Source organism: Sparus aurata, chromosome 5 (genome assembly GCF_900880675.1).
Source record: "Sparus aurata chromosome 5, fSpaAur1.1, whole genome shotgun sequence".
NCBI lineage: Eukaryota > Metazoa > Chordata > Actinopteri > Spariformes > Sparidae > Sparus > Sparus aurata.
Window position 1 is genome coordinate 552,758 of NC_044191.1, and position 121,896 is coordinate 674,653.

Consider the following 121,896-nt stretch of genomic DNA (forward strand, 5'->3'; position numbering starts at 1 on the left):
GAACAATTATTGTGAAAAACTACTTTCATTGTATGTCAAATGCAAACAGCAACAGACAATGCCCACTGAAAAATATGTAGCTAAATACCATGTACCTGCACCATTGGTAAAATGTACACTTCAAGTTTATACCTCAGACTGTACGTTTTACTTATAGGCTTATGCAAGTACAAACAATGCTAGATCAATGCTCTCTTGCAGAGCATATACCACTGAAATCCCCCACACATATCTACTCCCATTTTAAGTTTCATGTGGCGAGGCAGTGTTTATTGGTAAACATTCCTCTGCAGCGAGTTTGCAGGATTAATATTCTGTCAGAGTTTCTCAAAAGGATACATGAATTGTGTATCCTTCCAAGGATAAGAGAGAAGCCTGGAAGAATGAGACAGGAAGAGGAGTTTACACAAGTGTGGCAGGTCAAGTCAAGGTGACAGCTGAGACAAAGGGAAACAGAGCGGACAGTGACGGATCTGTAACGAAGTCTCAGACAGATCTATGAGCACAGGGACCATGGTGAGAGCAGCACTGAGGTAAAACAGGATACTCCAGCATAAAATACACTGTAGACTAAATGCCTCAAATGAACTAGGTTGTAACATGTGACTTACCAAAAAAAGACAAGTGTTTGCTGTGAATGGCTACACTCAAAGCCTGCTGTACTTACTTCCCTGTGACTGCATCCCACAGCTTCCACCATCTTCTTAAGAATTCTGTGTCTACATGGTTTTAATGCCATTAATCATATAAATAATGTTACCCACTATCGTCTGCCACTCAGTTGTTCCCATAAAAAGTAACAAATTATAAAAACATATAAGATAAGAAGTCAAAATTTATTTCATAATTATGACTCTTTGTCTCATCATTCATTTTATAAATATATATATGTGTGTATATATATATATATATATATATGTGTGTACATATATATATATATAAATAATGTATATATATATATATATATATATATATATATATATATATATGTGTGTGTGTGTGTGTATATATATATATAATATATATATATATTATATATATATTTATATATCTATATATATATATATATATATATATATATATATATATGTGTGTGTGTGTGTGTGTGTGTGTGTTTGTTTTTAATCTGCTCCATAAAACACTACCATAGAAGCAGTTCTCACTTGAATGAATGAATGTCATCCCTCGCATATCACTTTGTTGCTGTGTTTGTTTTTCAGGCATTTTTAGGAACTTTGGCTATTTGTGATGTTAGATAAAGGATACAGACTGGTGTATAAATAGCATCAAGTTTGGAGGTCTGGCTCCTGGCTGATAACAAGTTTTTCCTCCAGTAAAATACTTCTCCAGAGTAATCTTGGTGGAGAAAAAAAGGGGCAGCTTGGGCTTCAATAGTTGAGGTGGTAACATGTAGCAAGGACTTTCAGTCAGAGCTCAATTGATATCATATTTCATAATTGTACAATGATATTTGCGTTCACTCATGTAATGTTTTTAATGAGCACAATTAAATCAGAACAACTCTAAGTACTATATTGTAGTCAACTGGACTTGTTTCAGTTTCTTGAAGACATTTCACAACTCATTCAAGACCATCTTCCATTCTAACTAACCAGAGGGGAGTTTGCAGACTTTCAAATCAGTGCGATGGCACCACTCAATGTAACGAGTTTCTGCACAGGTTTGAGAGCTGTGCTAAAGCTAATTAATGCACTCCAGGGCACGCAGCATGACTGAGCAGAGGCCATGTGCTGCTGTGATCAGGAAGGGAACCGCGGAGGAGGACGCAGAGACTGCTGCAGCATTCCCAGCAGCCAGCTGGAAACCTAAGTCTCCTGACCCCAATCCACATATCCAGCATGCTTTTCCTGACCTGAACTACAAACTGCAGAAACGAAGGGGCCACAAAGACATTGAATGGGAGGAGCTGCTCTACTGGTCTGAGTGGCCTCAGTCGCACATGCCTGGTGCAGCATGACATCGGTCTCGGAATTCTATGTGGCATAGCATCATGCATCACTCCAGGAGGTCTGCCGATTCATCGGCCTTGCATCTAACTACCGCCAGTTTGTAAGAGACATTGATTCCATAGGCAAGCCCGAGAATTACTGCACTAGATGGCGGGAACTGCTGGCTCTGGTGAAGTTCACATCACATTTTCGGCAGTATCTCCTGGGGCGGCCCTTCATCGTATGCATCGACCACAGCAGCCTTCGTTGACTAACGAAAATGAAGGAGCCTGAGGGACAGTTCGCTAGGTGGCTCAACAGACACCGTGTGTACAACTTCAAGATCATCTATCACCCCGGCCAGTTGCACTGCAATGCAGACAGCCTCTCCAGGAGACCCTGTCACCAGTCCTGTCCATGTAAGCTGCCAGGCTCTTCCCTTCATCCAGTGAATGTCAGTCATCAGGCTGTGCAGTGCAGGAGTTGGACTCCGACATCTACTAGATGATGCTGAATCCGGTGGGGGTAGAGGGACGCTTGGCGTCCACAACAGTGAGTGTAGTGGGGGTAGACCAAGCCTCGCCCGCTGACATGGACAAGTTAAAGCCCCCCAAGAGAATCTACCTGCCTAAGACCCACAACACTAAACCGTTTTGCGGCTGGTTCCAAGAGGAGCTGCGACAGGCCCAGAAAACCGATTCAGTTATTGGACTTATCAGAGCATGGATGGAGGCCAATAAAGAGAGACCCATATGGGTAACAGTCTCCCTATGCAGTCCAGCCACAAAGGGCGGCAATAGCTCAGTCCGTAGGGACTTGGCTTGGGGACTTGAAGGTCGCCGGTTCAAGTCCCACCCGGACCAAAAAAGAATGATGTGGACCGGCAGTTGGAGAGTGCTGGTTCACATCCTGGGCATTGCCGAGGTGCCCCTGAGCAAGGCACCGGCCTTGGGTGCCCCTTCGCTCATCTCCTCTACACTGCGTGTGTGTTTGTGTGTGTGCACCTGTGTGTAATGTGAGTGGAAAAAAGAATTTCCCAATTTGGGATTATAATAGTACATCAAAAAAAAATAAAAAATACTGGAGCCAGTGGAAGCGGCTTACATCCAAGATGAGAAACTGGTTAGGCGGTTCTACTGCCTGGATGACACCCAGTTGTATCTCCAAGTTGAGCTGCCTCGTGCCTATCGACCTGATGTCATGGGGCAAATGCATGAAGGGCTAGTAGGTGGACATTTTGGTGTGGAGCGCACTGTGGCCGGCTACAAACCCAATACTTCTGGTATCGAATAAGAGTGGACGTCACTCTCTGGTGTGGCTGCACGTCCAAAGCCAGACCCTATCAGTCACCACAGGCCCCCATGGGTACTGTTTGAGTGGGAACCCTTATGGAGCCTTGGACATCATGGGGCCACTGAACATGATGGAGCGCAACAATTATTATGTCAATTGGGTGTTCGGGTGTTTCACTGGGTGTCCCCCAGGGGTCAGTCTTGGGTCCACTCCTCTTCATCATCTACCTCCTCCCCCTGGGCACAATCCTCCGTCATCATGGGATCCTCTTTCACTGCTATGCCGACGACACACAGGTCTACATCTCCTCCAAACCCAACGCCGCCATCCCTCCCACCTCCCTCATCACCTGCCTCGAAGACATCCGGAGCTGGATGAGCAGGAACTTCCTGAAGCTCAATGGCAATAAAACTGAGGCACTGCTCATCGGCTCCAAATCCACCCTCACTAAATCACAACATACCCCAGCCCCACCCATCATCATCGACGGATTCCCTGTACCCTTCTCCCCACAAGTCAAGAGCCTCGGCGTCATTTTGGACAGCACCCTCTCATTTGCACCCCACATCAAAAACATCACCTGGACTGCCTTCTTCCACCTCCGAAATATCTCCAGACTCCGCCCATCACTGTCCCAGTCCAGCACCAAAATCCTGGTTCATTTATTTGTCACTTCCCGCATCGATTACTGCAATGCCCTCCTCACCGGACTCCCCACCAAACTCATCAGCAGACTGCAAATCATCCAGAACTCAGCCGCCCGGATTATCACCCGCACCAAATCATCTGACCACATCACCCCTATTCTCATCCAACTGGCTCCCTGTACAATACCGCATCCACTACAAAAATCTCCTCCTCACATACAAAGCTCTCCACCATCTAGCCCCCACCTACCTCTGCAACCTCCTCCACGAATACAGCCCCTCTCGCACCCTCCGCTCAACCTCTGCTGGACTGCTAACCATCCCCACACAATGCCTCAGTACCATGGGTGCCCGAGCCTTCAGCTGCTCAGCACCCAGACTATGGAACTTTCTCCCCCCACACATAAGACAGTCAGACTCCATCACAACATTCAAATCCAAACTCAAAACCCACCTGTTCAAACTGGCATACTCACTCTGACTGGTCACTGTGCACTACACTTTTCTTTTCCTTTTTATATCAATGTTTGTTTTTAATATTCTGTGATATTATGTGGTGATATTACTCTGTGATTTTATGCTTTTATCCTATGTAAGGTGACCTTGGGTGACTTGAAAGGCGGCATCAAACAAATAAAAAATGTATAAATGTGCTCATGATACAAGACTATTTCACAAAATGGGTGGAAGCTTTCCCCCTACCCAATAAGCAGGCTGCAAATGTGGTTGAAGTGCTGGCCTCAGAGTGGGACATGGCACAGCGACCAAGGCTGGAACTTCAAGTCTGAAGTGTTCCAGAAAATGGGCACGCTGTTCGGTATCGAGAACAAGCACACCACACCCTTCCAACCTCAGTCTGATGACCAGGTTGAAAGACTCATGCCACCCTGCCAGCACTTCAACCACATCTGCCTACAACAGCCGAGCGTTGCCACTGGGACTGGGACTGGGACCTCATGATCCTCTATGCTGTAATGGCCTACAGAGCAACAAAGTACAGTGCAACTGGTTTCATGCCCAACTTCATGATGTTTGGCTCCAGCTGAGAGTGCCCAGAGCTGGCTCACCAAATTACCAGGGATGCTCTCGGTGAGTCCTTAAAAACATGCAAAGACCTAATATGACAAGAATGACCCAAAGTCGCTCATTCACACACAGTCATACTGGTAGTGGTAAACTACGATAGTAGCCACAGCTGCCCTGGGGCAGACTGACGGAAGCGTGGCTGCCATTCAGCACCTACGGGTCCTCCGATCCACCACCTCAAACATACAGCAGTCATACACATTCACACGAGGCAAGGTGGGTGAAGTGTCTTGCCCAAGGACACAACGACCATGATGCAGTTGGCCGAGCGGGGATCGAATCGGCGACCCTCCGAACATAGGCCGATCCGCTCTACCACCTGAGCCACGGTCGCCCTCAATTGTTGTGTGGTACCTCATCAAAGGCACATGGAAAGTCAAGAACAAGGTCAGAAAGTTGTATGAAGGACCATACTTCATCCTGGGAAATCTGGACGATCTGGTATATCATCCAGAAAGGCCGAAGACCAAGGTGAAAGTGGTGGGAGCTGGACGCCAGTTGAGGTGTCACCCCCAGCCTTGGATGTGGATCTGTGGATGTGGATCTGTGGACAGTGGACAGACCTGGGTCTCTCTCAGCTGTTCTCCAATACTGACACTGGGGAAGCCCCCAGCTGCACCTCATCAGATCCAGCAGTGGACGTTCCTGCGGCTGCCCCTTCACTCCCCTCCACCTAGGGCTGGGTGAGCAAAAGCACTTTGAAACAGTAATCCACGCCTTCATTACATCTCGACTGGATTACTGTAATGCACTTTACTTTGGAGTCAGCCAGTCCTCTCTCACACGTCTCCAGTTAGTCCAGAGCGCTGCTGCTCACCTCTTAACTGGAGCATGTAAGAGGGAGCACATTACTCCCATTCTGGCCTCCCTCCACTGGCTGCCTGTGCATTTTAGAGTTCATTTTAAGATTCTTTTATTTGTTTTTAAATCTTTAAATGGTCTCGCCCCGCCTTACCTCTCTGAGCTTCTCCATCCCTACGCTGCCTCAGGTCAGCTGACCAGCTGCTCCTGGAGGTACCGAGGTCGAAGCGGAAGCTCAGAGGGGAAAGAGCTTTTTCCATTGCAGGTCCCAAACTTTGGAATGTCCTCCCGCTCCATATCAGACAAGCCCCCTCACTGTCCATTTTTAAAACGCATCTTAAAACCCATTTTTATTCCTCGGCTTTCAACCTAGCATGAGACTCTGCTCTTGTTTTAGTGTTTTAGTGTCTTATTGTTTTTATTGTTTTTATTGTTTTAACATTTTTATTGTTTTATTGTTTTTATTTTTTTGTTTCCAATGTTTTATGTTTCATGTTCTATTTCTTTTCATGTACAGCACTTTGTTCCAGCTATGTCTGCTTAAAGCGCATTATAAATAAAGTTGAGTTGAGTTGAGTTGAGCGCCCACCCTCACCAATGACAGGGTGCATTACCAGCATTAGTAAATTACCTGTTTAAGATGGTGTTGTCCGTTGAAGCTTATTTTAATAAAAGCAGTTTTATATATGCATATATGCTATGCATTTAGTTAATTGATGTCTGACACTCCTTGGTGATCTAAGAAATATTTTCACAGAGTACAAACACGTTATGGCAATAAATAAACTTTTAAATCCTCTATTTTTGTGTAAAAAATTTAAAGGTTCAGAAATGGAGTGTTATATATCATTTTGTAGATGTTTTCTTTAGCGTATAATCAGCTGAAAATGAACTCTTCCACTGTCTTTATCTACAGAGGACGTGGCTCCTCTTCGGAAGCATCCACCGTGATTCTACTGGTTCACGTTTTTTCACATTGTCAGCAGCCACTGTACTCCTATGCAGCAGGACAGACTGTCATGACTCTGGTTTTATGTCTTTGTATCTTGTCTTGTGTCTTGTTTTTCCATGCCCTCATGTGTCCTTTAAGTTCTCCTGTGTATTTTCCTATGTTCCCTCTGGCTCCCTCTGTCTATTGCTTTGTTCCCTTCATGTTCTCGTGTGCTCCTCCCCTTCGTTACCTCACCTGTTGGTCCACCTCACCTGTTCCTCGTCTTGTCATCAGTGTCTGTGTATTTAGTCTCTGTGTTCCCTTCACTCCTTGTCTGGTCATTGTTCTTGTCTGCCTCTGTCTCGTCCATGCTCCCGGCCATGTGCCTGCTCCTGTCTGTTCCTTGTTCCCCCACGGTATATGTTTTTGGATTTGAGTTTTGCATTTTGCCTTTTGACTTGAACTTTGCATTTTTGATTTGAACTTTGGTTTTGATTTGTACTTTGCCTTGCAGTTTTTGGTTGCTACTTTGTCTCTTGCCCCCATTTTGTCTGCTCCTGTTTTTTCGTGTTCAGCTTTGAAATAAAGCTCGCTTTTTGTTTCCCCTAGCCTTGCCTCTTGTGTATAACTGCATTTGGGTCCACCTTCCCCTTTCCTTAGTCTTCCCTTTAACCCCCGCCTGACAGAATGACCAGACCTAAAATGGACCCAGCAGTTAATGGGCTGGAAATTATTTGCTGGTACCAGGACTTCATGACAAATCCAGCTAGCAGGGCTCGTCAAATTGCTGCTAGCAACCTTTTTTTTCAAGCCAGAGCAAAGCTACCAACCGAAACCCATGCCACAGTCACAGCCACAGCCAAGCTACCAGCCCCAGCCCATGCCGTAGCCGCAGCTCGGCTACCAGCCCAGGCCTCAGTCTCAACCACAGTGTCTGCCAATCCTAATATGTCCCCTTTCTTGGTTGGTTGTGTTTCTTGTGTTGGCTGCCCAGCCGATGCCAGCTGGGTCATCCCCTTTGACGGCATGGCTGACAACGGTTCCAGCTGGCCCTCAGTCGGCGGCCCGGTCGACACCTGCCAGTGGCCCTCAGTCGGCGGCCCGGTCGACACCTGCCAGTGGCCCTCAGTCGGCGGCCCGGTCGACACCTGCCAGTGGCCCTCAGTCGGCGGCCCGGTCGACACCTGCCAGTGGCCCTCAGTCGGCGGCCCGGTTGACACCTGCCAGTGGCCCTCAGTCAGCGGACCTGATGGTGCCTGTTCCTGCCTGTGGCCTTCAGTCGGCGGACCTCATGGCGCCTGTTCCTGCCTGTGGCCTTCAGTCGGCGGACCTCATGGCGCCTGTCCCTGCTCCTCAATCGGAGACCCGGCCGAGGCCCGTCCCTGCACCTCGGTCGGAGGACCGGCCGAGGTCCATGCCAAGTCCTGTCCCTGCACCTCAGTCGGAGGACCGGCCGAGGCTCATGCCAAGTCCTGTCCCTGCTCCTCACTCGGAGGACCGGCCGAGGCCTGTCCCAGCTCCTCGGTCGGAGGACCGGCCGAGGCCCATGCCAAGTCCGGTCCCAGCTCCTCGGTCGGAGGACCGGTCGAGGCCTGTCCCAGCTCCTCGGTCAGAGGCCCGGCCGAGTCCCGCGCCCAGTCCAGCGCCTGCTCCTCGGTCGGAGGTCCGGCCGAGTCCCACGCCCAGTCCAGCGCCTGCTCCTCGGTCGGAGGTCCGGCCGAGTCCCACGCCAAGTCCTGTGTCTGCTCCCCGGTCGGGGGACCGGCCGAGGCCAGTGCCAAGTCCAGTGCCAGCTCCTCGGTCGGAGGCCCGGCCGAGGTCGTCCACTGCCAGCCACCGTTCATCAGCTTCCAGGCCACCAGCTCCCTGCAAACCCCTGTTCGTGGTCCGGCCAAGACCCAGGAGGTTTTCCCAGCCAGTGGTCTGGCCTCAAGAACGCCTTCGCCTTCGTCGCCGGCCTCTAGTGGGTCCCAGTCCACGTCCCCGGCCTCTAGTGGGTCCCAGTCCACGTCCCCGGCCTCTAGTGGGTCCCAGTCCACGTCCCCGGCCTCTAGTGGGTCCCAGTCCACGTCCCCGGCCTCTAGGGGGCCCCAGCCCACCTCCCCGGCCTCCAGTGGGTTCCAGTCCTCGCCTCCACCTTCCTGTTTGTTTGGACCTTGGCCCTCCTCCTGAACCCCCTCCACCCTCCCGACTTCACTTTGACTCTGGCCCTCCTCCAGACCCCCTCCACCCTCCCAGCCTCACTTGGACTTATGTTTTGGGGCATCTGGAAGCTGCCCCTTGAGGGGGGGGTACTGTCATGACATGGTTTTATGTCTTTGTATCTTGTCTTGTGTCTTGTTTTTCCATGCCCTCATGTGTCCTTTAAGTTCTCCTGTGTATTTTCCTATGTTCCCTCTGGCTCCCTCTGTCTATTGCTTTGTTCCCTTCATGTTCTCGTGTGCTCCTCCCCTTCGTTACCTCACCTGTTGGTCCACCTCACCTGTTCCTCGTCTTGTCATCAGTGTCTGTGTATTTAGTCTCTGTGTTCCCTTCACTCCTTGTCTGGTCATTGTTCTTGTCTGCCTCTGTCTCGTCCATGCTCCCGTCCATGTGCCTGCTCCTGTCTGTTCCTTGTTCCCCCACGGTATGTGTTTTTGGATTTGAGTTTTGCATTTTGCCTTTTGACTTGAACTTTGCATTTTTGATTTGAACTTTGGTTTTGATTTGTACTTTGCCTTGCAGTTTTTGGTTGCTACTTTGTCTCTTGCCCCCGTTTTGTCTGCTCCTGTTTTTTCATGTTCAGCTTTGAAATAAAGCTCGCTTTTTGTTTCCCCTAGCCTTGCCTCTAGTGTATAACTGCATTTGGGTCCACCTTCCCCTTTCCTTAGTCTTCCCTTTAACCCCCGCCTGACACAGACAAGGTGTATGAAGTTGGTTGCAATCTGCAACCTCACTACTAGATGCCACTAAATCCTCTACACACTGGTCCTCAACAGTCGTGTGCACATAAACTATATATGAATGAGGCCAGTTGTCTATGGGCAAAATGAATAGGACTTTTACTGCAGGAACAAATTGCAGTCATAATGCAAATCTCACACCAGGACTCTTATTATCTGTAAAACTGTGATGTCACTATACCGAGATCATATGAGTAGGAACCCAAATATAAAATGAAATACAATAAAACAATGTCCTTCGCCCACAATAGCTTGAAAGTATTCTATTAGCTAAATTTTAATAAAGCCTAACATGTTCTTACTGTTTTCAGAGCAAGTCAACTAATTAATTTCCCACAATTAATTCTCCACATTGCTGTTCTTACAGAACTGCCGAACTAAATCTAGATTAAATACACTTATCTTCACAAATGAGGTCCTCTGTGTATGCAGCTACCTTCGTGGCCTTTACCACGCTACTGGTAAACAGCTTTTGAAGTCACGCTTCAGACGAGGGGAAGCGCCTTGGAGGAGAAGGCCTTAAATGTTAGCAGCCTTATTAAAAGCTGTAATGAATTACTCAGCTTTTAATGAGAACAGGGATGTGGTCCTGGAGCTTGCAAGGTCATGTACAATTGTTCCTCAGACAGCCCCAATACATGCTGCAAATAAAACACTGATGTCAGGGATAATAAAACAACACATCATTGGGGGATATTTTTAAACACAGCGACAACTGAGGACTGCAAGTATCTTTCAGATATCTTTATACAGTGCTATCTGTCTTCCCACATGTTTTCCCTCTCTCACTTCATATTTCTGTTACACAATCAAAGTCATTTCAACGTGGACATTCAGGAAAACAGCAAAACAAGCAGAGATGACAATAGCAGACACTCTCTATAAATCACAGCATCTGTCAATCAAAGCCAGGCCATGTCAGACAAACCAAAGCTAATACTGCCACAACAGTCTCTACCTGTCCACCAGATACACTCACACTTTCCACCTCTCCCATTCACCTGACTCCTACATCTACACTTTCCTGCCACCTGTACCTGACCTTGAACACTGATCTGTACCTGTCTGCCTGCCTGACCGCCCTGTTCTTGTTAACAATATCCAGTGGTTTCATGCTTGCAAATGTTGAGATGCAGTCTTTAGTCTCCAGCCAGCTTTGTTATGCGTGAACTGGAAATAAATACAGCTGGATGGAATATAAATTAAATATATGATAATAATATATGAAATATTGTATTAATTTGTTAACAGAGAAGAAAAAAGAGAGTGTTTAACTATGTCTGGGACATTTTCAGATAAAGTGACATTGTAAAAATGTTCTCTTACCTTAAAGGAATAGTTCCACATTTTGAAAAAAAAAACAAGTATTTGCATTCTTTCTGTAATAAGTACAGATTTGGAGTCAGGATGTTTTTAGCCTTGCTTAGCATAAAGACAAAAAGCAGGGAAAAACAAATGACCTGGGTGTCCAATTTTCAAAATTACACATACCAAAGCCTCTAAAACACACTATTTAACACGTTTTACCTCATTTGTATAACCTGCATACAGAAAATAACATCTACTTGTGGTTTGAACGGGAGCTGCATGTTAAAATTAATTCTTTGAGAACAAAAATGTCATCAATTGTTCTCAAAATTGTCAAGTGTGGTTGTTCCTGTAAAGAGGTTAATGGCTGCACTCACATATCTGGCAGTCCTGTGCTATAGACTAGCCTGGACTGAAGGCGGAAATAAATAATACCCTAAATAATTCTGAACCAATTTTCATAAAATTTGGTTTGACATTAATGTTTAACATTTATAACAAGTAATGTGATACTGGTGACATGTAATGTGATATATTTGGCCCAGTGGGTGGAGCGGGTGTCCCATGTACAGAGGCTTTGTCCTTGCTACGGCGGACCCGGGTTCGACTCCCAGCCTGGGTCCCTGTGCTGCGTGTCGCTCCCGCTCTCTCTCATTATGTTTCCTGTCAAAATCTTCATCTGATCTATCAATAAAGCCATAAAGGCCAAAAAAATACTTTTTAAAAAAAAGTCACAATATGGCCTTGAAATAATATCACAACATTTTATAGCTATATCACAATACACAATTTATATATATATATATATATATATATATATATATATATATATATATATATATATATATTATAGATATATATATATATATATATATATATATATATATATATATATATATATATATATATATATATATATATAGATATATAGATATAGATATAGATATAGATAGATAGATAGATAGATAGATAGATAGATAGATAGATAGATATGAATTGTGTAAATACATTTTTTTTTATATCAAATCTAAATGATATTATTGCTGAGATTGAAAAATAACTCAATTCGGCTGTCTTCTATGCCTCTTAGCAAATACAGGATTTGTAATTCAGATTTTTTTTTTTTAAATCAAACTAAAAGATAACCTTAATTCAAAACAATTTGGGCATCTTAGCCTTTGACTTTTTTATATATATTTATATATAGGAAGGATGAAACTTTTTGAGCAAACAGCTGCACTTTCACATAATTAAATGTGGCCCTTTTACCTATTCTTCTTTTAGCCAGTTGCTGAGCAAACTAACTTGTTAACATTTAGTCATCACTGTGCCTCTTGATGGTGGCTTGCAGAACATGACGAGAAGTGCAACTTTCAGAACTTCTCTGAAGCCCATGTCCTCGACAATATTAACCTGTCTACAGTCCTTGGCAATCCATTTGCAATCGTGTCAGTCAACTTGTCGGAGCCAAGCTTACTTAATGCCCTGCTTTCTGTGAGGGTGGTCAGCAGTGTGTGCAAATCACAACCTGTTACTGATTGTTCCATCTTTGCTTTTCTTATATTCGAACTTTCCATCCAAAGGGCCGACAGGTTCTTCAGATTCCTCCATCTCTTTTGGGTCACAATCAGCCAACATAACAGTAGAACGTGGACGAGTGGACAGAGTGGGATGAATTATGGGATATACGGGGTGGGTCACTCTGCACATGCGTTAATGCATTTAAAAAAAATTATCGTGTTAATTCCACAAATTAAACATCTCACGTTAACGCGTTAACTTTGACAGCCCTACTACAGATATATAGTTTCATATCTTGATATCAATAAAATATTAACACATTACCTCACGTTATACTGGGAAAGTCATAGAGCTAATTTTATTGGAAACATCAGGGATAAGGTCAGTTCAAAACTCAAAAGATGGAAGTGTGCTGTCAGGGAAAAGGAGCTGTTCAGCTTGTTTTTCACCTCATGCTGGCCTGATTCAATAACGTCTTGTATAGGCAGGTGAAAAAGCCTCTTTATTTGCTCTAAAATAAGATATCACCCAAGGCCTGAGCCATTCAGCCTCAAGGAAAAGTGTTGTTTCTCTTTGGAACTTGCTGTGTATTAGAGACTGACTCAGTGAAGACTGTTTGCAAGGTCATTAAAGAAATTCAGATGAATACATGTTGCAAACATTAATGTCCAAGATAATAAAACAACACATCATGGGGGATATTTTTAAAAGCAGCAACAGCTGAGGAACACATTCAGTTTGCTGCCAGATAAACCTTTGCCTCATCTATTCTGTTAAGTATCTGTCCTCCCACATGTTTTTCCATCTCTCACATCATTTTTGCACAAGCTCAACAATCAAAGTCATATCAGCGTGGACATACAGACAAACAGCACAAGAGATGACAATACCAGATACTCTCTGTAAATAACAGGATCTGTCAATCACAGCCAGGCCACGTCAGACACACCAATGCTTTTACTGTCGCAATGGTCTCTACCTGTCCACCAGATACCCTCATACTTTTCCACTCTCCCAGTCACGTGACTCCCACATCGATCTGCTCACCTGTGTCCCATTCAGTATTCATACCAGCCCATCAACACCTGCTCCTGATTCTCCCTGATCTGTACCTGCTCGTCTGCCTGTATTTTTCACCTACCCCATTCCTGTTTATAAGATTTGTGCCCCATTTCCCCAGGCGTGGTATCCAAATGTAACGCACTTGTAGAAAATCTCTGCTTTTCATAATGAGATTTGCCATCTAGATGCTATCCTGTTCTTGGGAGTTTGAAGCTGATAAATTGAACATGACACAGCATACTGCTTCTGTTCATTTTCATTTTGAGATGTGGTGAGAGCCCACACAGGCAGCGTTAACTGTCCAGCAAAACAATATAAAACTTCACATCCAGCCAATCAATCTAAAATGAAGATAATACTATTTATATAAATAATGAGATATAAACTTTGTCCTCCAAAAAAAAATACCCATTACTTTTCAACACGAATGATGCATTAGCAGGCCAGTTCCTGAGAAGACTGTCATGCCATTAGTGGGTCCTCACATCCCCACATTTCAGCAAATGTAGACATTATTTTTGAAACATCAACCACAAGTAAACACTGTGAGTGCAGCAGAATGACAGAGGGTGATAAAATCAAATTATGTATGAGAAGAGAAATCTTTATTTTATCACATAATAACAACATACAACATAGTAAAGGTAGACCAATAGTGGAATTTTAAAGTCTGAAGAAGAAGGAAAACGCTAATAGCCGATTAATTGGTCGATATTAAAAAATATGTATTTATATACAATTAAAATGGCAATTATATTTTGTTGGTGCAAGCTGAACAGGAAAATAGTAATAATGATAATAGAATAATAGAAATAATAGAAAATAGTCATCTATCTATCTATCTATCTATCTATCTATGTATCTACATATATACATACATACATACATACATACATACATACATACATACATACATACATACATACATACATATTTTATTTTTTCTAAGTTACACTGACTTAAGTAAGTAACTTAAGTCTTAAGGTAACCGTTCCTACCTGTCTTGCTGCCCTCAGTGCCTGTCTCTATTTTGGACAAGGCGATGGTGTCACGTTATATAATCAAGACTCGATAAACTGAAAACAGGTCAGATGAGAGAGGTCTGGCTTTAAGAGACTAGATATGACTTGAATGCCACACTCCAGTAAAAATCAGCTGTTCCCACGTTTAACATAATAACTGGAGCAAGAAGATTTAACGTTTAACGCCATATTTTTTAACCCTATGGCCAGAGTAATGCGTGGAAGGTATTTCATGGAGTGGAGAATTACTTTATGAAAAAAATATCTCTGATGTAACGTTAGTCTCTCTAAGTCTACATTGAAAAATGTGACATTACTTATATGACCCGAGGTCACCGGGACTGACCTAGAATTGACCTATTTAGGTGTTTTGATGATTGGGGAAACATGCAACCTCATCATAGATAGGCCCTGTCCCAGCTGGGGCCTCATCTTGTGGAATGCTCTCGTTAGCCTGCTAGCACTGTTTTGTTGTATCATGTATTACTGCCCTATTTTGCCCCAGAAAAAACTTTCCTGCTGCCACCTCTGGTCTAATCACAGTTGTAGAAGCGCAGCCTCAGTCAATGACGCTAACCAACTGCTGGCTTAGGAGGTTCAGCGGGTTAGTGGTTCGATTGTTTAATTAATTCGACTGGGCAAGTATTCTTGTTGAGACAAGGAACCCCGAACTGCTGTTCCGTCTCTGTGTGTATGTGAACAGCTGAGCACCGAAATACAGGGCCGCCAGGAAGTCCTGTATCACTCCTGATGAGCAGGCAGCACGTTGCTCTGCCATCAGTGTGTGAACGCATGGATGAATGCGACTAGCACTGTAAAGCACTTTGAGTAGTTGGTAGACTAGAAAAGCACTAAAAGGAAAGCAAGTCCATTTAGTTTGATAAATGTTATATGACATCAGCTCTATATTCTATATTCCCTATTCCTAAATGAAGGGCTGCAGGTGACAGGTTGTTACTGCTGTTTGGCTGAATGTCTCCAACACGTCACCAATAGATGCAATACCTTGTGTAAAGATAATTTCCAGTAAACTAATTCCATGTTTGACCCTCTGATAAGTGATTCACCTAATACAGGATGCAGAATACTGCCTGCGACCTCTACTGTCTGAAGGTGCAGTGAAATGTCCTCCATACCATCTGTTTCTGAACATTTGAGTTCATCTTGGTTCGCTGTGCACAGTGCATTAAGCTCCAGTCAAGTGGTGTAGGAGAGTTCATAAAAAGGCAGAGGCCAGACTGGAGGCAGCTTCCAGCGGACCTGAGGGCCGCAGAGGAGGCAGCGCAGTCACACACTACACTTGATATGTAAGGCAGCACTGCATGGCCCAGTTCTCCTAATGCATGCTGTCTGTGCCTGGAGCATACAGTGTTTACATCTGCACATATGTAGGCTTCACACAGAGACACACACACACACACACACACACAGAAAGCGAGAGAGAGACAAACAGATACACAGACACACACACACACACACATACACACACACACAGAGAGAGACAGAGAGAGTCAGCGGACTCTTCCCCTTGTTACTTTGAGGTAGTTGTATAAGAAACTATTAGACGAGCACTCAAAGTCACACATGCATAAGACCTACCTTGACCGCATCTATGTGAGTGACATTTTCAAACATGAAGTCGTTCACCGTCACGATCTGGTCCCCGACCCTCAGTCCCTCTCTCTCGGCCGACGAGCCCGGCTCCACCAGGGACACGTAGATCCCCACGCCGTGCTCCGATCCCCCTCGGATGCTGAAACCCAGACCCTCGTGGCTCCTGGAGCGCGTCAGGGTGACTTGGCGCACTTCTCCAAAAGAGCTGTCAAAGAACGGCTGGGCCATGGAGGCTGACAGCTTTGCGCCGGCGGAGAACCCGTCCGGACAGGCAGAGGTGACCGGCTGCTCGTGGACGGAGCTGACATATTTCTGCAGAGTTGAGTCGCCCTCCTCTCCGAAGCCCTCCGCGCTGCCGTTGCTGGTGAGCAGGTCTGTCTTCAGGTATAGTCCCTCGGACGTGTACTGGTCGAACAGCAGCTGGTCGGACCTCGGGATGACCAGGCGTAGCATGGGCAGCAGCTGTCGTTTACCGGGCGTGTTGAGAATCACTTTGAGAGTTTGGACCAGGTCGTAGACGTTGCGCTTGGCGTGGTAGACATTGAGACAGTGGATGAACTGTTCTCTCTCCAGGTCGCTGAGCAGCAGGTTGAGAGCGTTGTGAAGTCGCCGGACGTTTGCCGAGAGCGCACGGCCGCCCGAGCCGGTTGAGTTCACCGATGTGTTGAGCGAAACGCCCTCCAGATCAGCGCTCATCCTACAACATAACGGGGAACCAGAGCATCATACAGACCGGAGGACGGATCGGACATTTATCAAAGTGATCTTCAAGTCGATCCTCCCATTTAAAAGCAAAACGTGACAAAGCTCAACGCGCATCGGGCAACTTCAACAGGTGACCGCTGATGTGCGCGCGTAACGGCGCTGCGGTGCGCCGCACACGTTGTGTCAGCCCGAAACAAACAATTCCTCGCTCGGTGCCTGCGTCCGTCTCGCACTGAACAAAGCATGAATGTTCTTTGCCTCTCGCTGTCTTTTTATGCCATGTACAACAGAGGCTGCCTTCAGCGGGACGAACCTCAAGTATTCAGTGTCCGGTATAATGTCGGAAAGCTCGCGGATTTAAATCTCTGGCGCGCTGTCTTTATCACTGTAAACCGTAAAACGGTACGTTAAAAATAATACACAGCCTCCTCCATGTTTATTGTGTCCACAGGACAAACTCCAGAGTGTGTCGGATCCTTCTCTGCGCGCAACTAGCTGTCAGAGCTCGACTAGATGCTCTCAGACCCTCTGCGTGAAGGAAATGACGCAGGTGTGTGTGCGCGCCTGGTGTGTATGTGTTGCTTAGAAACTGACAACCCTACTAACCCTTATTTAAATGATTATTTTTGGCAGGGCATTAGTTGATGTCATACCATGTTGAGTGGAAGCAGGAATAGCAGGAGTCTAAAATGAAAACAAGGCAGTGAAAATGTACAGGTTTTATTACAGTTTCTGCAGAGACTGGCGAGGCAGGCGAATCCCTGCGTGGGATACCTGTCACTATCTGGACAATTTCAAAGCATATGAGAGCTTTGTTGTTGTGTGAGAGAGAGTTTGTGTGCATGTCTGTGCGTGTGTGTTGGTTCATGCAGATGGCAGTAGGTGCCTGCCTGTCAGCCTTTAAGCTGATCATGCTGCATTATAACAAATGCCTCCCTGAGACGCCTTGTCATAACTACAGCCTAAGGCTATATTTAAACATCTATTTTTAGGAGCTGAGAGTTGTCTACCTCCTCATGACTGTAACGATTTCCCCATCTGGCTCGTACACATAATGAGAGCCCAAGGAAAAAAAACCTGCCACACCAGGGTGCAGCTGAGGAGACCAAGGCCACATTAATGACACGTTTCATCACTGCATCAAAATGGGCCTCTTGAGGCATCCAGTCTTCCATTCACTAACTATGGGAATTTTTCTTTCTTTTTTTTAAAAGGAAAAAAAAAGTCTGTTATTTGTGAAATAAACAAATGCTAAATAGGAAAAGTATGATGGCCTAGGATGTCAACAACAAACTGACATTTCTGAAAAAACACATTTAAGAAAACAAAACATTTCAGATGCAAAAAACTCAGGAGACAGACAGGATGAGGAACAAAGAGTCAGTCTGGTGGAGAAGCACTGTAGGATGTCGGACGGGACCCCTGACGCCAGAACTGTAGTGGCGAAAGCTGGGACCCCAACACTGGAGCTGGGGTGCTGGGAAGGCTTACTGAGGGTGGGCTGACCAGGCTTGGCTCGGATGTGCTGTGGTTTGGACAGAGCTGGTGTGACATGGACACATCCACCATCTTGAACACTCCATGACGTCATCTGTCAAGAGATCGCTTCAGCCATCTTGGCTCTCTCTCCCTTTTTGTCTCTCTGACTCACACACACAAAGCACACCACATGCTTGTTTTCACTGTTTGTTGCTTGAGATTTTTCTTAGTGTTTTAGTTCCATAGTTTAGCTGCTGTGGTTGAATGATAGATGTTTGTTGATTGAAGTATTGCCAATTATTGATCAATTTGCTAACATTAATACATTCTATTATATTGTGCAAAGCAGTTTTCTGTGATTATTCATGCAGATGCTTTGTAGTAACTGCTGTTTGTGGTGGTCAGTGCTCAGATTCATTTCCTTCACTGTTCCTTTAATTCTAAATATCTGACAAATATTAAACATTTTAAGTGAACCATTCTTTTGACACAGTTTTTGGTCTGGTCGTTTGACCCTGTTTCTATTGTGGTGCTTCATATAAATGATTAAATAAATAATTTTGATTATTAAATTGAATAATTACTATTGGTAACTATTAATTGCTGATAACCACACCTGCCCTACGTTTGTACCCCAACAGCACATAGAGGCAATTCAGTGTAAAAATGGTTGCATTGATGAAGCAAAAAACGCTTTCCAATTTGCCTCTCATTCACAAAGCATAGCAGAGAGGTAATGGTCTGACCATCAGGAGCAGATGTTAGGGGGTGTGGTACATTCAATGTATTGCTTCCAAGACTCACTTTTTTTTATGTATTTTTAGCATGGAACATGCACAAGCCCTGTCCTGTTTTTGCTTATTAAAGACTTATTATTAAAGAAACCTCTTGCTGCTGCTCAGGGCAGACACCCCTCTTTCACAAACTCTCCTCATAGAGTATAAACACCAAAGACTTTCGGACAGGACTCGTTATTGCATACACCGATTGGCCATAACATTAGGACAACTGACAGGTGAAGTGAATAACACTGATTATCTCTTCATCATGGTACCTGTCAGTGGGTGGGATATATTAGGCAGCAAGTCAACTTGTTGTCCTCAATGTTGATGTGTTAGACAAATGGGGAAGTGTAAGGATTTCAGCGAGTTTGACAAGGGCCAAATTGTGATGGTTAGACGACTTGGTCAGAGCCTCTCCAAAACTGCAGCTCTTGTGAGGTGTTCCCAGTCTGCAATGGTCATCAAAAGTGGTCCAAGGAAGGAACAGTAGAGAACAGGTGTCAGGCTCATGGTCATGGGCTGCCAAAGCTGCACATGGAGAGCGAAGGTGTCAGAATACACAGTGCACAAGCTTTTTCTTGGTTGTATCACAAAATTGACTATGCCACAATATACAGCAGGCTATATGAAACTGCAATATAAAATTACATATGCTGTGATCAGCGTTTGGGGTGACCTGTTAGAAAGTAATCCATGAGAGCACTCTGATTACTTTTTGTTGTAATGAGTACATAATGCGTTAGTCCTGCAATTTGAGTAATCTGTTATTTATAAAAGTAATCCATTATTTGAAAAATTGCTGACTTGTCCTTTCCTTTTGTCGCCACAAAAATAAAAATCCCTGAAGCATTTGCTCTGTTTCAGTTTCTCTCCTGCGTGCTAGCGGAAGCTAAAGTCCATCTCCATGGCAACATGGATGCGAGAGGACGCTGGCGTGAATATCGCCGCTTCTCGATCCGTGATAAAATGGCTTTTTTCTGCTAAAAGAAGAAAGCCAAGTTATCTTTACAAGTTCTGAGGTGTGCTACTACCTTCGAAGCCTGCACACCTGAAGAACTGGCTCCATGGACTCACTTTCTCCGCTGATCAGCTGTTGGCCTCACCGCTCAGCTGTTAGCATAACAACGCTAACTTATAAGCAGACATACTCGATGTTCTGTGGGCTGTCCATAGTTGCTCCGCTGGTCCTCCCTCCACCACAACCTTGGGGGTTATTCACCACCTGGCTCCGCTGTTGCTCTGCTGCTGTGGTCTCTCCCAGCCTGCGGCGATGTTGGATGGTTGCTGCTCCGCCGTTGCTGGTGGGGTCTGCGGGTGTTCAGAGCGGGATCTCTGGGTCTCCTGCGTCGCCCCCCGCTGTGTGCACGGAGCCTCCAGACGCAAGTTCACATCTAGACGGAGGATGCTGTTCCCTCCGTACTGACTGACAGGCGCTCCATTTATTCTTTGTTTTGTTTGTTTTCATATATGTTTGCTCCACTTTGTGTCCTTGGGTACCCTGAAAGGCGCTATATAAATTAAATCTATTATTATTATTTTTATTATTAAAGCTGAGCAGACGATGTACAATTCTAGAAATGTTATTGTTAATTCCAATTCATACTGTACTATTAAGTTGTCTACAATGTAAAGTAATGTAATGTGATCGGAATGTGTAGTCCGATCGTCAAGCCAAGACCTAAGGGATCATACTGTCTGTGTAAAAACGGCCCCTCGGCTCCTGAAATTGTTAATAAAGATTGGTCTGAAACCTCCGAGGCAGATATTAGTAACATTGCTAACAATGCAGAAGTGTGCTGTGTTGATAAGCCGTGCAATCCTGAGTGCTGAAACTTCCAAGAAAAAAAAGGCGCTGGTGCTTATGGACTCGACGATCTCTTGAAAGATGTGGACAGTATGGTTTGTCCAAGGAACTAGAGATACATTATCTACCTTTACTGTTGTTAACTTAGTAGCTAACATTAGCTACACCTAGTTTCTTGTTGTGCAGTTGCTAACGGCCATAAACTGCATGTCATGTTGCCATGACGTTTTCAAATGCTTTGTGTGCCACTTCACACATAGTGAGAAAAAAAGGGAATTAGTAGCCAAACACGATTCCTGGTATGTCAGAAAATTCATCCGAGTGTCCAATAGCAGGTTGGGAGCAGATGATCAGTCCTTGCTCCCCACTGTACACTTCACCGCAAACGATGCCTGACGAAGCTGAAATTTCGGCCCAAATCTAAAATGAGTCGTGCTGCTAAAATGGGCTAATATTGTACAGTGTATATGTGGCATAATTCAATGTCACCTTATGGTAGAGAGGACAGCATTAACTCTGTGTAAATATTCCCATTATATTTGAGTGAAAAGGACGAGAACAACATCATTGAGAAGTGTAAGTTTACGTTATGTTTATGTTTTCATGTAAACAGCTGTGCCTGTCTCTGCCCAGTTCACTGTCAGATTGTTAAAGAAGAGCTGGTAATGTTACATTGTGTCTGTCATTCCAATAATTAGGCTTCAGAGTTACCGATTGTGGGCTGTAAAGAAGGCCACTAAATGAGTATAGATAGAGTCAATACATTCAAATGTACATCGCAAAGGTGTTTAACCATAATTTTTGGTAACCCTAAAGTACTGTAATGTGTAACCTTTAAATAGCAGTCATCTTGTTGCGTAATAATGTTACCCAACGGTGATAGAAGATTTTGTCCTTTGACTTAGCTCTCAAAATAGCCACTTCTAAGAAGCTAGTGCTTTTACAGCTGGTTTAGTAAGATTTGAAGATGTTCAAATCCAACAAGGAGAAGCAATAATATTTATCATATGAATTAGTCAGAATAAGAGCAGGCAGGTTTATATACAACTAGCACTCACTAAAAACACATTTTGCTCTCTTCCAGCTCATCCTGCTTCTGTTGATTACAATGTCTGCACAGACTACCTTGAGCTTTTTATAAACCCAAGTAATAAATGGCCACCTTTATAAGCAGGCCTCTTGGAGGCGGTAGAACCTCCTTCCTTAACAGATAGCTGGATCAAACATAGCTGTGTTGGAATACGGGGTTTAGTTTGGACTTAAATAAAGTGGAGTGGGTGAATGAGGTTTTGTCTTGAGTCAAAATTAATCCACTCCCTCTCTGAGTTTAAACTCTCCTCGACTCACCAGCACAGCCGCCTGTCACTTTTCTTAACCAACAGTTCACGTTACTTTATGAAAAAACACAACAATTAACAATTAACAAAACAGAGTCCAGGAGATATGGGGCTGTCTCCTGCGAGAGAACACTGCATTATGATCAAAGGAAGGACAGTCACTTCAGAGTACAAATTAACTCATCAATATTGTGTTTTGTGCAAAACTCTGCATTACAACACTGCATTATTGTAACAATACTGTTTTTGATTTACTATAACTGCACACTTGGTTGAAGTTGAATTAGACTGCTGATCAGACCAAACTAAGTCTCTCGTCACAGCAGATGTGTGACTCATTCTTGCCGCACCAATCTCTATGTAATAAACAAATGACAACGTTGTAACTAGAGAAAGCAAGTTCTGAAGAAGCTGAAGCCAAATGCACTTTCCTGGCTGTGAAGACTTTGAATAATATCCATAAAATCTAAAAACTGTGACATAATGTAGGGTTTGTTGAAAAGCTACGGCCAAACTGAATAGGTCTGAAGAGAATGAAGCTTCATGATAGTTTGGTGAGGATGAAGCATTAAACATAGACTATAAGCTTTGAGACAAACTGCAATGCTGGCTTGAATTTGTGACGAAAAGCAGCTGATGGAGTATGAAGAGATGTCACAGTGAGAATGAGTCAAATACTGTGAATCGGACTGAGAAATTCAATAAATCTCAATATATCGATGATTGGGAACATTTATATATGCAGACGGAGTTTCTGGCTTGAATAAATGAAAAGATAATTTATAGTTAAATATAGTTAAAATGTTGGGAAATATACTGTGTGTGTTTGTGTGCATGTGAGTGCTCGCTTAAGCATGGCTGTATGTTTGTGTGTGTGTGTGTGTGTATACATGTGTGGTCATGTGTGAATGCTTACACATGCATATTTGACTGCATATCTGTGTGTATGTATTAAACTGACTCATTGATAAATCTGTCTCTCTGTGTGTTGGCCCAATTGATCGTGGTTGCCACGGTGATGCTAGCCAGGGTGGTCGCGGTAACTGACTGTGAGAGTTGACTTAATAGTCCCCCTCCAAAACAGTAACTGCTATCACTCCAATAATGACATGGTACAAACTATGAGAGTCTTGTGAGCACTTTCTGAATTTTTTATGTGTGTGGTCAAAAATGTGTCTTGTGGAGCAGTTCAGAGAAGTGAATGTGTTTGCCTGCCTTCAGATATTTTTCCTCTCAGTTTAACGGGAGTTAATGTGGCAGTTGGTCGGTGTTCCTGTCAGTTAAACGCCCACCGAGCCAAAAGTCATTTTTTCTGCTGGAGTGAAATTTGTGGAAGGGGAGGGTGAGTTGAAGACGAGGTTTTCTGAATTTTTTTGAGCTCCTCCACTCTGGCTGTCGACACTCCAACCCATGCACACAAATGTAAAAATCTGAAAGTGGCTGAAAAGTGACCAATGTTTGAACTGCAGCTGTGCAGAAAGTATGAATTCTCTGAATTTATGTGAGGAAGTCCTAATCTTTGAACGTTTCACAGTTTATTAGGGTTTCTATGAGACTGTATGAAGGTGGGAGAAGAGTTAGAAGATGAGTGGGTTTGAAGTGATTGCTCATTGACTACCATTATAACTGCGATGTGACAAAGCTTCAAAGAAAGTTGAATATTTTCCAAGTTTCCATGGGATTTGAAAGATGAATACAACCATGAAAATAGACAAATCCTGGAATATTTCAGACTTTGTAGAAAAAAATGAATATTTTGAAAGCTGAATTTTTCAAAGGCTGAAAAGCCCAAAAAGGCTGAAAAGTAATGAGCTGAAAGACCTTAAAATCTCTAGCTGCACACATGCTGGAGCAGTAGCAGAACCATAGTTGAAAATTTCCCCATAAGAATGAATGGGAAAACTACAGTGGCCGGGAGGTGCAAACCAAAATTACAAAATGTGAAATACTTTTACGAAGCTTGAGACAAATTTACATTTTGGAAAACATTTTTACATATCATAAAACAAAATTACATTACCGAAACAAATTTACATTTCAGAAAACAAATTAACATGATACAAAACACTTTTACAAACGCCTGTCACACAGAGTGACAGTCCTCACTGGCAGGCTGTGAGGCAGGGAAGGTGGGTGTTGATTCTGTGCATTGGGAGAGTAGAGCAGTAATTATAGGCTGATGTTTCATAAGTGATCTGAATGAAGCTCTCAGTGGCTCATGTGCCCCCACCTTGCTGCTTTTTACATCTACCATTTGTGACGACAGTTAAAAGCACCTGACATTTCCTTAGCTGGCAATGAATGCTCAAGCTAGTGAACTTCCCACAGTTCTGAGGGAGTCAAGGTCTCTGCTTAATATACAGACACTTGGACAGCTATCTATAGTCTACTGCCCAGACACACAGTAAGGAGAATGTTTAAGGTGTCTGAATTAATACTAAATATACGTATATATAAGTCTGAGGAAGGGACACATTGATTCAGTAGCTGTTCCTGTTTTTAAAAGTGATTATAATGTGCCAGGTATTAAAGTGTGAAAGTGATGTGTTTACATACAGACACATTAGAGAACATCTGCTCACCTTGGTCTCTGTCTAATTTATTACTATGAAAAAATGCAGTCAGTCACTGCTCCACTTTATCTTTTCTCAGGATTTAGTGGCAAGTGATTTTAGATTTTTGTATTTTTCCATAACTGTAAATTGTCACTGCCGAAACATGATTTGTGTGGGGGTTTATTTTAGTGGCAGACACAGAGCCATCATCAGCTGCTTGATCCAGCTGTATTCATTTCCCATTCACTTTAATATGAAGGAAGCACAGAACAAGTATTATCTGCTAGATTCCGCTGTGCTCGGCTTCATTCACTTTACCCTTTATATAATATGATGCTGCCACCAGCTTGCATCCTTGTGAGGAAGCTGTATCCATAGTGACCAAAGACTGATGCCATAAACGTTTGAAAAACAATGGACCTACCATCAGTAACAAAACAATTCACGCGATAGAATATAGGTAACTGTGAAATCTGACCTAACCTACATGCACCAGTATACCTGCCACATGACCACATTCAGACCTGTTTGGCCCAAAAGTCTAAAAAGCTCAGATTTATTCTGTTGAGACCATGAAGCCGCTCAGACATCTCACTTTGCCTCACACCTGGTGGCAAACTCAAGCAAAGACATGGTGAGTTTCTTTGAATACCTCTGTTTTTGACTCCCTTATGAATTAGTGAAGAAGTGAAGATTCTGGCCCACTGTTCCAGTATTCACAGTTCAGTCTCATAAGACACTGACTTCAAAGCTGCTGTGGGCGTCTAATTGGCCTCCCTCACCGTTGCCCTACTCTCCAGGATAGTTTTGCAGAGAGCGTGTGTCAGGAAGTTTAACAATATTCCCTGTAGCTTTCATAAAAGTCTTAAGTTCAGAAAATGTTTGTAAACTGTACCAGTTGTGTCTCCCAATATCCTTACCTTTTTCAATCTATTTGAAAAAGTTATTCACTCCTTAGCTGTACACAGCTCATGATTTTATAAATTATCTGAGAATTAAAAACTCTAGTCCTAACTCTTTCAATAACGGTTGTAGGTACACTCAGGTGATGACTTCACATCATTTTTATGGGAATTTGACAACTTCAGGGGAGTTTTGACGTTGCACATTTATTGGCACAATTTGCATTTCTACCACCAGCGGTCTTGATCAAAACAAAGCAAAAAAAGGTGCTGTTTAGCTCAGTTGGTAGGGCGGGCATCTCATGTACCAAGGCTTTGACTTGCTGCAGCAGCCCTGGGTTAGAGACCCAGTCTGGGGCCCTTTGCTGTGTCTTGTTCCTCCTCCTTCTCATCCTGTTTCCTGTCATATCTCAATCTGTCCTGTCAATAGAGCCATATCAAGGCCAAACAAAACAAAAACAACAAAAAAAACAGAGAGGTAACCTAAATACACACACAGACACACTGTTAGTGTGCTGCAGGTCGCTAGCATCAAGCTAATGTACAGTACAGTCATCTGGCTGTATGAGGTGAACAAACACCTGTATGAGTAACGGAATGTGAAACATGTGCTTCACTGATGGTGAACACCACATCAAATTAGCATTGCTGATGAAAATCCATCTGAAGTGAACTAAAAAAGTTTTTTGGTGTCAGTTCTACACTCAGAGCGAGGTACGCCTAACCTGTGGGAATTTGAACTCACAGCCTCTGAATTCCTTAAATCCTGGTCACAGGTGTGCTCACAGTGCGTCAGTATTGCATAATGACAGACCTCGGTGATCTGTGTCATACTAATAACCTATTTATACTATCTGTAAAGTTAAATTTAACCAATGAAAATAAAAAGTACCAAGCTTTAAATTAATTTTAATTCCATGTTGTAAAACCATGCAGTTTGTGTAAACGACTGTATTTACTACTGTAAATAACATGTTTCCTAATAATTTACTACAGTTGATACTACATCACTGGTAAATTCAAAACATTTTTATTTAATCATTAAGTACAAATTGATTTAAAGGTTTCAGCATCTTCATTAAGAAAATGTATCAGGATACAATATTAGACCCTCCGGTGCCGAACAACCTCAATACAGTTTGAGGTTGAGAGACCAGCATCACTGTAACCCTGGTTCATTCAACAGGATTATTAGAGTTATACCACAGGAAAGAAAAACAGAAAAGGTACAGCAGGTTTAATATAAACATACAATAGTCATACTCTGAGCCACGGCTTCAGATTACAATAATAGCACATGAGAAGAAACATTTGAAAGCATGACATAAGTGAGTGCAGTGTCTTTCTCTATAAGGGTGCTGTTCGGTTGTTCTGAGGCTGTAAACGGCAGCCATTCACAGGTTTGGAGGCTTATTAGAGATGACTGCACAGGAACACACCTGCCTTTATAACTCGAGGCTCTGGGTGATGTCCATGTTCTCCCTGTAGGCAAAGCAGCTGGGAAAGATACCGACACTACCTGCACAGTGTCCCTCCAGCCACTCATCATTAACTGTCAGAGAGTGAAAAGAGAGAAATGTAAGGAGGCAGTGAGAGAGACAAAGACTTTATGAGTGCACTCAGTATGAAGTTAACCAAGGGCCTTACCTTCACCCAGGACGTCAATGGTGTCTCCTTCACTGAACTCCAGGTCCTCTGGGCCCTGAGCAGTGTAATCATACAGTGCCACCATCTGGTAGAGGATGGTACGGCTGGCCAAGGGGTCCTCAGCCTGAAGCATGATAGCACAATGACAGGAAGTTTCTTTCAGCATATAATGTAAATATTGAGGACAGACTGCAGCAGAATAATACTAAGGAGATGTTAATCTCATATTCAGCAGATTCAACATTATGTTCCTTTATTCTGATCCTGCCACACATGGGTATTTCTCAGTTGGTAATGGGTGGGCCATATGTGCACTTATGGAGAGCCACTGATCAGTGCAACGTTGCCTTAACTTCAAATAAGACCCTTTTCTGATTGGGATACATGTTATTATATATCTGCTCCTATAGCAGCTTAAGTCCATCATTGGAACGTTATAGGGGGATGACTGTGTTATTTAACCTGGGCCATGTTTGCATATTTTGGGTTGTAAATGACAAATAGGTACAACAAGTTTTGAAATGACTCCGCTACATCATCTCCAGGCTGTAATGCAATCTTTAGGGGCAACTGACCATCAAAGTCCCATCTACTAAAAGTGAAACTTGTGGGGTTTTTTGTTTGACACGTTATGTGTCTGACAACACTACTGAAAGGATTCCTATAACAAACAATTTTGTTGAAGAGGAAAATTAGGGATGCACCGGTACCAATACTGGCATGTACTGGCATGTACAGGCTGATACGCTGCACATACTCGTACTTGTACTCGCAAACATTCACCGACGCCACGCACCGATACCACTTTACTGCATTAGGCCTTACGGTGTATGAAACTGAAGATGGTGATCAGAGGGCGGCTTGTCATTACTTGTTGTCATTTCCGACAGCCGGATCGCTGTCCGAGTCCAAACCCAGTTGCCGTCCTATACGGACCTGGACCTATGGTCAATAAATGATTGAAGCATTTTGAGGGGGGCACTTCTATTTTGTCCGGCGCTGCCTTTTTAGACTTTAGCGAATCAGGAAATCCACTGACCATTTGAATGCAAGCTAAGCCATTCCACGAGATGCTACACAGCCAGTCAAATTTGTGCATTCAAGGCAATAAACATTGTGACTCTGAACACAGACAGACGGTGAGATGTGTGAGCCAGTGACAACAAAAAAAATAACTCCGCATGGAGCTCTCTAAGAGTTAATGAATTTTCCCCCAGTCATTTGGATTTTTGGCCAAAACGAAAAGCCATTTACTGATGGAGTTGTCTAGGAGTGCATGAGTGAGGTAGCTGAAACCTAAGTTGAGGGGAAACAGAAAAAGAAACATTATTTTTCAAAAATTAAGTACTTTATTTTAAGATGCACAATTTATAAAAAGCTATTTTATTTATTTTCACTATTTTATGTTTAAATGCAGCCCTCCTTTTCCTTAAAGAGAGAAGACAATAATACATATCTACAGTATTATATATCTGTATAATGAAAGGTTTAGTGACAATAAATATTGTCGAGATATTGTCAAAATGTTCTTTCTTTATTTGATTTGGCAGTCAGTTCTTGATTACATGCAGACGTTGATACTAGGCTACTTCAATATATATCACACTGATTTAAATGTGGAGACTGTGCAATAGTTTAATTGAGATATTAAGTTGACTGTGTAATAAGTTTAATTTGTCAAATTTCATTGATATTTTGTTACATGTGAAGACATGGCCAATGTGGAGGCTTTTTGCTGACACGGGAAATGATGATTATTTATATTTATTTAATTTATTATCATTTGTTGTAACAAGTAGAGAAGAAAATAATTCCTGTCTTCCAATTCTGTGCATCTGTAACCTCATAGATATGTTTGTGGTAGAAATATTGATATCAAGTACACAAATTAAAATACTGGTACTCGGTTTGAGAAAAATGGTATAGCTGCAACCCTGGGAAAATATCTGTGTGAGGACAAGTGCAACCTCCCCAGGCACATCCCTCTAATCTGGCAATTTATGTCCAGTTTGAATCAATGATGCATGTGCAGGTGTGAATTTAAATCCTCACCTGGCACCACAGGGTGGCCCTGCCAGCCTCAGCAACCTCTTGTATGGTGTAGCCTGGCTCGTCCTCCCCACACAGAGGCCTCAGCACCCTGGAGCCATGCTGCTTATGTCTGATTAAAGGAAGACATGGAGGGGAGTGGTGAGGGGGAGTAGTAGCAGGGGAATAGATGGAGAACTAAAAGCACCATGGGGGCAAACATGGGTAGGCACATGACAGAAGAAATGAATTTGACTTGAGACAGCACAGATGATTACAATCATTACAGTAAGTCTTTGAAGCGTTATTGGTTGTTGTCAGCTCTGGTTCTGGTCCTGTTATCAATCTTTAGATGTCATGTAATGCTTTTGTGTTTTTTCCCATGTCAATGCTTGTGCTGTTTATCACTGCTGTCATGGAGTGCACTCATATCTGTGTGCATATCTGCAGTCTCAGTGTCCTTTGTCACTGGACCCACAGGGTGGAGTGGCCAAAGAAAAGCATATTTTTAGAAATGAAGCATCACTTGTTGAAATTCAAGGAGACAGAAGTGGGTTGGCAGGCCTGTTGTTACCTGAGGCGCAGTTGAGACGCTGGCTGGCCCAATTTCTGTGCAATTTGTTCCTTCAGTTTATTGTGCGGTGTGTCCAGAGGGACAGACAGAGCCACAGTGTATATGTAGTGGACCTTCACTACAACAGAGCCTGTCTCTGCTCCCTGAGATCCACCAGCATTCTGGGAAGAAATAATAGCAATACAGCTTTTACTTAAAATACAGATCTGGTCCGGTCAGTGCAAACACATTTCAGGTGGTTATTGCATAGGTGTTGGAGCCATATTGCTTATATATGAAATATTTCTGTTTGAATACCGCTATTCATGTGTTTCATTTTTAAGTTTAGCATTGTTTTATTTTCTTGTGAAACAGGATTATGCCTTGGTTATTTGGAATGATTGCTCCCCCTATGATTTGATTGCGGTATCATCTGTGGCCTGATGATTGATGGCTAATTGTCAGGTGTGTTAAAATGTCTACAGAGAAAGCAGGAAGGGGTTTTTTTGTTTGGACAAAGACGGGTGATCATATAGTTTTTAACCACCAAATAACACCGTATACTATTAGTTTCCTTTTCGTTTCGTTTCGTAGTTCATTCATTGGTTGATCGTTTGGAATTGTGCCTCCTGATTTATGGATTTTTGTATGGATCGCAATAAATTCCTTTGAATGAATTAATCCAGGACTACTTGTTTGAAGGTGCGTCTGAAAGGTTTCACCCCGATCTGGTCTCGGCTTCGGACATCGCATTGCAAGCCGATACAATAGGAATCATAATACTAGTTCTGACTTATGCCGCCCGACATACTCACACTGTAAAAAATAATTAATCATTAGGGATCCAACATTTTTGAAGAGTTTTTTTTTACTTCCCAGCGAATCAAACCTTATGTCAGGCCAGCTTTGGCTCATGAGCCCCACTATTTGGGCTTCCCTGCACTAAAAAGTAGTGTCACCTTTATAAGTGACATGTGTAGTTGTGAGAGGATTGTGGAGACAAATTGCTGTCTGTAGTATCCCTATTATATTCCTAGAATGAAATTGTCAAATTAGAAATGATTATGGTTTAAACATCCTACAATTCCTTTGGGAGGCGTGCACAACTGTATGGGTTAGTTGTGTGGGTGCAGACGGGGGCACCCATTGGGTCACCACCCCCTTAGAAATGAACAAATCAATGACTGACAGGAAGATATTAGAAAGCATCATCCTCATCAATTTGAGGATAAGTCTTCTTGTGTAACCCCGACAGAGAGAAGCTTTTATTTCATGGCAAATGTGGAACAGGAAGTCCATTAGATACCTCTGACAAGATCTTTTTATCTTTTCAGGTCACAGTGGCATGCAGAGACACAAAAGAATATTAATATTCAAGCGCTGACTACCTCTGCCTCCCCTGAGTGTCAATGTGACATAATCGGGACACATCAGCATTTCCTCTGCTAAGTTCAACCTTACAAAGCAGTTTCTTCACAAGTCCACACAATCCTTCTATATTTAGATCAGGGTGTGTGCGTATCATGAGCTGAATGTGTAGTAAAATATTGTTGATGTAATTGTAATGAAAACCTTTCATCTTACATAGATGAATATTACTTTTCAGAGGGAGACACTACCTGATCGCTGGCTGTGTTGGCTGTGTACCTCGGAGGCTCTGAGGCTGGCAGTGGTGCGTGGGTGGCAGTAGTGTAGGATGGAGGTGGAGTGTCTGAGGTAATACGCACTGCCAGGAAAACAGCACAGGTACAGTGTGAGCACATGCAGTACAATACTAATGGAAGGTTAGACATGTAGATGTTCTCTGAGTCTGATCCACTGTGAAAACAGAAGACACAAACACAACAGGGATTCTGAAGAAGCTGCTGTTTTCTCTACACCCTCAGCAGGAGTAGTACTTAAAGGAAAGGTTCACATTGTTTCAAGTCTGTCTTCAAACAATACTCACAAGGACATAAATACATTGGAACTGTTTTTTCTTGCTGTAATCATTTCCCCTATTCATACTTACCATTGCTAGATGAGAATATCACCTCTCCTGGGTCTCTGGACAGAGTTCCTTTGGAAAGTAACCAGTTGATTTGTCTACCACAGCCAGCTGAAGCCTCTTATCAACTTTAGCCAAACTAAAATGGTATGTGCTTCTGCCTTGCTTTGTTGTTACCCCAAAACACTAACATTAAAATCAAAGTATGAACAGGAGATCACAGCAGGTAACCTACAACATTTTTCAGTGTTCATACGGGCATACCTGACTGAAAAGAATTAGAACCAATCATACTATTACATCTTGAGTCTTATATTCAGTGGGGGCTATTATTTTAATTATATAATTCTGTTTAAGCAGAGGAGGAGTTTCAGGCATAACTTCCCTTACAATATACTTCCAGGGAGCACAGAGAAGGAAGAAAGTCTAAAGAGGTCAAAACTCCAGCGACACTTATTGTGAATAGAGCAACTTCAGTATCACACCAACAGGTCATGACTTGTGGCCGTCATCAGGGTCAGGTTTTTGTTAAAGCCAGCAAGCTTTACAAACAAACATTTTTGGTGCATTCACCACCAGACTGTGTGTCATACATACCTGCTCAGCTACTCTACAGTGAGTAGAACATTTAGACTTCATCAGCTGTATCAGAACTTTGTCTGATTTGCTTTAGTTATTACTAAAATACAAAGCTCTTCCCAGAGTACTTACGACGAAATCACTGACAGATTAGGGCCCCGCAAAATAAAGCTTCACCACATGTAACATACACCGATCAGGCATAACATTATGAACACTGACAGGTGAAGTGAATAACACTTCAATGGGATATATTAGGCAGCAAGTGAACATTTTCTCCTTAAAGTTGATGTGTTAGAAGCAGGAAAAATGGGCAATGTAAGGATTTGAGTGAGTTTGACAAGGGCCAAATTGTGATGGCTAGATGACTGGCATCTCCAAAACTGCAGCTCTTGTGGGGTGTTCCCAGTCTGCAGTGGTCAGTATCTATCAAAAGTGGTCCAAGGAGGAAACAGTAGTGAGCCGGCGACAATGGGCATGTGAGAATGAGAAGTGGACCGCGGAGCAATGGAAGAAGGTACCACAGCATGCCTTCAGGGGCCTAGTGGAGTCCATGGCTGTTTTGGCAGTAAAAGGGGGACAGACACAATATTAGGCAGGAGGTCATAATATTATGCATGATCCGTGTAGATGTCTTTCTGAGAAATGAAATGTTGGGTGGACATACTTACAGACCTACAATATGACATATCTGTCTTTGTGCCCTTTATAAAACTAGAGGCAGTATCAGCCCTTTATTTTAACACCTTTTCTTATCAAAGCAAATTCAACAACAATAACTGAATTTCCAGCAGCCCCTGAATCATAGGCAACAATCTGGTACAGCCACAGTGCCAGACACAAAGAATACTGCTCTGGCCCTGAAATGATCTGTTATAACAGAGAGGAGGTTACTGAAGCAGATCAGTGGAAGGGATGTGAGACAGGAGGATCTGAGAGAAAGTAGAGTAGGAGGACCAGGAGGAGTGGGAGTTTTTACCACGGGGAGGCGCTACAGGGCTGGGTTGAGCCTGTGGGCGAGTGGGTGGCTTGAGTCCTGGTGGGAGAGGGATCCCTCTGGGAACTCTCTGCAAAAGAAGACAGAAAGGCTAATGAAACTCCCCACAGAGTAATCTTCTCAATGCGAGTGTGGTGGGGTATACTCCCCTACAGAGCAAGGCGTAGTGTTGGTGAATGCAGCCTTGAATCAACTCCTCCCAAAACAAATTCCCTAATCAGGGCCAAGCTGTAAGGCACATGTGTGCCATTGTTCTGTCTCGGCCTCCTGCTCTCTGTCCCTCCTGTGGCTGGCAATGTTTGGTGTCTCAGGTATGCTGGAAAAATCCTTTTTTAATTCATATTCCCACCTGAAATGTGTATTACAGTGGACTGTCTTTGTTTGAAGCAGCCGTCCATGTGAGGAATCCCTGTTTGCCCCTACCCAGAGTGTTTTCTGTGCCTAGTGCTAGAAGTGGTGAGTTGGCTTAGTTTTTACTACGTTTTCACTTCATACCTAGTTGGCACGACGGCGCAGTCCATTTCCATGCTTCGCCATAAAGCAGTAAGTCCTTATATATTCAACATACAATTTCACATCTACAACAAATTACTCACACATGTAGAGGGTTTCGCCCTGAATACGTCTATGCATCATACCCGTGTCATATCCATAGCTCCACCCAGTGGACACAGGAAGTCACACAAACATCATCCAATTTACATAACATTTACTGCTTGTGTTCTACACATCATAAACTACAACATGACATGCAAGTAACATGTGAGCAGACATCTAGGTGCGCGCCCTACATGCGTGGAGTGAGGGCCCGTTCATCGCTGCTTGCAGCTTTAATTTTGATTATTGTTTCAAATAAAACCTTTACTTTACTTTATAACTCACACCTCTGCCTATTCAGTAACGAGCCTGTGTGTCCTTTTCTATTTCAGGTTCAAATATTTCTTGGGGTTTCCAGTCCCCAGGTGGCATTATATGGCTTCCCCGTGAATTTTTCCCCCTTAGTGCCCCCCGCCACACTATGGCTGAACAGCTGTATAGCACAATTTATTAGAACATTTTCTTGAAAATTCCCTGACACACACATTTGCTGCCTGGTCTCTGGAGTGAAGCAGAGATCAAGCCCTGCTCAGCATGAGTATATTTCGAGCAATCTCAAGTGCCACCATTAAGTATCGAACAGTCGGTGTTTGCACTAAGAAATACACTGACTAAAGGGATTATATAGGTCGACTGTGAAAGCATCTTATACAACTTATATTTAAGAATCCTGTTAGTAGGTGACCTCTAGTGGAAGTCAGGTGAAGTAGTATAATGAGCAGTGTTGGTCACGTTACTTTTAAATAGAGATGCACCGATCAGGATTTTTGGGGCCGATCACCGATCACCGAAAGCAGTATCTGCCGATCCCGATATTGCCGATCACCGATCACAGCGTCAAATCCATAAATTTTGTCTTCTATATTGTTGTCTTGTGTAACTTTCATATATTTAATTAATGATTCTTCTTACCTCCTCCTTGAACCAGCACCTTATCGTGATGGAGGGGTTTGAGCACCCGAGCATCCTAGCAGCTATGTTGTCCGGGGCTTAATGCCCCTGGTAGGGTCTCCCAAGGCAAACAGGTCCTAGGTGACGGGTCAGACTAAGATCGGTTCACTCGCCCCTAATGACAGTAAGAGAAGCAAGGATGTGCACGTCGCCCGGATCGGCGTCACCGGGGCCCCACCCTGGGACATGTGTAATGGCTGGACCAAATTTGTTCGCGTCTTCGGTACTGGCAAGTCAAGGGTAGCTTGAGCAATGAAGCTGCATGTTTAAATCGACCGAAGTTCTCCTTTAAGGAATAAATCGATGTTAAAAAAGGCCACATTTTTTTCGCCGAACACATCGTATGACTTAAGTCTCACTCTTGTCATTTTCTGAAACTTGGCAGCCCTGACTCTGCATCCATGTATTATTTAGAAAATGTCTTTCTGCATGGCGGACTGGTGTTATGCCAAGAAGTGCCTGCACGCCGGGATCTGCATGCCGCTCGCAACATGAGGGGGATGCAGTATTCGGCAGAGCTGGTTCTGAACTTGCCAAGATATGCATCCCTGGCTGCTTAAGACAGACACACTGCTACATGTATGGAGTCCATGTTCATATAAATAAACACTCTTATGAGGTTAGAGAAATTGTAATTAAGAGTGTTTATTCATATGAACATGGACTCCATACATGTATCAGTGTGGGAGTGGAACTGCCGCGACTCACACACAGAACTGTGAGGACGCGATTCACGTTTGCGCTGATTCGTTCATGATTCGTGAACCTACTGCACACAGAGAACTGTCGCTGATGAGGTGATTCTCGTTCACGTACTGTGCTGAAAGTGGCGCTGTGTCACTCACTCACTCACTCAGGGGAGAGAAGTTAAGTGATTTTACTGCACAGTAAAAGTCACTAACGTTCACGAACGTGATTCTCAGCAGGTAACGTAATTCAGGTCCTCAGCAGCTCGTTCGCGAACGACGTACTGGCGTCCCTCCCTCGTTCGCGAACGACCTGCTCACCTCCTCAGCAGGTCGTTTGCGAACAAGGGAGGGGCGCCAGCACGCGATTCTCGTTCACGTACTGTGCTGAAAGTGGCGCTGTGTGTCAGCCAGTCACTCACTCAGGGCAGAGGAGTTGATTCACGTCCAGTAACCGTACTGGTAAAACTAGCGCTGTGTTGCTAGCATCTGTGTAGCATCATGTTAAGTGAGTTTACTGTGCACAGAGGACACTTTCACTGTGTAATAATTTTAGTGCATGTATACCACTCAAAGCAGCGCTGCGTCTCCAGCAAATGATTGTGTACTATAGTCCTTGAACGCACCGTCCCCCAGTAAGTGAAAGTGAACCTCAGGGCTGATTAATGAACTGAATGACGGATCGTTTGGCTGTTTATCAGTTCAGGGAGTTGGAGAGCACTGAACGATTCGGTGAACAAATCTTTTGAACGAATTATTTTAATGAACGGATTCTAGAGATTCAGTTCAGTAAAAAGAACTGCCGTTCCCATCACTACTTGGCATAACACCTGGCACCTGCTCTCCCTGGTATTTATGAAGGAGTCTGAGTCAGCTGTTGATAACGGGAGCATGTTCTCAACAACATACCTGCCTATCATTGCATTCAGTTCAGTCTGTGTCACAAGTCTTAGTGAAGCTGGAGCAGAAACATCCAGCTGTAGCTGCTCGGACGGCTCTGTGTCCTTCTGTGTTAGCAGAGCTCACGTTAGCCCCACCTGCTATCATCATCAACAGTGTCAACAACGGAGTTTTTGGCCACTAGTGTTGTAGAAGCGCGTGCAGTTGAGAGATGCTTCATTAGATTAGAGTTGCTTAAAACGGATGTGGACAAAGGAGGTTAAAGTAGTGTCTGTACTTCCACTGTGAAAACGTAAACTTTCCCTCTGGACTCGCCATTTCTGCAGCTCACCTCTGCTAGTTTGAGTGTGCGAGGCTGTGTGGTTTGTGTGTAAACCGAACACAGCCTCTGATTGGCTTATGAACTCTCACTCTACCTTAGAGAGCCAATCATCACCTCTGCGGTTGTCCCGCCCCTCCCTCCTGCCTCACCGGAGAAAAATAAAGCAGCCCTGCTAGGGGTGGGCGATACTGTAAATTTTGGTATGGATCTGATACCAAGTAATTACAGGGCCAGTATTGCCGATACCAATACCGATACTGATACTTTTCACTTGAAAATTCTGATCATGATTATGATAACAATAAACACAGGACAAAGATTTTAGCCAAATAAGAAAATTATATTTAACTTAATTAAATCTATAACCTATCTACATGTAGCCTAAATAGAAATACTGATGTTCCCTCAACAGATACACAAAGAGGTTATTACATTCTGCCATATTCAAACTTCAGGTTTGAGGTAGGCTCTATATCAATATATATAGTATATATTTTTGAGTTCCAGTTACAGTGAACCTGAGTGAGCGGAGTGAGAGAAGTAAAGAGGAGCGCTGCACTCACACAAACTCTGTGAAGAAATACGAGTGATTTGCTGAATTTATAGAAGAAAAACTACATCAAAAATATCGATCTCATCACGCTAGTATCGATCCGATACCAATACTCACCTCTGTATCGATACGATCGATATTTGGATCAATCCGCCCACCCCTAAGCCCTGCTGCTCCGGTGGCTGAGAGCCGAGTTGGATGACAAAAACTTAAATGAGAAACTTCAATTTGTAACGAGCCACATTTTATAGTCGGTAACGGTAACGCCGTTGTAACGATGGGAAAAGTAATTCATTAGAATACTCCGTTACTGAAAAAATAACGCCATTAGTAACGCCGTTATACTTAAACGCCGTTACTCCCAACACTGATAATGAGCGACAACGTCTGTATAGGAAGTTGGATGGGGGGAATGCATCAGGGGACTTTTATCCAAGAGACTACTGTTGTTGTACCTTGTGAACTGTTGTTGGTATGCCTCAATGGTCATGTTGTTTTGGTGATACACCAGTGATATATGTTGTTTTGGGAATCACTGGCAATCCACCTATTCAGTTGTTTATGACAACTAGTGCAGTGCCCGTAACAAAAGTGTATTCCTATAAAAAAGTGGGAGGTTAAGGAGCTTTTTTTTTTTTTGGTTGTGAAATCTGATATTCCAGGGTATAATTGGCTGTTTTTGACTATTTTTGATTTTGCCATTATATTTCACCTTAAAAACTATTTACTTGGTGTCATTATTTTCAGCACAACCTCACATGTGTGACTGTACAGTTCTTTTTTTTATTTTGACAAACTGTATTAACACAATGGACCAAAAATCACAAAAAAAAACCATAAAATCCGAGTAGAAAAAGTTAGATTTTTTTACTGTGAAAACCACAAATAAACATATTTACAACAAACCATTTTTTTTTTTACTTATAATGCAAATATAAATTGTTGTTAACTAAATTTGTGCATACATTTAAAAAATGTGCAAAGTTAAATAACATTTAAATGCAGGCAATGCTCAGGTCTGCATGTGCTCCTTGAGAGCTGCACTGCCTGCTCCACATTCAGCATCTTCTCATTGTTCTGACTCATTAAACAAAAAACCGACTCCACTACACACCAAACACACTACACCAAACACTACATAACACACTAACTACACACTCCAAACACGCTAAATGTCACAAATCTCTCAACTCTCAAAATCGCTGTCTATACACCGACCGTCGTTCGACCTGTCAATCATCCACCTAGGTCCCTCCCACAACTTCCTGTTCCTCAACAACCAAACTTGCTGCTTGGACATTTCTTCCTGCACCAGACACAAAGCAAACGTGACGGCAATGTTCGCGGAAAAGCGTGGCGGACATTATTTACCCCAAGTCCGGTTTCGGACGTGCCGAGGCGGAATTTGTAAAGCATTTATGAAATAATTTATTCACGGTATCATTGCAGTCCAAGCAAATGCTTAGATGCACACCACTGAACCACGCAGCAGCCATGTTGAAAGTCTCGGGTCAGTCTGATCCTGATCCGCAGAGATATTTGACTAACAGACACATACACATACACACACACACACACACACACACACACACACACAGACAGAGATTCCGTGCTTTTATAGAAAGATGTGTAGCTATCATTGGGAGGCCCTCTAGTGTGTTCAGTACATCTCCAAAGTCCTGAGCCAAACGTGCTGTGGATGAGCCCCCCAACACTGCCCCCTGTGCTCAACAACACTGTCTGCCTTTGAAACACTTATGTTTCTGGGAGTCATAGTTTCCCGTTACTATAATGGGGGCATCCAACATCAACCTCATCATGAAAAAGGCCCAGCAGATTATGTACTTCCTCTTCCAGCTCAAACAGTCCAACCTGCTGGAACTGCCAATCCAGTTTTACACTGCAAAACTCCAGTCTGTTCTCTGTGCATGTTGGTCAATATTTTGAACACATATTTTCTTCAGACATGTAGTTTCACCTACTTGCATGTACAGTATATACTAGTTCTGTGTTTAATCTACCTATCTTTGCTCAGTCTTGTATGCCTTGTTTAGCTATATGTCTTTCTATTGGAGCATTGAGCATTGTATAAAGTACCCGAAACTCACACTTAAGTAAAAGTAAAGATATGGTGTTAAAATATTACTTTGGTAAAAGTGATTCACACAGATGGTACTTGAGTGAAAGTCTTAAAGTATCTGACATTAAATGTACTGAAGTATCAAAGTCAATTATACATATATTTACATGTATGCATATACAGTATACTATGGGCCAATCGATATTAAGCATTTTTTCAGTTTCAGTTTTTGAAAATCTGTTTTTTGTTCAAATACGTTAATTTAAACTTGCATGTATCTGGCTCTGATGCAGCATGTAATCTAAAAAGTAACTTACTAAAGTTAGGAAATAAATGTAGTGGAGTAAAAAGTACAACATGTGTCTTCCAATTGCGTTGGGATGGAAGTATAAAGTAGCAGAAAAGGAAAATACTCAAAGTACAATTACCTCATAATTGTACTTAAGTACAGCACTTGAGTAGATGTACTGGTTACATTCCATTACTGGTAACATTAACAGCAACTTTAAACCAAAGTCGAATTCCCTGTATGTGTACACGTATTTGGCCTGTAAAACTGAGTGTTTGAGTGACATTACATTTTCCTTTTTGCCTTTGGACATCTTGACATCAGCAGGTTCGAGCAGGGACACTGGCAGAAGTCCTCTCTGAAAGATAAAGACCTCAAAATCAGAGACAGACCTATGTCAGGTGCCAGGGGCAGCAGGCTGTAGACACCAACTCCTCAAAAACCTGAGGAGGAATAACTGCATTTAAATTACACATGGACACTTTTCAAGAATTAATTATTATTCTGTTTCATTAAACTGCAATAATGGACTTCCTTGGTTGCATTGGGGCCGCAGACAGTCGTTGTGAACAAAACACTGACACCTTTTAAGTTCCTGTGGTGAACCTTGTTTCTAAGCACACATCCGGAAGACACAGAGCAACGTGATCGTCTGGAGTATGCTTGTGTCCATGCAAGGAAAGTCCAATATTCTCTCTCTTTTAGCTCTGTTTCGGTCTCCACTGAATCTTAAGACAGATATCTGGCTCTGTAGCTGCTGCATGCTCCCCTGTGTTAACCATCTAGCCTCTGACTGACTGTTTGCCATTTACTGTTAAGCGGTTATTAGGAGTGTAACACAAAGCTGCTATCTCTTTCTGTTTATGCCGCATACATTTCTGCATGCCAAATGAATGATAATATTGCTCCATGTCTGCTGGGTGTATACAGCATACAGCATGCTGCCATGTTCACTTTATAAGGACATAGCAGGAAAATGTTGTGTTTCCAGCTTGTTCTGCCCCCATAGGGCCACAAAGTAACTTCAATACAGCTTTACTCTTCTAATCCAAAATGATATTGTATCTTAGGTGTTTTAAAGGTAGAGAAGAAAAAACAAGGACTTTTTTCAGGACACAAACTTAACATTTACACTGTATCTTTGGCTCAGGTTCTCTCGCTCCTCACCTCTCCATCATATATGACAGTTGCCATTCCATCCCTGTCCTCCTCGCCAAATAAAAACACCATTGCCCCTCCTGGCACAGTCAGCTGTCCCGGGCCCCGAGCCATGTAAGGGATCCGCATGCGCATGTATCGAGAATCCCTAACAAATAGTGAAAAAACAAAATATGTCATACATCTACAGTCATTGGTTGACTATAAAGTGTTATTCACACAGGGGGATTACTGTCTCATCAGCTCAGGTTAGTTATATTTCTGTGTGACTGGTGATGATACTTACTCCGCTCCAACCATCTTGGGCTCGTAGAAACCCGGTTTCTGTGGAGAGGATAGTGACAGTTAGCAAAGGAAGTGAGTGACAACCACATATTTATTCATACTGACACTGGTCATTCTCACCTGCAGCCTCAGAGGTTCAAAGCCTCCGAAATCATCATTAGGAATAATGGAGGAAATCACCTAGAAGAGGACTTCATGTATTAGTGAATTCTGTCTTATTCTTGTGGCATATTTCAGAGGATGGAGATTGTGTTGCAGAATTGGGAGTTCGAATGGAATCAGATAATTTGGATTCAATTTCATTCAAACTTAATCTAATTTAATCTTGATTAATAATTATTTTAATCGATAACCTAACTAAACAGCATTTTCAAAAATGTAGACATGATACACATGACAATTCTATATCATGACATAGTAAAGCGAGCTATTTATACACACTGAAATGTGTCAAAGGTTTGGTGAGCATCGCTATGGAATCCGAGCACTCATATTAAATAAGGTTTTGACACGTCGCTTGTATTGTCATATGTCATGGCCACATTCAGTTGTCCAGCTGCCATCCCTGCCTGTCTCTCCCCACTAGCCTATAGTTACAAGTTATTTAGCCATGACACAACATTCACCACAGGGATACTCTACCTTTGCTTTGCCCAAGAAGTCTCTTTGTGGCAGCTGCTCCACATCCTGTTTGCTGGGACGAAAGACCACACCCTCAGGCACCAAGAGAGGAGCCAGGACTTCCCCCCTCTGTGATGAAAATCAGAGTAAAGTGTTCCATTTGACTGCAAATTAAAATTACACATGCGCTGACCTTCCAAAGTTGCTATTTAAGAAGAATAACATCACAATTTTAAGTCAGAATATGTGGTCAAAAGATGAGAAAAGAAATTTTACAAGTAGCAATAGAAAGTTACTTTCAGTACTGTGCTTGTGGAGCCAGCTGTGATCTGAATCTGTTCTAGCACACAGAGATTCGGCATTATCGCCGCAGCGAAGGCTTTCCTTAGCAAGCGCCGCCCTTTTTTTGTTCACACTGAACCAAGCAGCACCATTAGGCACAAAGTCCGGCACTACGGAACTAAAAGGGGAGCTTCTGTAGACATTGTGACGTTGTTATCCATGTGTTTTTTTCAATGTGTTTCCCCTGGTTTCCACCTGTAGATCTAAACATGTATCCACCGACTGTTTATGATCATATTGATGCATTGTGGAAATTGACAAAATTAAATGTTTTGCTCTAAATGACATGATTACATAATAACTATCAGTAAACAGCAGACCCTGTCTGACTCTCTTGGGGGAAAGTTCACTGAAGTCTGGTTGGGAGGGCTTACAGTCGCAGTAATACACATGGTGAGTGTACGTTTTTTGCTCTAAATCGCATCACATAATCACCGCCATTCAACTTCGGGAGCCGCCTGGCTCTGCTGCCAGGGACAGATGCTGTTTTTCATGTAGAAACGTGACGAAGAGTCGGTAGGACAGACAGGATGGATGTGGTATTTTTTTCCTCATATAAGTTGCCGAAGACACTATCAGTTACCACATTACTGTTTGGTCCTGTAACACGGCTCTGTGGGTTCAAGTGTGGGACATTTTTCTTTTATTTGATAAGCATGTTAGGAATTTGGTGAAATGGGCCCCTAAATCATCTATTAATGCAGCAATGGTAAATTATAGAGACTAGTGACTGGCAGTCTTAGTTTCAGCCTGTAAACCTGTTTTCAAATGTTCTTAAAACATTAAATAGTCATGACTGGATAAGCATACAGTCCAAAAAACATCCTTAGTAATCATTTGAATTTAATGTTCATAAACTCTGCTCATCTGACCCTGAGGCTATCATCAGATTTTGATTCAAATTTGTTCTGGTTCCTCGTTGGTGTGAGGAAGTGCTTTAAATCACCTATGCCAATTCATTCATCCAGCCTTTATTTAAATCTTGAAAAATAATTGAGGGCTAGCCCTCATTTTCATTGATGTCAAGAGCATTAATTAAAAGCAAAATAGTTGCAAAAATGTGATAACAAACAGAAAAAAATGAACATAATCACAGAGTAAATAATCAGATTGGGTACATGAAAATGTATTTGTATTCTGCCATATTTCTTATCTGTTATCAATGGAAAAAAATGCTTGAAAATGATAAGAAACTGCAGCAAACGAACATGACAAAAGGCAAATAAAAATGAGGTGCATATGAGATAAATGTAGTTAAAAACAGTTCCATTCAAATGCTGAGTAGTTTGAAATCAGTCTTAAACTGACCTATAGGTATAGCTGTATCAAGTTTAAATGTACGTTGTTAAATGTTTCAAGTGTATGAAACCACTAATTGAGCTTTGTTCAATTCAAACCAGTAAGAAGAAAACAGACAAAGCACAAAGAGAGAACCCTCTCAAGGCTGCTAACAAAGCTGTTCTAACTTTGGCACAAAGTGCTGCATTACTGTCACATGCTGAGTCAGAACCAGCTTTCCAGTGCCCTTAAAAGTTTAAAAATAAAAATGTTAAATGAAATTGAAGGTTCTTCAAGGTTCTGATGTGAATGAACTTTTTTAGGCAAAAGAGGAGGTGTTGTGACAAAGTTGTGACACTCACCAGGATGCTGTCCAAAGCCACCTCTATGTTTCCCCCTCGACCTCCTCCTCTCTCCTGGGAGGTTGACAGCAGGACCTCCCTGGCCTGCTCCCACTGGCCCATCCGACAGTACACAGCTGCTGCATTATGCAACACCTAGGGAACACATCACTGTTAGACACTACATCCCATAGATATTCATGTTTTCTTAACTGCTGTGTAAAAACTTGCTTAAAGAGATTTCACAGAATCATTGAGGACCATAAACTGCCTGTATGCAGGCCAGCACCAATCATTAAATGATTACTCAACTCAGATCTTTACAAGGCTACTTCCTTTTTGGAATAAAAAATGTCCATGCAGTGTTGTTTTAAGACAGCGGAAGAAGAAGTTATCAGCAAACAGCATCCTGCTACAAAGGCTGAAAAGCAGCATTCTTATTCAAGCATTCATCAGGATGATCAGACGTGTGTGATTTAAACAGCCAGAGACCTGTGCCAGTTTCTCAAGTTCTCCCACCTTGAAGAATAACATTGTATACGAGATGTGGTGGGGTGCATTATCATTCCTTTTTTTTTATTGTGCATTGTTTGGGTAAGTGCTCCAGTTCAGTTTCAGTTGTTGTAGAATTCATAAATATTGCTTTCCTGTGATGGCTACAAAACAATAGCTGCTTCTCTCACTGATGGAGACATTCCAGCAGCTACCAGCTGAAGACGAAGGCGAAGCTTGTCTAGAGAAAAATGCACCTCAAAAAGCATCCACTGATCACACAAGTGATGATTCCTGAACACAGATATCTAGTATTTTACAAAATAATATTACGTTTCCGATGCATTCACTGTGTTTGAAGTGAATTTGCACATTTTGACCAAGTGTCCAACGAAACTGTAGAATCAATTAAGTCTACTATATCCTCCCCAAACAGCCAATTTATTGACTAAAAAAGCAATGTAGACACAATGTGAGAGTGTCAGTGTCACAGCTCAGAGTTCTGACGGATGCTAAAAGTCACCAGGGAACCCAGTTCTTGTCTTCTTTTCCTCTAATCCCTCTGCTTTATTGTTATAGCCTCTTTAGTCATGAAATGGTGCCAAAATTTGTGCTAACATTGAGGACGTGCCTTTTTGCTTGTGATTTGTTTTTGCAGGATGAGCTCACCACTAAAGATTCACTGTTTCCAGGAAGTAGATACTATACAGGTGGTATGGGTGCAAGTAACCATTTCGAGGGAACTTGAAGCTGTCACTGTGGGAAATGTATGCAGGGTGATGTATTCTACCACCTATCTCAATTGAACATTAATTCTGCAGTTTTTCATTTTCATAATATTAAAGGTGTATGACGCTTATTATGTCTGATATTGTGATTCCATTTAAACACAAAGGATGTAAGCATAATAGCTGCACTCAGCCGTAGTTTAGATGTTGCATTGGCACACTGTCTGTGAGAATGTCTTATCTGTACTTTGAGAAATGTGAGGTGTTGTGTAACCTCCTCAGCCTTCATCAATGAAGCTTTGTTCCTCCCAGGTGTGTGTGACACTGGAACTACACAATGCAGGTGCTGACACCTCCCATTCTGCTCTGCTTTCATTCCTCAGTAGTGTCAAACCTCATGGGATTAAATCTCCTTTAAAGTGTGAGAAGAAGCGTGCTGAAGGGTGGTATTACCCTGTGTGAGTGTAGATGTGTGGTGTAGTGTGTGAGGCTGAATGTCCGACCTGCCAGCTGTACAGTTTGAATCGCAGTCCCAGCTGTTTGTAATCAATGACCATGTTTCCTCTCATATGCTTCTGTGCCCAGATACAGTCGGACAGAGCCTCTTCCAACCTGGACAGACAGACGCACAGAGATGTACAGTATTAAATGAAAACAAATGTTGTTTTACAGGTTATGTGTCTGACTTTCTTCTGCAGGCACAGTAACTTCCTTAAATCCTGGCTGGTTGCTTGGCAACCTCACAGTGATGAAAGGTCTGCAGCAAGTGGCTGTGTCCAATGAAGAAATACTCCACACATAACACAGATTTACATTCACAGTACTAATGAGAGAGGTATCAATCTTCTCATCTTCACATCTACTGAGCCTGTGGATTTAAACATAAGATCGGCCAATCACTAACAGGAATTACATAACATTTTGAGTATTTCAAGGAGCCTTTTATAACTTTTTAATTGCTTATGAAACAGTCTTACTAATTTTTTTACAGTGGAGTGCTGAAGATAAATTGAGTCTCACAGCCTGAGGAGCGAAGCTGCTCTGTAGTCTGGTGGTACAGCAGTTAAACAATGTTTACTTGATTTTACCATCATCATATTGCAGTGATTAATCTTACATAGCCACAAATAGATACATTACCCAGTGATTCCCACACATTACATGGGCAGTCTGCCAAGGTATATTCACTCCTGCCCAGTACATTTATCCTAAATTCAAGGTGTATTTTTGGTCAGCTTTATAAAACTAAGAGCTGGCAAATAAAGCAGATAATGTTGGTGGTAGAAAGAAAACATAGAGGAGAGAGGTGAAGCCGGCCAGTGTGTGTGCATTAAGTTGGACAATTAAAGAAAAACTATGTAATGTAAACTGGCCAGCCAGAAGACAGCTGCCCAGCCGCCTGAATCAACAAATGTGGTTTAAAAAACTCCTTACCAGCTGGGGAAAAACAGTAGAAACCAGCAAAAGCAAGCAAGTATCCAACAGGAAAACCCGACCTCGCGCCTTCACACCCACTCCTCCAAGGCATATGAACACACAATTCCTGACAACAGATTGCCGTGTAACTCTCATTGGCCAGCTGGGAGATGTATTAACAGCTTGTTCGTCACGTTCACATTAACGACATGTACAAGCTCTTTTACCATTTTAGACTAACAAATACACAAATAACACTGTTGTTATTATCAGATTGCTGATTATAGCATCTACAGAAGTCTTTTGGTGCCACAGCAGCTCTGTCATTGTGCTCTGGGCTGTGTGCTTTATGTTACCAAGATAGCAAGCTAGTCAACAACAGAGTCAGAAGCTGTGCACTGGGGCCTCAGCACATTGATGTTTAGTGTTATTTCTCACCACCATCAAGCAAGCTTTTTAGTATTTGGACATTTTGGCAGCACTTTCTCTGCCATTTTAGTGCCAAGTCTTGCTTGCTGACAGATCAGTTTGCTGCTGATACAGCACCTGTGGAAGACTCTGGTCATGTGCAATGAGTGCAGGCAGGCTGGTATGTAGGTAGACAGACAGGTAGCCTGTCCAATCATTTCATACAAGCCAAACAAGATTGGATGGGCATCACTAGAGGCCTGCAAAAGCCACAGGTCCTGGATGTTCTACCTTTCTTTTAGTTTGTCAGAGCGTTTAATTTATTCATTGCTGTCAGGATGATTTCATACAAATATAACATACATAACATGATTCTAGAAAAACTTGCTAGCTTTCAGGAAGCAACAATAGCATTTCATGTGACATTTAGAGCAATCACAGGATGATAGTGCTCTGTTTTCCAGAATGCCTCATTATCTGTGACTGTTTCAAAAGTTATATAATCTGTCTTTACTAAAGCATAGACTTAACAGGGGAACGGGGTGCTGCCCCCTACCTGTCAATCTGCATCATCACTGCTCCTCTCTGGAAGAAACCAACAGCAAGACGTTCATCCTTGGCAAGGGTGAGATCTAAAGCCTGGAAATAACAGCGGGGGAGAGACAGGGTAGGATGGACACAAACAGATGAAAGTATCACAATATGTAATAGTGTACGTTTTTAACCATGGTGATATTCAAACTGGTGCACAGTGGATCATAACTCAAAGATTTACTGACTTGTTTAAGAAGGAGCTGCTTGGGGTTTGGTTTACTTTTTTCTGACACTTGATTTTTCTCTTTTATGCTTTTTAATTTGTCAGCATGTCCACTGCTATGGACTGTTTGACCAGCTGCTCTCTAAAAAAACAACTGCTCTTACAGTAATCCATCAAGTCTGGAGCTGTATATCTTAAAGGGGCAGTTCACCCCAAAACCAGAAATACATATTTTAACAAGTTTTATAATATAACTAATACAAGTATAAGTTGTATAATATAACAAAACCATAAATAAAATAAATACATTTGATTTAATTTCATCTATTTAATTTCATTTATTTTTTAACCATTTATAAAGCCATTTCACTGGTTGTAACTTATAAACCTGTATTAGACAGTAGAACAGCAATTTCATGGGTTGTAATTAAATAACAATACACTGGTGTCTGACAGTTTGACCGATTTAAATAATTGTCATTAATTGTCACCCTTCCACCACCATCACCACCACCACACTGACCCTCGCGGCCAGTTCAAGCTGACCCAGAGCCAGGTGAGCTGAGGCAGCATCGAACAGAGTGCGAGATGTGGGTTCACTGATCGTCTCCAGTGTGGCCAGAGCTCCTTGCCAGTCCTTGTTGTCCACCGCCTGCACTGCCTCATTCCACAACCGCAGTAACTCAGTGTAAAGCATTCTGGGCAGTGGAGACAGGAGAAGAGCAAAGGATAACAGACACAGATATACAACAGTGGAGGTTGTTCTTTGCCTTGGCTTTTTTAAGAGGTGCTCTAAATGTGTTTATCGAACTGCTTACAAACTTGTTTTTTGGACTATTAAAAACTTAATTAAAAATCATTCACTCACAAACGTAAACAAAATCTTTTCATCAAATTTCTCAACTTAAAAATGCTCTTGAACTGAAGAGTGCTCCAAAGGTCTGATGCTGTTTCATAGTGGATCCTAGACAAATGAGCACACACCTTCTGACAATATATTGTGGAGAACAAAGTATTGTCATGGTGGAAAATAACTGAAGATAAAGTATAATTTAGTTTTTGCTTATTTCTTGCATTTGATATGATCATTTGAAGGAATCTTTTTTACACTATAAAGATTCAAGATTCAAGATAAAGGAGTTAGTAAAGTTGAGTTAGTAATGAATTCATGCATCCTTATTGTCTGCATTTGACATGTTTGTCATCAGATAATGAGATCTGAATGATGTTATATAAATAAAACTCACATGTAAATCACATGTTTTTGCAACTCTCTTTTTTTGCATTTGCATTGGTATTTGAAAAAATATGTTAAGGTTCTCTTTCCATTTTCTTTGAACAACATGGTAGACGGTTGACAAATATAGGCCTAGTTGTTACATGTATCAATTCATGAATTTGTCATTTTGGTAAAAGTAATAAGTACCGAATCAGGCTGACAGACATACTTGAAGAAAAAATAAAAACACACATTGCATAAACATTTACATCTGAAATAAAAAAAAAACCTGGACTACTGAAATCCTGGAAAGACGACGCTATATTTTTGACTGATTGCTGTATGTTGTAATAAGTGTCTATTAGTTTGTATGAAGCTGATAACATTTCTCTGAACATCACTTGTTGGAGGAGGTATTCAGCATGCCTTACAGAAGTAAAATTACCAGAATAAAAAATAGATTAAAAAATCAGTACAGATGAAAGCCCATTGTACTTTAGTAAAAGAAAAACTAAACATCAAAACTGTATCACTGTAACTGGTGTATTACCACATTTTAACTTTACATCTGATGGAGTCATATCAAGTCTCTGTACTGTTGTAGTTTGAATATGTCATATCACATAATAATATGACATATTCAAACTACAACAGTACAGAGACTCATATTACATGATAAGGAATGGGGCGGCTGTAGCTCAGTGGGTAGAGCTGGTGGACCAGTGATCGAAAGGTCGAAGGTTCGAATCCCCGGCTCCCCTGGGCAGCCACTGCCATCAGTAAGGGTCCTGCAATGAGCTGGCGTCTCATTCGGTCTTTGTTCATGGGTAAAAACTGGATTTGGCCCCAGTAAGCCCCGCAACCCCTCTGGGGGATAAAAAGCGGCAACATCCCGCAACCCTCGCAGAAACGAAACATAATAAGGAGATGTGTTGGATGGAACATTTCATCTGCAAAGTAACATTTAATGACTGCTATCTAGTGAACATGGAATATAGAAAATACTAACAAAAGTAGCTCAAAATTGTTATCAAGTACAGTATCCAAGTAAATATAATTAGTAACTTTCTAAATGGATTGAAAAATAAAGTTGACCTCAGTATTTTGCTGCAGTTGACTCAGTGAATGACGGCAAAGGGCAATGGATTAAGTGTTAGTTTAAATAAAACACTTTTCAAAGGAGGAAAAAGAAAGAAGATGAGAGGGAGGAGTGAGGGACATGAAGGTAGACTGGATCTGGAGAACTATTTCATAGAAATTCTTACACCAAGCCTTAATCTAAAGTTAATGACTAAATTGTTAAATTGTATTTACTCATTTATTATTTATTAAAATAACAATACAATAAATGTGTAAAAGAAAAGAGAAAGCTACAGAGAAACTGAAGAGGTGTTAATCAGTAACGTACTACAGGATTTAACTGGAATACTTCCTTGTACCTTACCCTGTGCCTATGTGCACATGTCGGTCAGGTCAGTTCATACAGGTTGGATAGTTCAGCACAGAAACCTGATAAATCCTCTCTACTCATTCACACTGCTCACCTTGTGCTCCTGAATAAGAGGCTGCTGAGAGTTCAGTCAGTGTCCAGCTGTGCCTGCTGCCTTCCACACTGTGCTAACAGGGAAGTGAGCGCAGGTTAAACCTTCCTCGTCAGGAGTCTCCACCCCGCTCCTATAAGGAAGTCCTCCATCCACATACTGGAAAACGAGCCACACAGGCACACTCAGGAATTCACTTGGCAGTGTAGCACGTACGCATAACAATTACAACATCCAGTCACACAGCATTCGGTCAAACCTGTTGGACCTGATACTCTATGAGGAGAGATTTAGTTTTGCGTTCCAACTGATACATTTCTTACAGCAGATGCGTTGTTTTAGGATTTACTGCAAGTGTCAAGTCAAAGTTATATCATAGAATAATGTGGACAATAGATAACATTTTGTAAATGTCTTACATTTCTGGCACACCATTGACCTGTGTGGGTGAACCCAGACTACTTGACTCTACAGATGGGTGGTACTATATGCCAACACTTGAGTCACAGACTGTCTTAAAGAAACTCCATGACTGTGAAATCCTGCATTACCTGTGCAGTAACTACAGAGGTTAAGGTTTCTTCAGCAGGTCTAACTCTACTGAGTCATCATATCATATCAACATACTGTAGTGAGCTCTAGTTACTCTGGAGTTGACTCATAATACAATTACTGTGATGATTTGAATGTCATCTTCTCAGAGTGACCTTTGTACTCACAGATGTTTCAGAGAAGGAAGTTAAGGGGAAAATGAGTCCACTGAGTGGAACGCAAACTACTTCATGAATATATTTGATCAAAACGTTCCCTCTGCCCCTCAATGCAAATACAAAACTCCTCCACCCTGGCCATACAAAATTGCATTTCAAATGACTTGTTCTGTAAAATGTCAAGAGCACAACTGCATGTGCAAACATATCACTAAAAGCAAAATTCAAAGTTGGCCAGGTTTGATATGTAGCCATCAGCACTCGCCTTTTCAAATTCATTATGGCGGTCAACGATATACTCAAGCAGATCCTTCAGAGCATCCTTCTTTTCAAATACAGTACACACCAATCCTGATGCAAAAATTCCCAGCAGCACCGAGCTCCTCCCAGTGGCATTGGCAGGTAGTGGCACTGCAGTGGCAGTCTGCAGCAACCTGTGGCATCTCCTGGCAAACGCTCTGCAGTTCAGAAACGCCTCCCTTGACTCACTGCCAATAAGGGCGAGCCCACATTTCCTGGGAAAGCCCACTGGTCCGTGTTTGTTGTTACGACAGTCACTCTGCTTTCAGGTGATCGTTAGCAGTATGTTCTACTTTTTAGTGCTATTTCTATTTACTTAACCACTTACGCCATGGAGTCATGACAAAATAAAATATAAGGTAAAAATCAGCTATTTGTTTACACATTTTAATGTACAAAGTTTTGCACAATTTCTCTTTGTTTTGCATATAAGCTCATCACTGATGGCCAATTGCAAGGTGCCAACTGCACATCAGGTGCAATTTGGGGTTCAGTATCTTGCTCAAGGACACTTCGACATGCAGCTCTGCTCAGCCCAGAGCCAGGATTTGAACCAGCGACCTTCCGATCACTAGCCGACCTGCTCTACAGCCGTCAATGGCGGAAGTGGTTAAGTAAATAGAAATAGCACTAAAAAGCAGAACCTACTGCTAACAATCACCTGAAAGCAGAGTGACTGTCGTAACAACAAACACGGACCAGTGGGTTTTCCCAGGAAATGTGGGCCTGCCCTTATTGGCAGTGAGTCAAGGGAGGCGTTTCTGAACTGCCGAGCGGGTGCCAGGAGATGCCACAGGTTGCTGCAGACTGCCACTGTGGTGCCACTACCTGTCACTGGGAGGATCTCGCTGTCTCTCAAATTCCACCTGGTTGGTCCCACTCGTGGCAGCCACTTCCAAACCAAATTAAGATAAAACCAAATTAAGGGCATGTGCATAACAGTGTAAGAAAAGCGCCTGTGGGATCTGAAAAGCGCCTGTGGGATCTTTTCCTTCACCTTGGCTTGCACTCCATTCAGCCCCGAGGCCATAACAGTGGCGCCGTCATAGCACTGGGCTACAAGTTTGTCCATGTATCCATATTCCTCCAAGAACTGAAGTGCCAGGGCTGCTATGTCCTCTGCCCATTTACTTCATGTCACATCCTCAAATTTGATGAACCTCTCTTTTAAGCAATTGTCTTTTCCAAAACAAAGAACAAGCGATAGCTGTGCAGTATTGCTGACATCTGATGTCTCAGAGCGAGGGTTATTTAATTAGGAATGATGGGAATTTCAATTAGTGAAACATTGCTTTGCCGAAATGGATGATTTATCATTGGTAGGTAACCAGAGAAATAACACTAGTGAAATTAACATTCCTGGCTCTCTCTCTTTCTCTGTCATTAGTCCGGTTATAATGCAATTGGTGTGCATCACTCACTTTTTTTGTCTGTCAAACTCTTTCTCTTTAAGGCTGCCCTGTCCCTCAGGGATGTTCCAGGGATGTGCCTTTCATTGGTGTGGACTTTACAGGCATTCTTTACATTTGTAAGTTTACTGTATACTGTTATGTGTTCTTGCTGACATCCACCTGGATGGTCCTAAAATCCACCACTTTTACAGAGTGACTGTAATGAATGCAACCATCTATCACTGCATTATTTTAAAGACACCAATACTGGCAATGTACATTTTTTGAAACAGTCTCATTCTCGATGTTCTCTTGACCCACCCGGCCTCTCTTTCTCTCCCCTTTGGGCATATTTGGAGTGAAGGTTTGCCTTTCCCTGATGTGGAGTTTACATGTGTTCTTTTTCTTTCATTGGGAGTTTACTAAATAGCTCTTATTTTAATTCTAGAAGAGACAGCATCAGATTAATCTAGTATATCTGACCTCACCTCTGCTTTCTGTCTCCCTCAGACCACCAAGGTCCATGCAGCCTTTTGTCTCAGCATATGTAAGTACAAAATAAGCTATTATCTCTCTGTTCACCTAAACATTATTCAAACTATACCTTTACTGATCCCTGCTCTTTCTTTCCTTTGTCTGCCTGTCTCTGCATCTCTCTCTATCCTTCTCTCTCTTTCTCTCTCTGTTTTTCATACATTAAGGTGCCACTTTGGCGAAGAGCTCTTTTTACATCGATATATGGTCTTACTGTGGGCATAATTTTGTATTTGAATAAACAGTATATTTCATTAAACACTGAAAAGACATCTCTAGCAGTGTTTCTTTGACATCCACTTCCACTTCAAGATGGGAATGCTGTTGGTGGTGCTGGCAACGGCTGCAGGTGATGACTGCTGAAAGAAAAGGAGGCTGGGGGCTGCTGACGGTGGACCAGGAATGGAGAAGCCAAGTACATCCATGGCAACGAGTAAGGTGTTTGGCAGTGGCCTAGATGTTATGACCTTCGGTGCAGAAGTCTGTTGTGTCAGTTGGGTCTTCTTTACCTTCTTACTCTGACACTTGCTGCCAAGATACCCTTTATTTTTGTCCTTCCTCTCAGCCCTGATACACTTTGATGCAATCTTTAACCTCAGCCTGATGTATGTGCAGATGATTTTTTTCTTCAGGTCATGGCATGAGGGAAGGTTGCTGTGCAGTAACATATCTTATTCCAGCTCTGCCACTGCATTTGAGGACTCCATGAGGGAATCACTTGTCTTCACACGGAACAGCTGCTCCACGTCTGAACAAGAGTGAAAACCTCATCAGATGGACGGAAAAGTGCACCCCTTTTAAATTATTTTAATTCCAGCAGAACAGCTCTCTCATTTTCATTGCTGACATTCTGTACTAGTGCACACTGGCATTTGTCACAAAGTAAGAAGCTGATGACTCTTTTCACATGTATCCTGCCAGATGGTATAGCACACAGGACTCGGTTTTGGTGACGTCAGGTGGTGATGTCAGGTCTACCAGCTGCTCCACTCTCAGAACTGAGAGTGCAGTGCACTGCAGGTGCTGTTCTGTGTGTCCAGGAAGTCTGCCTAGTGGTCTGATCCATCCTCCAGGTAACTGCCAGTATGCACTTGCGATAGGAACTGGCCCACGGTGACAGCCCGCAGTGCATATTGGAACTCTACAGGTGCTGGGACAGAGTTCCTCTGACGAATGGACGAAAATATGTTCTCCAGGCAGTGTGAGAACAAATTTGTGCCCTTGACTCAACAAGTCATGCTGGACCTCCAGGATTGTTGTTGTGGCCTTCACCAGTCCTGTCTGGACTGGTTTCCAGCTGCACTGGGGACCGATCTTCAGGCCCCAAAACAGATGGATGGAGTCCCGGAGGAAGCTGATGGCCTTATCATACTTCTCCATCTTGAAATAACTTAGGGCAGTAACAACGTTGCGCGACGACATGAGGTCAAACCAGTGGTCCACCTTCTCCAAAAACCATGAAGTGGTAAGATAGGATTCTGGTCTGTGCTCCTCCACCACCATGTACCTCAGGGCAGCACTTGTTGATTTGCTAAAGACATGCATTGCTGAACTAATCTTCATCTTCTCAAAATGGCTAGGCTCGAGGACGACTCTAGACAACTTGGGTGCCAACTTTAGGGCCATGCCCTCTTGGTATGATACCAGGTCTTTCAGAGGGCCAACAGACACCTGACTGGATGGCAGCTTCTCCTTGTCCACCACATCTTGTGGTATGGTGATGATGTGACCATTGACCAAGGCACTCTTCAAGTTCTTTACCACGTGTGGCACGTCAGCCATGAAGTAGAGGCGCTGGTGTGGCTCCACAGGATGTACTATCCACGGCTTGGCACAGGTCACCCCAAAAGATTTCCACATTGCCCTATTGGGGCTCCCCATGTCAGTGGTGATGTTTACCACATGAAGCCCTATTGACGACGCTGCTTCCAAGATGGTGAGTATTTTGGGCCGGTACACTGCGCCATCAGTAGAATTACTGCTGTAATGGGAAGCCACAACCTGTTTCCACTGTGTGGTCGCACCAGCCAGCATGAACACTAAGGCATGAGTGGCCTGGCCTTTGTGGCCAGGTAGTGTTGTGTTCCCATACAGCCTCCCTGTTTCCAGATGCAGCTCGACGCTAGGGGTGATGGACATCTCATCCAAGGTGAACACACATTTCTTCTCCCTTTCATTCATGCCATCTGCCTTCAGCCTCAGCATATCAAACACCTCCCCCAACACTCCTGGCTCCAGTTTGATGTGCTGCATTCTCCTCTGAACGGTCCTGACGTCAGGCAGAGCCATATTCATTGCTTGGAGGGTTTTATATCCTGTAGTGCCACAACAGAACCTAATTTATATAATAACTAAAGAAATAACCTTCTTTCTCCCACCATATGTCCCCTTTTTTTTGAATGCCCAAGTGCTCTAATTTGGTTTGTGTTGAAGATTGTTTTAAACGTTTGATTAATCAAATTGTGTTTTTTTCTTAATGCCAAATTAATCATGTTCTGTTTAACCAGAGCCCTCTCTGCTCTCCTTCTGAGTAATCTCTCCATTCTGAGTTGCCTCATTAGATTCTCCACCTGAGCCCGGTCACAACTGGCCCTTGGCAATCTGGTCCCTGGAGCACCTGACCCTGGCAAACTGGCCTCTTCATTGCTGACCCCTGACTGACTGGCCCCTGGCAGTCTGCTGACATCTGTTTCACTCTCTGTCTGTTATGTCCCTGTCATTCCCTTGGATCTCCAACTCAATTTCTCCCTCAATCTCTGTAACAATAACAAGGTATTCTTGCTGTTATATCTGTATGCTGCCTTTAGATTTGCACCTATTGTCATTTAAGGGTACACTACACTCCTATAGTGACATTCATCTAAGTTCATCTATTGGCAATGGTAAAGTATGAAGAAATCTGTAGATTATATACGCGTGGTATATGAATCTTCAGGAAATCCCTGAACTCTGGTTGTTTTGAAGCAGTATGTACTAATCTGAAGGTCAAGTCAAGTCAAGTCAAGTCAAATTTATTTATATAGCACACTAATCTGAAGGTTGCAGTGTATAGTCTATCCTTGAATTATATTACATGGGAAACATTGTTAGCTGCATATATCATACCGATGTTTGATGTGCCATAATAGGTGTGGTCATCATTCCTTACATTAACAACTGGAGGCATTAACCTTGACGTGGCTTTCCTCCTTTTCGGCTTATGCCGATGTACAAATACTGCTGGCACAGCATCTGACCTCAACCTCAAATTTCCTCCTGATTTGCTGGCAATAAAATGGTCATCTTCAAAGTGTACCTGTAGGTAGGCTTGTAACATCAGTTTCACCTCTGTGAGCATTACTAACATGACAGAGTTTTCTGCTGTTGTTGTCATCAGTCAGAAACAGGTTTTGTCTGTTGACCATTGCCATCCATCTCTTCCTTCGCTCTATGTTCTTAGGGAAGCCATACATATGGAACCTCTTCTCAGATCGGTTAGAGCATCCAAATGCTACACATCAAACCATGGTAAGACCGCTGATCTACTAAAATGTTGGTTGTAAACAATAGCCATCAGAACTCAGATATCATTGAAAATCACAGAGAGCGGGTGACAACTTCTCCCCAACCACTTATGTCCCTCTGACTTGGATTAGGTAAGAGATCAGAGTACATGACCAAACCGGGATCCTCCTCTCTCACTCTTCATCATGTTTCGAGTTTGCTGAGGGCTGTTATAATGATGGCTGTTGTGGTAATGACGCAATGTACGGTATGTTTGTGATGTTAGAATATGTTGTGATTGGGTTGTCCCAAGTATATAGCGCTACCTTCTATGTCCTCTGTTTAGTCTGCTTTCAACTGTATTCTCTCCCCTTATTCACCACTGTCCCTATTCTTACTCTGCCTTTTAGGGCCCAGGAAACAGGTGATAAAGAGGATGTCCCTTTCACAAAGGAACCTTTGGTGGGTTTTTTTTTTCAAATTTTCTGGATTGCTTTTCCTGTAAATAGTTGTAGAATTCGCCCTTTCTTTTGGTTCTACGGTTGAGAAAATGTAGTGCCAAAAAAAAAGGCCGGTCTGACGGCGATGTAAAGCGGTGTAAATTTTCTCTATACAATGTACACTTGAACTGATATTTTTAGGTGGGCCTTGTTTTAGGTGCTTAAAATTTGCTTTGCATCCGACCCCGTTCATTGCAGTACAAAGCTGAGCATCTGGGTTGGAACAGCTCTGTGCTTCTCCAAACTGAGGCTGTGCCTGCCAGATGGTGTGCTATACCATCTGGCAGGATACATTGTGAAAAGAGTCATCAGCTTCTTACTTTGTGACAAATGCCAGTGTGCACTAGTACAGAATGTCAGCAATGAAAATGAGAGAGCTGTTCTGCTGGAATTAAAATAATCTGCAATTATGGTAGGGAACAGATCTACTATAGATATGTACTTTATTTGACCCTACTTAAAAAAACACGAACTATCCCTTTAAAATACTTGTATTTATTAATATTCCCCCGTCTATACATTTGTTCTCACAGTTGTTCTCCTTTCTCACACACACAGAAGCACACACACAAGGACACATTCTTGTTGTTTGTCATTGTTTAATAAAATATACTTTATTTGAAAACCTTAATTTGTATCAGCCATTCTTACATTGATGTCTCAATAGCTGTAAGAGGAGTTACAAGTGTTTTGTTATAATAGAATAGAATAGAATTACTTTATTGATCCCAGACTGGGAACTTATTTTGTCACAGCAGCAGTGGGTCTGCAAAAAAAAGAAGAAAGAAAAACACTCTGTACATAACATAAATAGAAAGCAAAATATATACAATGTATATACACAGTGCAAACTATACTATAAACAATAATAATCTATACAACTATACAAGAAATAATCAATTCCTATGAATCTGCAATAACAGAACAAACATATACTTAAGAATGTGAAATAGTAGTTATTACAGTTTTTGCCTAACGCTTAAACACTAAAAGTGGTTGCTATGGCCAAAGCATCACAACCTCTAACTTTGGTGACCATGCCCTAAACAAAAGCACCAACCCTGTAAACACAATATATGCTTTGCACTGTGTTTGAAATTCTCCAACATACTTCTTGCAAAATGCTACACACATAGTTTTTACATAAGACACATTGTTCAGAAAGGAAATCTCATGCAATCATTGGGAAAACACATCTCTCTATAAAAGCACGGAATCTCTGTCTGTCTGTCTGTGTGTTTGTGTGTGTGTGTGTGTGTGTGTGTGTGTATGTGTCTGTTGGTCAAATATCTCTGCGGATCAGGATCACACTGACCCGAGACTTTCAACATGGCGTGCAACTAAGCATTTGTTTGGACTGCAATAATACCGTGAATAAATTATTTCATAAATGCTTTACAAATTCCGCAAGCATTGTCCACCGGAGCCACCACAGTCACGTGCACACCAGAGCCAATAACTGCACACAGTGGCCAAGTGCGCACCAGAGCCAATCACTGCAGAGCTCAAGCCCACGACGTACCTGAAGAAACAAGCGGATTTATATTAGGGGTGGGCGATACTGCAAATTTTGATATTGATCCGATACCAAGTAAATACAGGGCCAGTATTGCCGATACCGATACCAATACTGATATACATTTTACTTGAAAATTTCTGATCAATGAATGATTTTGTACTTTTGCCTTTAATTATTTGACCATGATTATGATAACGATAAAACACAGGACAAAGATTTTAGCCAAATAAGGAAATTATATTTAACATAATTAAATCTGTAACCTATCTGCAAGTAGCCTAAATAGGAATACTAATGTTCCTTCAACAGATACACAAAAGGGTTATTATATTCTTGAGGTAGGCTATATATCTAAATATAAGTATATATTTTTGTGTTCCAGTTACAGTGAACCTGAGTGATTGGAGTGAGAGAAGTGAAGAGGAGCACTGCGCTTGAGGACTGAGAGAGACACTGCGCTCACACAAACTCTGTGAAGAAATATGTGTGATTTGCTGAATTTATAGAAGAGAAACTACAACAAAAATATTGATCTCATCACGCTAGTATCGATCCGATACCAATACTCACCTTGGTATCGATACTATTGATATTTGGATCGATCCACCCACCCCTAATTTATACCTGCAGCGGCGCAAGCTGGACCGGGATTTTGCCGGCGGTTCGGTCCCGTTCTGTTCTGTTCTGTTCATCTACTGACTGTTGTGGATTAATGAGATTAAACGAGTCCAGGTCGAGTCTGTTCGGGTCTGAGGAGATCCGGAGACGCGCAGACAACAAAGTGGAATCAGAATCTGTGGATGTTCGTGTGTAGCTAGCCGCTAGCTAGCTGCTAGCGGCTAGCTACACGGCTATCATATATCATTATATTTGCATTATAAGTAAAAAAAAAAATGGTTTGTTAAACATATTTGTGGTTTTCACAGGTTTTCTACTCGGATTTTATGTTTTTTTTTGTGATTTTAGGTCCATTGTGTTAATACAGTATGTAAAAATACTGAAATAACTGTACAGCTAGCTGCTAGCGGCTAGCTACACAGCCCACCTCCCGAGGCGACGGACCGCACGCATCGGCACGTCCGAAACCGGACTTAGGGTAAATAATGTCCGCCACGCTTTTACGCGAACATTGACATCACGCTTGCTTTGTGTCTGGTGCAGGAAGAAACGGTAAAAACAGGCTTTTGTCACAAAAGTGTCCAAGCAGCAAGTTTGGTTGTTGAGGAACAGGAAGTTGTGGGAGGGACGGAGGCGGATGAATGACAGGCAACGATGGTCGGTGTAGAGACAGCGATATTGAGATTTGAGAGATTTGTGACATTTAGCGTGTTTGGAGTGTGTAGTTAGTGTGTTATGTAGTGTTTGGTGTAGTGTGTAGTGGAGAGTCGGTTTTTTGTTTAATGAGTCAGAACAATGAGGAGAAGCTGAATGTGGAGCAGGCAGTGCAGCTCTTCATTCAGCTGGAAGGAGCACAGGCAGACCTGAGCATTACCTGCATTTAAATGTAAATAGTTACATATAACTTCGTAAATGTTTAAAATGTATGCACAAATTTAGCAAACAACAATTTATATTTGCATTATAAGTAAAAAAAAAAATGGTTTGTTAAACATATTTGTGGTTTTCACAGGTTTTCTACTCGGATTTTATGTTTTTTTGTGATTTTAGGTCCATTGTGTTAATACAGTATGTAAAAATACTGAAATAACTGTACAGTCACACATGTGAGGTTGTGCTGAAAATAATGACATCAAGTAAATATTTTTTAAGGTGAAATATAATGGCAAAATAAAAAATAGTCGGCCAAAAAACGGCCAATTATACCCTGGAATATCGGATTTCACAACAAACCTAAATATCCCTGACGTCCCACCTTCAAACACAGCCTCATTTGGCCGTCCATGAAAAAACTACTTAACCTCCCACTTTTTTATAGGAATACACTTTTCTTACGGGCACTGCACTAGTCTATTTAAAATACAAAACACAACTAAAATTGGAATAGCACACAGACTCACACACATGAAAAGATTTAAAATCTAATTGTAGAGCAATCAGTCTAAGCCATAGCACTACAAATACACCTGATGTGAGCTCAGCTCCTTTGTGCCAACTTTGGAAACATGGAGGCAGAAAGAGGAGGAGGGAGAGTAAGAGCAGCAGCAGGACGAGGAAGAGGACGAAGAAGAGGAGCAGGCAACAGTGACACTGCATCACCACTCCATCCTCGGTCCCTACAACACAGCCCTCATTATTCTCTTTCTGGACACACTTCATGACACAGTAGTCCAGGACGGGCCAGAGCAGCCCCAGTTTGTTGTCGTCTAGGATAATGTCAGTTTCCATCGGGCTGCTCTGGTCCGGGACTGGTTCACCAACCATCATAGATTTATTGCACTCAACTTGCCACCATACACCCCATTTTTTTAAAGATTTTTTTGAGGCATAGACACCTTTATTTGACAGTGGATAGAGAGAGAGGGTGTGACATGCAGTAAAGCTCCTCTGGCTGGATTTGAACTAGGGTCCACTGCGTACATGGCATGCACTCTAACCACTTGACTACCTGTGCAGCCCATACACCCCATTTTGAATCCAATTGAGGAGTTCTTTTCAGCATGGTGCTGGAAATTTTATGACCGACATTGAGGTGAGGTCCATACAGGGTTGATACGGCATGCAAGGTGATATTTCCCCCGTTGCTTGGCAAGGGAGGACATTGCCTGTGATGTGGATGAGGTGATGTGGCCAAATGCCAACAGGAGACAGGATCCACAGCCTAAATGTCTTCCAATAGTTCCCTTACAACACTAAGTTTTGTAGAACATTCTAGTTGTACCATGTCTGTGTTTTTTTTTACTTTTGCAAAAACATGAAAAAAAAACAAAACCCTGAAGTGTCTCCAATTTGTTTTCATGTGTCTAGATCAACTGTAGTGGATCAATCTTTCACAGAAAAAAAAATCTGTATGAGACTTTTAAAGTCAAAAACCATCCAAAGTCCTGAATCCAGCTGTTTTGCATAAAAAATGCAAATGCAAAACTGACAGTAACAAAAATGCAATAATACCATAACAGCTGATAAACTACTTGGGTACATGACAGCCAGTAAGGTGAAAACATAGGCTGGCTGTCATGTTCTTCTATGGGACAGACAGCAGCGATTGCATTATTGAACGGTAAATATAAAAAAAAACACACACACCCAAGTACTTTTTCAGCTGTTATTGCATTATTGCATTTTTGTTACTGTCAGTTTTGCATTTGGAGAGGCAGGGTGACAATGAAAAGCTGTGTATTACTTAGATAAGTTTGACATTTTTGGAGGGAAAAGCTTAGTGTTCATGTTTAACTTTTCTTTTTCATATCCTTCATCTGATGATAGACGTCTCATGATTTTCATTTTAGCGCAACTGGGCTGTATCATTGATTCCCGGGGTTTTGCTTATAATAAATTCTGATTCAGCCATTAGCGTACCTTCATGGTAGCACTAAGAGGTCTGCCGTGGTCCGTTCAGCATTCACCTAGCAGCTAGCTCACTTCTTCTGATGAAAGTGGCCACCCCCAGGACCACAACGAGAAACATGGTCATGTTAAGACTAAGAATATTACTAGAATATTTAAGATTAAGCCATACAAAACTATTACAGAATAAAAACTAACTTACACTTGTATGCTTGGGTCTATAGGTCAGTGCAGAGCTATTAAGATTTTTCTCTGTGGTTCTGGGTTAGTGCAGAGTGAGAGTAAGGGTAGCTGTAACTCAACCCAAGTAACTTAAGCAATTAACTATTATAACAAAACACTTGTAACTCCTGTTACACTTATTGAGACATCAGTGTAAGGATGGCTGATACAAATGAAGGTTTTCAAAGAAAGTATTTTTTTATTAAACAATGACAGACAACAAGAATGTGTGCTTGTGTGTGTGTGAACAAGAAAAACAAAAACCGGGGAAGGTGATCCATGACACCGCAACCATGAAGAACCAAATGAAAAAAAAACAAACTCAGAAGGACCAAATTAGCAGCTAATTAGCAGACCATTAGCAGCAGCCACCGCCAGCATCGTCAGCCGCTGTGACCACCACCAGCAGCACAGTTGCCAAGTCCGCTTATTATAAGCGACTTTGGGCTTGTTTTTCTGTAAAGTCGCTTATAAATATTGGTATTCGTGGGTTGCGGCTTTTTGGGCTTGTTGTTAAAGTGTTCCTCTTTCTATTGTATTGCATGTCATATTGTTTTGATGTCCTGGAACTAAAACAAAAAAGGATCATAACATATAAAAACAATAATAAATACAATGATATTTCTGGATTCAGGGTGAGTGCAAAGTGTAATAATCTCTCTCTTTTTTTTTTCTTTTTTTTACCACGAATGGAGAAGTCGCTTGTTTTGGGCTTGTTTTCATAGGCCCGCTTGCTTGTTTCTCTCACGATATCTGGCAACACTGACCAGCAGCCGCCGCCATGACCTCCAGCAGCAGCTGCTTAAAATAAAGCTCAGTAGCCTATATGGAAGAGAGTAACCATGTTAAATTGAACAAGGAACAGTACAAAAATTAAGTGCAGCCAACAACATGTCACATAATGAAAAGTTAGTATGTTCCGAAATTAAATGAACTATTAAATGAAATATTTATCACAAACGCCCCCTTATTTCTACTAGTGCTAGCAGCTAGAATAGTCTTATATCACACACATAACTGACTAACGATGGCTGACACCGTCAGGTTCAGCAGATAAAAGCCAAAATAAATAAAACCCCTTGATAATACCTCTAAATCCTGCTTGTTAGTTTCCAAACATAATTAATATAAAAGTTGCTAGCGATTCATTACCAAACTCGCTAGATAACTAGCTAGCAGGCAATGCTTGAAAATTGGTTGTAACAACCAAGATAAAATATATATAATGACGCTGTGCATATACAAATGAAGACCAGTATAAGCATCACAAAGGGCCTCTGATACAATATTATAGACAGCTGACAATTCAAAAGAGGTCGATATTTCAGCAACTTACCTCTGGAGCTACTCGACGAGCAGCAATGTAACTGAATGAGGTCCAGCACCCAAATGACAGTCAGTGCGTTTACATGACACTCAAGAAAACCGAATTACTGTGCTCCGACTATGATTGGATTTTTAAGATGCATGTATACACCTTAGTCTGACTAAAATCGGACCGGATTGGATTTCTCATAGTCGAATTAAAGCACCCATATTATTTGATTGATAGTCGCATTACTCCTCAATGTATACGTTCCATCATAGACATATAAAGAGACATATATCTTTATGTCTATGCGTTCCATCAGATCGGATCAGATTTTGCGTTCTGCGCAGGTGCGAGATATTTTCCCCGGGGCCGTGAGCTGGAAGTAGACGGACGGCGGCGGCAGCGTCTTTCCTCCAAAATCACCGCAAGAAAGAGTGCCATTGTGCACCTAGTTTGTGTAATTATCATGTAGACCATATACGAAATGTACAAAGATGTAGCTTCGTCTCGCTCTTCGTACGCCATCTTTCTTGAATGCTGAGACAGCTGGTGACGTAAAGAGGTCAGCCGGAGGTGGCCCTACTAGTTGAAATGGGTACAGCGCCACCTATAGTACTGGGGTATGACATGCTCCGGCCCAATAATCCGATTTTCTCACCAGCATGTATACTCGGATAATTGCAGTTGGCTGGTTGAGTAGCATAGTCGAACTATGGCTGTAATCTGACTAAGCTGTGCATGTAAACGCACTGAGTGTTTGGAACTAATCCGATCTCCATACTCTGGAAGTAGGCGGTAAAAAGCGCCACCATTTTGTAGTTCGGAGGTCTGCGGGAGTGTCGCCCATAGACATTTATGTCTATGGGCGACACTCTGTTTGCTCTATCACTCTGGCACTGCCCTAAAGTTGATGATTCTAATCTGGCTGTGATTGGGTGTTGAAGAGAGGAGGAGTCACGTCTGGAGTTGTGTTCACTAACATGATACTGTACTCTTCTGCAACAGGTAAGCATTCTCCACTGCTTTCCCTGGCTAGACTTGTCCAAACAGTGAGATTCAGAATAAAGCTCCATCATCATGTACATACATAAATATTTACTATGTCTATGTATACAAATGATCTATAAGGAACACATTAACACATGAACTTAAGGATGAATTATGTTCAAAAAAGGCCTCTGAAATGTTTTTACGTAGCATGAAATAAAAGGGCTCAAGTACAAGTGCCAGTATCTCTTAATGAAAGAGTAACTGCTAATTTAACACATTTAAATAGGTTAACAGGTGTTGGGGAGTACAACTGCATATGTGAAAAATGTAGTGGACCTTTTGTGGCTCCAGAGGAACCTGCATGTAAGAAATTGTAAATTGCCTCTAGTGATGTCGGTCAGTGGCTAAATTGCATTGTAGGTAATGTAGGCCAAGATGAAACGTCAAATCAAGAAATTCTCTTTCTTGGTCTCATTTCTCTCCTCTGTTATATTGTTTCAGCTGATTGGAGGTATAAAAGCAGAATACCAGAATTTACGAGACGCACTGAACTCAGCATTGATCATAACACAAGTCATGTGACACGTGCGATGTGCGCAGGCGCGGTGCAGATTTTCCAGTGAAGTGGAGTGCGGTCAGTAGTGTTTGGAGCGCTCTGAGGGAAGCATGAGGAGGATCGTAGTGTTTCTGACGGTGACAGTGAGCCTGTGTCCGGTGCAGCTGCTGCGGGGACTCACGGGGACTTCTTCTCAGGTAACGAGTCACTTTGTGACGTCTGTGACTGTTTCTGTCGGATCTCAGTTCCGCTCTGGAGAAAAGTCCATTCAGACCTGTCTGCTCTGCGTCAGTGTCCGCTGCTGGCATGAACAATGACTTAAAATATTACTAATAATGTTAATGATAATTAATGATATACAAATCACTCATGAAGCCATGCCTTTATTCAAAGATGTGAAGTGCTAGATGAAATGAATTGAAGTATATGTGTCGCCGAAGTAATGTGAATAACGCTACTGCTATCTGCTGAGTCAGCTGGAAGCTGAAGAGAGGACAGAAGACTGACTTTACAGTTTTTGCCGAATGCTTCCACACATGTTGCAGACTTTGGCTCACTGTGTCATAACTTAACACACAGGTCGAGTAAGACAAAGCACATGTAGATAAACTCCTAACTTATACGGCAAAATGAAACTCTTGAAACAAAACCTAACAATCCCATTTCAAAACAGTTTTTAGCATCAAAACATTAAACACATGCACCTTTGTTTGACTCTTTCCTCACAGCAACAACACACAGATGTGCTTTATGCAAAACAGCTGGATTCAGGACTTTGGATGGTTTTTGACTTTAAAAGTCTCATACAGATTTTTTTTTCTGTGAAAGATTGATCCACTACAGTTGATCTAGACACATGAAAACAAATTGGAGACACTTCAGGGTTTTGTTTTTTTTTCATGTTTTTGCAAAAGTAAAAAAAAACACAAAGACATGGTACAACTAGAATGTTCTACAAAACTTAGTGTTGTAAGGGAACTATTGGAAGACATTTAGGCTGTGGATCCTGTCTCCTGTTGGCATTTGGCCACATCACCTCATCCACATCACAGGCAATGTCCTCCCTTGCCAAGCAACGGGGGAAATATCACCTTGCATGCCGTATCAACCCTGTATGGACCTCACCTCAATGTCGGTCATAAAATTTCCAGCACCATGCTGAAAAGAACTCCTCAATTGGATTCAAAATGGGGTGTATGGGCTGCACAGGTAGTCAAGTGGTTAGAGTGCATGCCATGTACGCAGTGGACCCTAGTTCAAATCCAGCCAGAGGAGCTTTACTGCATGTCACACCCTCTCTCTCTATCCACTGTCAAATAAAGGTGTCTATGCCTCAAAAAAATCTTTAAAAAAATGGGGTGTATGGTGGCAAGTTGAGTGCAATAAATCTATGATGGTTGGTGAACCAGTCCCGGACCAGAGCAGCCCGATGGAAACTGACATTATCCTAGACTGACAACAAACTGGGGCTGCTCTGGCCCGTCCTGGACTACTGTGTCATGAAGTGTGTCCAGAAAGAGAATAATGAGGGCTGTGTTGTAGGGACCGAGGATGGAGTGGTGATGCAGTGTCACTGTTGCCTGCTCCTCTTCTTCGTCCTCTTCCTCGTCCTGCTGCTGCTCTTACTCTCCCTCCTCCTCTTTCTGCCTCCATGTTTCCAAAGTTGGCACAAAGGAGCTGAGCTCACATCAGGTGTATTTGTAGTGCTATGGCTTAGACTGATTGCTCTACAATTAGATTTTAAATCTTTTCATGTGTGTGAGTCTGTGTGCTATTCCAATTTTAGTTGTGTTTTGTATTTTAAATAGATGTGTTTTCCCAAAGATTGCATGAGTCTTCCTTTCTGAACAATGTGTCTTATGTAAAAACAGTGTGTAGTGTTTTGCAAGAAGTATGTTGGAGAATTTCAAATACAGTGCAAAGCATATATTGTGTTTACAGGGTTGGTGCTGTTGTTAAGGGCATGGTCACCAAAGTTAGAGGTTGTGATGCTTTGGGCATAGCAACCACTTTTAGTGTTTAAGCGTTAGGCAAAAACTGTAATCACAGGTCTGACGATAACGCTCCATCTTCTAATGGTCCGCATGCTCGTAAGGCTGTAACACATCTGCAGTTTCTGAATGGAGTTTGGTTGGTGTGACGTAACTTCTGAAAGGTCCGTGACCTTGTAGTGAGAAAAGATCCTGTTATATTCTCCTTTTTAAACGCCCGGTGTGTGCAGCCTGTTGTGAATTACTGAATAAATGAGTATAATATAATGTGCTCTGTACATTTATTTTTTACAGTGGAGCAAACAGGATGGAATCAAGAGAGGACCCCAGTTCACAGAGAAGTATTTCAGTCAGACCTTGGACCACTTCAACTTTAACAGCATGGGCAACTTGACATTCAGTCAGCGTTACCTGATCACAGGTGAGACCAGTGTCCCATTTTAAACCAAAAGGAACACATGACCAAATGAGTCATTGTGCTCTGTTTTCCCTCTGCTTTAAGATGAGTACTGGCACAGAGGCCATGGTCCCATTTTCTTCTACACTGGCAATGAGGGAGACATCTGGGAGTTTGCACTCAACTCTGGATTCATCACAGAATTAGCTGCTCAGCAGGGAGCCTTGGTCATATTCGCTGAACATGTAAGAAAACACTGGTGCACCTCATAAAACAGTAATATCATCATCTATGAGTAGACTTTACAGGTCATGTGACAAAGGAAAATGGGAAATGGATGGTTGACGTTTGACTCATACCATCAGCTGATTTTCACTCCCACAACCCTCCAAGGACAATATTGCATAGCTTCTTTTACAAGGTCGTGTTGTTTCCACCACCAAACTAAACACCTTTACAAACTCTAATCAGCTGGTGTAACTGTGGGCCTATCATAGCACCGAGGACACCTTACAAAACCAAGATTAAAAAAAACAAACACTTTCAGGACTTTGAAACAATAAATCAGAGAATAAAGTGCAGTTTCATCATTAAATGTAATTTAGAGGGAAAAAGAGGTTCTTCAGCAGGATGGGGCCCTCTGATATTGAATTACATTGAAAACCGCCTATAGTGACATCACATCTGTCTGCCCCAAATGTACCACTGATGGACGATTATGTTCTTCTGCACACAGAATTCTTTAATTTTCTTATTAGTATATCTTCCGGGTCTGATATTTTGGCCCTGAACTTAAGGATGAATTATGTTCTAAAAAGGCCTCTGAAATGTAATGAAATGTTTTTACGTAGCATGAAATAAAAGGGCTCAAGTACAAGTGCCAGTATCTCTTAATGAAAGAGTAACTGCTAATTTAACACGTTTAAACAGGTTAACAGGTGTTTTGGAGTACAAGTACTGAACTCGTTCCAATTTTTTCAACATTTTCACTCCATTCAAACTCCAAAATATTATTCTCAATTGGGAATTGATCATGTCTATTTTTCTTACTGATATCATTCATAATTTCAGAAATATTTGACATTTTTTGGTGAACTTTTTCTCATTCAAGCAGATTACTGAATTTTCAAACAATCCCCCATTTTCAAACTTTTTCAAGCATTTTCAAAGCTCATATAGTCATTCATGCTTCCAGATAGAGACTCCATTCAAACTCTGAAATATTCCACAATTTCCAGGGTTGTATTCATCTTTCAAATCCCATTCAAACTTTTGAAAATATTCAACTTTCTTTGAAGCTTTTTCACATCGCTGTTATAACGGTAGTCAATGAGCAATCACTTCTGACCCACTCATCTTCCAACTCTTCTCCCTCCTTCATACATTCTTATAGAAACCTCATTCAAACTGTGAAACGTTCACAAAGATCAGGACTTTCTCACATCAATTAAACTTTTTCACAGCATTCATACTTCTACACAGTTGCAGTTCAAACTTTAATAACTTTTCAGCCACTTTCACATTTTTTACATTCACCATATAGTCAGTGATACAGCCGTCACTAAGACTGCTAAGACTTATTGTGTGGCTGCTTTACACAGTATTTAACATTTGAGAAATGTGATTGTATTTTGTTAAGCGAATTAAGGGGTTGTATAGAAACACAGGTTTTATCAACTTAATTTGAATAATGTGTCAAAATGTATACAGAAAACTGTCACATACTGATTCACAGCCCAACTAAAGTTTCTTTGTTCATAGAGTCAACAATGTGTTACTCTCAATATGCCTCTCAGTACTTACCCTGTCTGTGGCTCTCCCACACTTCATCTGTTCCTATTGAGGACATACATGTTAAATAATGGCTCACAAACCTACAGTGTACTGCTATATGATGCTCTAGTGAGTCTTCCTGACAGGAGCAGGATGTCATATGTGGGACTACACTGTTGACAAGAAAGAAGTAGGCTTATCTTGTTAATGCAGTCTTTTGTTCAGCAGCTTTCATTATGCTGCATGTCCTCTCTCTGATACACAAACACACAAAGGCTATGTTTTTAATATGCTGCTTTTCATTGTGGTCGTCAACTAGGGCTGCAACTAACAATTGCTTTTATTATCAATTAATCTGATGATTGGTTTACACAATCGATCAATGAATCGTTTAGGTGAAAAATGCTCACTACAATTTCCCGTAGCGCCAAGTGATGTCTTCTAATTTCCACCACCAAACAGTCCAACAGACAAAGACTGCACATTGTTATAATGAAGAGGCTGGTACCGGCAAGTGTTTGACATTTTTGCTTGAAAAATCACTGAAAAGATTTAGTGTGTAGTTTTGTTTCAGGCACTAGAGTCAAAGATCTTTAAATTCAGTAATGAAACATTCAGATACCTACCGGCTTATGTGGCAGACGTTAAGAAAGTCATATAATACAAATGACAATGGAAGAATGTGGAGCTGGAGAACTGGAGCTCGGCTACACTGCAGTTTGACACTGCCTGATTTTGTTTTGAAAATGTAATTAACCTTGAACACTTTCGTCCTCCTCTCCCTCTTTCAGAGGTACTATGGTAAATCTCTGCCGTTTGGCAAAGAATCCTTCAACATCCCTGAGATCAGCCTGCTGACAGTGGAGCAGGCCCTCGCTGACTACGCTGTCATGATCACTGAGCTGAAACAGCAGCTGGCAGCCACGCACTGCCCTGTCATCGTGTTTGGAGGCAGGTATGATCTGTTTGCCCAACACTGCTCTCACAGTTTGTCACTTGTGTGACTTGTTGTCAAGCATCTCACAAGTTTTCATTTCTTATATGAAAAATCTGTCCAATACTGGCTGTTCACATTAAGCTTGAATATGTGGCTTTTTTGTGTCCCCTTCAAGAAATAACATCTTCTTGTGTGATCAAAGCAGAGTAGAGTTGATTTTAGTGAGCAGGTTTCAAACCTCACTGAGTTTCACACATAAACCAAAAGAAAGGGTTGAGAGCAGCAACACTCCACCTCTGATTCGTTGACTGAAATCATTAAACCTACTGGTTTCTTCCATTTGATATATTTTGGCCATAGTGCACAACTGAATTTTATAAAGAAGGTGCACAAAGAGGAAGTGAGGCATAATCTTTGGATACTTGATATACAGACTTTTTACAAATAATGTATTAGTTGTTTGGTTTATAAAAAGTTCTGAAAAATGTCAGTCACTGTTTCACAAAACCCCAAATTACGTCCTCAAATGTCTTGTCTGTTTTGTCCACAAACCAAAGACATTTCGTTTACAGTCAGAGAGGAGGAAAGAAAGCAGAACAGACTCAAATAAGCAAGCAGACATCGATTCATTGTTGCATCTGAACCCAGAACAAATCCCACCTTCATGTTGACTTCTTGTGGAAACCGCTTCAGAGAGGTGTCAATCAAACTGTAGGGGCATTTTATTTTTGGATTAACCTTTTAACCAGATAAAAACCATTATGCAACAAATACGAGCACCTAACAGTACTATGTACAAATGGCATAAGTCAAACCAATCAATATGATGCACAAAGTGACAGTCAGCTGCTCACATGTGGATTGGTAGTGACCCAGACTTTTATTGTTTGCTGTTATATTAAAAGTTGTTTAGAATCATGGTGTTTCTATTGTGTGGTTCTCAAGAAATGTTTGTGTCACTGGCTGCCCCTCCCAAAAAAGGGACAGTGTCTCAGCTCACTGAAGCAAACTGAAGTATCACTCAAAGTGTGACAGACCACACCATGCTCAGTAGAGCCTGCTCTGTAGTGCAGGTAACGGTTGTCTGAAAGAAGGTTCTACTAGAAGCCTTTCAGAAAATACTAATCATGTCAGCTGTGGTTGCTATGAACTTGCCTTCACCACCTGAAGATGTGTAACAGGCCAGGTGCGCTCCTGTGCCATTTTGCAAAGAAATACATTAAGCCAAAGTTGAAACTGCAGCTATTCTGATACTTTGGATATACTTCACACGTCCAGGTGTAACTGTGGTTAGAACCAGATACCAGATCTAACAGGAGCTGCAGTGTCAGCTTTCAGAGTGTGATCTGAGCTGTTCTCTCCCTGTTCTTTCAATCTTATGAAGGGAATGCATCAGTGATTAATGTTTCCTTTCTTTCAGATATAAGATTATCATTTTCCAAATTGGCAGTAACCCAGTTACTCCTCAGTCCAGTTCAGGACAGACATGACACAAGATTGCTTCTAAAATAAAAGTTAGAAATTCTTTATTTATTCTTATTCGCTCATCTTGGAGTGCTTCCTGTTTAGCTGTCTCATCTCTTCCTGCAGTTACGGGGGAATGCTGTCAGTCTATATGAGGCTCAAGTATCCCAACGTTGTGGCTGGAGCTCTGGCTGCCAGTGCCCCCATACTGTCCACTGCTGGGCTGGGAGACTCCAGGCAGTTTTTCAGAGATGTCACAGCTGTAAGTGCATCCATGCTCTTCTTTTTGTATTCAGCCTGCTTCTTAGTGAGAAAGACAAATCTGTCCTTCTATCTTCCCAGTGTCCCTGTTGTCCCTGAAACTGTTAGAGCTGTTTTGGAAAACATTGTATTTAATTGGTTCACTCAAACATATGCAAGTTGGATAATGATCTTTGTTCCTCTTTCAAAGGATTTTGAGAGTGTAGCCCCTGAATGCACAGATGCTGTGAGAGGAGCTTTTCATCAGCTGAAAGAGTTAGCTGAGCACCAAGGTAAATCTGTGACAATGAAAGGAAATGTCTGACTACATTATGTTGCTTAGGCAGCGATGGCACTTGGATTTGTCTCAAGTCAACCTGATTGTTTGTCAAGAAGTTCTCCTGACCTCGGAGGCATTGCTCTCTGGTTTGAAAGGGAAACATTGTCATGGAGATGTAGTAACTCTGATGCTGTCTCCAGATTATATACGCATCCAGTCAGAGTTCCTCCTGTGTAAGCCTCCATCATCTGCTCAGGACATCCACCAGCTGAATGGTCTGCTGAGGAACGCCTTCACTCTGATGGCCATGCTGGATTACCCCTACAGCACGCACTTCATGGGCAACATGCCTGCCAACCCTGTCAAGGTACACACAGCCTTTCTTTTAATACTGCAAATCACTGCTTTGAAATGCAACATCACATAGACTGAAACTAATCTGAAAGCAGAAGAGAAACTTACAGAGTCCACACTCTATGTTCAGCTCTCCCAGGCTGTAATGACCAAATAAAACCAGCGGTTCCAACAACAGCTGTGGACCTCTAGTGGGGCTGCTGTCTGCAGTTCCACTTCTTGGTCAAGTATTAGAGCTCAGACGATACATTTCCCAGATGTATATCAATATTGATGAGCTTACTGCCGATATATTCATGTTGGTAAGGTTTATATGATGGTCCATTAGTAGAGAGAAATGTCAGTACAGAAAGAAAGATATGTTTTGAGGAACAGTGTCAGCGTTGCAAAGCTTTTTCAGAGAGCAAGCGCACACAGTAACAAGAGGAAGTTACGTGCTAAAAGCAGCTAACACTAACTGAAGAAAGAGGGAATACATACATAACACAATACATGGCCTTTAGTGTATGTGATAAATGTTTGAGTGAATAGATAAGATGAATAATACTATGATAGCTGTAAAATCCTGTACAGCATTTAATCGCAATGCCATTCAGTGACAGGCATTAAGAATAACTGTAATAACTATAATAACCATTTCATTAACAAGTTCATATAGTTTGTTAACAAGTTAATCAAAGAATAATCAGTCAGGCTTTAGTAAATATGACTCTTCAACGTTACTGATATTATGCAGGCTGGGAGAACCAGTAGCTGCAGCACATACGGATGTTTTAAATGAAGGTGCACACAGTTGTACAGTTACAGTATAAAAGATGCATACAAAATGACAACAAGTCTGTAGGGTACACAAAATAATGTCATATATTACATAGATTAATTAAAAAACACAAATCTGTACCATGAATATATATATAACACAATCATAAAGAAGTGGATATGACAAGACTAACAGGAGTGAGATGTTAACAAGAAATGTTTGATGTGTTTTTCAGGTGGCGTGTGAAACCATGCTGAGTGGACCCGACCTGCTCACTAACCTGAGGAACACTGCAGGTAAGACACATTAACACTGAACCTTATTGAAAGCTGCCACTCTGATTCAGACTGGATTGTGTATATTTGAGATGCTGGCAAATGAGAAGTGTGTCAATGTTGGGTGTATTTCATGTCAGCAGACACTAGAGGGCAGTGGCCAACTTCACATTCCTTGAAATACAATTGGTTCCAGTTGCTTGTGTTCTTCTGTTGGTGTTCTGACTGCACTGCTCTGCCTGTGTTCTTCTGGCTTCTTCCTGCTGGACTGCTGACTGTGTGGAAAAGTAAAAGTCTGTGCAGTCCCTTAAGATCACAGAGAACCTGCTGCGCAACAGTCCAAATCTCTGTGACCCCAACAAATAAATGAATGAAAATGAGGCTTTTATTTATATTGTAAACTGATGCTGAGCAGGATCTACCTGATCTTCAAGGAACCTAAATAACCTCCCCCGATGTATCCTGCAGGGATTGTGTACAACTCTACTGGGGTGCTGACCTGTTTTGACCTGTACAGTCTGTATCTGGAGTGTGCTGATCCCACTGGCTGTGGACTGGGTTCTGACAGCCTGGCCTGGGATTACCAGGTACCCCAACACCCACATACACACCTGCACAGCACTGTAGTACTTCTGTGTAATCTGATCAAAATGCCAGCATATAATCTTCTCAGGTTTGTATCCGTAAACTCTAAGGGTGTATTCATGCCTGACTTGTTGGATGCACGTGTTTCCCTTTCAGATGATCAGTTTGCTTGGACAGTTGTGAACACAGCATTCGCATTGAGATTTTTCCAGATCAACTAGTCAAAAGCTGCAAAACGACTGTGCTTGTGTTGTAGTCAGTGTACTTTGTCGCTTAATGTAGTCATTTAAAAGTGTCCCCACAACACTACTCCACAAGATGCCTCCTTTCCTTCCTGTCTCTACTTGAGCCTGACCAATGCTAGATTTTTGGGTCTGATAACGATACCAATATGAGGAGGTAACAATTTAACAATAACTGTCTGAACATGAAACATGTAACTTCAGTACAGGAATAGTTTCATTTTGACTTCATGAAGCTCTTCCTGGATGTATCAGATGAACTGGCACACATCGGTAATGGAAAGTTCTCACTTGAAATACAGCTGGAATATCACATGTTATAAAAGCATATCCATTAGAATAAAAGTGTCAGTCTACAGTATTAAAAGAAATGTGACAACAGATTGTTTCAGCTGCTGAATATCCAAAGGTTTAGGGTGAGCACACAAATCTTGAGGACACAGTTGACTTATCTAATTTTCACAAATTTATTCTGGCCAACATTTCAGCCTCACTGCCTTTCATCAGAGCATTGAGGGAAATGGAAGTCATGCAGTCTAATACAGGAGTCGGTAGGCAATTGGTTTAAAGGATCACATGTTAATTAACAGAATGTCTATTACAGAACCTGTAACCTCGGCTAGAACTGTCAAATTGCATGAGATCGTGTACAGCATTTAATCTTTTTCAGTCAGTAGCCTCTTTCACACTGCCGTTTGCATGCGGGGATCCTGCGCCAATTCTCTGCGCCGTCCTCTGTGTGAAAGTTTCAGATGTGGAGAGGGGGGAGATTTGGCTCCGGCGCTGATCCTCCTCTGGAGGTAGTATCAGGGCCGCATTATTGGTGAGCCGTCCCAGTGTGAACGGATAATCCGGAGGCACGGAGCGAGGGCGTGTCGGTCTGACAGTCTGATAACTACACAGGTCCTTCACTCAACTAAATACAGAGAAATGTACCACAAAGCAACGTTACAGGACCGAACAACAGTAACGTAGTAACTGTAACTGTCTTTAGCAACTTATATGAGGAAAACAAATACCACAGCTGTACGTGGAGAAGCGTCTGTCCTCCTGTCTGTCCTCCCACCTGTCCTACTGACTCTTCGTCACATTTCTGCCCGAAAAACAGCGTCTGTCACCAGCAAAAACTTCAACTCACTGAGTGTTTGTGATGAAAATAAATCACCGCGACCGTCAGCCCTCCTGACCGAGACTTCAGGGAACTTTCTCCCAGAAAACAGCCTCCATCCCCGCGAGTGACAGAGTCAGACAGCGTCCTGTTTACTGACGGTGATTATGTATAATTATGTAATTTAGCATGAAAAACTTCACTCCGTCACTTTCCAGGAAGTTTGGTGGTTCAGGATCTCAATCACTACACATTATAACAACATCCATATGATTATAAACTGTCCGCGGGTTTGGATTAACAGGGGAACACCTGGGAAACACCGACGTCATCAACATGACGTGTACCGTCACGCCTCTTTAGGAGCCGCAGCGCCGGCTTTCTGTGTGAATAACACACGTGAAGGCGGAGATGCTTCACTCTGTGTGAATCACCATCGGCGGAGAATTGGCGAATCACCGCTCCGGAGATGACGCGGAGACTCTGTTTAAAAACGGCTAGTGACACTTAGTCAAGAAAAGATTATGAAGTTAATCACTTGAATCAAATCACCTGCAAACTTCTGAATATATCTGACATGACTTCTATTTTACTCCCGTGCTGATGAAGGCCATGAGGCTTTTTTGACAAACAGAATTTTAATCTGACAAAAGAAATATAGCCCATTCAGCTCTGGTGCTTAATCTTTAAACTGTCGATCACGCGGACACGTCCCCTGCCTCTGTTGTGATTGCAGGCATGCACGGAGATTGATCTGTGCTACGAGAGCAACAATGTGACGGACATGTTTCCTCCCTTGGCCTTCACTGAGAAAGACCGTGAGCTGTACTGTGCCAAACGCTGGGCTGTGGTTCCACGACCAGACTGGCTCAAAACCCAATTCTGGGGTGACGGTGAGTACTCAATACTAATGAACCCCAAAGTCTAAGTTAGAAGTCCAGTTAGTTCCTGAGAGTTCCCTTAAGCTGTATGTATCTGGACTTGTGTTCTTGTTTCTAATGAGCTGTGTGTGTTCAGCCCTCTCCACAGCAAGCAACATAATCTTCTCCAATGGAGATCTGGACCCGTGGGCAAACGGAGGGGTAAGACATTAAGGTGACCAGCTGAATACACCTCAGTAAACTGTGAGGTCACGCTTTCACTTAATCAGCTCTCTGCTCTTTAGGTGCGCAAGTCGTTGAGCTCATCACTCATAGCGGTCAATATTTCTGGAGGAGCCCATCATCTGGATCTGAGGTACTGAAGCCTGCTGCCCCTGGAGAGACTTGAATGTTTTTGTTGTTGTTGTGAAAATCTAACCTGACATTACTGTGTTCTTATGCAGAGGATCTAATGATGCTGATCCAGTGTCAGTAATCAGTGCCAGGAAGACTGAAGCAGACCTCATTGCACAATGGGTGAAGATGGAGAGGACCAGATCAATGCCTTAAAGCACAGGTCCAGTTCGGTTTAGGACTGAAACTGCACAAGACCAGCTGTTATCATTTCCTGTCAAACCACAAGTTATATATACTCCAAGTTGTGAAGAAAATATTCAGTCCCAGTTCCATTATGCTCCCTAACTGTAGTCAGTGTAGATGAGCCAAAATTGAGTACATTTGTCTGACCTAAGTTTTGTCCATGTGCAGTAATGTCCCTCAATAAAATCCACAGCAGGAATGGAGGAGCTGCTCTCAGTGGACAGAGGAGAGAGCTCCAGGAGCAACAAAATAAAGTGACATTTTTCTTTTCTTTTTTTTTGACAAACAGCAGTCAAGTTTAAATGTATTGCCAACTATTTTCATGATACATTCATTGTTTAAACCCTTTTTTTAAAACATAAATGTCAAATTTTTTCTGGCTTCAGCTTCTGAAATGTGAGGATTTACTGCTTTTCTTGCTCATTAATGAGCATGGGGTTTGGACTGGCCAAAATAAGCAATTTGACTTAACATTGGACTTTTCACAATTTTATAGACATTTTATGGACTAAACATAATCCATTTACTGTGAACGTAACAGGCAGAGTGATAGATAATGAACATAATTGTCAGTTACAGCTCTCGTCTGCATGCATCAGAAAACAGCTTAAAGACCTGTAACAATATTCTTAAGTCTAAGCTGATGTATTCAGAAAGATTTTTAGTGAAACCTAAAGCTATGAAGCCTTTAAATGTTGCCTTCAGTGATCATTTGATTGTCACCACCAATGTCTTGATTGACTTATCACTTAAGCTCTACAGTGTAGACTTAAGCGTTAGTATAGTGGAGTGTGAATTTAGCTACAAGGTATAATTGAGTCAGAGTGAACACAAGACAATGTGTCATCATCATCAGCATGTATAAGCACACATTGTTGAGAGCTCCAGACACAAACACCTCCCTCACTAAGAGGATCCATGGAGTCAATCAGAGTCCAGTTTACTATTGTTTCAGCTGTTTGTGATCATTTGGTAAAATTGGTCCAAATCAAGGGATGGAGCACTGTGTCAGGAGCTGAAAACCACATTTATTCACAATATGACAGATGTTAAGTGTGATTGTACAGCACCTCTATTTTAAACTCCTTACAGATCATTTTTTTAAACTCTACCCCGTCAGCTCGCACTGTAGGCTATCCCATCATGCTCTGATCGGAGATTGGTGGATGATAGCAAAGCTCTGAAGCCCATTTCAAGATATTGTGCCAGGGCTTTTATCCAATGTAGAATCTCTGGTTACCAATGTTGGCCAAAGCTTCAAACGTAGCGGCACAATAGAAAGACATAATCCTAAATTATGTAATATCAAGAAATTAAGGTTAATTCAATGATTATCACTCCGACTTTAATGATTATTACACTCCAATCACATTGGATACACATGAAATGTCACATAAAAATCAACCTTCGAGTTCAAACACCTGTGCCTTCAGTGGCACTCAGACTAAAGTACAATAATGTTTCACAGCAGAAATATTTCCCATCTTTTTTTTTTCTTTTTCTATGTTAAATGTGGTACTTCTCATTTAATGACAAGGCTTTCTTGAACTTGGATTACACACACACACAAGACAAACTATTGATATCGAGGTGTGTTGGTGTTGCTTCGGCCCGTCTTGACAGGCTGCAGTAGGTTAAGCACAAACAAAAAGCAAGCCGTTAACCTTCAAAAGGCTTCATCTGTCTATCACTACCTCTTCCAGAAACTGTTTTAGGTCAGTAATGGACACAAATGTTCTGTTTCGGTTAAAAAAAATCTCTTTAATTTCTTTATTTCTCTTCAAAATTAAAGCAGATCCAGCGTTTATTATATGCCAGGTGACATCAACAAAGCATTTTGTGTTTGACAAAGTAAAAATGTGAAAACATAAACAAATGCACCATTTCTGTAAATTCAAGAAATTAAAGAGATCATTGTTCAACTTTGTACAGCAATCTTCTATTTACAGTCATTTTACAACAGAACATGGATATGTGGGTCTACAACCAGAGGTCATGTGTCCCTGCAGCAGTGTCTGCAAATGTACTTTGTGTGCAATTCACAAAAGTCTGTTTTGACATGTTGATCCTTGATAGTGCATCACTCTGTAACCAAAGATTGACTGACCCAGACTACTCTAGATAATAGCAGTGTATGTTCACTTCTATAGCCCTGGGAAAAAAAATCTAATTTAGTACCCATAATTCCTTAGGGGCCCAGTGAATGGACATTTAATGGGGCCTCCTGCTACTCTAAGACTGACCCAGAGTTTAGCTGTTCAAATATGTGAAGAGATGTAAAACCTGCATCAGGCTGGATTTTTCCTGCAATAAATGAGGTCTAAATGAGGTTTGAGTTGTTCCACTCTGGCTGAAGAACACTTTAATGTCAATTGTGGGGGTGTCACTGCAAAAGTCATGACAGCAAATAAATTAATTCTCTCTGTTTCTGTATCTTTACAGCTGAGTGCATCTCTGTGTGCAACCTCCTTTTAAAGCAGTCTGTTTGCTAGCTGCAGCTAGAATACCAAATATAAGTATCAGCCTTCCCACACTGATGAAATTGTTATCAAAAGCACTTAAAATATCTCCTTTGTTAATTTTCCTGAAAAAGGTGGCTTTGGAGAAAATGGCTTTTCATCATTCACACCCTAAACAAATTCAAACACCAGGGCTGATTAGATCTTCGGGACATCTTTGGCTCAGACATTATGCTGAAATACATCCAGGGAGGAATCACACAGAGCCCTTATTAGGCAGGATTTCAATTCAAACACTGCTAGAGATTAGCATTATGTAGCGTTTAACCCTTTATAACCCTTTCATGCATCAATCATGCATCAAGTATTAAAGCACAAAGTAAAATATTTAATTTATTTGTTTATTCATGGCAATAGCTTTTTTTTCCCACAAATGTGATTTTGATGGAATAACACAAGTGTCCACTGCAGTACCAATGATACAAAACAAGAGATTCTGGAATAACTCTTAAATCCATTCATTTTTAAACTCAACAGAGATGTTAGAAATGCATCAAAAAACAGATTTGAATAATATTTGTCTTTTTGTGACTGAAAACATATCTTTCCACTCCAGTGAAAGTTATGCTCCAAAGAGCATCTGCCTATTGAATCTATATTTAGATAAAATCTGAAGATTATTTAAAATGATGTGACTATTTAAACTTAAATAGATGAATTAAACTGGCAAATTTTTTGCTTATAAATCCCTACAAACCTTGCTTTCAATATACTCTATTTCTCCAGGAATGCTCTATTTCCTCCTTCTTCCAGGAAGGAGGAAATACAAAGCAAAGGAGGTGTGTCACTGCACAACTAAACAGGAAGAAGCACTGTTTCCCTCGTCACTATCCCCAGGTAGCGGTAGAACAACTGGAAGGTCTTGTCATCCTCATTTCTAACCATGTCTATTTATGTGTAATGTACACCACAACACATACTTGGCCAATAAAGCAAATTCTGATGACTGGAAAGTCTACACTGCACAGAAACTCTGCTGATGAAGGCACAGAAAGTTAAGGAGCATGACAGAAACAGAGTTAAAACAAGAGCAGTCGATGGAGAGCCCTGGTCTGCCCTCGTTGATATGCGTTTCCTCTTGCCTCTGGGTCTTAAGATGCTACAAAACCTGCCTACTTGTTAATACAACCGAGTATTTTACTCTGCCATCTGGTTTTCTGACAACTGGAGGATTCATCAGTTATTCCAGAGGGACTTGGTTCATCTCATCTTCCCTCAGCTCTTCGAATATATGATGCCTTATATCGTAGAGAAACAGAGATAATACTTAAAAAGGTACTGTGGACGAGGCTTGATTAGGACATCGTACTCCAACTTAAATGGTTAAAAATGGCTTTCAAATATCTGTCCACTGTAGTAGACACGTTGCATGAAAGGGTTAATGATTGCTTTAGGGGACTGCTGCAAATATATCAATCGTTCTATCACTGTCCTACGGTAAAAATAGACATATCTGCAGTTATCACAATGACCGTATGCTGCGACAAATCAGCAACGTATGCACATGTAAAAAGAGCTAGAAATGGACAGTTAACGCCTGTCATCTGAACGTTGTCTGAAGCAACATTAAAGGCACACGTGAGACAACACCAAGGACAAAAATAAAAGTGAATATACAGGAGTTTGGTCTCAATAGAAATTCTTAAAATCAACAAAAGTAGAGCTATGATTCATAGGAATGGCTGCTAACTGCTCTGAAGCTGCTACTACTACAAAAACTAAACACAAGGTGAACTCACTTTATCAGGATAACCGTCAGTATTACTTTAAAAATACACTACAAATCAATATAATATGTGAAATTTAGATTTATGATCTCACAACTCCAGTCTCTCACTTGAAAGAAAAACAGATGTAGACGACACCTTACAGAGGAAGAAAGAAATGAACATTCTGTGAAACAAGCAGCTGCTCACAACAAAAATCAATGATGCAAAGAATCCAGTGCTGTTCTCATAAAAACAAATACTTCACAGTTAATAGGTAAATCTGCTGCTTGGCAACAACTGGAATTAGACCAATGTCATCTGGGTCCAGAGTACAGATGGATGCTGCATTCGTGTCACACGGGAATGAACAGAAAAAGTTGGAAGAAGCAATTGCATTTTAAGCAGTTCTCAGCCAGCCATACATGCCAGACTTTAGTATTGTGTGGGATTGTATGAGTTTATCAGTAACATATCAATCCACGCAGATCAGTTTATCACCAAGCCATTTGTTAAATGTCCACACTGTCGGCAACATGACCAACCAGGTCACCACCACACTGTGTTAACACCTCAGCTCAGTGAGTGGAAAATGGAGTTGATTTCCTATTCAGGGTTTGCTTTCATTAACGCCTCACAGACCACTATTAAATAAAGATTTAGTTATGCATTTTTATGTTTTGAATCAAAGCAATTAAACAAGATAGGCAAAAGTGAAGCAGAAATCATATATAACTGAAATGGCAACATGGACCAAATCACAGTGTAGGTCACATTAAAACACGTCTATATTTAACATGAGTTTAACATTCTGGATAATGAATTGACAGTTCATGGAAACAACTGCCAAACAGGAATGTCTTATATTAATGCATAAAACTGATAGGGACATAAATCTGTTCTGCTCCTTGATTTGCAACATTAAAATACTGCGTATCACTTTATAAAGAACCTCTCAGGAGGCATATTTTAACCCTTAAAATCTGTTCATATTCTGTACCTCCCAGTCAATTATGATCCAGTCATTTCAAATATCACCCAACTCTGTAATGTAACATTTTGGTTATTACAGAGTCGGGTAACAACTTATTCCACATGTACTGGTCGTTCACTGCACGGCACGACTGCCTGGTTTCGCTCATTAATCATGTTCCAGTGTGAACACTCCAAGCTGTGTTTTGTCCTGACCTGATGTGGGGTTTTCATGTAGTAAAGTCACATTTCCTGTGTGACATGAACGCAAGCATGAGACAGCAAATACATGGACTGAGGGCACGGTCATCTCCTGCCAGGAGCCCTCAGCTTTATTTCCCGTTTACAGTCCCAAGAGGGAGGGCTTCTGAGAATAGCTCTAGCTAGAGTACATAATTCAGATATTACACAGTGTGATGAGGAATTAGCTTTATCTTATATCCCTGCAAGAGTCACACCCATATTCAGACGTGTCAGCACAGCGATCAGGTTGTAGGTGCAGTAGGCAGGAGTTGGTTTCAGTTTAAACAGCTGTTGGCTGCTGTCACGGAACATTTTGCTACAAAGGCAACCAGCCTGCTGTCACTCCCAGCAGTGAGGTCAGATGTCCAGAGCAGACACAGGCTTTGTTTCATAATGGGCTACATACTGTGGCACAAACCTTTCCACTGTAATCAGAATACAATGCAGGGGTGAAAGAGTAAGTCCTCAAAGTTTTTGAGGGTTTTTTCTTTCCGACATAAAAATAGTCATTTATGTTAGAAAAAGAACGTGCAGAACTGTAACCAAATATACGCTAGGAGCATTGAAACTGAAAATATCAGTATCAGTTTTCACACTAGTATCAGTCCAGCAAGACACTCCTCTTCATCCACATAATGTGTTATTAAGACATCTTTGATTCAAGTCACAATCAGGTTTCTCACTAATGCTGGGTGGGGATGAGGACAGAAACCTTCTGCTTCGCCAGCAGTTACTCTTTCAAATGACCAGTCAAATAAATAAATAAAGCTCAGCTGCAAACTGAACTAAGCTCTTGTCATTTTCCCATGGCTATCAGCACATATCAAACAATTGATTCCAACAGTAAAAAGTAGGCTTTTTCCATCTGTGGTCTGTGTTCAGGATTGTTGTTTGGACAACATTAACTCACTGAAACACGAAATGAAGGAATTATCTTGGTATTAAACCAACCCTGAGATGTTTGTTTTTATACATGCAATTTTGTCTGCCATATGAATTCCTGTGTGTATTGGTGTGTGTGTCACGCAGTGGAAGGCCATATAGGCAGTGGATGAGCTTCTGTGTTGAAGACATACTGGTCCAGGCTGATGAGGTTGGAGTCATCTGAGAAGAGCAGGTACAGATACTTCAGGGTCTCTCCCAGGAAGAAGCTCTCCATCTTGTCTCGTGGGCTCGGGTAGTCCGGGTCACGCACGTTATTGATGGAGGTGTAGCCACCAGAGGAAACCTGAGGGAAACACAGAATTTGCCCACTGTCACACAATCCATTCACTAGAATTTAGAACAAAACATTTAGTTTAGTAAACGTAACCTTAATCAACAATAGGGGTGCAAAAATGTATTATTTCCTAAGACTGACGATGTAAATGAGCACAGTCACAGCTGAAGTGTTTTGAATAAACTGCCTTTAGTTAAATGTCTAACTGTTAATGAGGGAGAGTGAGTGAGTGAGTGAGTGAGTGAGTGAGTGAGTGGCATGGTGGATGGATGGATGGATGGATGGATGGATGGATGGATGGGTTCAGCCAGATTGGGTCATAAATATCCATCCATGTTCTGCCAAATTTAAAACCTGACCCCAAACAACAGGATTTATCATTTGTTTTATTATAATTACAATAGTGAAACTAGTGCTTTACTATAGATTAGCAAGCTGTATCTTTTCCAAGCCTCAGGTCAAACATATTAAATGTTTGTTATGAAACTTGTTGGGGAAAGGCAGTTTAAATACAGTAAACTTTCAAACAGGAATATGTAACGGCCTTCACTTTACTTACTTTAGTGTACTTGTTAAAGTTTTGGAGAATCTCATAGCCCCACTCCTGGTATTTGTGCTCCTTGGTTAACCTATACAGGTAGAAGAGACTCTCCACCATCTCTGGTCGAAGGAGGTTGTGTCGGTCAGCAAGCTATCAAAGAAAATACAAAGGAGACATAAAAAGTAAATCATGAGACCAACCTAATTCTTCCTTAACATTCATAGGATGGTTTTCTGTCACATTTGCTGGTTTCCGGCATTTGTACTGTAGAGCATTTTCCATAACAGCATTAGATAATTAAGTATGTGATCAGTGGGATGTTTTGCGTGTACTTTTTTCCTCCTCAGAAATGTAGGTAATGCCCTCATCAAGAATGACGCAAAATTGGTAGGGACACTCTGTTCACGGTCTTACAGCACTGTCTATACCTACCTTTACATCGATGTCTCTGGTGCTTCCTTGATGCATGTTGAAGTGGACAATCTCTGGACTGAGGCCAGTCTCCATCTGGACATACATCTGGTAGCAGGTCTCCATCAGCTGTTTGGCTAGATCCATGTGATCAGCAGGCAGGCCGTTGTGAGCACCGAGGGCCAGAGTGCCCGGCAGGAAACACACTAGATGGTCCTAAAAAACTCACAAGAACAGACAGTAAACAACCAGCCGTGTTAACAAATAAATTCTGGTGCCAAAAACTGACCTCAATTATTAGTTTATGAATTAATGATGAATTGGTTTGAATATAGTTTAATCCCTCTAGGTAGGGATATCGGGATATGGAATATGTGCATGGATATGCAAGGGAAGTCAAATGAAATGTGTTTCATTTAATTAAGCGACCAAAAATATTCACAAACCAAAAAAAACAAACAAATTCAGAGATGTCAAAGAATAAACAATCAAGTGAAACACTAAAATATCCCAATTTTGAGTATTGTATCTTTAAATGGATTATAGTTTGTTATCAATTTAGGCAAAAAAGCCAAGAACTTCAACCTTGTTTTCAGAAATGTTTGCCTTCTGTCTTTGCTTTAAATATTAAGTGCCCATCAAGGTCCATTGCAGTTTCTGGTGATTTAGCATTTTCAAGTTACATGAGTTCTGCAAAATATGACAATTACAGTGAGTGCAGAGGGGGTTTGAAAAGAACTATAGACAAACACTCAACTGCTCTAAGCACCACACACATTAATCATTTGCAGAGTGTCATCAACAATCGACCCAGTCTTCCTTTTCTCAAGTGAAGCTCATTTCCCCGTTTAATAAACAACAAGTTTGTGCGGTGTGGAGAATGTGTAGGATCGAGGAAAAGCGAGGGCGTGGTAGAGTGTAAGGAGTGACAGTGAATTCAAGCAGAGCAGTGGAAAAAAGTTAGCAGTCAGTCTGTCAGGCAGTAATGTAAAGAGTTAAGACTAGAGCTGTCCCAAGCGATTATTTTTCAAACGATTAATCTGGCGATAATTTTTCCGATTAGTCGACTAATCTAACGATTAATTTCACGTTACATGACCAAAAAAAACGTTGTAACTGTAACTGTCGTTGGTAACTTATATGAGGAAAAAAATACCGCAGTTGTAGGTGGAGCAGCGCCTGTCCTCCAGCCTGTCCTACCAACTCTTCGTCACATTTCTGCCCGAAAAACAGCGTCTGTCACCGACAAAAACCCGTAACTCACTCAAGTGGTTGTGTTGACAGAAATCACCGCAATGGTCAGCCCTCCCGACTGAGACTTCAGTGAACTTTCCCCCAGAAAACAGCCTCCGTCCCCGTAAGTGACAGAGTCACGCAGCGACCTGTTTACTGATGGCGGTCATGTAATAATGTAATTTAGCGCGAAAAACGTAACTCTTTCACCTTCCAGGATGTCTAGGGGGCCGGGTTCTCAATCACTACACATTATAAACCGCGGGTTTAGTTTGACAGGGGGGACACCTGGGAAACATCCCAACGTCATCATCATGACGTGTACCGTCCCGTCTCTTTAGGAGCGGCAGCGCAGCTTTCTGTGTGAATTACATGGCGGTTTGTCTTTATTCCAGCGGTGCTTCGCACTGTGTAAATGACCAACGGTGGAGAATTGACGAACCGCTGCTGCGGCGTTAATGCAGCGTCTCTGTGTGAGAGGGGCTATTCTCAGCCTCCGCAGGTACTACCACTTCCTGTTTGGGACGACACGTCGACACAAATTATTCATGTCGACAAATTGATATCATCGATTATGTCGACTACGTCGACGCGTTGTCCGAGCCCTAGTTAAGACCAGTCCAAAGTAGAGGTTAACCCAAGTACTGCCATGGAAACACAGCTTTACTGACCATTTTAGGGCTAAACTGTCCATGTGAGAGCTCTCCAACAAAGGTGAGGCCATTAGGTGAAGACTTCTGCAACAGGTTCTTCTTTACACCCTCTATTGCCTGCAGATAGTCCTCCAAGAGCCTACAATCATGGAGAGAGAGAGATATTTAACAATCAATGGGGAAATTAATCAAACACACACACTGACATATCAAATTTCCTCAAATAAAAAACATTAGTCATTAAAAAGCCAGGCACCTGATAATGGTCAAGGGTGTGATTGACTTGAACAAATAAAGGCAAGCCCCCAAATACAGGCAGGAGAAAAAACAAGGGTGGATAAACTCCTGGTACTTTTCATCTAGTGTGCTGTGAAAAAGTATTTGCACCCTTACAGATTTATTTTGGTTTTACTTTTTTTGTTTCAGATCAAACAAATTTTAACATCAGACAAAGATAACCTGTGAAAATACAAAAAGCAGTTTTTAAATGATGATTTCATTTATTAAGGGAAAAAAGCTATCCAAACCAACCAACCAGGTTATCTTTGTCTGATATTGGAATTTGTTTGATGATCTGAAACTACAGTATTGACTCAAAATACTGTGAATCAGACTGAGAAATTCAATAAATCTCAATGTATCAATGATTGTGAACATTCAAATATTCAGACGGAGTTTCTGGCTTGAATGAAGGAAAAGATAATAGTTAAATATAGTTAAAATGTTGGAAAATAAACTATGTGTTTGTTTGCATGTGAGTGCACGCTTAAGCATGCTTTCTTGGCTGTGTATGTGTGGTCATGCGTTCATGCTTACACAAGCGTATTTGACTGCATTTGTATATGTATGTGTTCGTGTGTGTATTAAACTGACTCTTGTTGTTGACTGTGTTGGCCACGTGGATCTCAGTTGCCAGTGATGGTAAATAAATAAATACATAAATAAATAAATGAATAAATAAGAGAGAGAGAGAGAGAGAGTAGGCCCTATAAACAGCCTATGGCGCTTAGTGTAAAGTGCAAGGTGCTAGTGTGTATTAAGTGTATTAAGGGCATGTGCATGTCCATTTTGCTATTTAAACGATGGATAATCTGGGCACAAAGTGTGGCCAACGGAGCAAAGTGGTTGTATTTCGACTCTGAATTGGTCATGGGAGTGTTTTGCTCCGATCATAAATCAAACAAATATGAGTGTCATCTCCCATTCCCTTTATGAGCCAGGTATACCAGGACCTGGATCGTATTAAACAGAGACACTCGTAGGGAAGGGATATACTCTTCAGCTGCTGGACCCTCTGTCCTGCAGTTTCACATCATCTGTCCCATCAAAACCTCTGTTTGACTGCTGTAGTGGAAAATACTGCACAGGGGACATCCTTTAATCGACTGACTCCTTATAACTCTGGTCAGGCCAGGAATGTTGCCTTGGACGAAATTCTGGTACCAATATTGACAAGGTTACAGAGTTTTCTCTTGTCCCCTCATTGTTTGTGTACACAGAGTTTACTAAAATGAACATTTTTGAACAACTCAGCTTACCAGTTGTTTTTTCTGCTCACTGCCATTTTTTCTGCTCACTGCCATCTTGCCAGTCAAGAACTGTCGTTCAAAAAAGACCATAGGTTGCATTTTGGCGAGAGTTTTGCTTTAAGACCAACACACTCAGGGAAGCACAGCTGGGCACAAGTACATGTGCTATTTACACAACGTGGGCACCGGGCATGAAAATTACAACTGCATCGGTCTGAAACTAACAAGACACTTGTGCTGCGCTCTGTGCCACCCTGCGCCAAGTCTAAGATAGAGCACAAAGAGTGAAATGGGCTTTTAATTTTAGGACAACACCAAACCCAGCCACAGTTCGTTTACCCAGCTGCCATCTCAGAACAGATACAGAAGTATCCGCTGCCATACCACCAGACTACAAAGCAGTTGAAACTCCTGAAATCATTGTCAACACTCCATTACAAGAAAATTGTTTTTCTTGTCTAGCAAAAAGGGACTACAACTTGCATTAAATTGTGTTGTGGAATGACAACCAAATAAACCTTAAGCTTTGAAACAAATACAAGCCTGCTTTATGTAAACCTGCTGAAGTCCAGGTAAATAAAAGGCCCCAGTCAGTATTAGAGGAAATATTGTAGTCCATAGTGAGTATAGCTGGTAGAGTGAAGAAATAAGTCTTTGGAGACTTCCACGCCATCAGTGATGATGACACTCTATGTAAAATAAAGACTAAGACTTTTTACAGAGCAGACATGCAGCAGATGATTTCTGCAATTAATTCAGAGCCTGAAGCTAAGACATCAAATATATTCCCCTTTAAAACAAAGGTACACGCCAGCTCATGTAGGCCAAAACCCTAGAGTGACACATAAACACACTTCTAACATATAATTCAGACACTCAAAGCTGCTTAATCTAAGCCTATGCACTCAAGCGGGTGCTGAGTGTCTGGAGAGGATTGTTCCACTTTATTAATCTTTAATCCGTCTGACTGACACAGCCAAAGTAACAGAATGCTGCCAGTGCTGATAGAACAGCATAAACACTTCCATCTCTACATCTGACATAAACTGAAGTTAAAATGTTTTAATATTAAGTCAATATTGGTCCATTCTAAATCAGTATACAGTATGTGGCAGGGAAGAACCTACAGCTGTAACACTCATTTGATCAATACAATGACGCAAAATAAACTAGCTATTTTAATAAGGATTTATTTTTTAAGTTTAGCTTCAGTATTGTCCAAGAAAAACGTACCAAAAATTTACTGGTTTCAGCTTGTCAAATGTGAGGATTTGCCACTGACTGTCCCTTACATTGAGTGCGTTTACATGCACAGCTTAGTCAGATTACAGCCATAGTTCGACTATGCTGCTCAATCAGACAACTGCAATTATCCGAGTATACATGCCAGTGAGAAAATCGGATTATTGGCCGGAGCATGTCATACCCCGGTACGCTAGGTGGTGCTGTACCTATTTCAACTAGTGGTGACAGGGCCACCTCCGGCTGACCTCTTTACGTCATCAGCTGCCTCGGCATTCGAGAAAGATGGCGTACGAAGAGCAAGACAGAGCTACATCTTCGTACACTTCGTATATGGTTTACTTGATAACTACACAAACTAGGGGCACAATGGCACTCTTTCTTGCGGTGATTTCGGAGGAAAGACGCCACCGCCGTCCGTTTACTTCCGGCTCACGGCCCCGGGGAACATTTGGTTTTCTCGAGTGTCATGTAAATGCACTGATTGTTTACATAGCAACTTTCTTTTTAAAGCCCGCTCTCGGTTAAAAAAAATGGACTGTTACATTATTTTAATCTCTGTTATAGAAATTGTGTCTAAAGTCACAGTGTTTTTTAAATATTTACTTACATGTTGGAATGAATGTGATGTCCATTTCAATGCATTTCATGTAGGCTTGCCATGATATATAGTTTTTGGTGTTCAAGCATACACCAAGCGGCATAGAGTGGCCAAAGTCACAGTTTGCTGATAATGGCAGAGGATTTGTTGCCAAAGGGAAAAGCAGAAGTGTCTATTTGGTGCAATTTGGGATTCAAACCCGATGATAATATGGATGGTACTGGTTACCTCAGTGAGAAGTTGGCACTAGAGCACATTTAAATACAACATAAGCTGACCAAAGTGCTATGCAAAAGAACAACAAAATATACATTAAAAAGTAAAAACACGAACTTCCGGTATGGCGACGAGCTGAGTGGACGTGTGTTAACCTGCTCTGCTACCCTGTGGACTAAATCTTGCACATATATTGTTCTTGAGCTAGTGAAATACCTCCATTTCGTTAGACAAGGCTAGGGTAATGTCGGTGTCACAAAAAAAAGTAAGTCAAGGGCAAAATAAAACTCTGCAAGCCAAATTGTCGGACTTCACGAGGCCAAGTGCTAGCAAGAAATCCTCAGCTAACACGGAGGGCATGGACTCCGACGCTAGTTCAACTCCGGAGGATAATTCGCAGAATAAAAGCAAGGATACAGCGGCTGGAGAGCCCGGTCCCGCGTCGGCTGCCATTCTGACTGCTATTTACGACATGAAAACAGAATTTTTACACCAGGTTTGACGGTGTATTGTCAGCTATTGAAAGTGTCAGGAAAGACATCACTGACTGCGCAGAGCGTGTCACCGAGGCAGAAACAAGGATTTCAACTGCTGAAGACAACGTCATCTCGCTCCAAACAAAGGTACAAGTCCTATAAAATAAAAAGAAGGACTTGGAAGTAAAGCTATTGGACCTGGAGACAAGATCGAGGCGCTCCAATCTGAGGCTTATAAATTTACTGGAGGGAGCAGAGGGTGACGACACATGTGCCTTTTTGGAGAGCTGGCTCCCGGACACACTTGAGCTGCCGCCGGGGCGCACAAAACGGTGGAGAGGGCGCACAGGATCGGGCCAAGAGCACACAACAATCCTTCCCCCCGAACGCTGATAATGAAGTTTTTAAACTTCAGAGATAAAGAATTGGTGTTGAGGACTCCGATACGGCATCATCCCGCCTGCCCGACTGATAGTGACCTACAAGGAAAGGTCCCACATCTTCAACAACCACGTCGAGGCGGAGGACTTCATCAAACGGATCGGGTCAGAAGAGGGACCAGACTGAACTATTATTGATCTGAAGTGCCGCGGCTTACAAAGTAGAAGGTAACAGCTGACGAGGAAATAAATGGCTCATGATTGAGCAAGCCGACAAAAACTACAATGTGTAATATGAACCGCTGTTTAATAGTGTTTATTACAGTACGTTCAGAGCTGAACTGTTATACCGCTGTGTTAATATCCACCTCCTACTCAACTCATGTCTAAGCTCTTTGGGTATTTTTTTTTCCTCTTTTTTTTCCCTTCTCTCTTCAGAAATCCCAGTTAAGAGCAGAATGTATCTTTACAGCAACCGTCACTTTGTTCACTTTACAGTATTTGGAGTTGTATTATCCCACTTGTTATTTCCTGTTCAGATTTTCTTAGAACAACAGTGATTTCCGAGAGCAAAACTTGACTTAGTTCATAGTAAAAGGAGGACGTTTATGAAAGAACGTTTTAAGGTTTAATTATGGTAGCATAGAGTGTAAGCAGGGTTTCCTCTACATGTAATTGACTGTGGCGCACCGCCACGGCAGAATAAAAGCCGCCACACCTTTAAAATTCAGGCATAAATAAATCTAGCGTTAGATTGTTAAAATTTTATCGTCGTCTTCCACCGCAGTATTTGACGTTAACTAGCATGTGGGATATTTAGCTTGATAATTAGCTAGAGGATTAAAATGGTCACTTAGAGCGGAGTCCTGCACGGGTCTTATTTTGCAAACCCGCCCGAACCCGCCATACTTATAACCGCATCCGACCCGTTTTCTGACAGTAGCACAAATTACATTCCGTACCCGAGCCAACCCGGTATAAATTGATACCGACGTCCGAAGGAAAATTGGACGGACGCAATTTTTAAAAGTGAAAGTAAGCTAGCGTGGGGAATGGGAGTTCTGGGAGGGCGCAAGCAGGCATTAATGAGCTCATATGAAATATAAATGCTTATCATTTGTGTCGCTAATAATGACTGGTGATAAGTGACGCCTTCAAAATGGCAATTGTAAAACCCGACCCGCCTCTTCAGGCGTCCGACCCGATCCGCATCTGTGTACATCAGTACATTATTTTTCACCCGTGCAGGACTCTGACTTGGATAACTCCTCTCTTGAAACAAATAATAAAAATATTTCTTTACAACATGAATCTTCATTCCAAGCCCATGCAGGGGAGTTCATGATGGCTGTGTGAGAGCATTCCCTAAATAGCCTATGACATAAGTAAAAATATTACATTATGATGACCCAAACTGTAACCCCCCCCAACAGCGCCACAGTGCCACAGTCTCAGAACATATTGGAGGAAACACTGGTAAGGTTAGTGTTACAACAAGTTATTTGTTTTTTTGTTAGCTCAGTGATACTGTTTTACCCTTAAGGTGGGACAGTTAACAGCTATCTGGAAGTTTTGAGATTACAGGGGAAGATATTCAGGCTAATTGGCCCGGATATGGGTGATTGTTTGGATGTATGTATAGTGTTTGTCAGTATTATTTATGTTTGTCTTTTGTTTGTTTTATTTTTTATTTTTATTTTTCACAGGGCTGTAGTGGGTAGAGCTGAGGACTAGTGACCGGAAGGTCGCTGGTTCGAATCCCTGGCTCCCCGGGGCGGGACTGAGCTACATGCCGAGGTATCCTTGAGCAACATACTGAACCCCAAAGTTGCTCCTGATGTGCAGTTGGCACCTTCGTGGCAGCCACTGCCATCAGTAAGGGCCCTGCGATGAGCTGGCGACTCATCCAGGGAGTACCCTGGCCTTCGCCCATAGATTCACTGGATTTGGCCCCAGTAACCCCCGCTCCACCTCAAAAAAGGTGGTATAAAGCGGTAACATCACCTGCGACCCGCATGGATAAAAGAAATCGAAACGAAACCTTATGTTTAGGGAGTACAGCTATACAAACTATACCACATGTCTAGTGCGATAAAAATTAAAATCACATCATGGAACTGCAGGGGGTTACGAAAACTTGAGAAAGCCAAACAAGTCATGAACAGGATAAAATCAATGCAGTCCTGGCGTACAATGATGATCTGAAAATTAGGAGGAGGTGGGGAGGCAAGGTCTTTTCTGCATCGTTTAACTCACAAGCATGAGGTGTCTCTACCTTGAGTCAATACCACTCCAGGTAAATAAGGTTATCAGAGACAAATTTGGACGATACCTTATCATTCAGGGAACATTACTAAAAGAGCAAATTATTTTGGCAAACATATGCACCAAATTCAGACGACCCCAATTTCTTTCAAAATGTATTCCTTGCTTTGTCCACTCTTTCTGGTAAATGTGTGGTGGTGGGCGACTTCAACTGTGCATTAGATCCAGTAAAGGATAGGACATCTGGAGCCGTGGAGTCTCACATTCGTAGCAGGGCAATTATACAACACTTCATGAAAGAATTGAACTTAATAGATATCTGGAGGGATGAAAATCCCGATGCTTTAAAGTTTTCATGTTACTCTGGTGTACACAAATCCTATTCAAGAATTGACTTCTTTTTGATTTCTACAGAGCTACGGCATAAAATCAAGGAGTGCTCTTACGATGCTATTCTAATTTCGGACCATGCTCCCAACTCATTGGTATACCAAGACTCAAAGCTAGTGAAAGATGCTAGGATTTGGCGTTGCAAACAAAAATGGTTGGCAGACTCTGGCTTTGTCTCTTTTCTGGATGAACAAATTAGTCTGTATTTTGAAACTAATACAACAGAAACTTCAGCAAGCATGAGATGGGAGGCCTTTAAAGCTTTTATCAGAGGCCAAATAATCAGCATCACAAGCTCCATTTAGAGACAAAAATAAAATAAATAGAAAATGAGCATTTACAGAACAAGGTCAACAGAATCTCATCAAAAGCTATTGCTGCTTAGAGCTTAGTACAATGAATTATCTGCATCAAAGGCATTGGCCAGTCTGTTGAGACTCAAGCAGTCCTTCTATGATCAGGGTGAAAAACCTGGTAAAGTACTTGTATGACGTCTCAAGCAGCTACAGTGTGAAAGGGCTATTACCTCACTGCAGAGTGATCAAGGAGAGACCATTTTTGATCCAACAGAAATAAATGAATCTTTCGGGAATTTTTATGAAGTTCTTTATAGTTTAGAAATAATTAATGACAATTCGGAACTAAAAGTATTCTTAGATAGTATAAATATACCCAATGTATCAGAAAACCCTAGGATAAATTTGGAGAAAGATATTACGGTAGAGGAATTGTCTGCTGCAATTGATAGTATTAAAGCAGGAAAAACTCCCGGACCTGATGGCCTCCCAATTGATAAAAAATTTAAAAATAAATTGCTGACTCCAATTTTAGAAATGTTTACAGAGTCCTTCCAAAAAGGCATCTTGCCATTGTCTCTAAGAGGAGCATTAATTACTCTGCTCCCAAAGGCTGGTAAACCTAATAATAAGTGTGAAAATTGGAGACCCATTAGTCTGCTAAACGCAGATTTGAAGATACTCTCTAAGATTTTGGCAAAAAAGAATCGAAGAACTAATACCTAAGATGATTGGGGGGGATCAGAACGGGTTCATTCTTGGCAGACAAGGCTTCCATAATGTCAGAAGGATTTTGAATATTCTTCATCACCAAAAGGGGGCACCAGACACTGCTTTGCTGTCAGTCGACGCTGAAAAAGCGTTTGACAGAGTGGAATGGTCCTATCTGTTTCAGATTCTGGCACGCTTTGGTTTGGGAGAGAATTTTTGTAATTGGATAAGATTACTTTATAAAGAACCATACGCACAAATTTTGACAAATAGCAATATCTCAAAAACTTTAAAAATAAACCGAGGGTGTAGACAAGGGGACCCTCTGTCTCCATTACTTTTCATTTTGGCAATCGAACCTTTGGCAATTGCAGTGAGGTCACATGATAACATTTCTGGGATAACCATAGGACAGACTGAGCACTGTTTAGCTTTATATGCAGATGACATAATTGTTTTTCTCAAAAATACCAATAAATCCATCCCGGCCCTGTTAGATTTGATTGGGGAGTTCGGTAAGATTTCAGGTTATAAGATTAATAAGTCTAAAACATCTATTATGCCATTAAATCAAGTAGACAGGGAAAATCCATCCAATGTCGTTTGCACAATTTAGGGTAGTCAATTGCTTCACTTATTTAGGCATTCAAATTGTTCCATTGCTTAACAATATCATAGAAACTAACTATAGACCAGTTATGCAAGATGTCTCAAATTCTTTAGATAGATGGGCTGCTTTACCAATGTCATTAATGGGGAGAATAAATACTCTCAAAATGAAGGTACTTCCTAAACTGTTGTATTTGTTTCAAACTGTACCTCTGCCACCACCAAGCAACTTATTTTCTCAACTGAAGACACTTTTTATCAAGTTTCTTTGGAACAAAAGAAGCCCCAGGCTGCGCCTATCATTGTTGTACTTGCCGTATGATAGAGGAGGGCTAAAATGCCCAAACCCACTTTGGTACTACTGGGCAGCGCAACTGAGAACACTGATGTTCTACTATGCGGAGGAGAATATGCCAATGTGGAGAGAAATGGAAGGTTATTCACTGAAGCTGCCTTTGCCCACTTATCTGTACTTAGCCAATTTTAAGAAGTTAAAAAAGAATACCAAGAATCCTATGGCTAAAAACATGATTAGTGTGTGGCAACAAGTTAAGAATTATCTCAAAGTAGCTGACTCGCTCTCATTATTTAGTCCAATTTGGGGAAATGATCTCTTCCCCCCAGGAGGAGGTGAGGGTGGATTTAAAATTTGGGCAGAACAGGGGTTAGGATAAATAGGAGATCTTTATAGGCCAGATGATAAACATCTGATGTCTTTTGATGAAATTGTTGCCAAACGCAACATAGCCCGTAGCCAGTTCTTTAGATATTTACAACTGAGAGATTTTATTAGAACACAACAAAAACAGTCCCTGTCTATTCCTAGCCAATCAATACTTAAAGAAATGATGGTAAAAGACTGCCATGGGAGATGCTTGATCTCCAAAATATATGAGGAACTGGTTGGTGAATCTTCAGAAACATCAGTAAAAAAGCTTGAGTCCTGGAGAGAGGACCTACAGGAGAATATCTCCATCGAGGAGTGGGAGAGGGCGTGTACCAAAGCACAATTACAAACAGTGAACACACGTTTAAGATTTCTGCAGTACAACTGGTTGATGCGCTTGTATATAACTCCAGCTAAACTTAATAAATTCAACAGTGTCGTACCGGATGTTTGTATAAAATGTGATAAGGAAAAGGGCACGATTTTCCACTGTTTGTGGCAGTGCTCTCAAATAAAGAAATTCTGGAATGAAATGAAACAGTGTATTGAGGAAATTTTAGAGATAAATTTGCAGTTGGAACCAAAACTTTTTCTCTTGGGCATTTACCTAGCTAAGTGTAACATAAGAAAGAAGCATAAAATATTTTTAGATATAGGCCGGCTGTTGGCAAAAAGAGTCATTGCAATTGCTTGGAAAGAGGTAAATAGACCAAGGATAGGTAAATGGCTTTCAGAACTAACAGCAACTCTGCCCTTAGAAAAGATTACGTATGCAATCAGGGGTGAGCAACCAATTTTTGATAACATCTGGGGCCCCTTTAGTAATTTTCTTGCAAACAATGATTTGTCTCGTTTGGTGGGACCATCTGGGAAGGACCCATAAGTGGCCCTCTGTAGCTCCTTTGGGAAAGGATGAGGTCTGGTGTTTAAAGATCACTATCTAATTTATGCAGCATAATGCTTACTTGTGAATATGAGCAGGGTGTGGTTGGTCTTGTACTTATTCCCTCCTCTCGTATTTACTTTCATTTTCTTATGTATTATTTGTATGTATTTAATTATTTCATTTTATTTATTTATTTTGTTGTTGTGTAGTCAAGTTTTGTTTTTGTTTTTTCTCTGTGGTTATGTTTTGTCGTCAAGTCTTGGTTGTGTTTGATGATCATGGGTTCTGCATGGTCTGGGGCAAGAGTTTTGAGTCCCAGTGGTTATATATGTGTGTGTGTTATTATGTCTGAAATAAATAAAGATATTGTTGGAAAAGAAAAAAAAAAAAAGAAACATACCGATGACAACGATTAACCACAGGGGACAATTTGCATTGTTATTGCATGACCAAGTCAAAAGATTAAAGCTTTAGTGGGCCAGAAGGTCAGAGGTGTTTTGCTATGGTACAGGTCAAGATACTACTTTACTATAAAATGCACTTTTGGTATTAAAAGTGCAGTGCCCGTAAGAAAAATGTATTCCTATAGAAAAGTGGGAGGTTAAGTAGCTTTTTCAAGGATGGCCAAATGCGGCTGTGCTTAAAGGTGGGACGCAGGGATATTTAGGTTTGTTGTGAAATTGGTTATTCCAGGGTATAATTGGCCATTTTGACTATTTTTGATTTTGCCATTATATTTCACCTTGAAAACTATTTACTTGGTGTCATCATTTTCAGCACAACCTCACATGTGACTGTACAGTTATTTTTTTATTTTGACATACTGTATTAACACAATGGACCTAAAATCACAAAAAAAACATAAAATCCGAGTAGAAAAAGTTAAATTTTTTCACTGTGAAAACCAAAAATATGTTTACAAACAAAAAACCGACTCCACTACACACTAAACACACTACACCAAACACTACATAACACACTAACTACACACTCCAAACACACTAAATGTCACAAATCTCTCAACTCTCAACATCGCTGTCTACACACCGACCGTCGTTGCCTGTCATTCATCCGCCTCCGTCCCTCCCACAACTTCCTGTTCCTCAACAACCAAACTTGCTGCTTGGACACTTTCGTGACAAAAGCCCGTTTTTACCGTTTCTTCCTGCACCAGACACAAAGCAAACATGACGGCAATGTTCGCGAAAAAGCGTGGCAGACATTATTTACCCTAGGTCCGGTTTTGGACGTGCCGGTGGGTCCGGTCCGCTGACTCCAGAGGTGGGCCGTGTGGGTGGGCTAGCAGCTAGCAGCTAGCTACACACGAACATCCACAGATTCCGATTCCACTTTGTTGTCCGTGCATTCCCAGATCTCCTCAGACCCGAACAGACTCGGTCCGGACTCGTTTAGTCTCATTAATACACAACAGTCAGTTTAGATGCACAGAACAGAACGGGACCAAACCACCGGCAAAATCCCGGTCCAGCTCGCGCCGCTGCAGGTATAAATCTGCTTGTTTCTTAAGATGGGGGGTGGCGGTGGGCTCTGCAGTGATTGGCTCTGGTGCGCACGTGACTGTGGTGGCTCCGGTGGACAATGCTCATGGAATTTGTAAAGCATTTATGAAATAATTTATTAACGGTATCATTGCAGTCCAAACAAATGCGAAGTTGCACACCCTTGAACCACGCAGCAGCCATGTTGAAACTCTCAGGTCAGTCTGATCCTGATCCGCAGAGATATTTGAGGCACACACATACACACACACACACACACACACACACACACACACACACACACACACACACAGAGAGACAGACAGAGATTCCTTGCTTTTATAGAGATGGTGAGCTATTGTTTTATGGAGGACTCTGGTACTTGCGTTTCCTTCTTTAAATTCCTATTCAATTGCGTTTAAAAACATTAATTCACTAAATTCTGACACTGGATCTTGTATCAGGTTGTTAAAGGAACAATATGTAACTTTTTACCTTAAAATAATAGAGTACTGGAAATTCCGCCGACAAGTCGGTATTGGCGAATATGTGCATCTATGCACCGATCCAGTACCATATAAGTCAGAACAGGACACTGCTACTTCCAAGTTGTCTCCATTAACTCTGCTTAACACTAGGCACTGGAAATCAGTTATTCTTCCCTTTAAAGCCAACACTAGAAGTTGTGCTGTGCTGCTCCTGGCAACTACTGTTTTTAGAGTGGTGAAGAAGAAGCTGCGTGGGTGAAATGGAGCTAGGAACATGCCAGCTATCTGGCAATATGTTACTCTGGATAACCCCACCAGTAAAACCATAAGGCCGTTTTACTCAACTTCAGTATACAAGGTTGCAATGATTCGTCTAGGCTGGATTACTGCAATGCCTTATTTTCAGGTCTTCCACGTGAGAGCACTAAAAGTCTTCAAATGGTTCAGAATGCTGCAGCCAGAGTCTTAACACGTACAAGAAAATTTGATCACATTACACCAATCTTAGCATCTCTACACTGGCTCCTAATACATCTAAGATCAGACTTTAAGGTGCTGCTGATGACATACAAAACTGTACACGGCCTTGCCCCGTCGTACATGTCAGATCTAATTAAACCATATATTCCAACTCGGGCATTACGCTCTCAAATTCAGGGCTCCTGCTGGTTCCCAGGATCAAGAAGAAGTCAGCTGGCTGCAGGGCTTTTTCCTATCGGGCTCCTTTCCTCTGGAATAACCTCCCAGCTGACATCAGACAATCTGGCTCTGTTGACGCCTTTAAATCTAAACTCAAAACTCGATTTAGCCTTTAATTAGCCCCGATATCAACTGTAAGCTTCTTCAGTGGGTCGGTGTCAGTCTCAATGAGTTCCTATAGTACTAGATTACACTGTGCTGCTGACGAGAAACAATCTGTTTATTCTGATCAATATTGCATTTCTCTAACCTTTTTTTTGTTTTCTGTTCCCACAAGCTGCAAGCTGTGTCACTAGCCGTTTTTAAACAGCCTCTCTGCATCATCTCCGGAGCGGTGGTTCGGCAATTCTCCGCCGATGGTGATTCACACAGAGTGAAGCATCTCCGCCTTCACGTGTGTTATTCACACAGAAAGCCGGCGCTGCGGCTCCTAAAGAGGCGTGACGGTACACGTTATGTTGATGACGTCGGTGTTTCCCAGGTGTTCCCCCAGGTGTTCCCCTGTTAATCCAAACCCGCGGATAGTTTATAATCATATGGATGTTGTTATAATGTGTAGTGATTGAGATCCTGACCCACCAAACATCCTGGAAAGTGACGGAGTGAAGTTTTTCATGCTAAATTACATAATTATACATAATCACCGTCAGTAAACAGGACGCTGTCTGACTCTGTCACTCGCGGGGATGGAGGCTGTTTTCTGGGGGAAAGTTCCCTGAAGTCTCAGTCCAAAGGACTGACGGTCGCGGTGATTTATTTTCATCACAAACACTCGGTGAATTAAAGTTTTTGCTGGTGACAGACGCTGTTTTTCGGGCAGAAATGTGACGAAGAGTCGTTAAGACGGACAGGAGGACAGACGCTTCTCCACGTACAGCTGTGGTATTTGTTTTCCTCATATAAGTTGCTAAAGACAGTTACAGTTACTACGTTACTGTTGTTCGGTCCTGTAATGTTGCTTTGTGGGACATTTCTCTGTATTTAGTTGAGTGAAGGACCTGTGTAGTTATCAGACTGTCAGACCGACACGCCCTCGCTCCGTGCCTCCGGATTATCCGTTCACACTGGGACGGCTCACCAATAATGTGGCCCTGATACTACCTCCAGAGGCGGATCAGCGCCGGAGCGAAATTTCCCCCCTCTCCGCATCTGAAACTTTCACACAGAGGACGGCGCAGAGAATTGGCGCAGGATCCCCGCATGCAAACGGCAGTGTGAAAGAGGCTACTCTCTACACTCTCTATAGCTTCCTCCTCCTCTTTTCTCTCCTCCTTCGCTTTCTCCTCCTCCCCTCTCTCTTTCAGGCTCCCTTCTGATGGACCACGGCCCCCTGGGACCATCTACCGTTTCCGGGCTCCAGCTGCCTTGAAACACGGACTGATCTGGATGGTCACACCCCGGGCTCTGCTGGATCATTGCTCTCCTCTGCTTCACTATCTCCTCATATCTATATTTCTGTAAATCTTGATGCCTCTCTCTGTCTATTACTAATTATCTTGTGTGGCCTGCCCTCTTCCAGGTCAGCATGGTGGACAGGAGGTTGTCTGGCTCGGACACCAGTTGGTGATGCCTCGTCCTGCACGGCCGTCTCCTGGATCCACTCACTTTACATAACTTGTATCAGATTTTCTGTTGATGTAACTTGTAAACTGTGAATTGTTGCTCTTTTCTGTACACGCAACATCTATTGCATGTCTGTCCGTCCTGGAAGAGGGATCCCTCCTCTGTGGCTCTTCCTGAGGTTTCTTCCATTGTTTTTTTTACCCTGTTAAAAGGTTTTTTTTCCATCAACATGTGAAGTTTTTCCTCACTCGAATCGAGGGTCTAAGAACAGAGGATGTTGTTCACTGTACACATTGTAAAGCCCACTGAGGCAATGTGATTGTGATTTTGGGCTATATAAATAAAATTGATTTGATTTGATTTGATTTGATTTGATTTTGCAATGTAGAGTGGTGGCACAAGTGTTGCCAAAGCATTTGAAGACGCATCATGTGAAAGAGCACAACGAAACTGCTCTCCCTAGGGAGAGAATACATTTCATGTAGGCTGAAAGACGTACAGGCAATCAGCTTTACTACTGACATTTGGACCTCCAGTGTATGCACACTGACACTGGGTGGACACAGTATCGCCATCAACATTTGCCCTTCAAAGTGCATTGCTCCAAGTAAGCGAGTTCCGTGAGTACGTTTTAAGGCAATTATTAATTCCTAGATTTACTTAAGTTGCTGTTACACTACTGTTTTCTAAACTTTTCTATTTAAAAATGGCTTCACTTGATACTTATCATGTTACATCCATACAGGGTCAGTCCTATATCAGGGATGTGATTGGACAAAGATAAAAAAGCAGGAAATTATACCATAGCGGGGGGGGGGGGGGTTGGTTGGTATGTGACGCTGTTACTGTGATGATAAATGACACTTAAATATTGAATCTGTGTCTATAATAACTACACCCTTGACATCTGTCTTGGTTCATTCAATTTACACCACCGTGAGTGACAGCAGAGATGAGGAGTTTGCAGCGAGTGCTGGTTGACTGAATCGTTTCCTCCGCCGCAACAACTTCACTTGCAGAAGACAACTATTGCCCAGCAGGATGCCGGAGAATTCACAGAGAAGCTGGAGAAGTTTGTGACATTTTCATCCCGGATTTTTGTGAGGAAGGAATTAAACGCCTGTCCCAAATAAACACCTGGTCTGTTAAAACCTATTGGTGGTTAATGACGGTCCGGAAAAAAATCACATGCCTGCTATATACAGCTGAAAAGATATTCTTCTTCTTCTTTTTTTACACACGCACTGGTATTGGATTGGCAGGCTTTTAATCTCTGTGTGGGTGTGTCCTTATAAAGTTGTTAAGGACAGGTGTGAGCTCTGAGTTTCAGAGTCGCTGCGGCCACTTGTGGGTTGCTGGTCTTCTTTGGCCAAGACGTTTAAATTGTTGTCCTCAAAAGGAATGATTTTACTCCTTCAGATGTTAGTGGACAGCAGTCTTGAGCTGAGGAGTTGGCCCTCATGTGACGTGCCATTTGTTTATGAAGAGGCAGTTTGTCTCCCCAGAGACGCCCTAAATCTTCATCTGACACAACTTGAGGCCCTGATTGTTGACCCCGTCTCTGATAATTGGCTTGATGCCAGTCCAAGTTTGGAAGAAATTATATTCTCTATAAGTGCTTTTATGTCATGACAAAGAGAATGCTGGTTAGCTTTAGTCTGACTTACTGGTTCTCCTTCTTGCCTCCCTGGATCCACTGCTTCAGCAGGTATTCATAGTAGCTGTCTGCTCTGGCTCCCAGTGTGTAGATACCTTGGTGGGTGAACTGTCCATTGTTTGTGTTGATGAACATGGGCACAAGACCATCCAGCTTCCCATCCAGTTTGTGGACCTGTTTCATAACCTCAGCCACAGCATCCTGGAACACAAAGGTCAGAGGTCAGATGATTTAAGCTGTGGGGAATTTTGTGACATTTAGTTACTGAATCAAAGGACTTTGACCATAAAAAAATAATTATCCAAATAAAAACTAACCTGCCAATATACAGTTGTGTTCGAAATAAGTGTGTTTAAAAAAGTGAGTAAAGTTCAAAATCCATAAAAGAGCTTTTATTTCCATACATGGAAAATTCATTGGGAACACTGCACATTCTATTCCAAATAAAAACATGAAGAAAAATGTATCAAATGTGTTATTACTGTACAGAAAGTGAAGATAAAGGAATATTAGGTTATTCAAAAAAATAGCTGTGTCTGCATTTTTCTTTACAAACTCCACTACATGTACTATACAAACTGAAAAATGCTTGAAGATTTACCTTTCCTGTGAATCCCTGAACTAATATTTGGTTGTATAACCACCATTTGTGAGAACTGCTTCACATCTGTGTTGCTTGGGGTTGACCCACTTCTGGCACCTGTGAACAGGTATTCCAGCCTGAGACAACTGGACTACATTCCACAATTCCTCTGCATTTCTTGGTTTTGCCTCAGAAAAAGCATTTTTGATGTCACCCCACAAGTTTTCTATTGGATTATGGTGCGGAGATTGGGCTGGCCACTCAATAACATTAATCTTGTTGGTCTGCAACCAAGATGCTGCTCGCTTACTGTGTTTGGGGCTGTTGTCTTGTTGAAACCATTTCAAGGGATTTCCTCTTCGGCATAAGGCAACAAGTATCATCAAGACCTCTTCAAGTATTTTGATGTATTCAAACTGATCCACGATCCCTGGTATGTGATAAAGAATTCTGACACTATGGTATGAGAAACATCCCTATACCATGATGCTTGCGCCACCATGCTTCACTGTCTTCACAGTGTACTGTGGCTTGAATTCAGTTTTTGGGGGTCATCTGACAAACTGTCTGCAGCCTCTAGGCCCAAAAAGAACATTTGAGATCATTTTAGCTGAGCAGCCGATAATTTTTTGCACTTCTTTATATTTTTTCTCCTCTCCAATCAACATTTTAATCAAAATACTGTTCTTCTGAACAATGTCTGGAAAGACACGTTTTACTAAGATTGGCCACCTGTTTTTTCACAGAATGAATGGCCTCACTAACTGAACTCCACACTGCTATTGTTTTGAACAAGCCCCTTTCAATTAATGATTCAACTACACAGAATCAGCAGCATGCATACACAGAATCAATAAGAGTAATCATGACTGTTGGGTTTGTGTGTTTTCTATTACTCTACTACACCTACTACTAAATTATTTGCCATGTAGACTTATAATTTCTACCAATAACAGTGATTGTGATTGTTAGTGATGTTGGACTGCTATTATTTTGAACACAACTGTATTTTCAACTTTCATTATCCAATCAAGAATTCCAACACACATCACCTCAAAAAACTTAATTCATTCAATCATCCAACAGCAATAAATAAAAAATCATTTCATATGCTCTTAAGTATTTAAATAGCTTAATATTGTTAGACCATGTCATAGATTTAGATATAAAACATGTACATGATATTTAACAAATTGGTTTTGAAGCAATTTGCACTGAAACACAACAATTTTGGTCAACAATCAACACAAGATAATATGCAACACTTTTTCTTGAAAAAAAACCTCAGTTTAAGAAGCTTATGAAAGCCTAAGTATAACCCTAGCCTAAACACCATCAGGAAACATGCTTAATTCAACTGTGTGATAGTTAATGGGGAACAGAAATATGTTTCTAACTTAGTGCACATCGTTTGTTCAAAAAGATCAAAACCTGATGTTGTGCATCTTCCAGAACATCAGTAGCATTAGTAGCAACAATAGCCAGTCTGTGAAGCAACTTTTGTCATTGAATTTGAACTACTTACTGTAAACGGAGGGTAATTAAATTGCCTCAGAAGATTATGCTGATTCATCATCACACTGTCCCATTAATACTGCTCTTACATTCAGTATACAGTATTCTCTGCACTGGATCAAACCTTTTTTTTTGCAAATGCAGTTTTTACTCAGATGTTTGTCCCCGAAATTCTCTCGCACACACAGACACACACACACACACAGAGCTCCTAAACAAAAAAATGAGTGTGTTGATATCACTGCCTGCTCTGTTCGTCTTCACTCCACTATAACTTTACATAGTAAACAGTTGTTTACTTACATCTAGTGAGGCTGAATGTTGTATATTGGACCTTTAATATTCAATTATTTGACAAAATAACAATCGTATTCTTATTCTATCATTATTTTGTGTCATATCATTAGAAATAATTAGAATGCCTGTCACTGAATGCCAAATAACATTTGATTTGACTGGACAGGAATGAGTTGAGTTGTTGTTACATTAACAAGTTACATTCAGAGACTTATTCTCGTACGTAATTTACTCACAGGGTTCGTACACATTTTTAGAGGTCAAATTCAAGCACTTTTCAAGCACTTTTAAGGGTCATTTTCACATCTTTCCAGCACCTTATCGCTGGGGTAAAATACATATCTACAGGAACATATATACTCATACTTATTTTTTTTCTTTCACTTTTTAATCACAATTATGTACATTGTATTATGCTGAAAACATCTAAAATTATGTTTCATAACAGCAAAAAGTTTAGAAATTAAAGGTGAACACAAAGTTTTATCCAAAAAAGAGGGAAGCCACTTGGCGTTCTTCAGGCACACTCGCACCTAGACAAAGAGAGACCTGAGAGCACCCAGTAATTTCCTTTTTTAACATACATTTTTTTGTTCAAAATGCAGTGTTGGGAGTAACACGTTACAAAAGTAATGCAATTACTGAAGTGCATAACTTTTTGCTGTAACGCAGTAATGTAAGGCATTACAAAAAAAAAAAAAAAGGTAATATTTTCCTCAGTACAAATCTCAGTAACGCACATTACAGTGCATTTTAAACCCCAAAATTAAGTGGTGTGTTGTTTTTATACAAATTTGCCAACACCGCGAGATTAGCAGGGGAGGAAAAATCTGTGCATATGTTTACACAGTAATATTATAATGTAATAAAGTTACTGAAATGACAGTAACAAATAATAAATAAATATTGTGATACATGTTTGGAGTAACCTGCCCAACACTGTCAACATGTGTCACCTATTTGTAAGAAGTCTTGGCTTCCATCTAATTTTACTGTAATAGAAGTAAGTAATGAAAAGTGGAGAAAAGTGAACATTCCCTTTTCACACTTCCACTCCTTCTCCTCAGCCATCCTTCTCTATTGCTACAAGGCTGCATGTGTGACGACACACAGGCCGCAGACTGCATACAGACAATCAAGCACTAACCTGACGAGGTCACGTAACGTGATTAATGGTGCGTTAATTATTCTTTAGCGTATTATGTTTCCATATTAATATATTAATCACATGTGTTAACGCGTACGTTTTTTCTATAGTTTAGTAGTTTATGTCTATAATTAACATGTTAACTTTGACAACCCTACAATTTATATAATTTAGTCTGTAAAAACGCTAATTTAGCAAACGTTAGCGGTTAACATAAACAAAGTGTTAACGTGCAGCGTTGGCCTTAGTTACTCAAAGTCTTAAGTTAACTTACATTTCATGTGACTGGAGCGCAGACTCTCCCATTGCACAAATCATCAAATCGTTTTTGCAGACTTTGCATGACGCCACTCTTTGATTCGGCCCTTATCTTAACCATAGTTTGTAGTTATCATTTTCAAGCCAACGCTCGTGAACACATGAGCCTCCCGGCATTTGTCATCTCCTGCCGTCTCTCTTCGAAGGGGGCGGGGTCACACACAGACCGGCAGGTCGCAGAGAGGAGCAGAGAGGCTCAGCGGAGCCCAGGAGGAAACATCTCCACATACGGTTCTCTTACTGATTTGAGTTCTCCTTGTTATAAGCAAACTATCAAATCTGATCTCAATTTTGTGAAAGAAACAGAGTTTTAAGCACTTTCAAGCACCTAAACTAAAATCCAAGCACTTTTCAGACCTTGAAAACACAACATTGAAATTCAAGCACTTTCACGGATTTCAAGCACCCGTACGAACCCTGTACTCATTATCATGACAGCTGTAGCCTAAAAAATATGTATTGCTGGATCTACTGATTATTTCACCTTCATCTAATTGATTCATTTCCATTTAAGCTCAACTGTTCCCCATTTTTAGTGAACAATTTCACCTCTACAAATGCTTTCAGTATGAGCATTTTAATTTCAGCTTTTGCATTTAAAATGTGATCTTCATTTACTCACCTTAGCCTACATTTCCAGGATATCATTTTACAATCTAAATGTGATTTTTCAATTCACTTTTTTGTTTAACGTTTTAGTGCAATAATACTCTTTCAAACTCCAAACAGAAAACTAAAAAGGAAAATAAATAATATTTTAATTCTAGTAATTTGAAAATATCTTCCATACAGAGGACGCTCTGAGTGCTCAGAAAGTGGAACAGTAACTTTCTGAACAACCATTTTTTGACTGAATGTATGAATGCACCATATTCAAAAGCTAAGATAACCAATCAGCAGACACAGTTGCTGATAAGTCTTAATCATTAATTCATGTTTGGAACGAGGGATGAACTACAAGCTTGGCAGTCGGGCCATTTCTTTGTCTTTTTTCTTTCTTTCTTCCACACATGCAAAAGACTTTTCTGGAAAAGTCAAATTAGCAAACAAAAACAAATTGTGGCAGCAACACCTACAGCAGGGGTACTCAAATACAAATCTTAAAGGGCCACAAAGATTTTTTTGAATGACTCAGAGGTCCATGTATTGAGGTCGGTCAGGCCACATGCAATAATACTGTAATATTCAAAACAAAATGTCCTTTTCATTCTAAACAACAAAATACGAACTAAAATAAAATGTAATTTCCATTTTAACATAAATTAAAATACATAGTAGAATATTTCCTCTTTTTGTTTGCCTTCAAACATTGTGTCCATCACTTCAGTCATGCATTATTTTATTTCATTGTGACATAGATGTGACAAGAATCCTGCTTGCAGCTTGATATGACGATTTCAGTGCATTTATTTGTGTTGTGCTCATCTCTGAATTTTGAGGAAATGTCTCTTCAAAATTCCTATGCTTCGTCTCATAATGCCGTTTCAAATTGGAAATCTTTATCACAGCTTCTCCTGGCATATTGTAACGCCCCTTGTGGACTGTGGCGCAAAGACTCTTGGGTATTCTGTTGTTGTTGGTGTAATTATGGTTCGTGAATGTGTTTGTGAATAAGATGATATGTAAGATGGTTGTGGGTTATTTCACGTCATTTGTTCTGTGATTAAATGGTGTTTTAAGAAGGATGATACAAATTTTGGCACGGTGAGTGAAAGGGTGTTTGCCGGGAGAAACTCCCCGTCCGTTACACTCTTTGCAACATTGAATATACATGAGGTCGCTAGCCAAAACTTGTCGAACTGCGCAAGGTGGTAAAGTAAGACGAAGGATTTAAAACCGCTGCACTGTTAGATACGTGGAGATTGTCCCGGTTGGAGGCAGAATAAATACAACTTTGAAGATCCTATTTCTGTGAGTTGCCGATTAACACTGTCCACTTTGTCATAACAGTTTACTTGGAAACATGCCATATTCAATCTCTTACCACCAGCAAAATGTGAATACGCGGCCCGGGGGCCGCCTATTGAGGACCGCTGACCTACAGGTTCTACACCTCAACCAAAACATTAACAGTGTTTGTGAAGCCAGTGAGGGATTGTCATGGACACTTACACCCAGTTTTCTCAGTTTTCTGTATTTAAAATTATAGTTCCAATATGAAGTGATAAATACAAAGAATTGTACTCAGCATTAGAATTTAAGAAGTTTCTTTCTCATTATATATTAAAAGACATGCTATAATCAAAGCATAATAACCTGGCAGAGTCCTTTGTGGTAGCCGTCTTGTGCTGGTGCTGAAAGAGGCTTATTATGTGGTGTATGAGTAGGTATGTTCTCAGATTTGATTGGATCGAGGATGTGTGATGAAATGGCAGCTAATTAAGATACATACTGAATGATGTACAAATTATTTGTTTATATTGAATGTACAGTAGTTAACGTAATGAAGCATGAATTTAGTCCTTGTTGGTAGGAGCAAGTAAAGAAAACGATATATACTTGTTATTAACCACGTCAAGTCACCATTATAGAGATCTGCCCTGATAGGCCAGTTTGAACTGGAAAGGTGGACTCTCGTGCTATAAATTTGAGTAGAATGGGAGAGAATGGGCTGTTTTTTTTTAAAGAGCAGCATCAGAACTGTCTTGAGCTAGGTAAAGAATGTGCCTATTTCTTGACTTGCCTATTTTTTCTGCACAACTCCCCGCCAGAGTGATGTTTTTAAACTCTACTGGATAGCTGAAAGGTAAATAACTTCAGGGTTGTTCCAGAATGTTTAAAGGTGCTGCTGCTAAGAATACTGTGGCCAGAACAGTAACGTAATGGAAAACATAATGCAGCTTTCCTAAATCTGTATGTGTTTTGTTCTTTTTTTGCGGTAGAAGCAAATGAAACTTTTTAGACACATCTTTTGATTTATGTTAACTTTAGCAAAGTAGTTCTTTACTAGAGCCTCCACCATCAACACTTTCTCAGAGACTGCTCAACAGACACTCAAACTGAGCACTAATGCATGCCGAGATGCAGGGCTGGTAGTAGGGCTGCTTGATTATGGCAAAAATCATAATCACGATTATTTTGATTGGTATTGTAATCACGATTATTAAAGACTATTATTCATTGATTTGAGAACAAGCACTTACTGAACTTTGAACTCTGGTATTTCTTTTAACACGATAAGATTGAACTGAAAAACAAGAAAAACGCAAATAAATAAGAGAAAAAAATATATCAATAAAATTAATTAAATAATATGTAAAAATAAAAAATAAACACTATCCCGGTGCGGCTCAACCATAGGTCCACTGTGGTGGCAAAATATAATGCTGTTGACACAACTTTTCTGCGACATTCATCATAAATGGCAGGCAGTGCAATTCTGCTGATATGGTGATGTGATGGTAACACATACCGCTTGTCGAATGTGTTAATCAGTTTATTGAACCCCGGGTCGCCAACGGTGTTGATAGGGCACATGTCTTTGGCAATCATGTATGTGACGGCATCCGTTATTTCTTTATGCCTGTGGGAGCTGGGTGGAGATGCGGTGGCATTGTAAAGTGTGTCCTTAATTGAGGTATGTGTGGCGGCGGCAGGAGTCGAGGACCTTTAATTTTTTGAGTTTTTTTGTTCCTTCGCTACTTGGTCATGTATTACTCTGTGTGTGGAGTTTAAATGGTTAAATAAATTGGTCGTGTTCCCTTGAGGTGCAGACATATCTTGCACAATATCTTCATTTGTTCCGAGTCAGACTCCTCGAAACTGAAGTGTTTCCACACACAGAATTCGCTTCACCCTTCTTCCCAACCAAAGGCTGCATATCTGCCATCTTCTACTGCTTCTTCTACATGTTTTTTCCAAACACGCACTTGCAATACGCACCGGCATGGCTGAAAGAAAACATTTTCAGGCGGGGGCGGGGCGGAGAGGAGTGCACAGGTGGAGATGGAAGGGTTCGCTGCATTTACCACACAAGACGCGGCGTGCAGCAGAATGATAATTTTATTACGATTATCTTGTTTTCATGATTGAGGGAAGCCAAAATGGAAATCGAAATTGAAATTCAAGTAGTCGCCCAGACCTAGCTGGTAGGCAATGGACCAAACCAATTATTTGAAGGGGAGACCAGATCTTGTAAATTCAATGCAATTCAATTATATTGTTGAATTAAGTCATGTGTTATGTGCAATAATATAGGCTATTATGGGGACAACTATCATGAACCGCCACCTTCAGGGAAGTCCGGGTTCATGTGTTTCGGGGGAGTGGTTTTCAAGGCAGGCACATAAATAGCTTTTTTTTTCAGTTGAACATTTTCAAATCCATCTTGCTGGTCTCTATAATCTTACCTACTGCAGCTTCAATAACAATTACATATTATCATTACGCAATCCTAATTTCCTGCAGGCTGCAATTATTAGACGAAACATGACTAGGTGCTGCTCATTTAAGATTGTGTTTTGACTGTTCCAGAGACCAAGACTGGCCATACAGCATCTCAAATACATTCTCATGCTAACAGACTGTTTTTTGTTTTTTTTTAAACTTGCTTGTAAGGATTATGCCCCAGCTCTGTGGACTAAGTCACATACCATGTTAACAAGACTTCTTGGGGCTTCGAATGTGGCCCATCTCTTGTGACCCACGAATTTATATTCCTTTAGTTGACAGCTAGCCACAGTCCGATGGAAGAGTTGACAATGGCTGCTGCAAGGCAACAAAAGTAGCAGCTGATAACAAATCCAGTAAGTATCAATACATACAGAATCAAACTAGAAAAAGCTTGCATCGTCTATAGCCAGACACACAGCTCAGTGTGGTTGTTTTTAATGCTAATGATACACCGAAAGGTCACACAAAACCAATAGATGGATAAAACAATGGCCAGACAATTAAGCTACTCCTTGAGTCTTACCGTAAAGGGAGCAAAAAAATCCTTAGCTAGAGGGTAGCCAGAGGAAAGCTTATTATTTTAAAAGCATTAACTTTCTAAAGATTTGTCTTGTTCAGCTTAGTCACACTCATTGGTACTTTGTCAGTTTCAGTGTCATTTAAGCAGCCTAGGTTTTGCTTTCAAGTTAACAAGTTAACTAAGACTGAAATAATTACTTGAGAAAACTGAGTAATAACAATCTTTAGAACTGCCGAGCTCATTCTGCAAACCAAGTTTTAAAACAGCTCCTGTAGATGAGAATTGGTATCTGTCAGTGCTGTTTAGAAGTGCCATAATGTTATTTTAGACAAGAAATGAGCCTTTGTGACATCAGACAGGTCTTATCACTTGGTCAGTTACCTGGTACTGTGGTTCCTGGGTGAGGCGGGTGAGCTCTCTGAACTCCAGCTGGATGCTTGTAACCTCTGCCACAGTGCTGTCTGAGGTCCAGCGAGGTGGGTGGGCTGTGCCTTTCCCGATGTTCACATCAGAGTAGGGGATCTTTGATGGGGTGTTGAAGGCTGGCATCAGCCTAGAGCCGATGTCTTTCTGCAGAGGAAGAACGCAGATTACATGCAGGAATCTGCAACTGCTCCGCCCTCCTTGCATTGACTTTCCACAGAGAAACAAACACAACATGCAGCGAGCCAAGAGTTCGTTCCTAAAAAGTCACTGTTTCGTTAGTAGTTTGGTTCTGTAGCGTCGGACCTCGAACAAACCACCGCTCGCTGCAAAGTTTGTTTAAAGGCTGTTGCAACTAAAGGCAGCGGACCAACCCATTTATTTCAGCATCTCAAATAGACGCCTGGATCACAGTGGGACACTTGTTGTTCACTACAAGAAAACCGCAGCAGCCCACAAACACCCGCTAAAAAGCAGCCAACATTAGCGGAATCATTTAATAATTGTGTCCCGTATAACAAGAAAGCGGCCCGGTGGACAGCTATTACGGATGCAGTACCGTTGCATATCGCTAAAGACGTGCTGCTCGTATATGCAGTGGAGAAGCTGGAGGTTCATCCACATGCTGAAAATGTTCGACCCCAGGTTTGTGCAACAAAGCCGCAACCGGTCCTGACTCAAACCAGAGGAAGCAGACAGGCTCGTCTTCCTGGTCAAAAATGTGTAAAACAGACAGCAAACACCCACCTCATGTCCTGAACATCTACCAACATGTCATGTTTACTATGCAATGCATGCAGATGTTTAATTTAGTTTACATATCTTCAGGGATATAAAATACTTTTTTGTAAACAAAGGCACCTTTTGCAAAATAAAGTATTTAATGAAAGTTATGTTCACACTTTATCAATACCAATATGGAAACCTGGTATTACCTGTTATACCTGTTACTGTTCTTATAATAGCAAGCAATCTGACATGTTAAATATGTTTACAAATGCATTTTATCAAAAAGGGACACAGTCTTTTCAAAAGGATGCACTTTTATATATTGTTTCAAGTGAGTTTGAAGCTGCACTGTTTACAATGGCAATTTGTTTAAAATCATAGCAAAAAAATAAACGCAATGCTTTTAATAATTTCTTTGTAATTTGAAGTTTGTTCTTGAGAAGGAAAAAAAATCGATTAAAATCGTAAATCGAGTTTGTTGTGAAAAAATCGGAGATTAAATTTTTAGGACATATCGCCGAGCCCTAATGTTTTGTCTAATTTGGCTATTCAGCCATATCTATCCAAGCATACGGCTGAAGAAATGCCGTGCAGTGGGGCCATGGTAGTCTTGAACAATGTTGTGTCAGCACTGGAGAAAGGTCTGGCTGCACAACTGTCATTGTAAAATAGAGGGAAAAACATTCTAGCTTGTTTGCATGTCTTCAAACCAATCACAAGAATTCTCGGCGGCATTGAACCCAGGATGTGGCCATAGTGCCCCTTTAAAATAGTGTTGGGGGGGAAAACTTGATTTGCACATGGGGAGGTGGGCGTGGCAATAAAATGGCTAAATCCCAGCACAAGTGAAGGTAAAAGCAATTAAAGCTGCAAGCAGCAGTGATCGGGCCTTCGCCGCCCACGTACGTCGGGCTGTGGCGCTGTCGGAGGGCACGCATGTAGATGTCTGCATGTTTTCAAAATTTCAAAAATGTATGCATGTGTTATGTGTGGAGAAAGTGTGTGTGTGTGTTTTGGTTTTACTTCTGCTTTGTTTGGTTTGCACTTATTGTGTAAAGCACTTTGTGCTACATGTTATTTGTATGAAAGTGCTATATAAATAAAGTCAGATTGATTGATATGAGGTTGACTTCCTGTGTCCATTGGGTGGATATGGATATGACACAGTATTGATGCATAGACGTATTCAGGGCGAAACCCTCTACATGTTTGACCAATTTGGTGTAGATGGGAAAGTGTACGTTGGAATTATAAGGACTTCCTGCTTTAGGGAGAAGCAAAGAAATCGGCCATGCTGCCACGCCCACCAGGGATAACAGAGGCAAAAGATTTTGATAACTTTTCATGTTCAAGGTCTTAGGATGATACTGACAGAATGTGAAGTCTGTGGTGTTAAAGCTGTAGGAGGAGTTCGTTAAAGTACAAGGCAGGAAAATGGTGGCAGTTGGCAGCAGAATCTCAACTGTGAATCAAAACGGCAGACTTCCTGTTGGACTGAGGGTATGGGTCCAACAGGGTTTTTTGTGCCTCTGGTCATGACACATATGCACATCAAATGTCGTGAATGTATGTGCATGTAGGTGGCCAGGGTTTCATGTTTAAAATCTTGTAGGTGGCGGGGCTTCAAGCTTGAAATCTTCCAGGGGGCGCTGTGAGGCCATCTTGTCACTGAAAATGCCCAGACCCTAGCAGATATCAATGTTCAAGACTCGTGATGAATGTGCAAACTTTGGCTTGTTTAGGAATTTTTCTGTACGTACGAAATGGGAAAAGCCACTAGGAGGCGCTACTGAGCTGTTGTGCAGCACCGGAGGGCAGTTGTGGTATCAAATTAAAGTAATCATGAGTTTGAGCCTACGTGCCAAACGACCCGTCACTAGGGGGCGCTATGGAGTGCCCTGGCCACACCCACACCCAATTATGTTGAATCATAACATTTTTAATCAGATGTGACTTGTGTGTAGAGTTTTGTGAGTTTTGGGGCCTGAACTAGCTTGTTGATATTCGTGCCATTAGCGAGCAGATTACATTACAAGCACATTAACAAGTTACATTAACTTGCCATTTTCAGCATGTAGGTTGCTAGCGTGCAGGTAGTTGTTGTTTCACATAGCAATGGGGGTCATTGACTCACAGCTTTGTCTAGAAACAGGGTGTCTCCCGTCAGATGGTAGGTACTCAGCAGGCCTCCAAGGATGCGAATGGTGCTTTCAAACAGATTGACATCTACATTCTTGTTGAATGTGAGCTCCGTAGCAACCCACGCCTTAGCTTCTTCAAATTCTGCAATAGAATATTTTGAGAATAAATACAGAATCATTTATGAATGAACTAATATAATTGGAAATGATTTCATAAATGTAACTGGTTTAAAATCAAATCAAATGTAAACTGAGCTAATTGTGATGAAATGTTTTTATAATCTCTTTTGTGTTCACTGTTCCAATCTTCATTTCATGTTAGCTACTATGACTTATTCTCAATAAAAGCCCCCCGTTATTGAGTAATTCTAAATCTTTTATTGTGAAGCATCATTACAGGAAACGTTGTTTGAAAGAACAAACCGGATGAGAGAAACTAAAGAGGTTCTGTTAGAAGCTAAACAAAGTACGGAGAGCTGAACACACTGAGTTTTCAAGTCCAACATCTTTCTCTCAGGTTTCCTGCACAGACATGAAATGAATATAAATTTTAGGGGGAGACGGGTACTTGTTACAGGCTGGTCACAACAACCGAGTCGTGATTCATCACAACTGCCCACTCTGGTGAGTGCTGGTGGAATAACGGCATATTACATCCTAAAACATAATGATCCATGATGGAGAGGTGATTTATATTTTAGGAGTGGTTTGAGAGGCTTTTTTGAAAAAGTTGATACATTTTGCCAATTGTTTTACTGTGACACTTGATATGACTGCTGCTGTCATCTGCTGCAAGTTGCCTACTTTTTAATCAAAGACTGTTTTAAGAGGTTGAAGTTCAAAGTTGAAGACACAAAAGGTCAATCTACCTTCTTTAAGCCCCATGATCCACATTGTATCCAGGGCATCGATGAGCGTCAAACCTAGGCCAAACCACTCGCTGTAGGACTTGGAGAGGGGCCTGAGCTCATCGTGGCCCCAAGCAAAGTCTTTATAACCCTTCCATGCATGTCTGAAAGCTTCCCGCACCGCCTCCAGCCAGTTAATTGCTGGAACACACAATCCACACAAGACGCCAGTTAATTATCACATCAAAGTCTTCAAAGTGATTCAGAAACAAGCGACTCCACTTAGTCAATTTACAAAGATTTGATTGTCACACTCAAAAGACAGTTTTTTTTATTTTTTCAAAAGTGTTGAATGAGAACTATTAACTCATAAACCACACATGAACTGGAAAATAAAACAGCAGATACCAGACTCTTTAGATGGTTTGGCTTTTTGATTGGGAAGTGAATCTTCATTGTTTTCCTCATCCTTCATGCCTTCCGTGGCCTGGTCAGTGTCGATCACCACCCCTCGCCAGCTGAAAGTCGCCAGACAATTAATAAATAATACAAATATTCATACAACCAAAAATATACTTTTACTTTGATCACACTCCAAATCTCACTTGATGACCCCCGGTTCCTCCCCTTCTTTCTTATTATCAGCTGGTTTGTCCTCAACCACCGTATTTGAAACATTTTCTTTCTTCTGAAGACGATTCTGAAGGAAAGGAGGTCCTCTCTTATTGGATAACTTCCTCTGTGACAAATGATGACAAAGAGAAGACACTTTAACCATCAAAATCCTCAGTTTATGTAAGGGTCATTAAGGGGGAAATGCAGATCTATATTAAAAGTAATATACACATTTTGAACTTGCCAAAGATCTGATTCAATATCAATCCAGCTCGGGAGATTTAAGCTACATCAGCAATATTGCTTGGAATTCTGAAAGAACCTTCTAACCTTTTGAAGTATTTTTTCAAAGCTACACCAAACAAAAAACATAACTCTATTCACCCTCACTCTTTCAGAGAGGAATCGATGAGGCAAACACCTCAAAACATGGACACATGAAACCAAACCATTCCCTGTATGGGGAGTTGGCCATTTAGTTATGTGCTTTTGAATTAATATACTGTATTTGATGTTTATTGAACCACTATAGTGTTAAGTTGTTAGGTACTATAATAGTTAATCTTATTTTATTGTTAGAGTGCCTGAGGAACTAGCCATCAGCATGAGTGCGTAGTCTTCATTGAAGGGGAAGTCAGCTCAGCAAGACAGTTCATATCCATAGTCCAGTGTATCAACACTGGGTATCAACCCAACTATCTTGATGCCAAAAGGGTTATGGTCAGCATTATTATCCTATGGCGTAACTGCAATTCTGAACCCATTTGAACACCAACTCCAACATGTGCAATATAGTTCTCTCAATACTTTTATAATCACATGAAATTTAGTAGGGTTTTTTTGTATTTTTAGTGACTTACAACGTGCAACGCCAGTAGGCAGCAGGGCTTTGTACTGTTTTTAACCTCTGACTTTTAAAAATATCAAATGACATAACTTCATCAATTTATCATGTGAGACATTTGTATGTCAATGTGTTTTTTCATAAATATGGTATGAATTCTTGAGTTATAATTTAGTTAAAATGTTTTCAGGGGTCACAGCAGCCTTGACTGCTGGCATTTGGCCACCAGATTCTAATCAGTTCATGCTTTAGTCATAGTGGACATTTGTAGCAAATTTGAAGAAATTCCCTCAGGGGATTTCTGTGATTTGGTGTTCACAAGAATGGGACAGACAGACAGACAACCCAACAACATTATGCCTCCATCCATTGCTGTCGCTGGGTCAGAAGAATTAAGATGTAATCACTCTAGTCTCTTTAGAAACCCTGAGCTACCCCTCAAAGGACAAAAGCAGAGATATAACAACCTGTGAGGTTAGTTCGGGCAGTGGTGGTTGGGCCTGTTTCACAGGCTCAGGCAGCACATGTGGGATGATTGGCCGCAAGTCGCTGTTACTCTCTGTATTTTGCTCCTCTTCTGTAAGGCCTGAACGCACACACGAGCAGATTCAGTATGAAAGTATAAAAGTAATGCAATAACACAGCTAAAGGGTGGTAGGCTAGGGTAACTTAATCATTAATATTGTTAAGAGTCTTTACTGCATCTATGACAAATTTACAAACTTAAACAACTCCGGCTCCAAAGAGGTTCAGATAGCATGCTAGTGGCTCAGATTGATGGGATATCAAATTAGACATTTAATGTGCAAGAGCCTTACCGCTAAGGTGTTCAGTAATAGAAGGATAAGAAGCAATTCCACAAATAAACAGGAGGACGAGGATGAAGAGGATGAGGCTTCGTTGCAGCCTGGACAGTTGTTTCCATTTCTGTAGGCACAGGGGAGAGAGATTGAAAATTACATCAGCATCCAACCAGTATCTGAATCATTTCTATGGTTCGAACTGTGTAGGCTTTATCTAGATCAGGGGTTCCCAAACTTTTCCATGCCAAGGCCCCCCAAACAGAATTAGTTTCTGGCCAGGGACCCCCAAACCCACAGACAATGCCACAAAACATGTAAAGAAACATCAACTTTTAGAATGTATTTTCTTACTTTTATTCACTATTCAATAATTATTACATTTGTTTAGCATAAGAAATTAATTAACGGACATCTAAACACTTGTTTGAGATGGTCTCCAGACAGTGGATGCATTTCGGTATGGCTGTATGCTGCCTCATATTTTGGGATTTTAGTTGCCATGAGTTCTTAGGTTTTTTGCAACAGAGTCCTCCAAGGCAGGGCTGTTGGTCTGCTCCTTTGGCCTATTTGTTGTCAAAAACCTGTCCATTTTGCACTAGCTAGCTACACGCTAGCTTGAGGAGCAGAGAAGCTTGATAACAACTGCCAGGTCTACACAGATTATGATGTAGTCATGCCTAACTTGCAGCTGAAACTGAGAATCCGGCGAACACAGCAGTTTACATGTTGTATGTAATGGTTATCAAAAAAAATAATAAAACATTTTTTGCATTTTTTTCTTATCTTCCGAATTTTCTGAGGCCCCCACTTTAAAAACCACTGATCTAGATCAGCAAGCCGGTGGCCAGTCCTGTCACTCAAGTTTAGTGCTGCTACAAAGCAGGGGGTCAGTATATTTAGTGCTGCTGTATATATTGATAAGGTGAGGTCTAGTTTCTAACAGATACCGCTCCCCTTGAAACCAGTGAAAACTATGTTCTGCTGATACCACACTGTATACTAGAACTAGGTTATTATACATCACATTGCTGCTCATGGCCACTTTCTGTCTGAAAAGCAGTAATGGTAACATCTATGAAATAAAGTATAAGATCACCTCCAATGAAGAAGGATGAATTTCTGATTTGTATTATAATCATTTTTTTTTAAATCAAAGCCAAAGTAGCTCACATGAATAATGGAAACCTAAATACACAAATTAATAATGCCTGATTTATGTTCAGGTTTGCAAGAGTGTCTGGAGCGGCACCACCAACACCAAACAAACAGAATTTCAAAGACAACTATGCTATGCCACTTCTCTTCAACTTTAAGTCAAAGGATAAATCATCATTTCACCTCTTTGTTTAATAGATGGAATAACACATTAACATCAGCTTGAACAATGATACTTGGTGAGCAGTATGTAATGTGGGGGCCTTTACAAGCAACTCAGTCACTTACCCTCCAGCAGGACTGCCTCCGCCATTGCTTACTGTTATTGTATACTCCACTTCCTTGTCCAGCAAAGCTTATAGATACATAATCCTGTCGAGATGGTGGATGCATGTCTGTAACACAGGCCTGGAGGAAGAGACACATTGGAACAGTGTTGTGAGCAAAAGGAGCACTGGATGGGGGTGGCATGTGAGGGGATATTAACCCAGCTCCAAGGAAGCTAGAGGGACAAGATACATTGAGCATGAGGTTGGCTGGTCCATACATATGTGGATGGTGTGTGATTATAAACGAACACCATATTGTCAGATATGAAGACGAGAGTTCAGCTCCACTTAACACACATTTGGCTTTGCATGACAAACCTTATTTACAGCTCTCACACTGATATAACTTGCTGTCACCTAAATGCACACCACACCCAAATCAAGGGAGGTAAGTCAACATAACCTTGTGTTGTTTCATTTCAGGGGCAGTGTTAGCAGAAATGTTGATGGTTAGCAGCACAGCATAGCACAGCTAGCTAGCTATACAGCTGACATCACATCTGCTTACGCCACCATGCAACGCCAAGAGTTAATCAACAGGCTAATGTCATTAATACTGTTGACTAGCGTTAGATGTGTACGGAATATCAATATATACATAACCTTAACGTATCCCGTCCAAATATCTGTATGTTACAGGCGGCATGACAAACATTAGAATGTACAGTTATTACGGACTACTGTTAACTTACGCTTCACATAAGAGGTAAACCCGGCTGTGAATGCTACAGGGACTCAGCCTCCGTGTCCCTGCCTCGATGCGACGTTATGGCGGATTCACAGCTCCACTGTGGACCGAGGCATGGCTCGGGGCCTAAGACACCATGAGTAAACAGTCGAGCTTAGTGTAAGTAACGTTGACGTACAGCCAAACACGTCCTTGAAAAACGTCGACACTTGTTGCAATGAGGATTCAGTTGGCGCCCAGAAAATTGAAATATGTAACTGACTTTACCTTTACGTATCCAACGTTGACGTTGACGTGCAGTGTGATCCAGCACCAGCACGATAATTTAACCGAGTCTCCAGAGCGGTGAGCTCAGCGTCACTGAGACCGCCTCGGGGGTCTCTTCATGACTTCATCAGTACCGAAAGCCGCGGAGCTGGAAGTTCTTATCTTACAGCTATTACAGAGACGAGAAACACTACGAAATGTCATCCACTTGTGGCTCAGGGTGTCCGGATGCTCACTGTCAACAGCGACTGTGACTCACATGAACCCAGGCTGCCTTCAGTGACTTCCTCGAATTATCGTAAATATCAAACTCTGCTAATATACACGGATCTTATATTTGTATTATATTATGTTAAATTATTGTAGAATACCAAATTATTTAGTTCCATCTTCTGACAGAGGGGTCAATGACCAAGGTATGACCGCAAATACTTCTATTGTTGGGCAGGGGGCCGAGTTTTTGTTTCATCTGGTCATTGAAGTGAAAAACTGTGGAAAAAAAAACAAAAAACAAAACTACAGTTCCCATGATGAGCATTCTGCTCATTACCACTGAGGTGGGAACACTTCTCTCTCAGCACTCTATGCGTCTCCCAGCTACATTCTCCTCCAAAACTATTGGAACAGCAAGGCCAATTCATTTAGTTTTGCTGTCCACTGAAAACATTTGGGTTCGACACCAAGAGATAAATATGTGACAAGAGTTCAGTATGTCAGCATCCATTTCCATGGATTTACATCTAGATCTGATAGAAAATAGATAAATAAATCTTAGACGATAGCATCTTTTGTTTTAACCCGACCATTTTTCAAGTGAGCACAATTATTGGAACATGTGACTGACAGGTATGTTTTTTTTCCCCAGATATGTACATTGATTATTCAACCAATAAATAGTGCTGAATGTCTGCTCTCAGTTTCAGCTTTGAGTTTTGCCTTTGCAGACTTCATTTATAGTTAAAAGGTGTAATCAACACAAAGACCAGAGAGCTTACAACCATTTGGAATGTCCTGAGGGGAAAGAAGCCACTGGTGTACTCAACAACAGAACTGGTTGATGGGTCCGTGTATCTTTTGGCCATTCGATTTTCCTTTCAGAAACGGGTATTAAAAAACAAAAAACTAGTGGTTATTTGATTTTCGTTTTAGAATATAAACATTAAAATTGAAATACAAGGCGTTTTTCTTTTTCATGGTCAAAAAGGGATGAGCGAAATTATAAAAATGATTCGATTTTCATTTTCCACTTCATATAACAAAAAATAAAA

General features: G+C 41.5%; 4 protein-coding genes across 5 annotated transcripts in view; 1 reads left to right on the forward strand and 3 right to left on the reverse strand.

The window, feature by feature from the left end:
* The window catches only part of whrnb (whirlin b), a 181,355-nt gene extending 163,894 nt beyond the window's left edge, over nt 1–17,461 (reverse strand). The window contains exon 1 of the mRNA XM_030417250.1: nt 16,162–17,461. Coding sequence (XP_030273110.1) covers nt 16,162–16,872 — 711 coding nt within the window. The 5' untranslated portion in view covers nt 16,873–17,461. The remainder of the gene's footprint in view (nt 1–16,161) is intronic.
* Nucleotides 17,462–26,632: 9,171 nt separating this feature from the next.
* On the reverse strand, nt 26,633–50,618 carry noxa1 (NADPH oxidase activator 1). Its single transcript, XM_030418408.1, has 16 exons — nt 50,499–50,618; nt 48,259–48,433; nt 47,535–47,617; nt 45,658–45,766; nt 43,956–44,090; nt 41,995–42,102; nt 41,473–41,532; nt 41,354–41,391; nt 41,077–41,215; nt 40,199–40,267; nt 33,514–33,601; nt 31,588–31,694; nt 29,990–30,150; nt 29,440–29,548; nt 27,388–27,511; nt 26,633–27,292 (listed from the first exon to the last, which is right to left on the reverse strand). The coding sequence occupies exons 2-16, from the start codon at nt 48,430–48,432 to the stop codon at nt 27,186–27,188; spliced, it is 1,611 nt and encodes a 536-aa protein (XP_030274268.1). The 5' UTR covers nt 48,433; nt 50,499–50,618; the 3' UTR covers nt 26,633–27,185.
* A 14,890-nt stretch (nt 50,619–65,508) lies between these two features.
* On the forward strand, nt 65,509–79,262 carry dpp7 (dipeptidyl-peptidase 7). Its single transcript, XM_030416131.1, has 13 exons — nt 65,509–65,674; nt 67,763–67,889; nt 67,971–68,110; nt 70,430–70,593; nt 72,166–72,301; nt 72,491–72,572; nt 72,760–72,926; nt 73,909–73,969; nt 74,417–74,535; nt 76,620–76,776; nt 76,901–76,965; nt 77,049–77,119; nt 77,208–79,262. Exons 1-13 carry the CDS (start codon nt 65,588–65,590, stop codon nt 77,311–77,313), a joined length of 1,482 nt encoding a protein of 493 aa, XP_030271991.1. The 5' UTR covers nt 65,509–65,587; the 3' UTR covers nt 77,314–79,262.
* On the reverse strand, nt 79,084–120,921 carry man1b1b (mannosidase, alpha, class 1B, member 1b). 2 transcript variants are annotated; one of them, XM_030416129.1, is made up of 15 exons: nt 120,629–120,921; nt 120,366–120,487; nt 119,633–119,752; nt 118,205–118,313; nt 117,854–117,972; nt 116,533–116,666; nt 116,336–116,445; nt 115,949–116,128; nt 115,073–115,221; nt 112,168–112,356; nt 103,025–103,215; nt 86,859–86,979; nt 84,976–85,170; nt 84,562–84,693; nt 79,084–84,011 (listed from the first exon to the last, which is right to left on the reverse strand). In XM_030416129.1, the coding sequence occupies exons 3-15, from the start codon at nt 119,735–119,737 to the stop codon at nt 83,805–83,807; spliced, it is 1,941 nt and encodes a 646-aa protein (XP_030271989.1). In that variant the 5' UTR covers nt 119,738–119,752; nt 120,366–120,487; nt 120,629–120,921; the 3' UTR covers nt 79,084–83,804. The 2 variants fall into 2 exon arrangements, with proteins under 2 accessions (XP_030271989.1, XP_030271990.1); XM_030416130.1 differs by lacking the exon at nt 120,366–120,487 and having other exon boundaries at nt 120,629–120,911.
* Between the last annotated feature and the right edge of the window lie 975 nt (nt 120,922–121,896).

Bases quoted from the DNA above. Each gene is read 5' to 3' on its own strand.
- noxa1 (XM_030418408.1), bottom strand. From the start codon at position 48,432: ATGCTTTACACTGAGTTACTGCGGTTGTGGAATGAGGCAGTGCAGGCG. The intron at 41,533-41,994 runs GTAGAGTATCCC...GTCCTCTTCTAG, and splicing joins ACTTCTTGGGCAAAGCAAAG to GTGATTTCCTCCATTATTCC. The intron at 30,151-31,587 runs GTAGTGTCTCCC...ATTTCTTCCCAG, and splicing joins CCAACACAGCCAGCGATCAG to AATGCTGGTGGATCTCAGGG.
- dpp7 (XM_030416131.1), top strand. From the start codon at position 65,588: ATGAGGAGGATCGTAGTGTTTCTGACGGTGACAGTGAGCCTGTGTCCG. The intron at 74,536-76,619 runs GTACCCCAACAC...TTGTGATTGCAG, and splicing joins GCCTGGCCTGGGATTACCAG to GCATGCACGGAGATTGATCT. The intron at 77,120-77,207 runs GTACTGAAGCCT...GTTCTTATGCAG, and splicing joins GCCCATCATCTGGATCTGAG to AGGATCTAATGATGCTGATC.
- man1b1b (XM_030416129.1), bottom strand. From the start codon at position 119,737: ATGCATCCACCATCTCGACAGGATTATGTATCTATAAGCTTTGCTGGA. The intron at 116,129-116,335 runs GTATCTGCTGTT...TGTGTGTTCCAG, and splicing joins CAAACCATCTAAAGAGTCTG to CAATTAACTGGCTGGAGGCG. The intron at 103,216-112,167 runs GTAACTGACCAA...TTTGTGTTCCAG, and splicing joins CCCAGGAACCACAGTACCAG to GATGCTGTGGCTGAGGTTAT.